The sequence below is a fragment of the Semicossyphus pulcher genome, unplaced genomic scaffold (genome assembly GCF_022749685.1).
Source record: "Semicossyphus pulcher isolate SPU_LCO1_2020_fin unplaced genomic scaffold, fSemPul1.0.p SCAF_3, whole genome shotgun sequence".
In the NCBI taxonomy this organism is placed as follows: Eukaryota; Metazoa; Chordata; class Actinopteri; order Labriformes; family Labridae; genus Semicossyphus; species Semicossyphus pulcher.
The window spans coordinates 34,898-179,076 of NW_027211704.1; the positions used below are offsets into that span (position 1 = coordinate 34,898).

The following is a 144,179-nucleotide window of genomic DNA, read 5'->3' on the forward strand; positions in this document are numbered from 1 at the left end:
AGCCTTGTTAAATTTGTTAGGTAAGTATGAGCCACAAAGGTAGACGCCAGCCCCGGGCTGACAACACACACTACCAGAGAGGCTACACCACAGCACACACACAGCACCACAGGAAAAGACAAATGACACAGTGTCAGAGCTCTTTTCAAATCACGGTGAGAATAATGTTTAATTTGATCCGTATGGTACACCACCTGCGCAATATTACTGTCAGCGTGGACCACAACAAAGAGTCCAGACCGGATCCTCCCAGCCTGCTACGCAAGATGAAGGAACTGATGGATCTCATCAAACCAGCTTGCCCGACAGGGAAAACCTTGCTCCTCCTGGAAGGCAATGCTAGAAACTGGGGCTACAATACTCGAGTAATCCTTGATGGACACTACACTGATGAGATCGACAGACTGTCCGCAGAGCTCTCCCAGGTGCTCACAGGAAACTGGAGAGAACCATGGGAAGTAGCTCAACGCTGGGCCTGGAACAACCTCGGCAAGAGACTGCACAGGAGCTCTCTGGAGCACACCAGGGCCATCATCATCAGCGTAAACAGCCCCAAAACAACACCTTCACAGCCACCGACCACCACTCAGAACCGGTACAGCGTGCTGACGGAGGAAACCGAGAGGGAGACAGAGACCGGCAACAGCTCTCAGAGTGCTAGCACAGGAGAGAATGAAAATCCTGCCCCCTGGACGATCCCTCCAAGGATCGCCCCTGCAGACACGCCGGCACTGTCACAGACAGAATTCCCTCAGATTCCAAAAACCCGACGCACGCCGAACAACAGGAGCCGTGAGAATAAAAAGAGGAGCAACGCAGAACCAGCCGCGACTCCCCCTCCGGCCTTCCAGCCGTCTGAGATTTCCCCGGCAGGCTCACCACTTGCACCTTCTTCCCTGCAGCTCTCTACCCACTCGGTCACTCCAACACCTAGACCGAGATCCCGCCTGCATGCCTCCCCCACTGCCTCTGCATCCTGTGCGCCTGCCTCCCTCATCTCCCCAGCATCTAACTTGGATGCTTCTCTCCTCCCTTCTCACTCTCCATTTTCTGCTTCCCTCCTCTCTACCCACACCTCTCACTCATCTGTGCCTAATCTTAACCTTTCACCCTGCATGCCTGACCTGAACCCTCCTGCCTTATCTATTAACCTTTCCCTCGACCCTAACTCTAACCCTAACCAAATTCCATCTTCTCTCTCTACCCCGGCTCCTGCTGCCTCGTCTCCTAATCCTTCCCCTGACTCTAACCCTAACCCACCTCCATCCTCTCCCTCGCTCCCGTCTCCTGCTGCCTTGTCCCCTAATCTTTCCCCGGACACTAACCCTAACTTGAATCAACTTTCACCCTCTCTCTCCATCCCGTTTCCTGACCTCTCCACTGCACCGGCTTCTCCAGCCTCCTCTCCCTCCTCCCCCACTCCTCCCAGGGCGCACATCTTCCCCGTAGTAACTGTACAACGGACACTAGTCTCTACCGAGACTCCCAAAACAACTTACAGACCAACACGCCACCCAAACACCAGTAGGAAAAACCTGGATTGGTCCCTGAAAACCCGGAAAAGTTGTCTCATCATCGGTGACTCGAATCTGGCTAACATCCCACCACACACGAACGAGGATGTCCAGATTGACAGCTATCCGGGCGCTAAATTCTCCCACGTGGAACCGCTGCTACAAGCACACAGGGACAACACCACGGTGAAGAAAGTAGTGCTCTCTTTCGGGATCAATAACAGGGAAAACAAACCAAAGGAAACAACAATAAAGCAGGTGCAGAAGGCTCGCAGAGCATCCAAACTTGCATTCCCGGACGCAGAAATCTACATCCCGGTGATCAACTACTCGGACACACTACCCCCGGAACAACAGAGGAACCTGGATACACTGAATAAGTACATCATGGAGAATACGAATCACATCCCAAAACTGCGGAAACAGGACTTTAAAACAGCAAGGGACAACGTCCACTGGACCACAGAAACAGCAGAAAAGATGCTGCAACACTGGATGACGCATTTAAACTAGACATCCCCACAAGCCTACAAACTGAGGAGGGGAGCAAGAACATAGTACTCCTGGCCAACAACTTTCAACCGACAGAGCCCCAAATAAAACTACTGGAAAAAGGACTTTCCTTCATCCCCACGCTAGATATCCACAAACAACAGAGGAATAACCTAAGACAGGACATAGGAATATACCACAGGAAACTAAAACTGGCAGCCTTTTTCCAAAACAAGAGAAAAAAGGACAGGATACCCTTCATGCCCACATCCAAATGGGAGCCTAGAGGGGGACAAATTGCCCAGGAAATCACCGACTTGATCACCCTAGACAGGGAAGCACTAGACGTACTGCCAGAACAACATAGAGATCACTGTAACCTAACGCAGGAGGAGGTAACAGCCCTCAGGAACCTAGCCAAAAACAGAAACATAGTCATTAAACCAGCAGACAAGGGAAGCGCTATAGTGATCATGGACAGAGAACAGTACATCTGGGAGGCTGAGAGACAGCTCAACAACCAGGAACACTACAGGAAACTACAGGAACCCACTTACCTAAAAACAGTGGAGGACATAAATAAAATCATAGATACGCTGTTGGACAAAAAATACATAAATACGAAACAGAGCAGCTACCTAAAGGGAAAAGAAGCACCCAGAGCCAGGATATTCTACCTACTACCCAAGATTCACAAAGCACCAGACACATGGCCTAAACCGTATGAGATTCCATCAGGAAGGCCGATTGTCTCTGACTGCAACAGTGAATCCTACAGGACGGCAGAATACATAGATTTCTTTCTAAATCCTCTGTCGAACCGCCATCCTAGCTACATAAAGGACACCTATGATTTTGTAGCCAAAATCAGAGGCATCACCGTCCCACAGTCTGCGTTTTTATTCAGTATAGATGTAGACAGCCTATACACTAACATAGAAACAACAGAGGGACTAAAAGCAGTTAGGAAATGGTTCAACAAATACCCGGATAAAGACAGACCGGATGCAGAAATCCTGGAACTCCTGTTCATCAACCTGACGAAAAACGACTTTGAATTCAACCAGGAATTTTACCTCCAAATCAAAGGGACAGCAATGGGCAAGAAATTCGCACCAGCCTATGCGGACATTTACATGGCTGACTGGGAAGAAACAGTCTTCGAGAAATGCACACACAAACCCACACACTACTTTAGATATTTAGATGACATCTGGGGCACATGGACACACGGCACAGACACATTTTTAGACTTCATGAACATCTTAAACACGCACCACACATCGATCAAAGTTAAACACACCACACATAACTCCTCAATTAATTTCTTAGACACCACCACATACAAAGGCCCTGATTTTAACCGCACTAACACATTAGACACAAAGGTTTATTTCAAAGATACTGACACACATTCATTACTACACAAAAACAGCTTCCACCCAAAACACACATTCAGAGGACTTGTTAAATCCCAACTCTTAAGATTCCACAGAATCTGCAGCCAGTCCACGGAATTTGAAAAGGCCACTCAGACTCTATATGGGTCGTTGAGGAAAAGAGGCTACGCCCGGAGCTTCCTGAGGAAAATCCGAAAGTCGTTTCTGGAAACAAAGGAGAAGAACCTCAAAACTCCCATCCCCCTGATAACAACTTACTCGAGCCTAAGTATCCACATTAACAACAGAATCAAAAGGAACTTTGAAGACACTCAAAGGAACAATTCTGTGATGCAGGAATTTAGGATCATATCAGCATATAGGAAAAACAAAAACTTACAGGACATCTTAGTCAAAAGTAAACTAAAACCAAAACCGGGACAACCACACAAAAACAAACCGCAGTTCTTTAAAGAGAAAAAATCTGTAAAGAACAGGGGAACCAAACAGGTATTTCCCATCCTCCAGAAAATCAATCTGGACACAAGAAACTGCGTGTACATCATCACATGCAACAAATGCGGGAGCCAGTACATAGGAGAAACAGGGAATTCCATCCGAATCCGACTGGCACAACACAGATATAACATTAAGAACCAGAAAGAAATGCACACTAAATTAGTCCCACATTTTCTGGAACACGGCCTTCAATCACTAGAAGTGAGCGGACTCGAACACAACATTAATTGGACAGCTGCACAACGGCAGCAGACAGAGAGATACTGGATTCGTCAACTCGACACCAGATATCCCACTGGACTGAACATTAAATAAATTTGACATGCTTTCTCAGCCCGACCTGCCGAGTATCAGAGTGAGGTTTGAATCAGGGAATCCACAGATGGCCTATGCATTCCCTGTCTTTTTTAGAAGCACAAGTCAGTTAAAACTGACAGCTCTAGAAAGCAGGATCAGTTGTCCCGAACCTAACCCTAACCCTAACCCTAAACCCTAACCCTAAACCCTAAACCCTAACCCTAACCCTAACCCTAACCCAACCCAACCCTAACCCTAACCCTAACCCAACCCTAACCCTAACCCTAACCCTAACCCAGCATGGGAAGAGGACAGCCAGAGACTACAGGCCTCAACATCGGCTCCACACTCAAGACCAGTCGACGCAGGATACTCAGGTGGGTGCACGCAATGGTTTTATGGTGACAGGGACAGGGCACCAGCGCAGTCAGGGGCAGAGGAGGGATGAAGGGTCCAGAATACACCACACAACAGACATTAGCACCCAACACCACACTACAAGGCATATACATGCACCCATCAGACAGAAACACAGAGACAGGCACCTTTACAGTCACTCACTCTCACCACCCAGACAGCCACTTGATGAGTACACACACACAACAGCTAAAGAATATTTTAAGCTCATTCAGGCAGTACACCATTCCCACATCATCAAAGATGCAATAGCTACAGGTCATTTTCCCACAGGCATGATGAGACAGGTCACCAAAGTCAGTCAGTTCATTAAACCATCATCACCAAACTCAACAATCAGAGATTTTATTTATGGAAACACACTGAAATGGATGAACACTAACCTACATTTATTACTGGACCATTATAAAAACGTCATTCCCACTTACACTGAGGTCTGGGGGGAAAGCCTAGCCCTGGAGGTAGCAAAAGGTTGGGCTAACCGACGCTACGGGGCTAGGCTACACCCTCAGGCCTTCACCACCGCACATGAACATATATTTTATGACTCAGAACAGGATTCACTTTCACCCCCTCCTTCACCCCCTCCCTCTCCCTCCCCTCCCCCCTCCCCCCCTCTCCATGTCTCTCCCCAGCACTTTTCTCTCCCCCCTTGTCCCCAACTCCCTCAACCCACAGAGCGTGGAGAACTGGACAATCCCCCAGAGGAGCAGTATTGGGAGGAGTCGGACCCGAGTGAGGGGGGACAGCCTCTCGCCCTGCCCGAAGCCGGGGGGAACCCAGGTAACTCCCAGTATTTGGAACCCACAATAACAGTACAAAAAATAATAACCTCTGCTACTCCTAGTCCGGAGCCCTCAGTGAGGCCTAAAATGGTCCACCGAGCTACAGAGTCATCAGATCTACACCCCCAAAAAAGCATCCCACCATCAACCCCCCGGACAGCTCGGGCAGAGGCGGAGAAACGACAGCTTCGATCGCCAGCACCTCCTCCTCACTCTTCTCCTGGCTCCTCCCTACAGAAAAATCCATTCATTCAACCTCTCCATCCCATCTCTCACCTCCCTCTTACCTGCAGGTCCCCCACACAGAAAATATGGGAAACAACACCATCCACCGGGAGCTGTCGGCCTGAAAAGAACAACAAAACACCGAAACAGGCCCAATCTCACCGTCAACAGCCACGAACATCAGTTTTTGACACCCCGGTTTCCCCGATTCAGTCCTCAGGGGGTCCCCATGAGCCCACCTCACCTGAAAACCTTCACAACCATAAAGTTAACCAAACAGGCACTGTGAGTAGGGTGATGATGAGTGGGCTCCCACAGAAAGTCAAAGTGACGTACTCTGGAACCTCCACTGAACCCCTCACAAACAAAAATTTAAAACACAGTTGGAGGGACGGAGGTCGGCAGCTCCCCCTGGAGACCACAAGGAGGAGAGCAGAGAGGTACTGGTTACAAAATTGACTTTTGAATTCGAAAAGAAACTAATATAAACAATAACTTTACCTTCCTTTTTTCCTTCACAAGCCCAGGGGGGTCTGCAAAAAAACAACATTGGTTGACAATCTGTACATTCTGCAATAATAAAACTTCAATCTCCATATTTGACTCCGTCTCCATGTACACTCTGACAATATTAAACATTATACTTATGCAATTACGGATCATACTCAAACCATAAAGTCTAAAAATGATATTACTCACCTCCATTTCAGCATCCAGGTGGGGGGATCGACCTTCGGCACACCCCCAGGCCAGTGCACCTGAATCCCACAGAGGAAAAATAAGCCTTAATCCATCCCAGACCCTAACCCTAACCCTAACCCTAACCCCTAACCCTAACCCTAACCCTAACCCACCCTAACCCTAACCCTAACCCAACCCTAACCCTAACCCTAACCCTAACCTAACCTAACCTAACCCTAACCCTAACCCTAAACCCTAAACCCTAACCCTAACCCTAACCCCCTAACCCTAACCCTAACCCTAACCCGTGGGGAGGTCGTCGGGAGACGAGATACCCTAAACCCTAAACCCTAACCCTAACCCTAACCCTTTAGCCAGAGGAGTTCACCACTTTTCTCATATTTTACCACCGGGTCCAAGAGCATACTGCTAGGAGGTTCACTGAGTGAGATGTGTCGGCCCGTGCATTGCCTTCGGCCTCTATTCAACTGCGTTGCCGACGGGCAACGTGGGGAGGTCGTCGGGAGACGAGATACCCTAACCCTAACCCTAACCCTCCTCTCTACCCACACCTCTCACTCATCTGTGCCTAATCTTAACCTTTCACCCTGCATGCCTGACCTGAACCCTCCTGCCTTATCTATTAACCTTTCCCTCGACCCTAACTCTAACCCTAACCAAATTCCATCTTCTCTCTCTACCCCGGCTCCTGCTGCCTCGTCTCCTAATCCTTCCCCTGACTCTAACCCTAACCCACCTCCATCCTCTCCCTCGCTCCCGTCTCCTGCTGCCTTGTCCCCTAATCTTTCCCCGGACACTAACCCTAACTTGAATCAACTTTCATCCTCTCTCTCCATCCCGTTTCCTGACCTCTCCACTGCACCGGCTTCTCCAGCCTCCTCTCCCTCCGCCCCCACTCCTCCCAGGGCGCACATCTTCCCCGCAGTAACTGTACAACGGACACTAGTCTCTACCGAGACTCCCAAAACAACTCACAGACCAACACGCCACCCAAACACCAGTAGGAAAAACCTGGATTGGTCCCTGAAAACCCGGAAAAGTTGTCTCATCATCGGTGACTCGAATCTGGCTAACATCCCACCACACACGAACGAGGATGTCCAGATTGACAGCTATCCGGGCGCTAAATTCTCCCACGTGGAACCGCTGCTACAAGCACACAGGGACAACACCACGGTGAAGAAAGTAGTGCTCTCTTTCGGGATCAATAACAGGGAAAACAAACCAAAGGAAACAACAATAAAGCAGGTACAGAAGGCTCGCAGAGCATCCAAACTTGCATTCCCGGACGCAGAAATCTACATCCCGGTGATCAACTACTCGGACACACTACCCCCGGAACAACAGAGGAACCTGGATACACTGAATAAGTACATCATGGAGAATACGAATCACATCCCAAAACTGCGGAAACAGGACTTTAAAACAGCAAGGGACAACGTCCACTGGACCACAGAAACAGCAGAAAAGATGCTGCAACACTGGATGACGCATTTAAACTAGACATCCCCACAAGCCTACAAACTGAGGAGGGGAGCAAGAACATAGTACTCCTGGCCAACAACTTTCAACCGACAGAGCCCCAAATAAAACTACTGGAAAAAGGACTTTCCTTCATCCCCACGCTAGATATCCACAAACAACAGAGGAATAACCTAAGACAGGACATAGGAATATACCACAGGAAACTAAAACTGGCAGCCTTTTTCCAAAACAAGAGAAAAAAGGACAGGATACCCTTCATGCCCACATCCAAATGGGAGCCTAGAGGGGGACAAATTGCCCAGGAAATCACCGACTTGATCACCCTAGACAGGGAAGCACTAGACGTACTGCCAGAACAACATAGAGATCACTGTAACCTAACGCAGGAGGAGGTAACAGCCCTCAGGAACCTAGCCAAAAACAGAAACATAGTCATTAAACCAGCAGACAAGGGAAGCGCTATAGTGATCATGGACAGAGAACAGTACATCTGGGAGGCTGAGAGACAGCTCAACAACCAGGAACACTACAGGAAACTACAGGAACCCACTTACCTAAAAACAGTGGAGGACATAAATAAAATCATAGATACGCTGTTGGACAAAAAATACATAAATACGAAACAGAGCAGCTACCTAAAAGGAAAAGAAGCACCCAGAGCCAGGATATTCTACCTACTACCCAAGATTCACAAAGCACCAGACACATGGCCTAAACCGTATGAGATTCCATCAGGAAGGCCGATTGTCTCTGACTGCAACAGTGAATCCTACAGGACGGCAGAATACATAGATTTCTTTCTAAATCCTCTGTCGAACCGCCATCCTAGCTACATAAAGGACACTTTTGATTTTGTAGCCAAAATCAGAGGCATCACCGTCCCACAGTCTGCGTTTTTATTCAGTATAGATGTAGACAGCCTATACACTAACATAGAAACAACAGAGGGACTAAAAGCAGTTAGGAAATGGTTCAACAAATACCCGGACAAAGACAGACCGGATGCAGAAATCCTGGAACTCCTGTTCATCAACCTGACGAAAAACGACTTTGAATTCAACCAGGAATTTTACCTCCAAATCAAAGGGACAGCAATGGGCAAGAAATTCGCACCAGCCTATGCGGACATTTACATGGCTGACTGGGAAGAAACAGTCTTCGAGAAATGCACACACAAACCCACACACTACTCTAGATATTTAGATGACATCTGGGGCACATGGACACACGGCACAGACACATTTTTAGACTTCATGAACATCTTAAACACGCACCACACATCGATCAAAGTTAAACACACCACACATAACTCCTCAATTAATTTCTTAGACACCACCACATACAAAGGCCCTGATTTTAACCGCACTAACACTTTAGACACAAAGGTTTATTTCAAAGATACTGACACACATTCATTACTACACAAAAACAGCTTCCACCCAAAACACACATTCAGAGGACTTGTTAAATCCCAACTCTTAAGATTCCACAGAATCTGCAGCCAGTCCACGGAATTTGAAAAGGCCACTCAGACTCTATATGGGTCGTTGAGGAAAAGAGGCTACGCCCGGAGCTTCCTGAGGAAAATCCGAAAGTCGTTTCTGGAAACAAAGGAGAAGAACCTCAAAACTCCCATCCCCCTGATAACAACTTACTCGAGCCTAAGTATCCACATTAACAACAGAATCAAAAGGAACTTTGAAGACACTCAAAGGAACAATTCTGTGATGCAGGAATTTAGGATCATATCAGCATATAGGAAAAACAAAAACTTACAGGACATCTTAGTCAAAAGTAAACTAAAACCAAAACCGGGACAACCACACAAAAACAAACCGCAGTTCTTTAAAGAGAAAAAATCTGTAAAGAACAGGGGAACCAAACAGGTATTTCCCATCCTCCAGAAAATAAATCTGGACACAAGAAACTGCGTGTACATCATCACATGCAACAAATGCGGGAGCCAGTACATAGGAGAAACAGGGAATTCCATCCGAATCCGACTGGCACAACACAGATATAACATTAAGAACCAGAAAGAAATGCACACTAAATTAGTCCCACATTTTCTGGAACACGGCCTTCAATCATTAGAAGTGAGCGGACTCGAACACAACATTAATTGGACAGCTGCACAACGGCAGCAGACAGAGAGATACTGGATTCGTCAACTCAACACCAGATATCCCACTGGACTGAACATTAAATAAATTTGACATGCTTTCTCAGCCCGACCTGCCGAGTATCAGAGTGAGGTTTGAATCAGGGAATCCACAGATGGCCTATGCATTCCCTGTCTTTTTTAGAAGCACAAGTCAGTTAAAACTGACAGCTCTAGAAAGCAGGATCCGTTGTTCCGAACCTAACCCCATTTACCCTTATACCTAACCCTAATCCCAGACACGCTGTTCTGGCACCTCTGGAGTCAGACTGAGCCACAGAATACGCCCCTATAATTTCAGGTCGATAGCGCCACCTTGTGGAAAAAAACGGTATTACACATTACCATGTCTGATCGGCTCTAAATGGCCGGAAATGTGCTCCTAGCAACTTTCCACAGATTGTTTTGGGGGTAAAACACTTGGTCAAATTTTCGCCCACTCCATTCGTTTCTATGGGAAAACTCCGGAAGTGAAGGTTGGACAGACTTGGGAGTGGGTGGCGTCTGCAATAATTCGACCACGCTGAACACGCCAGACTTGGTCCCATGTCTCTACGACCCTCCGTTCCGGGCGTATCTCCCGACCGGAAGTGACCACAGCCAAACGGATGACACCGTTGGAATGCCCGTCACCAATTGTGGTGGGGGGGGTGGAGCTTGGTTTCATCTCTCTACGACCTTCCTATCAAAAGTTATTACAACATGATACGACGCATCATTACCCCGTTTACCCTTATACCTAACCCTAACCCTTCAGTTCATCATCTTTCACTTGCATTTGTTCTCTTTCTCTGTTACAGTAATCAAGGGCCCATATCCTTAGGCCAGTGCAGAAAAAATCTGACCCGGAACCCTGCACCCCAACCGTACATCTAAATCCTAACTCTAACCCCCTAGTGTGTCATTCATTCATGTCATCATCTTTGTTTTCCGCATTTTACATTTATTTTGTTCTAGCCTCAGATTTAGTTGCTGCTCTAATGGACACATGACGAAGAGGCTATTGAGCCATTTCATATATTGTCTCTCTGAACATGCAGTGCAGACCCCAGGACAACAGGGACTGGTGAATCAGGGTCCATTTGCAGGGATTTATCTGTTTAATAACTGTGAGAGTTGTGTAGCACTACCCTTAGGGCCACATAATAATGCATTCTGGTGCTCGGTCATCACTAATGCCCTGATCCTGCTAAATGGACCTGCTTAAGTCTCATATTAGTGGCTGGTACTTCCTCCATCCTGTCCCCTGTTCCCCTTTGTACAGTAGCATCTTTCTTTAGCTCTCCCCATGGACAGTGATTGTGGGGTGTATATAAGATGCAGCGAGGATGTTACCACCACTGAAGTTAGCCAGGACAGACAGACGAAGAGGACACTTAAACCTAAGCAGAGAAGTCTTTCCTCTGTTCACCTGAAAACCACTAAGCCTTTGAAGGCAACGGGTGTAATCGGACATCCGAACTTTTCCTCAGTCTTTGACATCATTAACATTCATTGGACCTCCTCTTCGCATTGAGACCATGGACACAGCTGCAGTGGCAACTGTCCTGGCTCTGGTCATAGCGCTGGCTGGAGTTGGTCGGGCTCTTCACATCCAAGGCAGTCTGGACAAAAATGACATCCTGCCAGGCTCAGAGGAGAGCGTGGTCGACCACTTACTGAGGCTGGTGAGACAACAAACCTTCACAAACTTCAATTGCAAAGTTTTCAAATATTTTATTATCATAAATTTGCTCTTTTATTGGTCTTTAGCTGTGGCAAGGAAATGTACTATTGAACATACTATTAAATAATAAAATAACAGTGAAAATATATATTTTATTGTTGCATTGTTTTATACAGATGAGGGCTGTAACTCCTGATAACTATCATTACCCATTCATACAGGGGTATTTTTTCTTTTACAATACATCAATGAAGTGTTTAGTCTATGTAAAAAATGACAGTGCCTATGTTGATGTCTCTCAAAACACTAAAATAATCATGCTTATAATTTGTTTTAATCATACAAACTAACAAAAAATCACATTTTTTTAACATCAATAAAAATAATTATTATTTATCCTTTCTCAGGGTTGCACAGTGGTTCAGTGGTTTCCTGGTTCAAATCCCGGTTTGGATGTAGGGGACCTCTCTGTGTAGAGTTTGTTCATGCATGTGGCCTTCAGGTACTCTGGCTTCCTCCAACAGTCAAAGACATACTTGTTAGGTTATTTGCTGACTGTAAAATTAGATGTGAATGGTTGTCAGCCCTGTGAATGACTGATGATCAGTCCAGCGTGTACCTCAATTTATATGTTTTCTTTCCATAAAATTCACATTACATCCAGTTTGGCAACTGAAAATAAAAATCTAACTCCTAAACATATCTCACATGGTTCTGCCTTAAAATAAACGCTCTGTCTCTAGGCAGGACTTAAATGTGCACTGTCTGCTAACATATTAAACTGTACCAATCATTCTGTATACAACCATAAGTCATGCCAACAACAGGAGGAGTCTGCCACTCCATGTGAGAAAAATATGTAAGTGATATTTCAGCCCTCTTATCAGGAGAGACAAGCTAAATCACACAACAAATTAAGATTCCAGATAGAGCCTCTCTTCATGGAACAGTGTGAAATACTTTGTGATATATTCAGGGATCAACAGACAGAGCGGGATACAAGCAGAGGACTGAGATCAAATATGAGGTTTTCTTTATGTGTCGTGCAGAGACGGACAGATCTGTTTTTCTTTTGGCATGACGATTAGAGTAAAAGGATGTTTGGGTGAGGATACGGTACATTTCTGTGCCTTTGTACACTGATATCTACATGTCAAGGTCCCCTTCCACAGCAGGACGAACTGGCTGTAGTTGCAACCCCCCAGGGTTTGTGCTGCAACACAATAATGAATGCAGTAAGAGCTCTTGATGTTCTCTTTTTTCAAACCAGAAAACAAGCTTTGTGATAGCAGGCTTTGCATTTGCTTGTGTGTGTGTCTGCTGATGTGCTCCAGGAAAGTGAAAACACAGATAACAGCGCTGATGATCGCCTGCTGACCGCTGTGCTGAGAGCTATGCTGCTTGGATCCCAGAGAGAAACCAGGAACTCTGTCCTCCATCAGCCACAGAGGTCAGTGCTGCCAGAGAGAGGATTTTTGTCACACACATACAGTACACATGAAAAGAATCACATTGGAAAAAAAGAGTTATCTTTACACTGTAATAGACCAGCCTTCTGTATGGCAGTGTCCTACTGGGTTAAAACCAAATATTACCATCGGGTTAGGGTTAGACTGCAGAAAACTGTGACATTAATGCCAGTACAGTGGGCTTACATGTACAATGGGTACGACAAATAAATGCTGCAATACATACATTATTGTTTTAAAACTATCTTAATGGACCCTTACATCATTGATATTGATATCATTGTTCTTCAGAGGCCAACAGAAAGGATAGCAACCAACCCTAACCCTAACCATTTTTTTGATTAATTGATTAATCATTTTGTTTTGTAAATCATCAAAATGTTATGACATTTCTTGTTTTGTCTGACCAACAGTCTAAAAGCCAAGATATGCAGTTTTCTATAATGTAAGAAATATATGAACATTTTACATTCTAAAACCTGGAACCAGATCATTTAAAGGGGGGTTAGTATGCTAATTTATAAGCTTTATATTTCACTCTGTGATACCTGTGGAGTAGCTTAGCATAATTTACAGTTTAAAAAACTCATCAGCTTTCTCACACTGCTGCTTTGTGCAGGCCCTCATACAGCTTCTGCTTTAAAGGACTCAGTCAGCTCTGTCCCTTTAAGAAACCCTGCCCTCACAAGCCCACTTTCTTCTGATTGGCCAGTTCTCTGAAGCCTGCTGAGGCTGCACTTTGTGACATTACAAAGCTTTCTGAAACCTGGCGTTCACAGCAGCCTGCAGACTTAGCTGAGAAGCCTGGTGATAACTCCAACACACTTTTGTCTACAGATTTGAAACTTCACCCACGTTTACAATGGACATCCAACATTGTAACATGTCTTAAAATGTGAAACAGCATAAATCCTCCTCTTTAAGGCTTTTTGTTTTGACTAAATTACTTAAACCAATTATCACTCATTTACCCATTTGGAGCTATCTACCATTCCTGAATTTAAAGATAGCTAAAAGCAACATTTGCACCATATTAGAAGATTAGGTACTTGAGATGGATATTAAAAGTGGTAAAGGGGCCAGTTGCCTCTCTTATGGCAAATATAGGATAACGTTTTAAACTGAAATTGGGGTTTCAGCCTTCAGGGTTTGAATGTTACCCCAAAAATGTTGCCTCTGTCACCTTTGACCTTCCTCTCATGTAATGGCCCTTCCTGCTCTGATTTTCAGTTTGACAAATACGATCACAGAAGGCGAGATCGTTTTGTATTTGCAGCTTGTGAATTCAATTCTTCCAGGTTTATATCCCATCAAAAGAAATGTTTGTGTGGTTAAATAAAACATAAAAGAGCTACTGAAAAAGACTTCATTTAAACCGTATCTTGCTTTGAGTTACATCAGATCCTCACTGTGTCTCCTCCCTTGCAGGTTTGGCCGCGGCTCCAGAGGGCAGGTAGCGTCGGAGGATCAGGTTCAGTCCAGGGACTGGGAGGCGGCCCCCGGTCAGATCTGGAGTATGGCTGTGCCCCAGAGATTCGGCAAGAAGTAATCTGAATGGAAGACATCCACACATCACAGTACGGGCATCAGGTCAAGAAGCAAGCAACTGTGGCAAGATAAAATTTGGATGAATAAAACTGAATCATAAAGCACACATATTTTTCAGCACATTAGGCCTTCAATTTAATGTTTTCTCCCTGATTCCAAACAATGCAGAGCATGTTGAGACCGGTGCATATTAATGTGTTCTTAGCCTGGACTGGAATGTCAATTATGACCAAAAGTTTTTGCTATACATTGATTGCTACTTTTATGTTATTCTTCTGTTCTCTGGTCAAATAAAAGAGCTTTCAAAAGAACTTTTATATTTATGTCTGTGTTCAAAAATGGATCAAGGATCAGGATTACAGTTATCTATTCAAAGGGATATGGCAAGAATTTTAGTATGACATAGTAGAAAAACAGATGCCTTTTCTCTCCAAGCTTTGACAAATGCATGATATAAAATATTTAATAATCTAAATGTATATTTGTTTTAAAATACAGATGGGGGCTGTGAATAAAATAGGATAAGATAGAAAATATTTATCCCGAAGGAAATTATAGAGCGTGTATTACTGTGTGTATAAGTGTATGGGTTGATGTAAAAGACTCAGTGCCTATAGAATAACAGTTTTCAAGAAGTAATCTACAAAATTAAGTCGAAAGTAACGTTTTCAATTAAATTGACAGTGTTACTGACAGTTACACAGTCGTAAAAACTTGTATTGCACAAGATTATGATGTAAAAGATAGCTCATGATATAGAATGTAATTGTACATAATAATTACTAGGGCTGTCAAAGTAAGCGTGTCAATAACACGTTAATAACGCATTAATAACACGTTAATAACGTGTTAATAACGCATTAATAACGCGTCAACGCACATTCCCTTTAACACCACAAATTATTTTGACGCGTGATTAACGCAAGCGCGTTCTATTATTTCTCAGTCTGTCTCTCTTTTAGGAACAAGTAGTAGTTCTTCTCATCCATAATGTTAAGCTGTGCACTCTTCGGGTAACATTACTCACTTGGTGGCTCCTTCAGGAAACTTTTGTCTTCGGCTGGAGTGGAGAAAAACTTGACAGCTCCCCGGTGTTGACACAAAGCTTTGCAGGGTAGAGCAGCGCGTATTCGACTTCTTTCTCTTGCAGCTTCTTCTTCTCAGCTAAAAATTGATCTCTCCTTCGCTGCAGGCCTACACTGTAATCTGGATAAAAGGATATTCCCTTGTTGTTTTGGGTAATCTCTCCCTTGTTTCTGGCGAGACAGAGGACTTTCTTTTTGTCTCTGAAGTTAAGGAATTTGGTCATGATGGCCTGCAGTCCGTCAGAGACCTTGCTGATGCCATGCGCTCTCTTCAAACTAAGGGCAAGGTGAAGTTGTCTTGCCCAAAAGTTCTGCTTTTAACTGTTCCAGAAATCCAACCACGTCTTGATCTTCTGCCTGTTTGGGAAAGCCCAGGATTCTGATGTTTGATCTCCTGCTGCGGTTTTCCAGTTCATCAGCTTTGTCTTTAAGGTGTGTTGTTACCTTCCAGAGATGTGGACTCGAATCATAATGACTTGGACTCGAGTCACTGTTTTGATGACTTGCGACTTGACTTGGACTTCCGATGACTCGGATTAGAGCCCTGCGCAGCCCTTTTCTTAATCTCGCTCTTGTTGGATTTCTGACCATTATCGCCGACCCCCGAATTTTGTATTTTCCACTCCCACCCACTTCCGCAAAGATGTTCAGTTAATTCCTCTTTAGTATCCCGGATAGCTTCCAGGAGCTTGGAGAAGTCTTCGTTTTGCCCGTCCATCTTTGCTAGTTTAGCATGCGACTGTCGTGAGCTCATTTTTTTTGTTGAACGTTGTACTTTTCCATATAGAAGTATTCCAAGTTTGTCATGTTCTGTTATGTAAGTTAAAGTTATGTAGAGTCAAACAGGATAAATGCAGTTGACCAGGCGTACCACCGAGAGCTCACAGATACACGTCCACACACCCTCACTGCATCCGGAGGTCCCATTTATCACATTTTTAAAGGGGTAATAAGCAAGTCAATTGACATGTCAGGGTTTCAGTAGAAACAAGAAGGTTGAGGACCCAGATGCAGACTTAGATATATATTTAAATAAAACAAGATACAAACAAGGCAAAAAAAGGCTGACTTCCAGGAATCAAAAATGAGGGAGAAACACAAAAAGCCAAGATGAAAATCCACACAGGAAACATGAGGCACGAGGATACTGGATGGTCATGGACATAGACGCAAATGAACTGGCACAGAAGGGTAGGAACACAGAGACTAAATACACAGAGGGTAATCAGGGACAGGCGAGACTTATTAACACAGGTAAAAACAATGAAGGCAGGGCACACAATCTGAAAAGTGGGAAACAGAACAAAGGAGGGAAGTAAAACAAGACATGACATACGAGGGGCAAGAACTACAAAATAAAACAGGAAACACTAGGAACCAAACTCAGGACTGACAGGACTACAAAGTCAAACAGGAAATTCTGTAAATGAAATTCACAACTAAACCAGTCAAAACCAAGACCGGAACACAATACAGTGGGTACGGAAAGTATTCAGACCCCTTTAAATTTTTCACTCTTTGTTTCATTGCAGCCATTTGCTAAAATCGAAAAAGTTCATTTTTTTTTCGCATTAATGTACACTCAGCAACCCATCTTGACAGAAAAAAACAGAAATGTAGAGCTTTTTGCAAATTTATTAAAAAAGAAAAACTGAAATATCACATGGTCATAAGTATTCAGACCCTTTGCTGTGACACTCATATTTAACTCACATGCTGTCCATTTCTTCTGATCTTCCTTGAGATGGTTCTACTCCTTCATTGGAGTCCAGCTGTGTTTAATTAAACTGATTGGACTTGATTAGGAAAGGCACACACCTGTCTATATAAGACCTTACAGCTCACAGTGCATGTCAGAACAAAGAGAATCACGAGGTCGAAGGAACTGCCCAAGGAGCTCAGAGACAGAATTGTGGCAAGGCACAGATCTGGCCAAGGTTACAAAAGAATTTCTGCAGCACTCAAGGTTCCTAAGAGCACAGTGGCCTCCATAATCCTTAAATGGAAGAAGTATGGGATGACCAGAACTCTTCCTAGACCTGGCCGTCCGGCCAAACTGAGCAATCGTGGGAGAAGAGCCTTGGTAAGAGAGGTAAAGAAGAACCCAAAGATCACTGTGGCTGAGCTCCAGAGATGCAGTAGGGAGATGGGAGAAAGTTCCACAAAGTCAACTATCACTGCAGCCCTCCACCAGTCGGGGCTTTATGGCAGAGTGGCCCGACGGAAGCCTCTCCTCAGTGCAAGACATATGAAAGCCTGCATAGAGTTTGCCAAAAAACACATGGAGGACTCCCAGACTATCAGAAATAAGATTCTCTGGTCTGATGAGACCAAGATTGAACTTTTTGGCATTAATTCTAAGCGGTATGTGTGGAGAAAACCAGGCACTGCTCATCACCTGCCCAATACAATCCCAACAGTGAAACATGGTGGTGGCAGCATCATGCTATGGGGGTGTTTTTCAGCTGCAGGGACAGGACGACTAGTTGCAATTGAAGGAAAGATGAATGCGGCTAAGTACAGAGATATCCTGGAAGAAAACCTCCTCCAGAGTGCTCAGGACCTCAGACTGGGCCGAAGGTTCACCTTCCAACAAGACAATGACCCAAAGCACATAGCTAAAATAACAAAGGAGTGGCTTCGGAACAAGTCTGTGACCATTCTTGACTGGCCCAGCCAGAGCCCTGACCTAAACCCAATTGAGCATCTCTGGAGAGACCTGAAAATGGCTGTCCACCAACGTTCACCATCCAACCCTGACAGAACTGGAGAGGATCTGCAAGGAAGAATGGCAGAGGATCCCCAAATCCAGGTGTGAAAAACTTGTTGCATCATTCCCAAGAAGACTCATGGCTGTACTAGCTCAAAAGGGTGCTTCTACTCAATACTGAGCAAAGGGTCTGAATACTTATGACCATGTGATATTTCAGTTTGGTTTTTTTTATAAATTTGCCAAAAGTTCTACATTTCTGTTTTTTTCTGTCAAGATGGGTTGCTGAGTGTACATTAATGAGAAAAAAAAAATGAACTTTTTCGATTTTAGCAAATTGCTGCAATGAAACAAAGGGTGAAAAATTTAAAGGGGTCTGAGTACTTTCCGTACCCACTGTATACAAACTAAACAATTATAACCCGTCCAATTACAACACCAGCACTTTACAGCAGCTGTTTAGTAGTAATTGCATTTATTCTTTACAGCTGATTAACAATATGTTTATGGCGCAGTTCCTAATTTATATGGTATGAATAAAACATGAAAATATACTCACATGAAATTGTATCTTCATTTAAAACCTAATTACTGAATAAATGGACGTCTACTAGACCACATACAGACATTTAATTACTCTCTGCTGCTACATTAAATCTGCTTAACACGGCTCTCTCACACATCAATACAATAAAGAAATGCAGTGCATGTTTACGTAAAAGATAACACTATAAATAAAACACTGCAAATTTAGTTATTTACATTTTTCAACATCTCAAAGGATAAGATTTAAAGTGACAAGGATGTAAGGCTTTAAATGCATCTATCATGTTGAATGTAAAGCGACGCACATGTTTCTCTGTGGCTGTTTGCTTTTTTGTGTGTGCTGAATTTACAGGCCACCTGGGGAAGCAGCATGCAATAAGCCTCAGTGCTAATTAAAACACAGCAACATGCAATTACTTGACACTTTCACGCTTTCCGCAGCCAATTAGTGAGAAGGAGGGCACGTCAATCTCTCTTACGAAGAGCCCTTTAATAGCCTGACCCCTCAGTCCTCTTTATGAGCCCAGAAGACAGAGTGGAGAAGAACCTGAGCTGATTGGAGACTATTGACTGATGACCCCTGATATTACCTGCTAATGTTTGTCTGTTCCGTTCGTCTTTCTCACCATTTATGGGCTAATCAAGGTGCATTGTGGGAACATGTGTGTCACAGGTACAGCAGAGCAAGTTCTCTTACATGATCAATTTAAACTCTTCATAGTTTTATGAGCGTCGTTTTCAGTTATTCACCATCAAGAGTCGTTTTCAAAAAAACATATTTTGCATAGTGGTATTTCTTTTTTCTAACGAAAATACAGCCTATACAGATCTGAGACAAACAAAAGAAGAAGATAAACAATGTTTAAATGTTAAATCATAAATAGCCTGGGACACGTAGTTCTGTGATGATCAAATGACATATAACCAGTGAAAGTATCTTATTGTCCAATATTTGAATCTCAACGTCAACTTATTATCAATTCATTTTCCTTTTGTAGGAACAATAAATACCTTTCTGATACTAGAACTTTAATTGTTATAGCCTGTGCTCTGCTACATACCGACTTACCTTACCATCTTTATAAGTGTAAGTAGGTGTGTTTGTTACTTCATATACTGTGTGTTAGTTACATAGTAGAACTTACATTGACACTTATTTAAATCAAAATACCACGGTCTTCTTCCTTAATCTAAACAAGCAGAATTGGTGCCCTAACAAAACCAAGCATTTTGGAACTTTAACCACACATTAATGATGACTCTACATCCATGAGTCATAAAATGGGGCGACGCCTGCGAGCTAGTTCAGGCAGTCAACTCGAGGTGCACTGATTTAATAACTGATATACATCACTTCCACATAACCTACAAACACTTCCTCCAAATTGGCGGTCTATTTAAGCTGCAAGATTTCCTGTCTCTCCCTCTGCTCTGTCATTGCCATCGCTGCCCTGCACCAGTAATGCGCTCCTACTTTCAGCCTTAGGTATCGTACCATGTGATTGTCATTTTACCTTTTCTTTTTGGTCATGTTGGTCACGATGTTTCGCCAGTGAGTCACGGCTCTCAGGGGAAGGAATGGATTTCATCCCCGAAGCCAGGCTCAATCTCCGCACCGTAACTCCGCATCTCCCACATTGACATGCCTTATGCACCGCTCTGGAGGAGCCATTCGCTGAACATCTCAGTTGTTTCCGGTATTAAACACGAGGAGCCTTTTAACTACTTCCCGATTCAGGAAGCCGTGCCAATGTCCCGATCAGTCCAGGCACCGGTAATCCACACAGTGCTCCAATCAAAGGTCCGTTCTGCGGACATGCCTTCTGATTCTGCTCCCTCAGCTGAAGCCACTAGCTTGTCCTGCGTCCTCGAGATGAAATCTGCACTAACTGTCATGAAGGCCAGAACACATTCCCTCGAAACAACTCATTCCATTACCTTTAATCAAAATAAACTGCTCAAGCTGCACCGCTTCCTGCTGACGTCACTACCCACGGGACCCTGGGAACTGCAGTTCCAGCTCGGATTATGGGTTCCAGGTTCAGGAGTCTCATTTCAACAGGTATTATTGTCTCTTATTCAGCAGATGTGCACGTTTATAAATAAATGAATAAATAAGTGAAATAATGAAATTATAGATATAATTTAAAAATTGATGAAATAAATATTCATGTCTACAATTTCAAGGACTATATAAAGCTTTAATGTATTAAAATAAGTATCAGTGGATATATGTGACTTATAATGAAAACAATGTATAATTAAATTAAATTACATTTACATTTAAAAAACATTACAAAAAAAAATGAATTAATTAAAATGAATACATGTTGCTAAGTACTGCTTCTATGGATTCTTGTTGGGTCTCCCTCTAAATAATATAATAGTATTTCCTCATTCTGCACATGTGTACTGTGATTCCCCTGTGTCATCATGTGCTTTCTATTGTCATCCTGAAGGTGTGTCTTTGCAGATCAGTAATCAGAGTAACGCAGCTCACCTGGGGTCCGTTTCACAAAGCAGGTTCAACAAACTGTGAGTCTAACCCTGAATTCTAAATTGATCTACTCTGAGATAGGAAACTTTGAGTTTTCGGTTCCAGAACAGCTGATCAGAGTTAGTTCAATCAACTCTGAGTAGGTTCAGCCAGAGTTAAGTGCGCGCACGCTGACTATAAAAAGCCAGCTTTAATGGAGCCCCGACACCACGAGTCACCATGGCAACGGTACACAAAAAGAGGTCCTCCTACGTCACACCAGCGGAGCTCCAAATCCTCACGCGGACGTTCAGCGAATATGAGCATGTTTTTAGAAACATAAAGTAACACGGCTGCAGCTGCAAAAGAGAGAGAAGCGGCGTGGGAAGAAACTGCTGCTCGAGTAAGTTTGAACTGGTCTATTTATTTAATACTTAATCACGACCGGAAGCTTAAATTTATCTTAATTTAGGAGCAATGCAGCGGGAGAAAAAAACATACATGGAAGCACTTAAAAATAAAACACCAGAACATCATTGAAAGGTGCGGCTCAGGCAGAACAGGCTCATGGCTGAACCTCACTTCATCATATTTTAAATATGAAACAGATTAAATATCATTCAGTGGCTGTTTTAATGTGCATCAGCTTTATCCCTAACATGGTGCTGACTTCACGTACATTATAATTCATGTTGATTAAACTGAATTTTGTTAGTTTAAAAAAAAATCCAATAACTTACAGCGTCGTATCTGAGCGCTCTCGGCAGTGGTGGTGGAAAAATCTACAAATGATGACTTTGACACAGATTTGTCTTTTGATTTTTTTTATCATAATTATAAAAGACTTTTGCAAAGCGGTCAGAGCAGCACAGAGACGCAACGTTTTTTTAAATTTGTAACCGTTCAAACACGCGTGAGACGGGCTGAATGAATGAGGAAGTCGAATGAGGGTTTTATATTCTAGAGGGAGGAGACGGAGCGAAACTCTGAGTGTCCTGAAGAAAACCTGCTCGCGACCAGGTGAGGTTCATAGAGAGCTTGAGTTACCTCTCTCTGTGAAACAGGCTAGAGTTACCCCTCTTTCTCTGGTTTGAGTTACCTCCCTTTGTGAAACGGAAAACTCACAGTTTCCCTCATTTCAGGGTCAACAGACTCAGAGTTTTCAACAAACCTGCTTTGTGAAACGGACCCCTGCTCTTTTTGTGAAGTGTCTCGAGATAACTTTGGTTTTGATGCGACGCTATACAAATAAAACTTGACTGGAAAAATAAATAACTACATAAAGAAAAGTGAAATATTTTAATTGTCTGCAAATTTGACAAATACAAGGAACGATTAACTAATATATTAAGATAAACAACAACAAACAAATTGTGATTTTTAATGAATACTATGATTAAAAATTATATAATTAAATGAAGACAAATAATTTGCTCTCATTTTGACTGGCCATGACATACAGCATATCTGGTAAAGATTCTGCTCTGTCTCTGCCGATGAAAGATTGTGAATTTACCATTGTTCTTAAAAAGATAGTGAGCCAAGATTCAGAATTCAATGTCGCCTTGGTGTTAGAGACATCAGTTAAGTGTTTCCATAATGCAGGAGCTTTTCACCTAATTGGCAATTATCTCAGACCATGCCCTATGATGGCCCTCTTTTATTCAATAGATATCTGACAAAGCTGCAATGTATTTAAAATAAATAAAATACAAATAATTAGACTGAATTTAAATAACAATGATAACGAGGAAATAAAAATGAAATCAGTGGTTGGTACGATTTGCAGTGTACCTGTCCTTAATCCTCAAGCCACCCTTAAAGCGACAGGTACAATTTCCCTCAGGGTGTTCATCTTCTATCTGCGTTTTTTTCAAAGAGACTGTTTCTACTTTTGCTAAATGTAATTTGTGCACATGTGTAGTTGGTGTGCAGACAGCCACCCACACTCTGAGTGTCCTAGGAGTCTCTGTCCTACAATAAATATAAAAAATAATAATAAAAATTGGGGAAATTAACATGAAACATCCTTCGAATAAGTGAATGTGCCAGCTCTCAAAGCGCCGTCAAATCATTATAATGCTTTATCAATTCATCATCACTGGCTTAGAGTCAGGATTTTAGCAAGTCTATGCTGTCAAACCTGCAGTCTAAAGACCCAGAAGTCGTAGATGAGTTCCTAGCAAGAGGTTCTAAAAGGGTATGTGTAAATACCTTAATTCCTCAGGAGCCCCTTTTTCTTATTCTGTGCTTTGTCGTTTATGCTGTGCACATGAGTAAGGCAACAGCTTTGGTGGGGAAAGGCAGACTTTACAAATGCCTTTATAGTCATGCCACTTCCCTCATCACAATGGAATCTTTTCACTGTAAATGGCCTGTGCTGTTATACTTTGAGTAAAATTGATATTTGGATGCAGAAGTAGTCCTTTGTCATCTTGTCAGAAGCCTGTGCTAACTGCCCTTCTTCTTGTATCTTTAGAATTATTTTAGTAGTTGACTTCAGCTTACCAGCTCTTAGCTTCTTCTTACTTAAAGCCTATTAAAATTTTGTACGTTTAGCATTTCTTTGCGCAACAACATACCTGCCTAAAGACAAGCTGTCTCGCTTCAGAAGTTATCAAATCTTTCTCTGTAGCTGCCATTAAAATAAATCAATTTTACTAATTATAATAATGTAATAATCATCATAATTTAAAAGATAATACGTTAAAATAATAAAATAATTGTATATAAAACAAATAAAATAAATTTACATAAATAAATTGCTATGCGTATCATCCCTCAATGTCTTGCGTTTGATTCACGCTTGCTATTTGGCTAACTCTGCAAAAAATGTTAACATTGTTGTCTTAAACGAGAGCTGTCGCTCAGATCTGTGGTTCTGGTTCATGCTATTTGATGAATGGGATGTCATTCCTTACTACTCTAATGACCTACTTCAGATTCACTGAAGGTTTTACTGATGTAGACTTTCTGTTGGTTTTGGGGGTTTTACAATAATAAGTGACTTGCAGATAAAAGGCCTTCTGAGATTAGGTTTTGTTCAAATTCCACATGTTGTTGCTTGTCTGCTTTGGGGTGCCAGATGGACCAGGAAACAAATTCTATTGTCCTACGACAACTCAGCAGAGACAATCATTAAAGGCCTCTCAAAAATACCAATAATGAATAGTCTTATGTGATTAACTTGGTTCTCTATTCTGTTTTAAATAACATCTTGCAAACTGCTTTCATCCTGAGCCTTGAAACTGTGTAGCTAAAGCTTTCTGAATTTTCCTTTGAATCCTGCAATCTTCAAATGCAAAGTACCAAGCTTGTAGAAGGTATTTAGTTTCACATACAGCCTTAAAGGTTCATCCTCTACGTGTGTTAAACTACTTACACTTTCACTGGTGCATCAGTTATTTCAAAGTTAAGGCAGGATTGTTGTACTCTATATATTAGTATTAATAATACTAGTCGGAAGCACTTCTTTGGTATGGCACTTCTTGGAATGGCATTCTATGGGTTTCTCAGGTGTGGTGAATATACGACCAGATTCAGTCCCTTAGCATGATCTCACCTTTCTCAATTTAAACCAGAAGAGCACTTTGATACTTCTGAAACACTTAATTTTGAAAGAACTTAACAAGACACTCAAATAGTCATTGCTAATACTAACGCCTCTTTCTGACCTTTTCTTCCATGATGAAATTCCCATGTCACCGCTCCCTGACCCATGGGTCAGCCACCCCCCTCTTCATTGATGGTTGCAAAGAAACGACGAGATCCTGGTTCCCCCGAAAGCTGTACGATCTATACCTGAGCTGTGGCCCCCCGAGAAGGAGATCTTGGCTGCTCAAAGTTCCTACAGTCCTTGATGCTTGACTAATATCTGTAACAGCTTTGCTGCATAATTCAATCATTGCATTTCAGGTGGTTTGCTTTTCAGACCCACCACCACCCCAGCATCCGCCTGTAGGCTCCGAATAGGGGGTTTAAGATATTATCTCATCACTCCTCAATTTCTGCATGTAAAATAAATCAGCAAGGAGTGATGAGGTCGGAGCCTAGACGCCAAACAAGCTATGCTCTGCTGCAATAAACATTTCAAACTATAACAACGTGAGTTGTCTGACTGAAATGTGAAATGTTGAAATGTCAGTAAGCTTTATTTTGAAAATCTAAAAGGATGCTTATTTAACATCTCTGACTGCTCCAGTCGTGTTTTAATATGTATAAAATGCTCTGCTTAAAATAATAAATCACAAAACCACATGGAGATGTTTACAAGGTTAAACACTGGATTTTCACTGGAGGGGTCTTCAAAAAATTCCAACCTGTCATTGTGTATCGTTTATTTCTAACTTGAATGTGGAGTCAAAGTGGTACCTAGATGGTCATGTTTTGAAGCAAAGGGCCGCAGACCAAGATGCCTTATTTTACGAGTAAGTAAGTACGTTTCATAGCATAACAAGCTACCATAAGTTCTTAAGATATACATTTTATAGGGGGAAAAAGATATATTAAATGCATAGTATTGAACAGTGTGTTATATGGCCAGTAGTCCATCCATCCATTATCTATACCACTTATCCTGTTCAGGGTTGTGGGGGGAGCCTATTTGGGATAGAGACAGGGTACAGGTCAGGTCGCAAGACAATCACAGGGCTGACACATAGAGACAGACAACCATTCACACTCACATTCACGCCTACAAGGCAATTTAGAGTCACCAATTAACCTAACAATTGGACTGTGGGAAGAAGCCGGAGTACCTGGAAAGAACTCATGCATGCACAGGGAGAACATGCAAGCTCCTCACAGAAAGGCCCACTACGTCTAAACCAAGGGCGGGGTTAGGGAATGGCTACTTGGGCTCAAGCCCCGGATGTTTTTGCCAAAGCCCCGAATGTTTTACAGTAGGGGGAAAAAAACCTCAACGCGGCTTATGTCAGTCTCCCTCCGCTGACCGCACCAGACTCTGAAGTGTAGCCTCCCTGCAGTACTGGAGTCCAACAGAGAGGCAGCAGCAGTGGGAAAGTAACCTGCAAAATCGAAATCTATCTAACTGACATCAGATGGACATCAGAATTGTTTTCTTGTCGCCACGACCCACCAGCAACGCCAACGAGACAGATGATGTTTCAGGTCTGTGAATGTTTAGATTTACCACTCGGTGTGTGACAAGTGACTGACTGATAAAGTTATAGTCTGCTAGCTGGTTTTCATTAACGTCAGTTGTAATAACAGTCAGCAAACGCCATGAAAGTGAAAAACAACAACATTTAACGCTACACGGTAAAAATCTAAACAAGTGAAGGTAAAATTGATAAAATATAACCACGAGTCACTGACTGAGTTGTGTGTGTATGTACAGTGGGTACGGAAAGTATTCAGACCCCTTTAAATTTTTCACTCTTTGTTTCATTGCAGCCATTTGCTAAAATCGAAAAAGTTCATTTTTTTTTCGCATTAATGTACACTCAGCAACCCATCTTGACAGAAAAAAACAGAAATGCAGAAACTTTTTGCAAATTTATTAAAAAAGAAAAACTGAAATATCACATGGTCATAAGTATTCAGACCCTTTGCTGTGACACTCATATTTAACTCACATGTTGTCCATTTCTTCTGATCCTCCTTGAGATGGTTCTACTCCTTCATTGGAGTCCAGCTGTGTTTAATTAAACTGATTGGACTTGATTAGGAAAGGCACACACCTGTCTATATAAGACCTTATAGCTCACAGTGCATGTCAGAACAAATGAGAATCATGAGGTCGAAGGAACTGCCCAAGGAGCTCAGAGACAGAATTGTGGCAAGGCACGGATCTGGCCAAGGTTACAAAAGAATTTCTGCAGCACTCAAGGTTCCTAAGAGCACAGTGGCCTCCATAATCCTTAAATGGAATAAGTATGGGATGACCAGAACTCTTCCTAGACCTGGCCGTCCGGCCAATCTGAGCAATCGTGGGAGAAGAGCCTTGGTAAGAGAGGTAAAGAAGAACCCAAAGATCACTGTGGCTGAGCTCCAGAGATGCAGTAGGGAGATGGGAGAAAGTTCCACAAAGTCAACTATCACTGCAGCCCTCCACCAGTCGGGGCTTTATGGCAGAGTGGCCCGACGGAAGCCTCTCCTCAGTGCAAGACATATGAAAGCCTGCATAGAGTTTGCCAAAAAACACATGGAGGACTCCCAGACTATCAGAAATAAGATTCTCTGGTCTGATGAGACCAAGATTGAACTTTTTGGCGTTAATTCTAAGCGGTATGTGTGGAGAAAACCAGGCACTGCTCATCACCTGCCCAATACAATCCCAACAGTGAAACATGGTGGTGGCAGCATCATGCTATGGGGGTGTTTTTCAGCTGCAGGGACAGGACGACTAGTTGCAATTGAAGGAAAGATGAATGCGGCTAAGTACAGAGATATCCTGGAAGAAAACCTCCTCCAGAGTGCTCAGGACCTCAGACTGGGCCGAAGGTTCACCTTCCAACAAGACAATGACCCAAAGCACATAGCTAAAATAACAAAGGAGTGGCTTCGGAACAAGTCTGTGACCATTCTTGACTGGCCCAGCCAGAGCCCTGACCTAAACCCAATTGAGCATCTCTGGAGAGACCTGAAAATGGCTGTCCACCAACGTTCACGTTTTATAAATTTGCCAAAAGTTCTACATTTCTGTTTTTTTCTGTCAAGATGGGTTGCTGAGTGTACATTAATGAGAAAAAAAAATGAACTTTTTCGATTTTAGCAAATGGCTACAATGAAACAAAGGGTGAAAAATTTAAAGGGGTCTGAGTACTTTACCCACTGTATGTATGTATGTATGTATGTATGTATGTGTGTATGTGCAGCTCTTTGGGTTAGGCCCATAGTTGTCATTTATTGATAATCACCTGCTATTTGATTTCTGTCACATGTTGTTTGCCACCTAGATGTCTGCAACCACAATACTATGAATACAGTAGTAATACAGCCTTGAGATTATGAGAGGCTTGTTGCATTTGCAATACATCTGGTCAATCTTTAACAGTAACTAAGGCAAGCAATGTCAAAAGTTTACATTTTTTCATGAGGCAGAGTATGTTGTCTTGATGTTTTAGTTTATTTAAAGGTGTCCAGCTTGTAGCGGCCTGAGTGTGTGTGTGTGTGTGTGTGTGTGTGTGTGTGTGTGAGAGAGAGAGAGAGAGAGAGTGAGTGAGTGAGAGAGAGAGCTGTACTGTATATGTGAGTATGACATTGAGTTAGAGAGATTTGTTATTTTTGATAAGATGAACAATTTAATTATGGCCACAAAATAAACAACCCCCGGCTGCCCCCGGACCCCCCTACAAGGTGTGAGGTTAGCCCCAGATGTATTTTTCTAAGCCCCAGATGTTTTCAAGTCCTAAAAACGCCCCTGGTCTAAACTGGGATTCAAACCAGGACCACCACTGTGCAGCCCATGGTCAGCAATATTTCTTAATTTTAGAAGAGTGACAAATATACTTGTCTATTTTTTTGGTCTTTAAGTTTGTCGTTCGAGGTATATTGTGTTGCTAGTGGCAAGTGCTAATTTCCTGCCCTTGTGTTTTACCACTCTCTGGCCTCAGGTGGCGGTGATGAGACCTTTACAGCTTGACCTACAAAGGTCAGATTATTGCTTTATTAGAAGTGTTCTTTCAACAATTATTCTCAAGCGCTTGAAAGACAAAATTCTCAAAGCTATTAATAAGCCTGGTTAGATATAATGTATCATTCAGAGGTGCAATGTGTAATACAACACACAAACAACAAAGCACAAAGACATACAGCTCTAGATATTCTGCCTACCTCACCACCCTCAGGAAACTCTCAGTCATCATTATATAGAGAGAAAGAAACTGTCAGCTTAAATAATCGAAGAGGGATCCCCCACCAGGTTATCTGAGTGTACACTTAAACAGCACAATAAAACGTGCAGCTTCAAGGGCAATGATAATGAGAGATGTGAAATAAGACGTGTTGGGGCCAAAAGAAAAGACAAAGAGAGAGAGAGCGAGAGACAAGGGCGTGTGTGCTGCTGCTCACACAGCTGCAGCCTCTGATCCACACAGCTGAGTTTAAGAAATACCCAACTCATCTGAATTTCATGAGTCTGCAGGAGGGCTGTGAGTGCAGCAATTATAACAGACACACAGACAGAGAGAAGTAAGACGAGATGGACGGAGAGAGACAAAAAAATAAAGTGTTTTATTCCAATTTTGTCCTAATTTACAACAAAAAATAACGTATACCTGTCAGACCCGTCCTTGACCCACCTTTCCTGTCTTCCCTCACGGTCATCATCTTGGAAAGCAGCCATCTTGAACAGCATAGAGGGAGGCCTCAGCCATTACCAGCCATGGCCATGACACAGCACAATTTGTCACACACATCAGGCTATAATGGCATCAGGGTGAGTGAAGCAGCTCAGTTGAAAAAAACGAGTGAAGGATAAACTGCAGGAGTGAGCCGTCCTGAAGATGTTTTCCCTGCCAGTCTAAGGAGTGTTTGTTTTCTGTCAATATTTAGAAGTAATGAAAAATGATGTTTTAGTGATATAGCTTCCAGACAACAGAGAGAAAATGTAATGCACAGCACTACAGGAGCAGAGTGAAAAGTTAAATAAATCCTGTGCACCGCAGTTTCAACGTGGTTTGTATTGACTTTTAAGGAAATGATATTTGGTAATTAGAGTGAGTCATATTGTCACCTTTCACTAATTGATTCCCAATATATAGATGTTAAGATGATTGCTTTTTACACATTGTCAAAGTAACACATTTTGACCTGCTTAGTAATTCAAATCTAAAAGTAAAGGCGTCATATAATGGTCCCTAACCCATATAATGGTCCTGAACATAAACTGTGTTCCAATCCAGGGGCTGCATCCTTCAGAGGACGTATTTGAAGGCAGATTGCATCACAGCGGTGCATCGAAGGCTGTCCCATTTCAAAGGTTCCTTCAGATGCTGCTTACAAATGCGTCTTCCTTTTCCCAGGCCACAAAAGATCCATCAGGTGCATCCTTCATGGCCCAACGTATCCCAAGATTCATTGCGCACAAATTCAAACGAGATGGCAGACTCTTACAGTCCTCTGGAATACACTTTTAAATGTAAACGTTTTTGGTTTCAACTCAATTGAATAGCTAACGTTACACATGTAAAGAACAAAACAAAAGGTGCCTTGAAACAAATTATCTTTAAAGTAATAGGTTAAGTTATGTGACGTTAATTATACTAGCTAGTTAGCCCGATAGCTACCTGTTGCTAGGCGACAGTAGCGGTGTTTGGTGACGAAAGGGTAAGGGCGGGAACAGCTTGTGACGCAAACAAGAAATCCTCCAAAGACCAGATCATCTCATTTCAGTTCAGCCTTAGCGGTCTATGCAGGCTATCCTTCCTTTGAAGGCCGCAGCCCCTGAATTGAGACACACCTATAGACTGTATAAAAAGATGGACGACATGGCAGCTTCCTTTAAGTGAAGCCAAAACATTTCCAGTGCCCCCTGCTGACTGGCTGCAGTATAGGTCATAAAGCCCACCTCCTCCATGTTAACAGTCGGGACATGAGTCAAACTATAAAATCCAAATACACATTTCTTAAATTTGGTTTCTGTCAATAAAGTTAGTTCTTATCATGCTGATTTACATCCAAGTGTTTTTTTCTGAGAAGTTTAGTTTTAATTAGCTATTTGATGCTGTAAAAATCGGGTGTAACGTTATGATTGACAGCTCTGTTGACAAATACGGCTCCGGCAGCCAATCTGTTCCTGATTAGCAGAGTAGAGGAGGAACGGTGAGAGGAAACGCAACTAAAACAATCACTACAGTCATTGTAGTTTCCATATATGTGAAGCTCTACTTCAGACCAACACAAGAAGCTGTTCTGCTGTGAAATACACCAACATGAGGGATCCTTGTTGTTTTTTCGGTAAGTTAAATGTATGTTTTGGTTGGCCGAAGGGGCGGGACATCGTTAGCACGGCTTCACCCACCAATCTCTACTGCACCGTCTCTGGCTCCAAATGACGTCACCAGTGCAAGATGGAAGCGCCTGCCTCGATGGGTATTTTGGCTTTAAATAAGTAGAATGAGAGGAGGTGGAGACGCGTCGTCTACCTTTTTATACAATCTATGTTTTAAATGCCTTACAAACCTCTCACTGTGTAATTTTGCTGGAAAGAATGTAAACACAGGCACATCCCATCAGCATATGGCAGCTGTACCAGGCCTTAAAAATTACATAGAGAAAGAATCAATGCTGTCGAGGCATCAGTATTCATTTCAGTCTGTTTCATAACAGATAAAAACTCACTGTACGTTAAAGCATACGAAAATGTGCAAGAACTGTATTATGGTGCTTTAAGGGAGCATGAAGAGGTTTGCTTTGAGGAAGCTAACTGAGCAGAACCTCACATTATGCAGCACCCTGTCCTCCATTGTTAGAGATAATTAGCTGATAAATGAATGCATGTATGTGGGTGGTTTGGTTTGAGGATTCCAAGCAGCATTTAGGTTTGTTGGTGGCAGTTTATTGTCCTCACCCAAAATGGTAGAATAAGAGAACAATATAGCAGATAGGATTTAAAATGAGAACCATTACTTCACAACGAAAATCAGATTAGCAACTATTAGCGTGGACCTAACATGAAATAACAAAGCAAAATGCAGTCTTTCTTTTGTAATAAACCTTACCCTATCTGTAGGAGACTCGTTTATGGCTGTGAGTTTGTTCACCCAGAGACACATACGTTATTCTGGTTTTAAGAGATAACGCAAAATATAAATTCAGTGGTGTATTTTTCCTTCACACACAGTAAACATCAGAAGTTATAGAAGAATGTGCAGCCAGCTGACACAGAGCATTTGGCCTCTTTGATGAAAAAAACATCATTTGTGAGAAGCTCTTTTTTTTTACCACTCTTGCTCTTTCACTCCGAGCAACAAGAAAAAGAAAACAGTCCTCTGTGTGAGGCCGCTGTGTGTGTGTGTGTGTGTGTGTGTGTGTGTGTGTGTGTGTGTGTGTGTGTGTGCGTGTGTGTGTGTGCGCGCGCAGCAACACAGTGGCCTAGTTATAAAGGGAAAAAGGATTCTGATGTTGTTTTCATTTATTTATACGTGAACACTGAGCGAGGGGGCTCTTCAGGTCAGATGATGAGGGAAAATATTCTCTTTATAAAGCCTACAGCAGATTTTTTTTTCACATTCTGTCAAAGTTATTAAATGAGTAATGGACAGAATCTGCATCTGGTGTGGGGTGTGTGCCATATGGTCACAGCGTCTCTGGTTCAATTCCTGCCAGGGACCACTCCCCTTTTTGTTTTCTCATATTTCCTGTCAAATATGCCATTATGTAAAGACCAGCTCCAGTCATGTTTTTATTCAACAAAATAACTTTGATTATCTTCCCAATTCAGAATATCATCCTCCCAATGCATCTCCTCCTTCTCCCTCATTAAAAATTCCCAATCTGCATCGTCCCTGCCCAATACACAAATTTGCAACTGCCCCCTCCGTCACAAAAACAAGCACGTCTCTGCCATCGTTTAATGGCACCTTGTTGAAACTTAGCTAGCTTGAAATGTAGTAATTAGCAGCAGTAGCGTTAATGTTAATAGTCAGTAATGAGTTTGCTAAAATTAGGATGACAGTTACAGCTGGCTCGCACATCGCCAAAGTGGTTGCCATAGGTTACACATAATGATATGCATAGCGCCATCCAATAATGGGATTGGCTCCTTCGGTTTGTGACGTCTCCTGTCCTTGGTACACTGCAGGTTAAAAGCAGACGGGCTCAGCCATGGAGATGACTGCTCATGTTGTCCCTGATATGTCTTGTAGCACATGAAGAGCACCACATGGAGATGTTTACAACACTTGATTTTCACTGGAGGGGCTCTTTAAAGGAAAAACATCTTAACAAATGTGCACAATATTGCTTCAACAGCCAGGGTGTGTAGAGGTCTAAATGTGACTGTCGTCCTCCCAAGAAAATATCTCTAAGCGTCTGAAGAAAAATGTGCAATTCAACCTGTTATGTTATCTCGCAAAATGTTGATATTTCTGTGTCAGTGTATGTAATTGTCCAGCTTTTTTATCCCATAATTTACCACAAATCTCAAGCAAAGCATCTGTCTTCGACTCTTAGCTGGTGTCAGGTATCAGGGCCCAGCAGACGTGTGATGTAAGGACACTCAGGCTCAGAGGCGATCAATATGGATTGTGCTATCCAGGCGGAAGCGAGGACAAAAGCTCTGATGATCATTATATCTTCTTTATCATCTTTATTCTTAAAATAGTGTTAGTGCCTTTTTATTTTGAATTATAGTGTCTTCACATCAGTAAAAATGCTCCTTAAAAAAAACCTGTTGCGGATGTATTTATCTTACTTACAGGCGAAGTTTTGGTATTGTCAGAGGTTTTTATACATACAACTTTTGCATGTGAGAGAATAAGTGTATGTATGTGAGTCACTCTGCTAGAGGTTATATTTAAGCAAGTGTAGGCAGGTGATTTTAAAAATACTTTCTCAGAAAGCAGAGGCTGGATCGTGCATCTTTCCTACGCATCCAACAAATACAGAGAGAGAGAGAGTCTGTCATTCTCTCTCTCCCCTCTGCGCAGGAGCCGCAGCAGAACAGCCCTGATCCCCAAACATCCAATACAGACAGAGAGGAATGTGAAGAGTAGGCGGGACTTACATGAAAGGGAGTCCAGCACAGCCAATGAGAGTGAAGGAGAGGTGTTCCTCGCCCAGAATGCCCTTGTCTGAGTGCTGAGAGTCGGGAGAGACAGAGAGGAAGAGGAGTGAAGCCGGAGTGGAGACACCAGCAGGTGCTGAGGAGAGAAAAAAGGGTTGAATAGAAAAAAGGGGCCAAAAAAAGAAACATAATCAGGGAAAGGTGAGTTAAAAGATACCGAAAACAATCAGACAGAAGCTATAATACAATCTTCTTAGTTTTCCCCAAGCTGGAGCACACTTATCTCCTTTTCTCATTCGGATTCTCCTTCCTTTGATCATCCCTTCCCTTTCCTCGTCCTCTTACTCTTCGTCCTGTCCTCCACTTTAAAAGAGTCACAATGGAAACCGGGAGCCCGAGGAAGATACAGTTCACCGTCCCCCTGCTGGACACCCACCTGGACCCAGAGGCAGCTGAACAGGTGAGGAGGAAGGAGAGGTGGTTTTAGTGACTTTGGACTTTTAGGGGTTTTTATGCATCATGTGGGAAATATTTAAAGGAAAAAGAGTTTTTTTCTTGTCCCTTTTGAAAAATATCTACAAAACTGTAGTAAAGCACAGTCAGTATGCTGAGTCCAGAATGCTGAAGTACAGTCTGGCGACAAATTGCTGCTTTAAAGAAAGCACATTTTCCTCGTCTTATTACTCCCCTGCACCTAATTAGCAAGCTGTGTCTCTTCGATGGAGCGATAAAGTGATCATGATTAATTTAAGATTGATTTTTCCACCTCAGCTCCGAGCGCAGCAGCTTCTCACAGACACACAGCCTCAGCAGTGTTAAAAAGGGGAGTTGCAGTATGAGGATGCATCTCCAGAGGGTTGCTGATGTTTTGGTTTGAGTGACTGCAGGCATGAGCAGCAGAGAGAGACTGACTTAAGATGCTTGGTATGACAAGATGAACAAGTTACAAATCAAACTGCTACTGGAAATGTGACTGTTTCTCCACATACATCTCACATACATCATTAGATTATAACAAGATGTCATGGTTTGGTTCAGAAGTTTAGAAAGATAAAGGCCTCTGAATCACACACATTTTTGGAAGCGCGAAGAACTCTCGTTAATGCTTGAAGAAAACCCAGTGGTGCATTCAAGTGTCTCTAGAGAATGCAGGGAAAAGATGTGTCCCATTTACTCGTTTTTATAAATATAACATTAACAGGACAGGTCATTTGTAACTGATGAGCTGAGAGTAAAAAATGTATGAGTCTGATTGCACCTTCTCTCTCTCTCTCTCTCTCTCTTTTTCCTGAATTTCTCTTTCTGCTGTTCATTTCTTTCCCCTCTGTGACTCTAAAGCTCAGAGGAAAAGATGTTGTGTATGCGTATGTGTGTTTGCCTTTGTTTTATTGGATGGTAAAGGGACACAGTATGGTCAGGTTAAGGTTCAGGCTGTTAGAGCTTCTGCTATGATGGTGTATTATGATGTTGTGAGGCTCAGATGTGAGGAGCAGAATATAAAGAACCTGCAGTAGTGGAATGTAGTACTGTCCTGATGTACAAAAAGTTTACGTTACTTGAGTCTTTTCAGGACACTTAACTACGTAACTACAGTTGTGTAGTAGAAATGTAACTTCAATATATCTTATTAATATTTGACAGATTTACAGCAAACTGATTGACAGAAAATTTACTTGCACATCTTTTGAAAACCAGCCTTTCAAATGTGAAGATTTGCTGCTTTCCTTTTAATTTAAAAAGAAATCTGTTTTAAATGATTTTAAATTTTAAAAAGTGTCACATAACACCATGTCCTAACAGCATCCGTCAAATTTACACTTCCGTTACGTCATGTACACAAACCATATTGCTGTAAGCTGTGCGCTGGAGACCAGGGGGTTGTAGTATGAAGCGAGATTGGAGGGTAAGCCAGGACTGACTTAGTCAGGATTGTTGTTGGCTTTTCCCTGGAGAAATTGTGGCAGACAGTAGTGATAAGAAGACCGGTTATTTAGCCGATACGTGTCGTTCAACCTGTGCGTAGAGCAGCAAGTCTACTATGTTCGACAAGCTCTCTTAGCTTCTTTAGTCTAATATATGACTATACTGATCTTGTTGATGTTGCTGATTGTTGATGTTCCCTCCTGTCTCGTTGCTCGTGTTGTATTAACTCTCAGATGTACGTCCCTTTGGACAACAGCGCCTGCTAAATGAAATTGTAACACTGTCACATTGTAATAGAAAAACAACATCTGTTAGCTAGCACCACCAATGAATTAGGGCACAGACTATTTAACTTTGATAGCTTGGCATTTAAACAACCCCTCTCTCCTCTACAGCCCAATCCTCTCATCCAAAAATGCTAACTTTTAGTTTCCGAAAATCAACATGGCGGTGACCAAATGCTGAACTTGAGGCTTGAAAGAGGCAGTTGTCACATATGGGTGACTTCTCGGTGGCTTTGTTCTTTATTTGTACAGCCTATGATTTAGCCACACATCTGATCCCAGACAGAGCCATGCAGTACAGAGTCTTTAACACCAGCAGTCTTGTGATTACCTGCTGTAGCTACTTAACCAGCACACAGATTTCCTTTTCAGCTATATAGTAAAATTCTGTTTACTTTTTCTGCAAAGACCCAAGAGATTTCTTTCCTCTCAGCATCAATAAGCATGGCCAAAGCTCGGCTGATCACACCGAGATTTCACACTTTTAGGAGACTTTTTCCGTTTGTTCTAAGGCCACTGTGTGGGCCATTGAGCCTGCATGGCATGCTGTTTACTAAGTGTGTGGTTTTATGTGTATGTAACAGAGAGAGACAGAGACAGATGGCAAAGACAGACAGCCAACACTGAATCATTCACATTGAAAAGAATAAAAACAAACACACAGGATATCTCGAATGTAAAAAAAAGAGCACACAAAGAGAAATGTGTGTATGTGCTTGTCTCTTTGTTTGCAAGCACTCTTATGAATGTCCCAACAGGAGGCTTCACCCACGGTTCAGTGATCTCTGCAACCTGACACCTCCCAGCATGGTGAATCAGCCTCCGTGGAGAACTGTGCGTCAGTCAGAACAGCCTCCCTGAGGTCTGACCCTCACATCAACACACACTCTTATCCGCATACAGACACAGTGTGTGCCACCCTTATCATAACCTCACATTAGTGCTCGCTGTGTACTTATCAGCGCAAACCCACTGAGGCCAAGACCTGATGGTGTCTCAGGATGACTTAAAGATAGTAGTTTCTACATTCTTTCTGCAATCATTTACATATTGTTCTTACTATTAGAGGTACCTTTAGTTTTCTATAGTTTGACTATTTGGTGAAAAAGTTTCACATCTTTGGAAGTATGCTTATGTGCTTTCCTGCATGATTTTCTTGGATGGGAAGGTTGACATTTTAATGTCTGTTAAATGACTCTATAGCTTGGAGACTTAGCAAAGCTCATGCTTAGCTTCAAATCAAATTTATTTGTATAGTGCCAAATCATCAAGTTAGACCGTTCTCTTTATGTGTAACCCATTTAGACAGAGACCCAACATGAATCCACCATGAGTAGCTCTCAGCAACATTCGGCGCATTGGCAGAAAAACTTCCTTTTTACAGGCAGAAACCTCGAGCAGAACCAGACTCATGTTGAACATCTGAAGAGACTGGAAGGGCCGAACATGGGATACAAGGAGATGCAGAATAGAGACAGAGAGAAACAAAGAGAGCAAAGAGAGAAACAACAACATATGTTCTTGTTACAACAACAACATCTGTCCTTGCTACATCATCATGAACAACAACAACAACAACAGATAATACATACTTGTGGTTACAATGCCAATAATGATGGTACAAAAGTGCAGAGAGGCTAATACAGGAGAGATGTGATCTCTCTTCCTAGTTCTTGTCAGCACACGTGCTGCAGCATTTTGTACCAGCTGCAGAGTTTTTAGTGACTTATTAGAGCAGCCTGATAGTAACGAGTTACAATAATCCAACCTGGAAGTAACGAATGCATGGACGAGTTTTTCTGCATCGTGTTGAGACAGGATGTGTCTGATGTTTGTTGTGAAGGTGAAAGAAGGCTGTCCTTGATATTTGTTTTATGTGGGAGATGAAGGACATATCCTGATCAAACAGAACTCCCAGATTCCTAACAGTAGTGCTGGATGCCAGGCTGATGCCATCTAGGGCAGCTATATCATTAGAGAAAGAGAACATGGAAATGTATTAGCTGTAGATGTAGTGGTAGGCAGATTATGTGTCTTGTTATGTAGCGAAACCTAGCTAGCTGTTTTCCCTTGCTTCCAATTTGCTAAGCTAACTAGCATCTCCTGGTTCTAGCTTACATTTAACTGAGAGACATGAGAGTAAAGCAAATGGAATATGATTGGGAGCAGTACCAAACAGATAACTCCCTTGCTGTAGCTCAGTAGTAGAGTTGGTGGTCTTTCAATCAGAAGATCGGAGGTTCGATCCCCAGCTCCCTCAGTCAACATGTTGAAGACTCAAATTGCTCCTGGTGACATAGCCAATGACTATGAATGTGATATCTGATTAACAGTTGGGCATTTTACGTAGCAGCCTCTGCCATCAGCTGCTAGCTGTAGCATGATAACACTTCATTCATAGGTAATAAATATATTCCTTGGTGAGATGATGGATCATGACATTTTGAGGTGATGTTCTTTTATAACAGATGTTTCAGGGCTGACAGCGTCCTCCATCATACTCCCTTTGCTGGCATGTGGGACCATCTCTGTCCTTCACTGCTGAACATAATTACTGCATTACCTCTGAAGGCTGTTTCAGTAGATTATACTCATTATCAGACCGTGCATAACTCTTATACATTACAGCAATCAAGAGCCATTAAACCAAAAATATATGGTGTTAACAAGGAGATGTCGTCATTACTGGTTTGTACAATCTCAACTTAGCAGCTGTAAATAAGCAATGTCCTCTGCGTTTACATTGTTTGGATAGTCGTGTCCCTTTTACCCTTCCAATACCTCAAACTCAAGATTCAAAAGTTCAAGGACATTGATAAAATGATGTGTATATGGTTTACTTCAGGTTCAAACATCGACACTTCTATAAACAAGTGTTGCTTCCAAGGCCAAGGACCATTAGCTGTCTAGCTAGCATTAGCTCTGTTAACAAGTAGCAAGCAGACTGTGTAGTATTTCCTCAATGTGTAGAAGTTGGTTTGGATGTTATCAGAGTTTTGGGTAGCGATAGAAGATTTGTGTTGCTTTTGCTCAAGTGTGAAGTTTATATTTAAGCAACCCCAGTTTATTTCATCCTCAATGTTAAAGCTTTTTCTAATCGAACATACAGACTGAAAACAAACAATTTGAAAATATGGACATGTAGGTAAAGCAGCCAAACAAGGTTTTCCAAGAAACAAATACATCTCTTTTTTCTTACCATTCTGTAAGCACTAGGTCTGCCCGAGACTTAAAGCTTAGCTTCAACCTCAACATTTTTACACAATATTTTGTGTGTGTGGCAATATAGTTCATATCTTAGACCCATTTTTACACATTTCTCATTTAAAACAAGTTAGCTAGAAACATTAAAACGTCCACTGGAGGTAGCATTTTTAACCAAACAACACTGAATGCTAATGTTAGCTTAAGTCGCTAGCTAGCTATAGATAATAAAACCGGCAAGTGACAATTGCTAAATTGGAACAATCCACAGTTAGAGGTGGGAAATAAGACAGCTGCTATTTTCTACTTCTGTCTGGGATAAAGGGCCCACTGAATAAAGTTTTGCAAAAGTAGGGGGCCAGGACTGAGCAAACAATCAATTTCCAGTTCCACTACACATATGCTTCTGTTTGTCAGTGAAGGCGCAAGTACAGGCAGTTGAAGGTTGCAGCAATGACAGGCCTTAGCATAAGATGGATTTCCAAGGTTCACTGATTGTGTGGCCTAAAGCTTATTGGTTTAGGTTTTGCATAAACTCTTGTTGTTTGCTTTTTTTGATTCACAATAAAAATGTAAAATTTGACTTCAATCTTTAATTAAACTACAGCTTGCGTTCCCCCAGTGGAGTGATTTTATTAGATTCATTGAGAATGAAGATGAAGGATGAGCACTGCAGAGAGTTTAACAAAGAGTTGATAGACACTGACAGGAAGGCAGAGGACTGAAGAAAGTCATATGAAAGAAAGAAATGGATCAATGATTTGGGGTTTTTTCAATGTCCTGTGAATACCGTATTTCCCTCTATTCAGAGCCAAATGAGATAGGAGAGAGTCTGAGAGGATTAATAATTGCTGAGTGCTGATTTCAGCCTGAACAATGCCAAGATCATATTTCAAATGACAAAATGAAGGATGAGGAATCACACAAATCCTTGTGCCTGCATTGTACTGAACCTCTGAAAGTCCAGTGCTTGGCCCACCAATGACAGGGTGCTGGGAAAGTTTTCTTTAACCTTTATTTCTGCTGCATTTTACTGAATGTGATGCCCTTTTTCTGATTCAGGGTGCTAACTTGTGCAAACACATTTTCTCGTGAAGGTCACAGGGCAACTCAGACAGTACAAGATCGCAAAAGTACTGATTTTCTGAAAGGCAAAACCAGGGGAAGGAGGTTAGAATTTACACCTCAGGATTCCCAAAGTAAATCTTGAAGTATGAACCTTTTTTGCTCCTCTGTCATCTTAAGTAGTTTGTTTGTTGTTGACAAAACCACATGAACCTCAATGTTCTGTGTGTGGTCCTATAGATCCTGTACCATCAGAAACAGCTCAAATAAGACACTTTGACATTGTTTTCTCTGATTTATATTCTCGGACTTTCCAGATTTTACACACATTTCTTAAAGACATGATTTTGTAATGATGCCATGTCTCAAAAGAACCATTACCAAATTTGATCAAATGTGTTTCAACTGGGGTCAAAGAGACCTCGCTTTGAGATATGAGTAAAAGAAAAGGATGTTCACATGCTCTACTTGTCGTGCTTGAGATCAGTCTTGGTCTCAAAGCAACTTTTTAACGATCTCAGTACCATTTCAGTATCCATGGTTTGCCTGTTCCATATTGTATTGTTAGTGTGTCTTGCAGCGTTGGACTATCACTACGGGGTCTGGTCTGGTCCCTCAAAGTCTTGGTCTTGTCTTGGCCTTGTCTTGGCCTTGATACAATCTGGTCTTGGTCACAACTTAATCTTGGTTAAGGTGGTCTTGACTGCAACCCCAATGTTTGTTACTGGTGTCGATTGTTTCGAGTTTGTTTAAAAATTGAGTTACATCAATCATTAAAGGGGGGTATTATGCTAATTGTAAGCTTTTTATTTCACTCCTTATACTTATACCTGTGGAGTACCTTAACATAATTTAAAATTCATCATTTTTCTCACACTGGTGCTATGTGCAGGCCCTCATACAGCCTCTGCCTGAAACGACTCAGTCGGCCCTGTCCCTCTAAGAAGTCCCGACCCTACAAGCCCACTTTCTTCTAATTGGCCAGCTCTCCAAAGCCTGCTGAGGCTGCACTTTGTGACACGTAGAAAAAACAGTGTGAAACCTGGTGTTCAGAGCAGCCTGCAGACTAAGCTGAGAAGCCTGGGATTACTCCAACGTACGTTTACCTACAGATTAGAAACTCTTACAATGTAAATGCAGAGGACTTTGCATAGTTACTTGAAACACCTCCGTTTAGCATGGACATCCAACATTGTAACATTATATATATGTCTTAAAATGTGAAACCGCATCATACAGTTAATGTCATTATAGAGGACAACAGACATTGTCTTAAATTTCCTTTTGGCAAACAGAAGGAATGTACAGCGTTGAGTGTCAGGGAAACTTACAACTATGTTCATGAAGTAAGAAAACCTCAATAAAAATCCTCTTGACATTTGTAACTACGCTTATAACTTTAAATACAGCCTTGGAAAGGAGCCTTTCTTGAAAAAGGATCTCTATTTAACATTTCTAGTCCTTGGCTTTCAAAGAAAACAACTTCCTTTGACACCAGACCTTCATGGATAAAAAGTCTTAGATTAAACCATGACTCTGCTGTCTGACCTATATTTTCCAGCCAAGGGTATTTAGCTGCTGCCCCCACCAAAGCAGAATATCAGGCATGCATGGCCTTTTCCTGCCCACCCATCACTTCAGAGGCTGGTATTGTTCGATGTTTTGGGATGTGACAGTAGTGAATTTTAAACATGTGCAAGCGTGGTGGTGTGAGGCGTGAGGCTGTGGAGGAAGAGGTTGGTATTTGTGTGAGCGAAGGATCAGGGAGTTTGCTCTGCAACCGGCTGAGGAGAATAACAATGACTCCGGGCATAATCACTTCTACACAGCTACGGCTAGTTTGGGCTTAAATGTTGGGCTGGGGGATGGATTTTCTAAAATAGCAACAAAGCACACACACAAGGCTAAAAAATTGTACTATAAGATTACAAATAAACTTGACTTCTGTCGCAGTTTTTTTTCACCCAAGCCTTCACAAATACCACGAAAAAGCAAAGAAACAGAACCTACAGTTTGATATAATTTACAACTTTGGACAGGTATTGGTTACCTGACACACAGGTGGAGACTGTTAAATAACTACAAACATCTGTAGTCTCCTTAGGCTTTGATTGTAATACACCTTTATGAGAGAATTTGGTCATGGGATCAGAAGTCACAGTCTTATGGAGTTGCACAGAGCCTTATTGATGATACGTTTTTAACTGATTTGATTCTACCAAGGGATCTCAGAGTGTCCCCTGTATATTTGAACTGTCAGACCCTCTATTTTAAGCTATAGGGAAACCTTGTGTCAGTCAATACATTTTGGAGTCTGACCTTGACCAATGATTTCAGATTGTTGGATTTTAATTGAAGAAACTTTCAAATCAATCGGTCATTGATTTCAGATGTTGTTGATGTTGATGTTGGAAAATAACTTCTCAATCCCAAATATTCTTGAAGCTATAATTTGTTTCAGTTACACAAATTTTGACTACAGACTGACAGGTTCGAATTATGGTGTTGCATTCAGGTACTGTGCATTCATACTGTGTCTAAATGAGTTATCTGTAATTCACAGCCCAATTCACAACCTAATCTTGGTTGCTTTTCGCGGGGGTATTTAGGGAAGATAAATGAGAAAAATCTGCCATGATGTGTAGCAGATTTATCTCTACACAACACGACATACTGTATGGTCTGTCGGCACATGTAGGCAGTTGTGTCTCACTGAGTGCTAAATGTGTTTTGGACAAATGTTGCAACAATGTATCTCGGGCGCACCTTTGTTAATGCATGAATAGATTTTTGTCTAATGGCACATACATTAGCATGATATTGTCAAACCTATGGCGGAGGCAAATTAGCCTGTAACCTCTACATTCATTATTATCAATCTCCTCTAGACGCTGCAAACAATCAGAGCAACAGTGTGACACAGTGTTAGGCTGTTAGCTAGTAGCTAGTTACGACAACATCCAATGTATTTGCCTTTTAGTTTAATATATACACAATATTTGATATCAAATGATTAAGTAGCCAGTTATTACCATTTAAATCAACAGTTTTAAAATGTGTATGGAACAGATTAATACTGAAGTGAGAGCATTTTGATACGGTTCCACATCAGGGACAGCCATCTTGGTTTTTACAAAAAAGGCTTCAACTTTTTATAAACGACCAAGATTCAATCCAGCCCAAGTAAGACAAATGATTGTGATTGGCCTGACCTGAATCTGGTTGGGGGGAAATCAGTCTGAACAGGACTGGGACCAGACTTAGCTGCCGAACAAATATAATCACACAGTATATATAATCAATCTAGTCATAATTCCATGCCAAGCTAAATCTGTCGGTATAAAAACAAATTTTAACTTAAGAGATAGAAAAAAATACTAACACAAAACCTTGTAGAGAATTGTAGAGCATTGCCACAGGGAGGTAAAGCTGAATAGCTGGAATGCGTGTTAGGATATCAGCTCAGCAGTTTTGCCTGCTCGCTACAGAAAAGAACAGTCCTTCAACACCTCGTCTCATTCACACAGCCTTCCTGTGCTGCGCGGCTGTGAAAGGTGATGGAAATGAAGTCTCTTCAAACCTGAATACCCAATTAGACTGTGCAACTGAGATACTACTGACTGCTCACTTTTCATTACTGCACTTATTCTGCCGTTACATCTGTATGCCATGTCTTAATAATGTAAAGCTAATCAATTAAGTTCTAACAACATGCAGAGCTCCAACTGCGAATGCATCAGTGTCCGTGTAAGTTGTAAGTAAGATGTCTTGAATATAACGAAAGCAGCAGAAAGAGTAACAACCTTGATGAACAGAGTCTGTGGATGTTTTATGCTTCGAGCTGTTTTTTATTTTATTATATCCTTGCACATTTTGTTCAACACAGAAAAGTCTCAAAGTCAAACCTGCACCCTGGAACTGTAATCCAAGGGCAATGATTCATTCCTGATTCTCCTCTGTCCCTTTTAAACTTTAACTATGAATAACCTGCAGAAAAAAGGAGCTCTATGTTTTTGTTGTTCCACTGTAGCTCAAATTTCTGCTCAAACTTTAAAGTTCAGTTTCTTTTTTTTTTTTTACTAGCTTATTCTTGTATGGCTGATAGAATACCAAGTGAAGTTGCAAAGTGCATGCTGAGGTGATGGCTGACTGGAGTTGACTACACTGCTGTGTAAGTGCAAAAGCAGCATTTAAAACAGGATGCATGGACGAGTGGAGCTTACATGACTTCCAGTTTAGTCAGCAACTCTATCAGAGATGTGTGTAAGAAGTGTGTTTGTGTATGCATGTCTGCATCTGTGTGCGTGTGTGTTTGTGTGTGTGTGAGTGAATCTGTGATTAACAAGTTAAATTCTTATAACACACCCTTTCAGATTTAAAGAGCAATAAAATGTGAAAGTAATCACTCAATCCCGGAAGCGAATTAAAATTAATTACTGCGTTTCCCCTAAAAATCAGAACTGCATATGTTTTCCAGACATGGATGCAGTACTGATATATTTTGCTATCAGCAGAGGCATGCATTTTTCACTCTAATAACTACTTAGCAGCCTTGGGATATGAATTACATTTTAGTTTGTGGGGAGTTAATCCATATAAATGTGCCGCTTATTTCAGACATAGCTCTCCTCCCTTTGCCATCTGTGTTAATGTTTTAAAAAAGAATTGCAAAGAGAAACAACATCTGAGGGAGCAAGTTACATGTTGAAAATGACCAGTTTTGACAAAGATTGTGCAATGAATCAGTCCTTAATTCTTATGTTTTTATGTTGTATGCATTTTAAAAAACTGAGGTTTTCTCTTGCAGGGATTTTGCCATTTTACTGTCAGGGCTTACCTCATCAGGTGCACACGTTCTACTAATTCAAGGTCCCTGCCAATACTACACTGCTCAAAAAAATGAAGGGAACACTTAAATCAAACATCAGATCTTGATGAACGTATAATTCAAGTTGAAAATCTTTACTGATGTAACTTGCGTGAATGTCGTCATGGCAACTCATGATGTGACTCAGTGACTCAGTGACTCCCGACAACCTCTGGGCATGCTCCTGATGAGTCGGCGGATGGTGTCCTGGGGGATCTCCGCCCAGACCTGGATCAGGGCATCAGTGAGCTCCTGGACAGTCTGTGGTGGTACTTGGCGGCTTCTGATGCACCGATACATAATGTCCCATAGGTGCTCAGTTGGATTTAGGTCAGGGGAACGAGAGGGCCAGTCAATGGCATCAATGCCTTCGTCATCCAGGAACTGCCTACACACTCTGGCCACATGAGGCTGGGCATTGTCCTGCACCAGGAGGAACCCAGGGCACCACCACTGCACCACCATGAGGTCTAACAATTGCTTGGAGGATGTCATCCCGGTACCTAACAGCAGTCAGGGTACCATTGGCTATGACATGGAGGTCTGTGCGGCTCTCCAAGGAAATGCCTCCCCAGACCATCACTGACCCACTGCCAAACCAGTCAGGCTGGATGATGTTACAGGCAGCATAACGTTCACCACGCCATCTCCAGACTCTTTCACCTCTGTCACATGTGCTCAACGTGAACCTGCTCTCATCTGTGAAGAGAACGGGGCGCCAATGGCGGACCTGCCAATTCTGGTGTTCTCTGGCGAAGGCTAATGGAGCTGCACGGTGCTGGGCTGTGAGCACAGGTCCCATTAGAGGACATCGGACCCTCATGCCACCCTCATGGAGTCTGTTTCTGACAGTTTGGTCAGAAACATGCAAGCCAGTAGCCTGCTGGAGGTCATCTTGTAGGGCTCTGGCAGTGCTCCTCCTGTTCCTCCTCGTCTACGGTCCTGTCCAGCTCTCCTCGTGTAACAACCGGTCTCCTGGTACCTCCACCATGCTCTTGAGACTGTGCTGGGAGAAACAGCAACACCTTCTTGAGACCGCACGTATGGATGTGCCATCCTGGAGGAGCTGGACTACCTGTGCAACCTGATTGGGCTGCAGGTATCGCCTCATGCTACCAGTAGTGACAAGGTCACGAGCAGAACACAAAACTAAAAAAGAATCAGTCAGGAAGTATCAGGAGAGAGCAGCTGTCTGTGGTCACCACATGCAAAACCATTCCATTTTTAGGGGTTGTCCTGCTGTTGCCTCTCCATTGCACCTGTTGTCTCATTAATTTGCACCACAGCAGGTGAAATTTATTCACAATCACTTGTACTTCCTAAATGGACAGATTGACATCCCTGAAGTTCTACTGACTTGGTGTTATACTGTGATGATTAAGTGTTCCCTTCATTTTTTTGAGCAGTGTATTTTTGCAAGGGCACCATCCCTGCATCCTGGGCTTTGCAACAACCAAAGTGATTTTGATTGGTTTATAGAAATACAAACTACCCAGGTCACATCTCTCCCATGAATCATAACATGTCAGCCATACATTTCTTCAGCTCTGGTGCAGTGCAGTGTGGATATTAGTTTTGCTATGAAGACGAGATGGCAAAGTCTAGCAGGGTAACAAGTGAAAAGTAGGTCTGTTGTTAATTGGCCACCAGAGTTGGACTGAAAAAGTCTGGTGTGGAATTGGACCTAAAATGCAGAGTAAAGTATCCATTCATCATCTATGCTGCTTATCCTGTTCAGGCTCACAGGGGGCTGGAGCCAATCCCAGCTGTCATTGGGCAAGAGGTGGGGTACACCCTGGACTGATCAACAGTCAATCACAGGGCTGACACACAGAGACAGACGACCTTTCATGCTCAAATTCACACCTACGGCCAATTTTAGAGTCACCAATGAAGCTAATGAGCATGTCTTTGGACTGTGGGGGGAAGCCGAAGTACCTGGAGGGAACCCACGCATGCATAGGGAGAACATGCAGACTAACACAGAAAGGCCCACCACATCCGAACTGGGGTTCGAACCAGGAACCTTCTAGCTGTGAGGCGACAGCACTGACCACTGCACCCTGAAAGGGATCCTTAACTACTTTTCTACATGCAAAATAAATATGATTATTTGCCTTTGGTCACAGTAAAGTGGGTTACCCTTAATTTCTGCCATTTATCTTTTTTCGTCTCCATCTTCCCATTTCTAATATAATTTGGTTGACAATCAAATGAACTGTTGCTAGCATTAAGTCCTTCAAGTTCCAGCATGCAGTGGCCTCACTGGCAATCTTGGCAATCTACTTTTACTTGATCCAACTCTCAGAATTGAAATTGAGGATATCCTTATATCCTGCACTTATAAAATGACAAAGGTTTTACGTTCTCTATTTTTTATGTCCACTTGCAGAGCTTTCTAACAGCTCTCCTGGAGGTTTATGACTGCACAGCTCAGTGAAATGTGCACACGTCCATGTGTGTTAGCCCAGAATGGTCCATCCCTGCAGCACTCCACTAGACATGAGCCAAGAAGCAAGTCTGTGGTGGCAGGCTGCCCAGCTGATCTCATTGCAGTGTGAGATCCAGCATCGCTCTGAACCAGCTCAGATATCATGTGCATCACACAGGCTGCCAGCTTCATGAGAGGAAGAGGAGGCTGAGTCGACCCCACAGCCAAACTGAGGGAGCGAGGCCAGACTGTCCTCAACTGGCCCAGTAATAAAATTTCAGTGCTAATTTCAGTGCTCTGCTCAGCATTTTGATGGGTTGAGGAAATATATCCCATTAGAGGTCAAAGCCTGTGTGAAATTACAGCTTGTAAAGCCTTAGAGATTCATCCATCCATTATCTATACTGCTTATCCCTTTTGAGGGTTGTGGGGAGGCCTAGAACCAATCCCAGCTGATATTGGGCGAGTGCTTGAGATTTATCAGTCAATATTTTAAATGTCCCTCAACAGATCTTTGAGAAAAGGTATTCTAAAGCAAAGAGTTTTTTGTTTCTATACTTTTTAATGAATGTGTTCTACTTTTTCAGATCAGAAGACGTAGACCCACACCGGCTACTTTGGTGGCATCCAGTGATCAGTCATCACCTGGTAAGGCATCTAAGTGCAAACAAACACACACAGTCACACTTACAAACATATGCAGACTATTTTTGTAACTTGCGAGGACACTGTATTCTTTTACATTCATCATGTTGAGCTCCAATCTAACTTTATAGATCATTTTGTTTCATTAAATCTCGGCTCTAATACTTAACGTCATTTTTTTTGTTTGTTTCAAGATTATTACAGACATCTGAGAAGATCTCAGGGCTTTTGTGAAAATTGGCCAGATGATAATACAGGTGTGAAAGAAACATTAAAGTCAGCGGGCAATGAGACAGGAAACAGACATAGTAAAACATCACAAGGCGCTCTATCAGTAGTAATTCCTAAAAATTGGATTCAGGAAGTTCACGTTTTGAGATGATCTATCAGGAATGTGTGCTGTAGCAAGAACCTTGGTCTATGATGTTGTGTTGCAGTCTGTGAGCTTCTGCCTTAGTACCCTTGGCGCTTTCAGGCCTCTTCTAAGCTAGAAATGTTTTGTTCTAAGAACGTTCTGAGAAGGGTACATGCGATGTTCTGGTAATGTTTTGAGCGGGAAGTTTTTATGTGGTTCCCAGAATGTTCCTTATAATAGCAGGAGAACATTCTCTGAAAACATCTTCAGAAAGCTGCAGTGAGAATGTTCAGATCACATTTCAGGAACGTTTTATAAATCATGTTCTGATAGTTCAGACTGAACTAACATCCTGCAAAGATCCTCAGGATGTTGCAGTCAGCATGTTCTACCTTTGTTTTTATGTCACATCGAGCAAATGTTTTATAAAAGGCGTTCTGACGTCCCAGGCCTCGATAACATCCTGAAAATATCTGCAGAATGTTGACGTTAAAACATTTTGTCTTAATTTAAGTTTTAACGTTACTTTTTAACTTTATTTGAAATGATAAACATCCTTAAACGTTCTTTGAATATGAGATTAAAACGTTTCATTTCAAACGTAATTTCAACTTGTAGCTGATGTTAGGGGAACGTTCCCTGCTAGCTGGGTTACCAGTGAATGAGCTATATTCTTTCATAGCTCGTTCATGAAGCTTCAGCCAAACATAATTGATAAAGAAAGCAATGATTACCTGAACGGTTAGTTGAGAACAGACTGAATTCTTGGTTCATCTTTTACTGATTGTGAATATAAGAAGTTCTCAAGGCCAATAAGAGATTATTCACCATGATTTGGGTCCTTCTATTTTGCTCTTACCTCCAAATAAATATGTTTAAATTATCTGGCTGTTGCAACTTCATGTTCATTGGACTTCTTGTGTTTCCTGCCTCAACCACAAACCGGCTTTGTCGTGGTTAAGGCACGATGTTTCCACATGCCTGTATCTAGATTATTATCATAATTAATAGAAATGATTGCCGAAACTATAAAACTAATACACTGCAGGTTGTAATATAATGTAATGACCCTTTAACCATAACAGCTACATGCAAAACCTTTAGCTCACCTTACCTGCTCTACCTTGTGTCACCAGATGAGACCAGTGACAAATGTTATCACAGTCACTGAATGCTGCACAACAATTCAGTTTTAATGGTTTGATTTGCCATCGTTACTGCATCATGCACCAAATGAGTCTTCCTGCTGCATTACAACAACAAAAACACTGCTGTGTGTCCGTGTGTGTGTGTGTGTGTGTGTGTGTGTGCATGTGTGTGTGCTCTCATGGGGTCTGGATGATCAAACACAACAGTGCTCCTCCAGAGAGTTATCTTTTTCGATGAGTCATCCACCGGCTCCCTGTTTTCCTCTCTGTCTCTGCTGTGCGCTGGTGTGTGTGTGTGTGTGTGTGTGTTTGCAATGTGACCCAGCACAGAATTAAAAGATGATCAGCTGGGAATGTGGGGCGGAGAGAGTGATTCTCTGCAGGTGAGGAAACAGAAGGTGCTATTCTCTGTTTACTGTGAATAAATACGAGTGGATGCGTCAGTGAGGATCCCAGCAGAGACTGACACTGTTACATTCTTTAAATCACTGATGTAATTCGTGTTTTTATCTTGAAAACAACAGACTCTGTAATTGGGTCTGATTAAAAATCGGTGTCTTCGCCTGTGATCTGATTGCTAATGTGTGTGTATGTCTCAGTAATTGGGTGACGAGTGTCTCAAAGTCAACCTTGATCGCAGAGTGCAGAGAGAACCCTCGACGGTCCTCCCGCTCAGTAGATCAGAGACGAGAGGAGAGAACAGACAAACAGGAAACTTCAGAGGCCTTCAAGTGGAGGCTTTTGTAAAGTTAAGGAATGAGACTGTGAAAAAATGAACAAGAGGAAACCGAGATAAATAATAAAAGATTACAGGGAAAGACGATGTGTGTTGCAAACCAGTACACACAAACACAAAGGCCTGAAACAGAACTGCCAGCGCCACTGACAATCATAAGCACAAATAATAAAGGCTATCCAGTGTCCATCACAGAGGGGAATGCAGAGAATATATGAAGTAATCAAGCAGAAAAAATAGGTAGAAAATAATTAACTGTCAACTTTCATCAATATAAAGCAAACAGAACATTAATTAAAATGACACCCTGATCTTTTGCGTCTCGTCAAGTAGATTTAAATAATCACTTAATTTTAGCCTCTGTGCCTTGAGGTAAAGGAGGTAAGTGTCTCACTTAATTGGGAGACACACTTACACACTTACAAACTGCAATCTAAAAACAATCGCTGTCCCAATCCATGGGCTGCATCCTTTGAAGGGCGTCCCATTGCGAAGGCTCCTTCAGATGCAACCAACAAATGCGTCTTCCTTTTCCCGGGCCACAAAGGATTCATTGTGTGCATCCTTCGCAGATGAACATATCTCGAGATTAATTGCGCCCCAATTCAAACGACACGGCGGACTCTTGCGTGGTCAAGGAATACACTTTTAACTTTTTTGTTTCAACTCAATAGAATAGCTAGCGTTACACATGTAAGAAAAAACTAAAGGGCCTTGAACAAATTATCTTTAAAATAATTGGTTAAGTTTGTGACATTAGTTATGCTAGCTATTTAGCCCGCTAGCTACCAGTTTTTAGGCAACAGGAGGTGACGCAAGTGTAAGGGCGGGAACAGCTGGTGATGCGAACAGGAAATCCTTCATGGACTAGAATGTCGCACTTCGAAGGATGCAGCCCCTGAATTGAGACTCAGCTAATATTTCATACAGTGGCCATTTTCCTCTGATATCATGCTGAGGGTGCTAGGGTTAACGATAGGATAATGTTGTACTGCTATGTTCCAGGTTCTAACTCGCAGTCACAAAATTATCATTATCATTTTATAAGTTATGATTAATGATCAAATTTTTAGACACTGAACAGTGTATAACCCATTAGCAACTTTTTAGACAGCAGCTAATGTTACTAGCGTGGTCACTACAGGACAGTAATATTAGTGTTCTGCCTTTTCCTAGCTAGTATCTGGTTACTGGCTGAGTGCTAACGTTAGCTGTTGTCTGACTGCTGTTACTGGGAAAAAATAAGTGTTGTCGTAACTTAAAATATGGCCAGATTGCCTTCTGGATTTTTATGGTTCAACTTACAACATGGAACACAGCAGAACAACATTATAACAGCATCTGAGGCTCCCAACCTGAGCTAGATGTCAGAGGAAAAAATAGACGCTGTCTGAGTATGGTCAGTTGTCTGCTCTGTGTGTACAACATCTTCTCAGGCTCAGGCCTGACCTCTTCAAACTATCCTTGTAACAATCTTGTCACATTTCAGCACATTGACCATAAACCATCCAGGCATATAGCAGGTTCCAACTTGTTGTCCTCTAATTACATGGGGAAATTGTTTTCAGCCATGCTAGCTGCGCTGCTTTACCGCTGCTGCTACAGTTTATAGCTCAGTCAGTCTCATGATCCTAAACTTTGTTGCAGACTGAAATATCTCAAAAACTGTTTGATCAAAATTGGTTCGGACATTCATGGCGCCCCGATGACGAATCTTCCTGGCTTTACCTCGAGCACCACCAGGTAGAAAATAATGATTTTAACTGAAATCCCTCAACAACTATTGGTTTTATCACCAAAAAACTTCCTTTGAGATGAAGAAGATGCTAACAAGCTAAACTAAGATGGTGAACCTGATGTATATCTGCTAACTGCTGACATGTTAGGGTGGTCATTGTGAGCATGGTAGGGTGCTTACAGTAGCATTTAGCTTAAAGCAAAGCTGAGCCCATGTAAAACCTCACAGAGCTGCTGGCTTAGTGTAAACTCTAAGCCTATTTTAATTTACTGACTAGACCTGATCCTGCGCTACACTTACTTATGTTGGTTTATGTGTAAGTATTAGTACTGTAGCTTCAGTATGTCTTTTTTTTGCTGTCTGCTGTGACCTGGCCGTCTGCCTTGTGTCTGCCTTGTAACTTATCATTGTACAGAGGCGATTAAACTAGTTCCCCTCAGGAAATAATAAAGCTCTCAAAAGTTATAATCAATGGTTCTTAGGCAACATCGCCCTCTTTGTGTGCAAAGTGTGTGGGGAATAAAAATGGTATCTTAGTGAAGACTTGCTTGACTTGTTTAGTTTTGATGGATGTGTATGAAATGACAAATTGGGCTGCATTCGACTGTAAGTGTGTAGTTCCTAAAATGAGGAATTATGAGAAAGACAGCCAGAGATTGAAGTCATGAACATAAAATACTTTGACAGAGGGATTGACAGACTCGCAGCAGCAAAGACAGACATCAAATCAGACACAATCAGAGACAGTTAGGTGTGTGTGTGTGTGTGTGTGAGTGTGTGTATGCATGTCATTCCTCCTTAAAGGTATTCATGTGGCTGTTTGAAATGCCACTGATGTCATGTGTGTCTGAAAGAGTAAGGATGTCTCAGAGAGGAGGAGGAGGGGGGAACAGATTTGATGATGAGGGAGAGGAGCTGTGCTGCTGCAGTAATGGTGTGCCCCACATCAGAGGAGCGTTGCATTATTAAACGCTCTGCAGATTGCTGTGCCCTGTGCACTGTGAACCCAGATAGCACATGAGAGGAGCAGCCACATACACACAGGCGACTGAGGTGCAGCTGCAGGCTGAATAATGAGACAGAGGAGATGCAGAGAGAGCCTGATTTGAATCTTCCCTGAGGAGGAGGAGGAGGGCTTTTTGGGAGGACTCGTGTCTCTGCTGTTTCCTGGAGAGAGGGACAAAGAGAGAAGCTGAGAGAGATAAACCAAATAATAAAAACAGAATATTTGAATTATTATTCTACATAAAATTTAAAGACTGTGTGCTACAATGACTGTATATATAGATGGACAACGTGTCTCCATCTGCTCCCATTGTAGGAAATTGATGCCAAATAGCCCCTGTGATAGGCGCTGCCATCTTGCGATGGTGACATCATTTGGAGCCAGAGTCTGCGCAGTAGAGATCGGCGGGTGGTGCTGACGTAGCCACTTCCGCTAACCCAAACACACACTTAACTTACCGAAAAAACAGCAAGGATCCCGCACACCGGCGTGTTTAACAGCAGAACAGCTTCTTGTGTTGGTCTGAGGTTAAAGTTCACAGGTATGGAAACTTCAATGACTGTAGTGATTGTTTTAGTTACGTCTCCTCTCACCGTTCGTCCTCCACTCTGCTCACCCGGAGCTGATCGGCTGCAGAAGCCAGATTCGTCAACAGAGCTGTCAATCATCATTTTGATAGCATCAAATAACTAATTAAAAGTAAACTTGTCAGAAAAATGAACACTGTGACATAAATCAGCAGATAAGAACTAACTATAATGACAGAAACCATGTTTGAGAAAAATGTATTTGACGTGTATTTTGATTTTATAGTTTGACTCATGTCCCATCTGTTAACATGGAGGAGGCGGGCTTTATGAGCTATACTGCAGCCGTCAGCAGGGGGCGACAGAGAGGGTTTGGCTTCACTGTTAGGGAGCTGTCATGTCGTCCATCTTTTTATACAGTCTATGATTTGCTATATTCACTTGGTATATTCCGTTTTCTGATCTGCTGATAGCATTTGGTTGCTGTAATAAAAATTTAACAGTAGTTCACAAATATAGGTCCTTTAAAAGTGGGAGCAAATAATCACATGCCACATAAAACAATCATGTCATGTAGTGCTAATTAAGTGAGATACTTCATCTTGACAAGCAGCAGTGGCAGCAGCGGCTCTGTGGTGGAGATTACCACCAGGAACACTTTGGCAAATGTATGAAACATTAAGCATGTGAAGAGATGTACAAAATGGATTAGGTATTTTTTAAATTAAGGCCTTATTGAATATCAAACGTATTTCTTGTTTGGATGATGGCAACAAAATAAGGACTGTGCAGGCTCTGTATTGACAACACTAAAGAACAAGTCCTGGAAACCAGTCATTACAATATGTTTACTGTTCTTTTTTGGTAAAATTTGATTTAAAGGTCGCAATGATGGGCTGCACAGTGGTACAGTGGTTAGCACTGTCGCCTCACAGCTAGAAGGTTCCTAGTTTTAGTCATGGTTAGGATGTGGTGGGCCTTTCTGTGTGCATGTTCTCCTTGTGCATGCGTGGGTTCCCTCCGGGTGCTCCGGCTTCCTCCCACAGTCCAAAGACATGCTCGTTAGGTTCATCGGTGACTCTGCCTGTAGGTGTGAGTGTGAGCGTGAAAGGTTGTCTGTCTCTGTGTCTCAGCCCTGTGATTGACTGGAAATCAGTGCAGGGTGTAACCCCACCTCTCGTCCAGTGACAGCTGGGATTGGCTTTTTCCTTATCTTACAACTGACACTGAACTATTGGAAGTGTTCTGTCAAAAGTGTTAGAACTACAGACCTCAATTTTTGCAATTACATGTCTCCATATCTCTCTGTAACTGTCACCTTTGGCCTGTTTGCCTCTGCCATGTTGTCAGTACTTATCTCTTACTTATCAGGAGGTGTTTGCCTTTGGGGTGTTAAGTGAGAAAGCCAAGCTGCTTCTTCTTCTCTTCTCATGGGAGATTGTGGGAATGAAATAAGTGCAATTCTCCTGTTATTTTTAGTCAAAATAAAGTAGTTGTATAATATTGCTTTGACCGAAGTTGACATGGGCGATTCTGATCAGTGTTGTAGTTATCAAAGCTGATTTTAAAATAAAGTTAATTCTGCCCTCTTGTTGAGGAGATAATATCTGTTTGAATGCAGTCAGTGGCTGGTTTGTTTAAACTATATAAGAGCGAGTGGAGGAGGAAGAACAATGTTTCTTTGATATTAAAATAAGTGATTCATGTTGTTGTTCAGACCTTTCTCCGCCTCCCCCACTTCACCCTCCTTCCCACTTCACCTAGCAACAGGAAACAAATGCTAACAGAAGAAAAAACACCCTTTTAAAAGACACGTCCGACTGTGTGTGGATGTCTTTTCTATTTTCATATTACCTTCAGTCCAATAGTTTCTGTGCTGCGTTTCACACAGAAACTATAAAGCCACACATGCAGCAGCAGGCAGCTGAATCAGAGCGGCTTGGTTTAATAAAGTGGAGGCAGAAGACGCGTCCCTGCTCTGTTCTGGCTCCGTGTCAGACTGTCAGTCAGCGGGGAGTTACAGTGATAGACTCATCAGTGCTGGAGAGGCTCTTTTATCGGCCTTTTCTCTCATTCTGCAGCACAGATGGTCGATGCTCGAAGAAAACGATCTGAATAGCAGCCAGTAGAAATCATATTTTATGTTTCTTGACCCATATTATCGTACACATACTACTTACATCACTACTGCTGCCATTTTACTATTACTATGACTTTTACTATCTTTATCTAATGGAAGCAAAGGTTCTCACTGTTCTAACACTTCATACAGTACATTGATCCTTAATTAACCCCAACCCAGTAAAAAGCATGAAATTAAACCTTCAAAGACATGATACATTTGAATTTAATTATCATGTCTTAAATAGCAGAATTGTACAGTTTCTCTAAGTTCATCTTTTCAGGGTCATGGTGCCTTTTTGTCCTTTAATCACAGTATGGTGAGCCTCTTCTCTGATATCACTGCAGGTCCTAAATAGTTTCAGCTACTTAAGATGCAAATTTTTGCTTTTAAACCCACCACCATCACTGCAGGGATGGAGTGGAGTTTTTGTTCATAGTCATAACAAGACTCGGTCAAAGCCTTGTATGTGGCTGACCGCATTAGGTCATTGTGTGCTTTTGTGGGCAATGTGTTACAAAGACTGACCATATGAGGCCGATGACAATGTGAAAGCAGGTGCACGCTGCAGACCTAGGTCAGGACAGCGGACGAGCAGCCCCGCCTACTCCCCGAACAAAGTATCCAGAGCTTTACGGACAGAGAGTCGCATCAGTGGAGGTCCAATATGCTCCATGATCCGCCATTGCGATGTCGCGACACTCTCTCTCTATGGCTGTGAAAGTAACGTCACTCACTCACTCACTCAGTCAGTCAGTCACATACAGACACACACGTGTAGGGCTGACCCTGGCGATCAGCCACAAAGAATGATAATCATATAAAATATTAAACCAAAAATAAACAGCTAAACAGCAACAACATGATGAGTACATTTTAAAAGACAGATCATAGCGATGACCAAAAATATTGGGACAACAAAAAAGGGACTGTCTACAGTTTAAACTATATACAAGCTACACAGTCTAAACCACAAATAAACATGTAGTTATGAAGTTATGTATTCATATTAATGTATTTAATCATATATAGTATGCAAACCATGTATAAAAAGATGGCCGACATGACAGCTCCCTAACAGTGAAGCCAAACCCTCTCTAGCGCCCCCTGCTGACTGGCTGCAGTATAGCTCATAAAGCCCGCCTCCTCCATGTTAACAGATGGGACATGAGTCAAACTATAAAATCAAAATACACGTCAAATACATTTTTCTCAAACATGGTTTCTGTCATTATAGTTAGTTCTTATCATGCTGATTTATGTCCAAGTGTTTTTTCTTTCATGTTTCTGACAAGTTTACTTTTAATTAGTTATTTGATGCTGTAAAAATGATGATTGACAGCTCTGTTGACGAATCCGGCTCCTGCAGCTGATCTGTTCTGGACTAGCAGAGTGGAGGATGAACGGTGAGAGGAGACGAAACTAAAACAATCACTACAGTCATTGAAGTTTCCATACCTGTGAACTTTAACCTCAGACCAACACAAGAAGCTGTTCTGCTGTTTTGCTGGGTTTTTTCGGTAAGTTGGGTTAGTGTTAGGGGAAGTGGCTACGGCCGCTCCACCCGCCGATCTCTACTGCGCAGCTCTGGTTTCAAATGACATCACCATTGCAAGATGGCAGCACCTATCACAGGGGCTATTTGGCATCAATTTCGTCCAACACATTTATTGTCTCAATTTGTCCTGTCTTTTTGTCAACATGTCATCTACCGTATTCCTGCACAGAATCCATCAGTTAACAGATTCTATTTTGCACTGCTGGTTTGAAACTCTTATTTTAGCTGGATACAGTTTGATGAGTGTCTGACACATTCGAGTCTATGAATCGTAAACTTTACTCTGAAACTTGAATGACAGCTCAAGAGTGGCCCATTTCCTGGGATTGATCTGAAACAGAATCCATAATGGTTTATGAACCTCCTCAAAGTCCTGAGAGACACTAAAAATAAGATTCAGTTTCAAGAAACACCGTTTACACACACACACACACACACACAGTTTGTTTGATGCAGTGAGAGAGAGAGAGACAGAGAGAAACAGGAAGAGAGAGAGAGAGAAACAGAGAGCGAGAGGAAGGGCGAGACATAGAGAGAGAGAGAAATAGACAGAGGAACAGACAGAGAGATAGACAGGGAGGGAGAGAGACAGACAGACACAGAGTGTGTGAGAGAGACAGAGAGAGTGGAAAGAGAGCGAGAGGGAGACAGAGTGAGACGTCAGTAGCATTTCCAACAGCCTCATGAATACTTTTAAGTAGGAACAATGTATGCATACACTCACACACACACGCGCACGCGCGCGCACACACACACACACCCACGCACACACAGACACACACATAGACACACACACAGACACACACACAGACACACACACAGACACACACACACATACAGACACACACACGCACACACAGACACACACACGCACACACAGACACACACACACAGAGTGCCTTCCCATTGCCTAGGGATGCGTAGGTTGCCAAGCAACAAGGTGGTGTCCTAGAAAAAAGTTGGATGCTGTAAACGCAGAGTTGATGCTGGTTAAACATGCTCACTATTGATCACAGTTTACAGTTTCACTCCAACTCATTTCTTTTTTCTATTTCAGTCGTTCGTGTAGTAACCACAGAGTCCAGTTACACTTATTGACACCTGATGATGAAGAGTGTCCTCATCCAGGGGGTCACATGACCTGAGGGTAGGATCATAGTGATCATAGAGTTTCTTTGTTCTACAGGGCAAATATGATCTCCAAAGCTATTTATGCACACACTGTAGCTGCTGTTAAGTTACACCAGGTACCAGATTGTTAGATGCACTTATCTACACATTACGCAGTTTAATAAAAAAGTCTTGTAATAAATCAAACATTACAGTTAATTTAACTCTAAAGAAACAAAACTGGACATTAAAACCTTCACAAAAGTCGGATTTATTGCTGGATTGCTGGATCAGACTGCACTATTTTAAGAGCATGGTATGATAGGGGCAGCTGTGGCTCAGTGGTAGAGTCGGTTGGTGGTTTGATCTCTGACTGCTACAGTCCACATGTCAAAGTGTTCTTGGGCAAGACACTGAAACCCAAATCCCTCCCATAGCCTAGATAGTACCTGATTGGAGATTGGCACATAGGCCTTTGCCATCAGTGTGTGAATGTGTTCGTGAAAGGGTGAATGTGACATGTAGTGTAATAAAAGCGCTTGAAGACTAGAAAAGCGCTGTATAAGTGCAGTTCATTTATTGAACTGGCCACTGAGTGTAAATCAGCTCTTCACTTCAATACGTACCACTCTTCCCTTCAGGGGGTTTGGATAAATCCTCTCTTACTGTTTATCTATCATCAGCAGCTGGCTGCATGTGAGGATCTGCTTATTAACAGACCCTGATGAGGAGGTGGATTAGCATCATCCCTGTCAGCTATCAGCATCCAAAGCGTCTGTTTTTATTAAACCATGAGAGTATAAAAAAGATATTCTTCCATCCACTGTGCTGTATGAAAATGGGCAAACACTTTATGCACTGGCTCGTATCAGATAAGCATCTGACTGGAGGTCACCTTACATCCTCTCTGTGAGGAGACACAGCAGCTCTGCAGCTCAGGACACAGTCAACACAAACTGTGCTGCTCTGGACTGTATCAACACTGACAGTGCACAGTATGTTGGACCGATGTGTTTTATATGTTTGTCTCTTTATTAACTTTTAGCTTTTATAGTTTCACTGCTGCTCAAAACGTCACTGATTTTTTGCTCTTTTTTTTTTGCAGAAATAGATGAAGATCGTCTCCCAACCCAACTGTACAAGGTAATCTAATTCTTCCTCAGTTTTATTACAATACACTTAAAATAAATAGAATGAAGTTATGTACGATTTCCTTTTTTAAATTACTTCCATGTCTGTTAAAGCATCAGTGCCCTGTGCCCAGCTGATATGCAGCCTTGATGTTTTACAGGCAGCCTTGCTCAACTCTCCTCGACAGCGGCGAAAAGGACAGAAAGGAACGCCGACAATGAAAGGTACAGTCAGTTATCAGCCATGTTATCAGCCTGTGTGTGATGCTGACATTTAAGGGTTAGATTAAACTGCTGGGTAGCTTTTTATAATCCTTAACAATGTTGCTGCAGAGTATGAAAAGAACATTTCAGAGAGGCAATATAAAAGTCTTGACTGGTTATCTGGGTGTGCAGTAAGAAAAGGACAGTGGATGGATCCATGCATATTTTTATCCAATACTGTTATGCTGTCATGGTTAGTGCAGTTGAGGAAGGTGCCACAAGAACAGTTTAAAGAGCACCAGTCAAACCACAAATGGTGAAATACAACAGAAATATAAAGATTATACAACACATAATGGAAATACATACTTTGTTTGTTTCATGTATTAAAATGAGGAAGATAAGTCTGATCTGATCTCACAAACATTTTTGTCCCTCAGTCTAGAAGAGGTTTTAATGAATGTTTAAGTCACATGATTCATGTACATCATGACTGATGAGCCAAGTCTGTTTTCATTGCACTTTGAGGCATTTCTTTTCCATCTTCTTCAAGGGCAACAACATGAGTGAGACTTTACTTTTAGCTCAGAACAAAAACTGGGAAATGTGTTTTTTCTTGTTTCTACACTGTAAAAAAGTTAGTGTCTGGGCTGCCTTAAAATTTGAAGCTGAGATAAATTATTATTCAAAACAAATCTTTCTAGTCGTATTAACTTTTACTTGTAATCTTTCAGTTTACTTAACTTCTAATTGCAATTTGCCAAGGGACCTTCTACCTGTAAGGTGACAGTACCAACCACTGCACTATACAGCCACTTTATGTAATGTAAACTTAATTACATAGTATTATATTTGGGTCTACTTTATTATGAGGTATACCCTTTTGACTCACATTAGTTAAGATGACAAAAACAAAATATTCCGTCATCACAACACATACACTTGCTTCTAATTAAACTGACAATGATTTATAACTTACTATGACTTAATTCTATTTTTTTGCACCTGATTCAATGTACAGTATATATGTGCACATAAGACTGCATGAAGACAAACAGCTTGGGTATGTTCCCACTGCAGCTTAGATGCCAGCAAAACTATCAGTGAATCAGCTACATGCTAATGTTCTGTTTGTTTGTCCTAATTCAACCTCGGAGGCAATCACAGCTGCACCTGCTGCAGTAAGGTCTCATTATGTTCTCTGACCAGAATTTCCATCTTTGGAGCTTAAAAAAAGGTGTCTATGAGATTAGAGCACTTGCGGTCCTGCACCGCTTAAATAAAGACTGAAAACAACTAAACTACGCAAACACAGAGCCTGAGAAGTGTTCCAGCACCTAATACTTCTGTTTTTGTCACAGCAATGCAAAGCAAGGCTTATTTTATGAGTCAATGTCCAATTAGATACAAACACAGCAGGTAATTGTAGGTATATTTATGCAGAGAAAACAGAATACATTACAATAAATAAACCAAAGCAAGGGAACAATAATAAGAAGATAAGTATAACTGGGTCCCAGGATGTTTATTCTTTAATTAGTTTCACAGCTAAAGAGCTCGGAGTGAGATGAGTCACTTCTTAGCGTAAACCCAGGCGTTAATCTGAGTGCTTCAGTTTCCTCTACAAGGAGATTAAGTGTAATAAACCTAAGGATGAAGGAGGCTGTAAGAGGAGATTAAACATCTGCCAGCTCTGATGCATCTTTACCGGTCTCCTCTCTCCAAACACTGCTGGGTCTGAACTAAATCTATTAAAATGTTTGACCTATAATATTATTCATAATGCTGGCTTTCCTGTAGAATCTCCACCTTTGGTTCCATCTCTCTTTCCTCTCATGCTCCTTTTTTTTCTCTTATTGGTTCCCTTCATCTCTTACCAATTTCTTTTCCTGGTATTTCCCTGATGAGTTGGTGCTTATTACTTTCTACTATTCTTCCGATCCACTCATTTCCTCTCTCATGTCCCCTCTTCTTCCCCTTTTATCTCTGAACCAACTTTTTCCTGACTTTATTTTCATTCTCTCTGATCTCCTCCTCCTCTCCCCAGAGCTGCAGTTCCTGGTGGAGCACCACCTGTACCGGCAGCAGCAGGGCGCAGGGGACGAGTGCTCCTCAGAGAGCTGCCTGTCGGACCGGCCCAGCCCCGACTCTGTTCCCGCGGGGGAGGAGCTCCCACACGATGACGAGGCCACTGCAGAGGCCTTTGAGAAACTGCGCTGCCAAATGGAGGGTATGTTTAGAAGCAGTTAAGGAGATTTGTATGCTTTCAGCACCTTGACAGTGCCCTGGGACTTGAACCAACCACCCTCCGGTTCCCAAGTCCCTACAGACTGAGCTGCTTTCTACCCCCAAGAGAGTAGAGTGATAGAGTGAGAGTTTGAGTAGTTCAGTAGTACTGAAACTATGTAAAATGAGTCCACCAAAAGTAGAAATCCTGCATTTTAAAACCTACATATATTTAAGTGCAGAAGTTTTGCCAGATTTTAGGACTGTGGGAGGAAGCCGGAGTACCTGGAGGGAACCCACACATGCCCCGGGAGAACATGCAACGTCCACACAAAAGGCCCACTATGTCCGAACCGGGGTTTGAACCTAGAAACCCTTTAGCTATGAAACAACAGCGCCAACCACTGCACTATTATAAGCCAGAAGTTTATCTGATTTAATCTCTAACGATGCTTTGTCATTTTTATTTTTATTTTATTTAATGTAACTGACAGAAACTGCAGCTGTAAATTAGTTTAACGCTGGGCAGTAAAAAAATGGACTTGATGGAGACATTGATTTGATGATAACGATGATCAACTTTGGACAGTTTCACTCCATATTGATAGAATAAACAGCCCATCACAGCAGAAACAGCAACAACAGCCAGTCTGCAGTTTTTGACTTGCAAGTAAAGTACACAGTTGAGCTCATGCCCACCTCCCTCTGCAAAGCATTGTTTGAGCTGCCAGTAAGGAAAATGGATGTGTTTTGTAAAGAAAGAAAATAATGAGTGGAACTGAGGGGCAAAATCAAATCCATCAATCCAACAAAGATGAGGAAATTGTTGGCAATAAATGGTAAGAAAGATGTTTGTGGTAGCTCTGTTCGAAGCATGCACAGCGTACATCCTGTTACCGCTGAAGAGCCTTAAATAGACACTGTGAAATGTGAAAAATACTTAATTTAAATTAAAACTACATTTAAGCCTACAAATGCATTAAACAAGACAGTTTTAACACATGTTACTAAGAGGGTAGGAGGCTGCCAAAGTGAAGGAAGAACATGGAACAGATATGAATGTCTCTGCTGTGGCAGCACGGTGTGGTGGCACCAGGTGAGGAAGGATGAAGCCAAATGTAGCTTATTAACATGAGGGAGCGTTTAGAATTGGGTGTAAAGGGGGATAAAAGTAAAGCAGAAAATGAGGTAGGCAGCATGAAAATGGCTGAAAGGGATGTATGTAAATATATGAAAGGGTTATGGAAAAAGAGGAGATTAAACTGGTGAAACAAAGACAGTGGGAAAACGGAAAGGAATACTAAAAGGAACAGTTTGACATTTTGGGCTAAACACTGCATCTGTTCATTCTGTGCTCCCTGGGCTAGCATGTTAGCTTAGCATAAAGATTGGAAAACAACTAGGCTGGCTGTGTGCAAAAATAAAATAGCTAAAAAACTAGCCAAATAAGCTTGATTTCTCATTCGCTCATTGAACCATCCAAAGAGATACGTGTATTTTATGCTATGTGAGGCTAAAATTATTATATATATCATAACCTGTGTGCTTCCGAGCCTCTGGTAGGAAGATTTTGTTACCTTTCAACTGGGCAGGCTAGCTGTTTCAAATCTATATGTTAAGCTCAGCTAAGCAACTGCTAGCTGTAGCTTCATATTTAGACAGAGTGGTATCGACCTTCCCATCTAAGACGCTGCAAGAAAGCGAATGATTAAACTCTTTCCTAAATAAAAACACTTAGATGGATTGAAATTGGCATATACCTGCTTTGTGCTGTGCCAAATACTTCACAGAAATCAGAGGGTCAGCTTCAGCGCTCAGGCCAGATAATTCACTTTAATGGCTTGGGAGAAAATGAGAGTACAGAGAGCACACACTGTACACACAGTCGATAACCACACAGCGCTAATGCATCACAAAGGCTGCTATTGTGAAGTGCCAACATGGTAATATTATCTATTTTTACTTTAATTCACCAGGACACACGCAGAGTTACAACTACACAAGAACTACGACAAGATGTCCACGTTCTTCTGATTTGCTCACCTGTGACAGAGGAACTGCAAATTAACTTCTCAGTCCAGATCAAAGGAGCAAAGAGAATGCTGGGAAAACAAATCAATGCTCATTAAAACCAGTCCTGTGGAGGGTGGGTTCACTTCACAAGACCAGCCTTATAAAATCACTCAGTGTGACTAAAGAGCATGCAGCTAAAAATGTCAGGTGGCAGTGATTTACAAGGCAAGGTGAGATAAGACATGATGTGTGTGGAAATATGGAGCCAGGACGTTTCATCCACACTGCTGTATGATGGGAGGTGATTTATGTCTTCTCCATCTGGTTAGTAATATCTCTCTCTTTCTCCACCCTCTTTGCCTCCTTCAGAGTTCTCCAGGGAGAGCCTATTAGAAGCTGCAGGTGGGGTCAAGTGCCCCCTCTCCAACGAGAAAGTGGGTTGCTCCAGCGCTGCCAGCGTAGCAGATCCCTCGACGCAACTAAACAACACACAAACAGGTACACGAGAGCCAAAAGAGCCTCGGTTATAAATGGGGAATGCTCTCCTCTCAGGGGACTCTTCATCACCTGCTCATTTGGCTGGTTTTATTTAGAAATGTTCAGCAGATCGGCAGGCTTGGCTGGATGTCATGTAATCATGGCTTGTCAACAAACATCTGTGAAGTGGCTTTGATCCACACTTCACAGAGCGCTGCCTGAGAGGAAACTACTGCTTAAAAGTGGAGGAATTTGTATGGGGTTTGGTGGGGGTGAGCTGATACTGTGGGAGTTCTGTGGTTAGAATTTTACATAATTAATATTTGTTGACCTTCAATTTGCGATTTACTGGTTAACACTTAAAGAGTGTATATGTAAAGTAGGGCTGCAACAATGACGATGATTAAAATAGTTGGCAACCAATTTCATTATCGATTAGTTGGGTCTATATTATGATGCACGGCATGCACTGTGAAAAGGTCACTGAGGGCAGCTAGCCAATGCTGTGGCTTGTGTAGCTCATGTGATGAATAAGTTGAGCAGCCTAAGTTTGTTGTACAGTGCTGTTGTGTCAACCTCCGGTCGATTAGTGTCCGTTAACACGGACAAACGCACGATTACGGTTTCTAACGTTCATTTAAAAACAAATGTAACGGACTGAAACTCCGCCTATTTTCTGTCCTATCCGTTTAGTGATAGTCCCGGAGACTTTCCATTTTACATCAAATTGACTTCATTCGTAAGTTCTTCTATGGAAAATGGTTCTTCTAGACCAGCTGCAATGTCATTATTAACTGTGGAAATATCTCATTTTCCAAAAAAATTATCAAACACAAAGTAATTCTGAACTTTGAGTAAAATTTGTGAATACACTGATTAATCTCTGAATGATCGATGTGGCTTGTGCCTGATTCATCTTTTATCTCAGCTATAGAACGATCTGCGTTTTTTTGATGGAGCTGATGAGCAAGAATTTTCCCCGTCATTTCACCAAACTGTCCAACTCTATGTTTTATTAATGAGGTTTTCAGTGTGCGTGGTTGATAAGAGGTTGACTTAAGTTTGAAGAGCTAGCCGTTGTTTAAATAAATTGTTAGATGGGGCAAGAGCAAGTGTAGCGAGTCTTGCATTGTGACACTTTCTGAGTTTTGCACTGTACGATATAATTTGTCCCCTGAGGTATGCCTTCATTGTTTCCCAAACTATTGAGGGAGACATTCCTGGTGTCTGGTTATATTCAAGAAAGGAAGTTATTCAATTTGAGATAAAACTAACAAAATCTTCATCAGAGAGCAATAATGAATTGAGACGCCAAGGACGATAGTTGTCGTGAGAAGTAGGTAAATGTAAGGTCATCAGTAAAGGGGCGTGGTCTCAAATGACTATCGCCTGATATTCACACTTACTCATTAATGGGTCTATGCGTGAGTATGTCCCATGAACAGGTGAAAAGAAGGCACCATTCATCAGATATCCCACTGGTATTGAGAAATAATTGGATTGCAAGAGCTGCTTTGGATGTAGTCACAGTTCTGGGTGAGCTGCAGTCTAGGGTAGGCGACAGTGCACAATTTATATCCCCTCCAAGAATAAGATAATGTGTATCCATATTTGGGAGTTGTGCCTACTACAATTATATAACGGCCTGAAGGGTCTGTTTCAACCTTTGACATAACAAATGGGATATTCTTATCGATAAGGATTGCTGCCCCTCTGGACTTGGAATGAAAGTTAGAGTGATATGATTGATCGATCCATCCTCCCCTGATTCGAAAATTATCAAAAGTTCGCATCTCGTAGGATTTTGGTTTTCACATAGACCATGGCGTCCTCTGGGCTTTGAGACTGTCTCTCAGTTCCATTATGTGTAATGCGAAGTCGCGCTGGGTAGGAAAGGTCATAATGAATACCATCTCGTCCATGGAGCAGACACTTGACCTCAGTGAAGGGGTCCAGACTTCCTGGCATGGCGAAGGACTTCGACACAGTCTTGATAGTAAGGAATTTTCGCCACAATGACACGGGGCTTGCCATCCGATCTCCTTGCCTGGAGACCCCTGTGTGATCTGTCGATCAGAAAGTCTTTATCCATTTTCAATGCTTCTTTCAGTAGTTTGGAGAATGCCCCTGGAGTACTTGAGCCAGGGGTCTTTGCAACATTCAGTATTCGGATGATAGACCGCCTCATCCTACCTCCAATGTCAAGACATTTTTCCCACAGATTAGTTACCTCTGTCTCGAGCTTGCCCACTTTAGTTTGCAGTGAAACCACGTCGTCTGAGCACGATGATAACCCGTGTTCCATTTCCGATACGGTTGTTGTTGTTTTTTGTTGTTGTTTTTGTTGTTTGTTTGTTTTTTGATTTGTGGATTAACATGACAAACAAGATAGTGACATTGAACAGAAAAAAACAATGAATTAATCAAAATGTTATACAGCAATGAGGGGCGAGGCCGGACCGGGGCATCGGAGAGGCGAGCAGGAGACCCCCGGCCCCTAGGGGCACAACCCAAAGCCCCGACAGGAGAAAGGCAGGACAGGTCAGCGAGGCCCCCCCCACACCCAAACACCCTTTATTTATTCATGTATATATATTTATTTTTGTTAGTTTAATTTGTTTTATTTATTTATTTATTTTATTGTGAGCGGTCCTGTATATGGACCACTCCCAGACCCTTACGGTTACGATACGATACGGTTGTTTTCATCGTCTTCAGTTCAGAGTGGATTGTTGCAGTATTGTTTGCCACTTCTGTTTTTAACGTGTGTATTTCAGATTTGACAGCTTCGAATTCCTCAGCCAGTACGATCTTTAGCTCGGACCTGAGCATAACAGCAATGTCTTCTTTTAATGAAGTGAGGATTTCGACTTTCATGTCCGCCGCCTCCATATGGTTACCTGGTTGGGGTGAGTCACCGCTGCTGCCGGTAGTAGAAGCACTCAGCCTCGCGGCTTTAGGCCCAGCAGCAGAGGCTCCACCTGTGAATTTGTACTTTGGTAGAAAATATTTAGCCATTGGTGCAGCAATGTCAAAACTAAACTAAAGAAGAGTGAAAATAATAAGCTTAGTACAATAATTTGTAGACTTTTGTGGGTGTAGAGCGCCTATTAGAACTTTTAAACCGAATTTCAGCAGAGCATGTCAGTAACACAGCCTACTCCATTGCCTGCTCACTAGCGCCCTCTGGTAAAGCTATTTTAACGCTAACTCTTGATAAAGCTAATGCCCGGCTTCATTAAACATCACAAAATGGAGAGACAACTGACGGAGGGTATTTCTGTCTGTAACATACTTAAATGAACTTGTAATCGTGTGTTTGTCTGTCCGAACAGACACTCAGCTATCGCTATTTAGCTGAAATTCGGTCGGAGAGACTCTGGAGTAAAACATAACATTATGGAGTTTTTTAATATTTCATTCCTTTAGTCAGACATGACTAAGGTGAATCTTTTAGTAATCCACAACAGAAACCTGAGCAATATCTGATTAAATGTATATTGGTTACATTTCCCTGTTACACTCAGTTCATGGCTGCATCTCCAATGTCCTTTTTTATGTGGCCTGTCTGTTATTCAGTAAATCAACAAGATATTAATTGAGTTACATTATTGATTTATTAATATTGGATTGTACACGAAAACTATTTATGTATATATATATATATGTTTGTGTGTGTGTAAAATATATATTTAGTGTGTTTTGAACATAATGCTAATCCTAAAATTTAGCTTTTTTTTCTTTTTATCCGATTAATAATTGATTAATCATAGAAATAATCAACAGATTGATCAATTACCAAAATAGTTGTTAGTTGCAGCTCTAATGTAAAGCATTGTGACTCGGATGTCTTGCTGCGTGTTCAGATAGAAGACCGTAAGTGGATGTAGTCAATATGGCGTCTTCTGTTGGTTACAGTTTGGAATCATCGAGTATGACAGTTTTGCCGTTTCCATCTTGTTTTTTTTAGCTACAACTCAGTGCAGCAATGAGTTCTGGCGATTGAGACAGACTGTTTTTAAGGTTTCAGAAGTGAAGCCAATATGGAAGTGAAAACAATAAACAATAAACCTGCAATATTTCTAATAGCCAGCAGGGGGAGACTCCACTAGTTGCAATAAGTCCTATTGTATATATATTCTAAAGAGCATATGTTCTCAATCAAGAGTCTATTTCCAAAACAGCATGATGTTTATTTTGTAGATTAAGGTCAGAATTTAGTGTGAAATATGACCTTAATACAGCATATGCTTTAGGATGTGGTTACCTGCGCTCACAGCCCTCTCACGTGAAAATAGTTCAACTTTTGGAACACCGCCGCACTTGTCAATGTCACTTCCCTCTTTACCAACCAATCAAAAACAGGAATCTTGCTCGTTGCTTGTGTTGTATTAACTCTCAGATGTACGTCACTTCTGATGCTTTCTATGCATTTTATCGTCTTTTCGCCTTGCCTTCTTTTTTATCCATCAATTTCCCCAAATGGGGGATCAATAAAGTCATAAATCTTATCTCTCAAAAATTAAATTGTAACATTGTAACATTGTAAGAAGGGGCGGGACTTTTTATATCAACTTTGTCAACAACAATGGTGATGGAGAAGAAGCTAATCCAGGCGGTGACTGACATCCTGTGAGGGCACTCAACCTTTCGGCCCTGTGAGAGTGGTGAAAGAATCAACTCACCGCAACCAGGTGTGTGTGGCACTGATTGGCTTTGATTCAGCCCAGGTGTGGGGAGTCTTCATATACCCTGAGTCTCCAGTGCCCTGTGCTGACTCATTATCTCACCTTCAGAAATAGTGAGAGGTTCTCCATGTGGCTTCTCTAGTTGTCGGTGTATCTGCAAACACCAACTCAGAACTTTGTGTGTATTTGTGGTTCCCTGTTTCCCAGGGAATAATTTGGGGTGCTGGAGAGTTTGTGTGACTCCAGCCTTTTGGGTTATCAAAGGCCTCCTGGGCAGCCTTTGCCTTTAGCTTCGAGTTTTCTGGGTCTCTGGGACAATTTGGGTTTTGTGTCAGCTGCTTGGCAGCGGTGATTTAGTTAATCATTTTAGTGCTTTATTTCATTAAAGAAGCCTGTAGCGGCTCTATACAGTTTCGTTGTCTCTTTCCTCTCCTTTCCAATCTATCGCTACTGCGATTTTGTGGTTATCCCTCTGGCATAACTTTGAGACACCCCTGGGTCTGCACCTGCGTCCCACCCCCCTTTCCTGACACATCCATACTCGTTTTTTAAGGTTACAATTTCCAGGTCTAAAGTTGTTGCTAATGCCAGTACACAATTCCTTTCCATTATTATTTTCTTTGTATGATTTCCTTGAATAAAAGCAAATATTAAGCTCACAGAACAATTTAAAACAGATTTACGGATCAGCACTGAAGGAATCGAAGTGCCTCGAGAGACTTTCATAGAGAGCGCTGATGAGACGCGCTCTGAACTTGATGTTGTTGGTGTTGCCAGTGCAAAAAAAACCCTGTTATTGGACACAGGCCCTGTATGCCAAGCTTGCGGCTTGAAAGGGGCTTTACAATCCAATGGGTGATGTCACATTGGCAACATCCACCTTATATAGTCTATGGTTTGAGATAAAAAATCATTGGGAAAATATTTGCTGAGGTAATAAATCAAGTGAAAAGTAGTCATTTTCAAATAGGCTTCTAAAAAATGGGACTTTTTTTTGGCCATCCATGGACCCGCACCCTGCTAGCCATTAGAAATAATAAAGGTTAAAGGCCCCAATGGCTTCACTTTCTGGATGCTGCGTCCAATTTTTAAATGCAGACAGAATGCCAAGCTAATTTCAGAGGCAGCGTGATTAGATACAAAGTCAATGGAAAGGCGTAAAAATGTGAGGATTGATGAAGTGCTTAAAAATAATTATTTCCTCTTTAGAGTCCATTAAAAAAGCTCCACAGTCAACCTCTTGTCTCTCATACTGTCTTTTATGTCTGTCTATATCATGCAGACACAAAAGCGTCCAGTGCGAGTCAGCCGGCAGAGGAGAAGACAAAGAAAAGCAGCCAGGACAAAGAGAAGTAAAGCGGTCTTCTGTTCAACACAATGCTGCTCAGTGTGCTCAGCCAGCCCAACACAATGACAGAAGATTGTGTCTGCAGATCCACTTTTGACAGACATCAGGGCATCTACTGCACGCTCCTCTACAGTCAGGCCTTAGTTTCCAACCAGAGAACAAGAACAAAGGTTTCTACTCTTATTTTGTGTCACAATCCTTTTTACATTATGATTATTTAATTATAATACATGTTTGCTTTCTATAATTCCCCCTGCACTAAAGTAAAACAAGCTAACTGTTTGTATGAACCAGACTGGGACAAGAGAGAGTCTTTTCCTGTTTCAGTAACACAATCATTGTCATAAACTTACATGTAAAAAATCCCCGTTAATGCTCAAAGGAAGCAAAAACATAAGACCTTTTTTCATTAACTATGTGCCATGACTTCTGCAACTATTGTTCCATCTCAAAGCAATAAAAACCTATTTGCACCTTTTAAAAAAACAGGGCCCGAAAACCATCACTTTAACATTCAAAGTCCATCATTAAGTCCCACTGAGTTCGACGCTAAAAAGGGTTAAAAGTATATTTACACATGTTTACACCACTGAATTAGACACTGAAAAAATATGTCTTTTTGAGTCCACTTGAAATTAAATGGCATGTTTTGGGTTTTTTTTCAAATAAAGCTGCAACAATTAGTCAACTAATTAGCTGTATAAGTAGGCAACTACTTACTTGTGAAGTGGCATACAGTTTTTCTAGTTTTTGCTGAGAATACTGTAAATATGGCAGAATAATCAAAGAACATAAACAAACACAATGGATGTTTGCTTTAGCTTTAGTTAAGGCAAACAGTCAAGACCCAAAACACACCTGTATTTACTGGTTTTCCACATACAATCAGCTGCAGATTAATTAATTAAAGTAACTGTTAGCATCCCCAATGACGAACTTAGCTGTTTTTTAAGTCACATGACCCTTGCCCTCTCCTCTGCACATGATGGTGGACCCGGTCTTGCATAAACTTGTAGGAATGCCACTACGTATCGGCCTACAGATGGAGGCCTTCTCTCCGTACAGCTAATTACAGTCAATTGTTCATTTTGAGTCATCATCCCCTTTGTATCAGGCAGCATGGCTTTTTGTCTGTCCATAGACAAATCAGATTTGTTTACTTTGAGACGCACTGTCCCCACTGTTATTGAAAAGATCTAACATGTGTGTCCTGAAAGCAACGACCTATCTGCATCTCACTCTGGACATCATTGGTGCATGATGAGCTGCAAGTGACTCAAAAGGCACCACTGATGTCTGATTTTAGCAGCCAGAGTGTTGGAATCTCATCTTCAAATCTCCAAACGTGATTCTGATCAGATAAGCAAAAAAAACCTGACAAATAAAACCCAAACATTTTTTTGCTGTCATGATTTCAAGCAAAATCAAGCTGAAAAACAGGTCTAAAGTGGCAGTTTGAACAAGGCCTACTGAGAATCAGAATCAGAATAAGTCAAAGGTAAGATAAGTCAAACAGCAGCCTGCTACACAACACAAGAGCCACAACCTGCATTAGCTTTCCTGCTAAAGCTTCCTTCTCATCTCACTTACAAACATGAACTCATACCTTGTCCTGCACCTTAACTTGCTGAACAAAGAGCGGCCAAACAAACATTCAACAAGGGAAAGTTGATTGCTAACCTCAGCCAGTTAGCGTGCTAGCTGCTCTACCGCAGCACATTAAACAACATTTACATAACGCCACTAACAAACAACATGCTGTCTGTCCATATCAATGACTGTGTATATAGATGGACAACGCGTCTCCATCTGCTCCTATTGTACGTAATTGATGCCAAAATAGCCCCTGTGATAGCCGCTTCCATCTTGCGATGGTGACGTCATACGGAGCCACAGTCTGTGCAGTAGGAATGGCTAGTGAAGCGGCCGTAGCCACTTCCGCTAACCCAAACACACACTTAACTTACCGAAAAAACAGCAAGGATCCCGCACGCCGGCGTGTTTAACAGCAGAACAGCTTCTTGTGTTGGTCTGAGGTTAAAGGTCACAGGTATGGAAACTTCAATGACTGTAGTGATTGTTTTAGTTACGTCTCCTCTCACCGTTCGTCCTCCACTCTGCTCACCCGGAGCTGATCGGCTGCAGGAGCCTAATTTGTCAACAGAGCTGTCAATCATCATTTTGACAGCATCAAATAACTAATTAAAAATAAACTTCTCAGAAAAATGAACACTTGGACATAAATCAGCATGATAAGAACTAACTATAATGACAGAAACCATGTTTGAGAAAAATGTATCGGGCGTGTATTTTGATTTTATAGTTTGACTCATGTCCCATCTGTTAACATGGAGGAGGCGGGCTTTATGAGCTATACTGCAGCCAGTCAGCAGGGGGCGATAGAGAAGGTTTGGCTTCACTTTTAGACAGCTGTCATGTTGTCCATCTTTTTATACAGTCTGGTCCATATGCAGGTTACTATGTAACTCTCTCTTGCTAGCTGCTGTCAATCAAACATATATATAGACCTGCCCCCAGCTGCACAGAACAAAAAGGAGCATTTCTGATATTTTCCAAAGATCTTTTTCTCTTCCTTTTAATAATTAAAAAAAACATCATTACATTTTAATGGATAGATATGTTGACATAATTTCTGGATGCAAAATTGGACTTCAAAATAAAAGTGGCAAAGAAAAAATGACGTGTTAAAGTAGTACAATGTGGTGTTTTCTAACTAACTGTGTTTGCAAGAAGCAAGGTACATTACAGAGGGGTGTGTCTGCAGATGTGTTTAACATATTATGTTTTATCAAGAGAAATCAACATTTGACACCTGAATGCTTCTTTGTGCATCCTAATCCCTGTCATAAAACACCTTCATGTCTGCACTGACTGTACAGTTAATTTTTATCCAAACATAAGGTCTTTTCTGTGCATCATTTTTTGACAGGAGCTCATTTAAACATTAAAAAATGTAATTATCCCTTTTTTGTATGAAACATGTCATCATAAAGTCATCACCACGCTCTGTTTTTTTTATCACTTAAGTGGAATTATTATGTAGAGTATGTGACAATCCAACCATAACTTTAACATTATACTTTACATGTGTGAAAGAAGAAGAGAACCACGCAGGTGTTGTCACTTTATCAGATGAATCAGCCACATTAGGAGCAGTTTATTTCCCAACAATGATCACTAAGTCCACAATGAACAAGAAGGGCGTTAAAACATTCCTCTAAGCTTTTGTTTCTTCTCCTGCGGTGTATTTATGGACCATGTAACGTTGTTCTGTTTTGACGGGTAATATTGTACTTTCAATGAATTAAATCTGGGCAGTTTTGTTCCAATTTTACTTGAATTGATTGATGATTACGTCTGTAATCTAAATTTGTTTGATACAATAAAACGTTTAAATTGGTGATTGGCTGTTTTTCTTCCACACTTATCCAGGCACAGTCGATTAATTTTCAAATTAAAAGCGTGTTTAAAAATCAGGGTCAGTTCTCAACTGAGATCCTGAAAGTCCAAAGCACGTAAACCCTTTTACATTAAAATGTAATTTTAGAGAAAAAACCTCAAACTTCAGTCTAAACGTACAGTCTCTGACATCATTGCACCACTGGTCGTGTTGAGTAGAGTTTGACTTTGCCTACATCCTAAAAATAGACACTGCCATAAATAATTCAGTGTCAGAGCCGGGAGCATAAAAACATACATTTTCATACCAAGGACTAGTTTTCACAAATGTATTTGGTAACACTGCAGAAAATGTAATCTACACTCAATACCCATACAGAGACAGATACCTTTTACATTGAGACGTACCTGTTTGAAAGGGATCACTCCCATAGCAACGTTTCTGCTGTGAAAGCATGCTGCAGTCATGCCTCAGGATGGATAAGCTGCAGGATTCCTTCAGAGTAAAAGCCCAAAGATGCAGTTTGATCATACATTTTTAAAATTGCATGAGGACAGTCTCCACTGTCAGAAATGTAGGCTGTCTTATACTATAGAGAGGCAAATTTAGCCTTTGTATGATCTGTCTCTGTGTGTGTGTGTGTGATGGGGAGCAGCTGTGTGTGCCCTGAATACACAGCTCACATTTCACAGAGAGGAAACAGGATTGTGTCTGTAATCCTTGTGTTGTGCTGTTTATTGATTTACAGCCACCCACTAACTCTAATAACATCTGTGATCACTGTCCTAACATGAAGAAAACACGGTGAAGATGCCCTTTCAAACTGCTTTAACTGAAGAATGTTAAAATAAACTGGGTTTGAAGCCGAACCCTCCGGGCAGCCCCGGAGCACATTCTCTCTCTTTGCTCTACAGCTCCTCCAGCTGGGAGAGCAGAGCACTGACGTCATCAGTGTACCAGCCATGAGACGGGTTTTAGGCGGACTTGCCTTGAACATTTAAAAAAAGCAAACAAAAAATGCTTGCACATACGTAAAACGTTCAACATAATTTTTGAATGATTGTTTGCATTAATCTATTCATTGTTTTGTCTATAAACTGTCAGATCATATTTTGCATCATGAAAGCGATGCCACTCGCTCACGTCCTTATCTTGCTTTGTCCGAGACATGCAGATTACTGTGGATGGAAATGAAAACAGAAAACATTCACATTTAACAAAGTGAAATCAGAGAACTTCAAAAAAGACTGATACAGATTCATAGATTTTTAAAATAGTTGCAGATTAATTAAATACTTGACAGCGAATCGATAAATTGATCAGTCAGCTTTGCAGCACATATTTTGAACTTTCTCTACCAATTTGTAAGTACAGTTATAAAATGCTCAGTTATGTTTAAGATTCAGATTTTCTTGTATTTTTTTCTAGTTTATTTGAAGAAAAGGGACAGTGTACATTATTTAACTAAATGCCCTGAGTCAGCCGAAGGACTAGTTTTCATCAGTAGTCCCTTTTGCCTGATGATGATCCTAAAACAACAAAAACAATGCACAATAGTTCGGCCCAGTCGATCCCTCTGTGTAGCTGTACATTAACAGGACAGGACTCCTGGCTTTGGGTAGATTTGCCTGATAAGAACTTCTTTATCAGGAGGCCTCAAATTTGCTCAAAGAAGATGTGACGTAACTACTGTTTGTATTCTAATAACAATGCTCTGTTAGATGCTACATAATAGATCCAAGGGTATTATAGTTGTTTTAGTCAAACATAAACTAAAAAGAAAATGCTGCAGGTTGTTTTTAAACTCATTATATATCATAAAAAGGTTGAATATATCACTTTAGTTCCCCCCTTAACATGTAAATGATGCACTACGATTCATGCAGTGAGACATTTACTTGCATTTTGTGGTTATTTGTTTGTTCAGTATGTGGCAACTTATTATGCAGACTTCAACTGGAAATTCATACAGTAAATATGCAATGTCACCTCCAGGATACATTCTTTTGTAATTGCAGTAAAATCCTTTTAATGTTTTGATCAAAAACAAGCCAGGCACCATATCCCATAATAATACTGACATCATGTCAGCTTTTATTGCCTGGTTAAATGGTTTGTGTTACAGCTCAAACTATTAAAGGTAAAAGGTTCCCTACAAGTGTTAGGTGGCAAATTAAATTAATAACAACATGCACTATACTGTATAACATGTCCAGCATGTACACTGTGCATTTAAATATCATTGTATACTACACTGAAAATAAGACATGAGGACGTTTCTGTGCATATTCTGCATCTTGCCATGGGAAGATGATGCTTAATAAACCACTCTCCCTCCTCCTGCATCTCCTCTGACCAGTCATTCTCTAAGGCCTCTGATCAATCAATGTATATAAGAAGGCTTTGTGGTGACCCAACATTAACGTCAGTTAACCTTTGTAAATATTCTTTGAAAAAAAACACTTGTCATATATGAAGTCCTGTCTACTGGTTTGTGTCTGTTTTGGGGTCCTGCAGGCATTTTTCTGACGGCTCCTCTTGTCTGGACCTCGGCTCTTTTGTCACATTCGGGTCTGAAAATCCTGGAGGAGATAGAGAGAGATTGGAAGAGGTGTAGGAAAATGTTGTTGCTGAAATAAAAACATCTGTATCTGTTCATCTCCTCGTGACATCACTGTAAACATGAAGGTAGATAACAAATCCAATCAGGGACACTGAGCCACTTTTTTAAGCTAACGTAGCTTTGTCTCTGCCAGATCACACAGCAACAAAAATAATCTTTTATTCTGGGTCACTGGAGGTTTTCAAACGTTGGGATCATTTTCATTCTGAATTGTCCCAATAGATAACAGAAGAAAAGTAAGTATATAGCTTCTAATATTTCTAAATTTGGTTTACACAGTGCATACAATAACAAAAACAATAACAATAACTTTATTGATCCCCAAATGGAAATTCACTTGTCTGCATCTCATCTACCAGAAAAGTTCAGAGCTACCAGACCTTGCTGCTACCAGATGAAGCGCATGTTGTAGAATATCAGCACATGGTGATTAAGTACAGTACAGTACGTTCATAACACGAGTGAATGAATTAATATATGTCTCACCATTAGAGCCACTCTCCTTCCATTTGAGCTTATTGTCTTCAGTGTGTCGAGTCCAAGTGGAGCGGAAACTCACCAGCTCAGCGGTGAGATGAGCAAGACTCCACTGCAGACCGCGGGAGCTCTCCTTCCACAGATTACTGCGGAGAAATAACAGGGCTGTCAAAGCAATACTGGTTTATTCTCCCTTTGTTCTTCTGACTTCTTTAAGTTGTATATGTCTCTTCATAAAAACTCTCTTTAAATATAGTTGGATACTTTGACAAATTATGCAGATTTGCTGTCTTGCTGAGAGATGAAAAGATTGATGCCACTTTTAAGTCTGCATGTTGAATAAGAAGCTAAAGCTAGCTGCCGATTTAGCTAGCTTAGCATGAAGTCTAGCAGCATGGGGAAATACAGCTAGCTTGACAGACGATTATCTAATATTGATGGTCTATGGAGACAAAACTTTTAAGGGGACAGTAAGGAATCTATTGCTATACCACACGTTGCCACTGGACAAATTGGTAGCATAGCTTTGTGGCGGTGTTTTATCCAGCTCTCCTAATATAACCATGATTTTCAGTCTTAAAGCTTAAATAGTCTAGCCTGACAACCAGACAAATCTTCTTCGATGTTTTATTTGCTCTGATAATTAAAGAGGTCCCCTTCCTGTATGATTCATGTCATGTCAGTCTCAACCATGTCTAATTTTAGGGCATGTTTAAGCACCAATGAGGCCTTTTTGAAACAACCAAGATTGCTGCCACCAATGAGGAACGATTTACACCAGCTATCTTGCTAAACGTCTGTACAGTCTAGTAGTCTAAATATAAGCCATATGAATTGGATGTTGGAACTAGCTACCTAGCTGTAGCAGTAGCAGCAGATTGGTCTGGTGATGCCAGGCTTAAAAATAGCCAACCGAATGTATAGTGAACTACAGTCCGTGTGTTACCTGTGTCTGTTGCAGGGGTCTGGAGGACCTGGGTTCTCCTCAACCAAAGGAATAACAATCTTTTCAGCCATGTCCGTCAACAGAGAGAACGTCGGATACACTATGAAGTCTATGAAACCTGCAGAAACAAACAATTCCATATTAGCGTTGCATGTATTACATTCTGAATGTTAGTGAGCCGTAAAAATGGGATTGATTAGACCGCTTAAGAAACTAAAAGATACCGAGAGACTGAATTGGTATTGTCTAAGGTTTATTCTGTATTTTGTAAAACTGACTGGTAAACAAATGAGCATAAAGCATGTCACTGACTGTCGTGTTGGGTGCAGGAAACAAAGAGAAAGATTCATGTGTTTATGGAGGAACATCTGTATAACAGTTCCTTCATTGCAGTTTCATGAATTCACTAAACAGAAGTGTGGATGGAAACTAGAACTCTTTTTAGTACATCAGTGTGAAGAGGAGTGAGAGGAAGCAACTGGTTTTATAGTGTTTTGTGAGACGTACCGATCTGGGACTCGGCTACCAGGGTGCTGTTTCGATCACACAGAGGAGAGAAGGGCAGGCCGAGCTCCGCCTCTCTATCACCCTCACAAATAGAGAAAGACAGAGAGAAGATATCTTAAAGGGAGTCCCACACTGCAGCTGAATATAACTTTTCAAAGGTTGACTCCAACACTCACCACCTGAGACTTTCAGAGTGTTCAAAGAGCGTCATACAAGTGCTTTCTGTGTTTTTGAGGAACAAAGGGAACATTAAAGAGGCTGTTCAGGGAGAGAGGTTTCTCACATCTGATTTTCAGAGACAGTAGGGCCGCTCAACACCTGCTCTGTTCTATTTCTTACTCGAGTGAATGTAGAGCTAAAAAGGAAGACGGCATACTGTAGCCTCCACAGTGAAAGTAATTATGTTGCAAATTTTCACTATAAATGATTATAAATGATTATAGATGATTGTAAATGATTGTAGATGATCATACATGATAATAAATGATTATAAATGATTGTAAATGATCATAAGTTATGATAAGCAAGTTCACATTTTCTACAAGCTCTCATCCGTTTTTTTTTTCCGTGACTTCAAATTCAGCTCACATGTGTGTGAATAATTTATAATCATATATAATCATTTATGATCATTTACAATCATTTATAATCATTTATGATCATTTATAATCATTTGTAAGTGAAAATTTAAACATACAAGCTCAGATTTTTATTTACAAGTTCTCACATCAAGTCTACGGGCTCTTGTATTTTGCAACATATTTACCTTCAAATGACTGTGTTGCATTCACTGGAAATCCAATCAGTCAAAGTACGTTTGTTTCTGCTACTCTCCACTTGCTAACAAACTCAACTCAATCATCTTTCGTATATTTTAACCTTTAGTTGGAGATCGGGTTGGAAAATTTGTTTTTCAAGGCTAAGAATGAAAACGTATCCTGATTGATACAAAATGATCTTACTTTTACACCTTCACACTCTTCTACCCCTTTTTGATTGAATTATTTTGTGACGTTTATCACGTCCAAAAGTCCAGAATGAATCAATAGGCTAAATTTGTCATGACGTTTGTAAGTTTTGAAAGGCAACATCATCATTTCAACAAATTGAAATTGTTCTCTTCGCAGTTTTTCCTTCCAGACTTAACTCTTGTATTAAACTGGAAGTTGTACAATGTAGTGTGGCTATATCTACCAATATTCATTAATGTTTGAAAGACAGTTTCTCTCTCTGACTGTCTCTGCTTCATACCTGAATTCTTATTTATGTCATTTTCGTTTCCTCTGACGAAATAACCCTCTTTGAAGGTTTCCCGCTCTCCTCTCAGACACTGATGAGTCATTTACAAACTGCCGAGTTGTTATTAGATGTCCAACCTTTTGACTCATCATTCATACAGAGATAAAAGCAGATCAAACGCGTCAGATAAGGAAAGAAGGTAGGACATGAAAGAAGTGCAGAGAACAGATGATCTACAGCTCCATTAGTAAACATGAGATACAAACCCACAGTAAGACTTTACAAAGAGTTTGCACCACACAAAAAAAATGAAATAAGGAATAAAAAATTCCAAGCTGTTTTACATGTGGTTATGTGCCAAAAGTATTTCTTATATGCTGGTAGGGAGATTTCGTAACACTAGGAGCAGCCAGGCCAGTTGCTAGGCTAACCGTCTGCTGGCTTCGGCTACACATTTATCATCCAGATACGAGAACGATAGCAATGTTTTCATCCAACTCACAAGAATTATCCGTGACACGCTAATATGCATTATTATATTTCAATGTTCTTGCCTTCTTTCTGTTATTTTTGATCGAATCACTGAACAATAATCCAAGCACTGTACCCATAATGTCCCCAAAGATCAAAGCAAAAGTGCCCCTAAAGAAAGAGATAGACTCAAGGTAGACAGGTAGATTAAACATGATGTAGTGCCCTCCAGGGTGTCTGTCTAGTGGAGAAAACACAATGGAAAGCTTTATAGAACATACTAGAAAATAAGGTAGCAGCTATATGCCCCGAAATGGTTAAATAGTTAATAGTTTAATCCAATCTAGATAAAAGCTGCATGTTTCTGCATGTTGGTGCATTTGTGTTTTACATCCCTGCCACTCAGACAGCCTGATGCCACCAATACATCCAAGTGCAATAATACTAATGCTTGAACTTTGAGGAGAAAAGAGAAGACAGGAAAAGACAAGCTGTCACATTGTGAGTTAAGGTCTTTTAGAGTTCCTACCTGCCTGAAGAACTCCTCCATCAGCGCTTTGGTCCAGCGAGAGTGCAGAGTCCAGGGTTTGGATGGATGGCTGATGTCAGCCGTGTGCAGCAGCAGAGACAGAGCTTTGGGCTTGTCAATCCTGTCGGAGAAAACACCATCTCAGAGATGTCTATAAATGCAGAGTCAGCTGGATCTGCTCTGAGCATTCATTTTATTAAGCAGCTTCAACAGCAGCATTAGCGTTACCGTTCTTGCTGCTGCAGACAGGACTTCATGGCTTTGACTTGGAGTAGGTGGGAGGACATGTCTGTGGACAACACCATGTCTATGACAAGTGATCTGAGCTCCCTGTGAACACAAAGAAGACACACACTCTTTACTAACCAGCCTCTGATCATGGGAGTGAAGAGTATGGAGTTAAAACGACAGGCGGGAAGAGTCAATGAGGTTGTAACCTTTCAGATTTCCTGATGGATTTTCTAGTTCCCATGGTAACACTGACTGCGAATAAAAGCCCATTACAGTATGCTGCTGGTGTTTATCTTTGTCGATATCTGCAGAGCTCTCCCATGAATCTCACAGTCACACTCTGCATCTGTGATATCTGAAGCTTCAGCCTCCATGAATATAGAAAACAGCTTGATGATGTCCCGTAACACATCGAGCTACAGTGAACAAGTGGATTGTTTACACTCAGAAGAATATAAAACAGAGACAACGTGGGCTGATGTAAATTTAGTTTAACATTTCAGTAAATATCAATCATAGTGTATCTTATCTATATTATAAGTGTAGCTCTCTGACAACATCTCTGAGTGTTAGTCACTGTAATCACAGGAAGCATGTATGGTCCTTCAGTGAATGAGTCACTGAACAGCTATAGTAACCTGATCCATTATTGATTCCTAAAGGAGAAATTATATCTTCAGAGGTCAAAGGTCAGGGTCAGCAGGTGGCAGGTGGAGGAGCTTTGCAGGCAGTCAGGACTTAAATCTCAATTAAGGACGATTCAAGCTGGACAGATAATTGCTCTCATGGGATATTAATCCTCCTCTGTTCCCATCTGTCAATATTTCACTGTTAGCCATTTTGAATGTAGCCACTCAACCTCTAAGCTCCCGTTTAATCTGTTTTAAAGCACCGCATCCTTTGTTCTTCACTGGAAGGGCACAAAAGAAGCCACTTCATCATGTTTTTTGTCTATTACAAAAGGCAACAATACTTCTATATTTTATCTACCTTGTGCATCCAAGACGGCCATTTTTGTTTCCAACAGTGATGCTGTAGCAAAATAATATTGTGCTTTATTTTTCTTATTGTTGCCTGTAAAAACCAACATCTCCTTCCAACTTCCTGATACTTCCCAAGCCATTTCAAAGCCCTACCAAAGTTATACACCTTTATTACATGTCTCAAATCAATACTTTTATTATAAAAAAAAATGGCAGGAGGACAGTGTGCATGTGGCATTTATTCAAAATAAACTACAGTGCACCCATTAATGGCACTGAGGGGACATGGGAAATGTAGTTTTTAGCAGAAAAGTAAAGAAAACATTTCTGAGGCTCATTTATACTGTCTGAGTTTTTAACGATGCAGCGCTTCAGCACAGAGGAATAAGCGTAATAAGCATTTGGCCACAGAGATAATAGTGGGATTAGTTCATTGTTGGGTTTTGTCTTTTCACAGGTTTTCTTGACAGAGTGATATACATGCAGAATACTACCTGGTTAACTTTGTCAAATATCTTCCATTGAGCTCACTCCAGAAAATGATGGTTTAATTTCTTGGTGTACAAACCTTAAAGGTTTTTGCTTTTCAAACCTTTCAAATCTATTTATATTTCACAGAGTGAATTCTCAGAATAAGAAGAGACCAGTTGAGAACTCATTGCAGTCAGTCACGTAGTCATGTAGGCGGAAAGCACTTTGGGTTTTCTCAGAAAACGATCCTGTTGAGTCATTTGTTCAAAAAGCATCGACAACTATTGGCTTCATTCAGTAAGTCTGCCCTTTCTTTAATGGATTTCATTCTCTGCAGTGGTTTTATCAGTAATACAAAGTACAAAATCACATGTAAACATTTAATGTATTATCCTGTATAAATGTTTATACAAAAACCTTTATGACCATCACTCTTCATAGTTGAGTTTCTGGCTTCCTGTCAGCTTCACTTCATTTGACTATCAACAGGAACAAGGTTAACAAACCTCAGAAGCCGAGAATGGCAAGATGCACAATTCTTTTTTAATGCGGTTATCTCAATGTCACAATGTTCAATGTATTCACTGTAAGACTAATGTGTTCTCCCTGAATGTAGAGCCAATTCTCAAGACATTTGATTGAACTATGATCATATAAAGCCTCTTTTTATATATGTAACCATTTTCTCTAAATGGACAGCTCCTGGACATAAAACTCTATAACTGAAAGAACAATAAGCAGCACAATTTGAGATACTTACATCCATTCCTCTCTGGTCAAGTTCATGAAGATGTTCATCTGGTCGTCCTGCAGGAGGCGAAAGGCTGCACTGAGGTGATGACTCTCCTGAACCGAGCGATCGTTGTAGATCAGAGCAAACTCTGACCTAAAAGACAGAAACAGGAAGAGTGAGAATGCACACAGGTGTAGTTCATACATTTGTAGTGGATGGAGGTGAGATCGGGTTAAAAAAGTCCCCAGGGAGTGATGAAAGCATATCTCTGTATGTCTGTGATGAAGACTTTAAAACAGAAATTGTGATATAAAAACTTGCAGCATGTTTCTTATTAACTCAGTGAAGCTCGATTTAATCAACTGGTCCCTTCATCAGGCATCCTGTGGACACTCATTTGAATAATCTCCTTTATTAGACAGTTGAAATAACAGAAGTAACAAAGCACACTGTTGAAAGTTTTCCTGTTAGTGATCATTTTGAAGCTTCAGTTTGCTCATCACAGTTAAACCAAACATAAAATAAAAATGTCCTCAAAGATAAAATAGTGTAGTGGGTAAAAGTGGTCATTTAGGGGCTCTAAAATCTTTGTAGTTTCACATCGTCACACTGACCACTGTCAGCTTTAAGTCAAGATGTTTACAAAGGTTTATAATTACACAATGTGGTGGTTCACTAAAAAGAAGAAAGAAACACTTTCCTTAAAAGATCTAAAGTTTCTTAAATCTTTCCTTTGAGGGGGTCCTGGTAAGAATACGTTTATTTGGCTAAAATGATGTAAATTCTGTACTATCATGCATATCCCTGAGGGAGGGGTCAATGGGAACGAATGACTGAGCTAATTAAAGTGGACTTAAATCTATACTTGTGATACTTTATTAAGTGTGAGATCTTATGGGAGGCTTTTATAGGGTCTTTCCAGTATATTTCTGCTTTGGCAATAGGATATTAGCCCTTGTGCATCACTAGAGGACATTTTGGTCCTCTGAGGACTCCTAAGACCAGTCGTCGTCAATGATGCACAAGGGTTAGTTAGATAGCAACTTGATTTGGGATTACTCAGTTGAGGTACCCATGCCCTAAAGCAGTGGTTCATTACTGGTCTGGCCTCATGACCCACCACCACCTCATTAATGACTAATTGTGACCCAAATTTCTGAATGGTGCAGTTTAACATAGTAGTATGAACAGTACAGTAGTCAAGCAAAATGACCTGCAGTGCATAAGAGGAAAATATTCCCTCTACAAATCCTTCAATTAGCAGCATTAACGGAATAAACTCAAAGTGCAACATAAATGCAACAACTGTCCGGCCGTAGCTGTGATTACCCAATCAGTGGCTACATGGAGTGTGAATAAGCTACTACTGCACGCACATAGCAGGAAACCAATGTCCTTCAAAATAAAAGTGCAGCATAGACTTTTTGAACCAACTTTTTTTTTTCAAGCACACATCCGTGACCCCCTGAAAACAGCTACGCGACCCACTTTTGGGTCCAGACCCACCAGTTGAGAACCACTGCCCTATTGATTTGAGTCAATATGAGACAATAATTGACTAAATAACAGTGATGCTTTATTGAAGTAGACTAGACTAGACAAATTTCACCCATAAGCAGTCTACCTGTGATTACAGGGAAAAGTGAAAAAAGGAGACATATGTTGAAGTGCACTCTGCTCTGATTTGCCGGAGCCAGGTGCTTGGCTTTTCTTGGTTGCAGGTTCATTTATGTTTGTGGTCAGGTTCTGAGCTGTGGACACTCTCAGGATGGAGTGAAGGTGTGCATCAGTTGCTTACACAGGTATGTGCATCCGCACATGCAGAGCATTTGAGCAGATTGTAGGCGGAGCTTGGGGCATCGTTTCGGAGTTCTACTGGCTCCATTTGGATGTTTACAGGTGCTCTTTCCACGTCAACTGCAAACGGATTACTGAGCAGTTCAAATTTATAATTTTGAGCTCCGAAGTCGGGAAATTGCCATGTGAACTCAGTTTATCAGCAAAACGCACAGTTGGGAACACAGCAGAGAGACCTGGTTCGTCATTGTTTGAATACATGAAAAGTGACCCAAGTTTCCTTGTTGCATCTGAGTCTCCCACAGGCACAGCTCACGTCGGTGATCACACGGTGCTGTACGAGATGCTTCATTACGTCGTACAGAAATGACAGAAACTCACACGGCCGGTGCATGCAGGTCTTGATTGGCGCACCTGCCGTTGCAGTGCATTCTGGGATTCATATTATCAGCGGTGTGCGTGCTGTTTACCGGTGGGCCAGTTATGATAGACATGATATTATCTTGCTGGCCAGATATAATGGTATCGCAGGCCTTGAGTTTGAGACCCCTGCTTTAGGGAAATCTTTACTGAGATAATGAATAAAATGAGAAGTAGAGTCATTTCTCATAGACTTCTATAGTTAATTTATTTTATCAACCAGTGGAGTTGTCGCTGCTGGATTAGGGTTAGGGTTATGCTTTAGCTGTAATTATTGAACACTGAACTAACTGAACACCGTCTAATTTATCTTACATTTGGCACCAAATAATTAAAGTGAATCTGAATTTGAAGTCACTTATCGGTGCAATTTTAGGAAATGATTGGAAACTAAAGTACCAAATAATGAAGTACAACAGTTTCGAAACAAGCATAAAACCACTAAAACAAATGCTTTTAACTTTTGTACACTGATGGACAGTTTATCTTACGATTTTTATTTTATTTCTTTTTATGGACAAACCTCAAATGCTGCAAAATGACGCCACTTCTTCAGTCAGTATTTTTGTGAAAGGTTGTTTTAGGGGCATACAGGTGAAGTTGCATTCTCCTGCAGGGCTGAGAGGTTTCTATTGATGTCTATCTTTTAATCTAAAAACGTATAAATCAAATGTATCCAGTATGAATTGAAGAGGATTAGAGCCACTGTTCTTTACGAGGTAAGAAACAAAGAGCAGAAGTATTTCAAACCTGTGGTAGTTGAGTGTTTGACACTCTGATGTACTTTGGTCAGCGTATGACTTTAAGATAGACACTGTTTATTTTCTGTTACTAAAACATGTTCTTTCATTGTGGACAAGTATTTTTCCAAAATAAAAGCCTGATCAGGATGATGATGGGTGCCAGGAGACTGCGTTCTTCAGCCCTCCTGTGTGGAAAAATGGACATCTAAAAATACTGTGTTCCTTCCATGAAGACTTGTTTGCTTTAGAGCGCTCTACCTCTCTCCCACTGCCTCCGTAAACTGCACAAAGGCCTGCGAGAGACACTGCCTACTATTTCTACATTCTCTGACATCTCTTGCTATTTTACGATTTCATAACAGGATGCTGAGTATATATAGTTATATATTATAAGACATGGTTAAAGAAAGGCTTACTTTGTGTGGATGTGAAAGTTGTTTGTGGTTCCCGTGTGTTCGTAGTCGTGGATGGCTGCAGCGAATAATGACGCCATCACCTCCAGCTCAGTCAGCCAGTGCTTCATCCACACAAGAGACAAAAAAAAGAAAACATGCTTTACATGTTGCAGGGGATTTCTTTGTCCTTTAGAGAGATCCTTTAGATCAGTTAATGTCAGTTTTGTGTGGAATAAACAACACCCCGTGGGCTACTCTCATCATCTTAAGGTCATCTTAAGGTCAAACCAGTGAAATATTCCTCTATGTGTGAAAAGAGATTGAATAACTTAAATGTAAAGTATCTGCGACAGACCTAAACCATATGAACTCATCCTACGAAGTTCTTCATAATCAAAGCCTTCTACATCTAATCTGTAGTTGTCATTGACTTCCACTGTTGTCCAGAAAAACAACATTAAGGCTAGAGGCTAGACACTCAGTGAGGTCATGAATGCTAATGTCTGGATGCTAACAGGTTAAACAACTATACCATAAATAACAATCTAACATGCTGACATTAGGTTGGCTGGTAAAATTTATAATGTGGTTAATATATTACAATGGTAAAATGGACTAAATAAATACATTTAATTTTTGTAATTTTGTAGTGTTGCAACCACTCTAAGCACTTTTACACTACATGTCACATTCACCCTTTCACACACGGATGGCAGAGGCTGCTATGAAAAGAGCCCAACTCATGTAAACTGAGGGAGCTGGGTATCGACCCACCTTTCAACCTTCCTATTGAAAGACGACTGACTCTACCACTGAGCTACAGCCGCCCCAAATAGAATGTTAGCAAATTGGATGGGCCTCATTTACGAACAGTGCGTAGGCACAAATCTGTGCTTGAACTGTGCGTACGCACGTTTGACGCACAAATCTTGGATTCATCAATTTGTTCTTACCTAAATTTCTTCGTACTCTGCGAACAAGTGTAGAACTCCCTCAGACCATGCGTACGCACAAATGATGAAAGAAATGTCCTCGGAAATGTTAACACACACCCTTTAACTAAATGCATACTATATTAAAACTTCATTTATTGAAAAAAAAAGCCTTTAATAATCAACAATAATTTAATTTACTAATGTATGGACCAAACGTAAATGCCGTGTCATCCTCATAATTTATTGTCATATAATTAAATCTTCAATTATAGCAGTTGAGTTAGTTTATTAAGTTTACAATAGAGTAGACCATATGAAAATGTTCATATTGAAATGTAACACTTTTGTTACAATTGTTTCTATTTCTGCTGATGTGAAATTTTCCTTTTGAGGCCATCTTTCACGTTCTTTCAGCTTCTCTGTAACACCGCTCTCTTCCTGCGGCACCAAACAGATGTCCTTATATGGAGAAATAGAGGCGTGGCAGTTTGCTGATTGCAGATCGCGGACACGCGCCTGTCAATTTAGAATGGTTCTGATTTACTAACATACGCACGGTGGTGAGAACAAAACTGGCCGGTACGCACGTGTCATAAATCCAACAGTGATTTTGCGCAAGTACTTATTTTTTGCGGAGAGTAAGAACATTTCTTTCATTAGTGAATGAGGCCCAATGACTTACAATGTTGCACTAGGTGACATGATCTTTACTGCGTTGTAGTTTAGTAAACCATAAGTATATAAAACTGAAGCTGAAAATAGACCCCACAGGAATGATGCTGAGTTTGCTAAAAACATCAGTAGCCTGCTGTTTTAGGAAAAAGATGAGCCTCCTTTTAAAATGGACAACACATTTGATTATCAGTTTCAGAAAGTTACAGAAATTGTCAGACAGACCTAACCAATTTAAGGATTTCTGAAGCTGTTTCATGGCCCAAAGAATACTTCTCAGGAAGCTAAACACATTGTTTTGGTCTCTTCATTGTACTTGTTGTCAATGAGGGCAATACAGAAAAACACCAGCCTTTTACTTTAAATACAAGAATAAACACTTGACCAAAAAGTAAGTGAGCGCCCTGTACCACGAGTCCGGAGCGCAGCAGCAGGCAGTGCAGCGTCTGAGTGACATCAGCAGCATGGACGTGGCTGTGGTATGGGTTGTTGTGTTTGCAGTATCCTCTCTCCAGAGCCGACAGGAACTCTGTCAGGCACGAGATGGGGATCTGAAAAGTGCATATTAAAGTTTGGTTGAAAAATTCAAAGGTTCACAAAGTTTGTGTATAAAATCAGAAGTAAAACAGCCCGAATGTCGTCATTATTCTGGGGTTAGGATGTGATTTGCACACATGCCTGATTATATCTGATTACAGCCCACACTTCCCACAAAAATAGGCTCTATGAGGGCAAGAATTGTTTTATCCAAGGCCCTGACATTCTTATTTTTCTATAATAACATATAATAATGAAAGAGATCTATACAATGACTCCAGAGATAAAAGACCTTAAAGCGGCTGTTAAGTCCGTATCTGGTGATCAGCTCAAAGCACAGAGTTCGTAGCACGTGATCCGAGCTGGCTGTGTTCAGAGCAAACACGTCAAAGCTCCAGCGGTCGACATCCTGAGGAGAGGGAGAGGAGAGTGACTGCTCTGTTATTGATGTGTACTTGTGGTGTGTAAACCATCCTTATTGTGATGTCTGATTTATTGCACACACACACACGACGCACGGTGAGATTTACGATGGGTGGAGGCTTACCCTCAGGCAGTTTACGACCAGCGCAGGTTGGTCTGGCATGGCGGCCGTGTAGGCCCTCTTGAACATCCTGGAATAATGCAATGTTTATGTTGAGTTCAGTTAAAGTTCACATGTTGACACTGTGCAGCCAACTGGTCTTAGGAGCTGTTTATATAAATCCTCCAAAGTCCCCGTCCCCTTTGGAAGGATGTTTTAAAAGACAAGGAGGCTAATGTTTCAAGTTCCAGTTCAGCTGTTGGTGTTTTCTGAGGCTGTATAACACTGTATGAGTTATAGTACAGAGGTGCAAGTCAGTCATTTATAATGGGAAGGTTACACTATGAGATGATTGTTTCCTTTTTTTATTGTTAAGTCAAACATTTATCTGTATTACTGCTTGTTGTCCACTCTGCAGCTGCTGTGTTCTCAGAGCCAAGTCTTAAACACTGTTATAGTAATGTTCCAAAAGATCACGACATTATAATGCTGAAATAACGATAAAATAAACATGGCTTAAACTACCTCTCCACAAATATCCCAGCCTGCACAGCGTGCACGATGCTGCGGAACTTTGGCTTCTCGTCTGAGCGCCGCGCAGGCCGCCTGACTCTCTGAGTGAAGGTGGACGCCAGCCAATCAGTGACCTCTGACGGCACCCCATCTGACTGCAGCTGCTGAAGGTCGTCCTCAGACTCCAAACACTGCCTGAGAGAGACAACAAACACACACAGTGATTGTTAGATGTTCAATATAAAAACCCAGTAAACGAATTCTGGATTGAAGCAATCTCGGATCAGGCACTTTGTCCAAAATTAGACCCTGTTAACGTGTGCACTACATTTACTGTCTGCAAAACATAACACCCACCATTGAAGCATGGTAAGCCAAACAGCAAGCTTAAAGTCGACTCTCTCTTTAGGACAAGGACGCGGTAAATACTAGAAGCTAAGCAAGCTCACCAGGTAGCAGCTGTACCCAACATTCAGAAAGACAGGTGTCAAGTTATTGACAATTTGCATGTAAAAATCTGATGGTTAGACTGTGCATAATCTAGGCTCAAAGTGAGACGCAGAGTCCAAATGGATTGTTTTGAGTATCTTAAACATCGATGTGTTTCGGGCATAATGTTTATAATAAACAACAACTTGTGTAAATAAAAAAAATTGCAGTGTAATCCCCGAGGAAAGAGCAAGAACAGACCATCTGTGGGGCGGCTGTGGCTCAGTGGTAGAGTCGGTCGTCTTTCAATCGGAAGGACGGAGGTTCGATCCCCAGCTCCCTCAGGCTACATGTCGAAGTGTCCTTGGTAACACACTGAACCCCAAATTGGCATAGCCAACAGGTATGAATGTGATATCTGATTGACAGTTGGGCACTTTACGTAGCAGCCTCTGCCATCAGTGTGTGAATGTGTGTGTGAATGGGTGAATGTGACATGTAGTGTAAAAGCAGCTTTGAGTGGTCACACAGACTAGAAAAGCGCTATATAAGTACAGTCCATTTACCATAGCATCAGGAATCAAAGCTAATGCAGGAAATGGAGAAGGTCATATGTTGCGTGTACTCATCTTCTGGCATCACTAAAACAGCCACACAATGCTAAAGCGTTAAAATGATCATAGTGTATGTGGCAAGTAGAGTGTATGCACTTTGTGTACCCACCTTTTTAGATTCGTCTTTTTACCAGAATAATGCAGCAGTGTGCAGACGTCTTCCCAGATAAAGTCAGAGTAATGTGAGCAGCAAGGACCAAAGGCAGGCAAAGATCCTCTGTTCTGACTTATCTGCCCAACTGCACCACCAGATGTGGCGCTTCAACTGTGTTAACCTGAAACCAACATTACCTCAAATACTCAGATATTTACAGTTTACTGTTACCTCTTAAGCTATAGAGGTGGAAGCTTATCCACCAAACAAGGAAGCGTTTCAAAGACAAGGTGGGGCAGTGGTTAGCATCTGTGGGCATGTCTTGGTTAGCACTCTCGCCTGACAGCTAGAAGGTTTGCATGTTCTCCTCGTGCTTGCGTGGGTTCCCTCCGGGTACTCCGGCTTCTTCCCACAGTTCAAACACATGCTCAATTCATTGGTGACTCTAAATTGTAGGTGTGAATGTGAGAGTGAAAGGTTGTCTGTCTCTATGTGCCAGCCGTGTGATTGACAGGTGACCTGTCCAGGTGTAACCCCGCCTCTCGCCCAATGACAGCTGGGATAGGCTCCTGCGACCCTGAACAGGATAAGCTGTACAGATGATGGATGGATTATACAACTAATAAGAATAATAAGCTTAACACCAAAACACTTAAAAGTAACAGTGGCTGTGTCTGCACGTTATTACTCTTAATTGGCATTCTGACAACTGATTATCGCTGTAATAATAGCACCTGTAGTGTTTGATTAAAGGGCCCCATGCAGGTAGAGCAAAATAGCCAATAATTACTTTTATTTTCCAGAAAAAAATACATTTTCTTTATGCGTCATTTTCACAACTCCATTCATGTTTTTTTTTCTCCTTCCTCTATTTTCCTCCCACAGGCCTGTGGCTGTGAATGTGGGTGTAAGTAGAGGTTTCTGGTATGTGCTGGCCCTGTAAAGATTTCACACTTCTTGCATAAAGTGAACAGATATCAGCTCCAAAGGTTTTTTAATCACAATCTTTCTTGTTTTTCCAGGCGAAGCATTTTTAAAGCATGAACTGTTCAAATAGAGCTTGCATAAAGTTTTGCTCAACAGAAAGAGTTCACATGTGAGCTTTTGTTGTTGTCTGTTCTACCTTGTTCCATCGAGGTAAATCGCCTCCAGTAGCGACGCTGTGAAATCCAGATTCTTTTTGATTTCTTCAAAGTCGACATCTTTCTCCTCCAGCAGCTTCAGCATGCTCCTCAGCCTGGAAGGAAACACAATCATCGGTTTGGACGTGATCACAACAAAACTAAAGTGTCACTTAGAGGGATGAAACAGTTTCAGTACTTTCAAAGAACCATCACAGAGAGGAGACAACAGCTGTTTGGAGGTGGTTGGAGGTTAAAGCATTTTGTTATGAAGGTTTTACCTTAAATCACTCTGAGTGCAGCAGTTAAAGTTATGGCTCCAGACGGAAAGGTCATTTTGGGCGTGATTGGGACTTGGATGATGCAAGCTTTCTAAGCACAGCTCTATAAAGTGACAGCACTTGACTGCATTGTTCTGAATGACTGAAACAGGGTCAGAAACAAGGTTGAGAAATCCTCCTGAAAGGAAAGAGTTCATTTGGAAGTGATTTTAATGCCGAGCTGCTCAGAGTAAGCCAGTGGCAAAAAGGGCACCGTTAGCACCAAATTTTCCATAAGAGGAGAGCTTCCCATGGTTAAACTCTTACGTAACCTGCATTCTGTCAAAGCCAGCTTCATGAAAATGATGCTTTTAACTGTTGGCTGCATCCTGATCTTGTCTCATTCTTTATTTCAGAACTTTTAATCTGATGTCTAGAGGGAACAGGCGGGAACGCATCAATCTCCTGCAGCGTAATAAAAAGCACATGTAACCTCCAGTGTGAGCCACCTGCTGTGTGTTAATGTAATCTCATCTCAGGGTAAACCCAAAAGCTTTCAGAGAATAACACATAACACAAGTGGGATCTGCTCTGATTGGATTTTATTCCCTCTGAGGCCATTTCAAGGGAGATTTATCCGAGTTGATAACACAATCACGCCACAGATCGTTTCTGAGAAACACTTGGTGGAGCTGCACACATGTTGACTGACTGTGTTCAGTCACAGGCCAGGCTGTGGAGCCAGCTCCTGGGGAGGAGACGCTCACAGCTTTCAAGTGTTTATCACGCTGGCAAGGCCTTTCAAAAGCTGTCCAGTCATAAAAATAGCATCTGAATGCCATCGCTCACTTTCAATCTCAACTAATCTGTCGTGATAACACGTCTTTTTGTTTCAACTGTTCGCAGCAGAAGAGCTTCTGATGGGACGTGACAGGAAATGTATCGCACATAAGGAGATGCGTATCAGTGGAGAGGAGGTTGTTTGGTATCAGCTCTGTCAGCACAAATTTAAACACACATTTGTGTGCTTGTGGCTTTTTGATAACTTTGATAAAAAAAGATGTAAATGAAAACCTGAAACACATCACATCTCATATCACCATAAAAGTCACATTAAATATCAACATACATGGCTCCATACAGTTGTGAAAAAATAACCCTGAAACATTCAACAAAGCTTAGCACTTTGAAACCTGCAGACACTAATACATCAAGGTGTAAACCAAAACAAAACCACATGACCTATCACCTCTGCAGCACATTTTCCCCTCACAGCAAAAGCATGCATCAGATGAAAGCTCAGAGTGGCAAGTGTTTGCTCTCAAGCTGCTAACTTTAGTCAGAGTAAATCTTGATAAAGCTTTAAAATCATCATGAAAGGATACTTTTAAAGGTAACTTCTTATTGTTCGCTTTGCAGTGATCTGCAGATGTGCAGAGGTCTGCAGATATAAAATGTGTCATAAAAGCCACTGAGCGCTGCTCTGTTATCTCTTACCTCTGCAGGCTGAATCTTTACTCACATATTTCCTCTGCTGCAAAACAAGAAAACTACAGACAGACTTGCTGCACCAAACTTTAAAGCTTTAGCAAGAGTTATCCAGATCTGTTGCAGTCACAAAGAGGCTGGACATGTAGGTAACTAACTATAAAATCATCTGTATTGATCATAACCCTCTCTTACCTAGAGATGGGGATCTGCAGCCGTTTCTTACGGATTCGCACCAGTTCAGCCATTCCACACTCAAGCTGCGCCCTAATGCACCCCAGAGTTCAATAAAAAAACAATAACGGGATAAAAAAAGAAAATTCAAACAGGGAAGTAGCAAGCAGAAAAGTCTCCAAACCACCAACGCAAACTTTGTGTGTCCTGAGACAGACTTGTGTTTCAACAGCTCTCCCACCCACTTCTGGGGGGACCTACTCCACTTCACTCTGATTGGCTGGGCAGGCCCAAACTGTGTCAGTATGTGTGTGTGACTGTGTGTGTGTGAGTGAGTAAGTGTTTGTGTGTATGTGTACAGCCGTTGTGTGAAGTGTGAGTGAGTTGACCTCACTCACTGATGAAGTGTTGACTGCGATGCTTTCAAGCCGTGTGCGCTCGAATCCCAAATGAGAATTTTCCACCGCAGCCGCAAATTAGGGAACGACACAGAGAGTCTTTGAGTGAAACCTCCGGAGTCACCCCGACCAACACACACAAACAAAGCCTGTCCTCGAAAGCCACCCACAACAGCATGATACGTTCACTGCTCTTCTCCATATAGAAAATATATGAGGCCAAAAAATGGCACTTTTACATTAAAAAAAGGCTTAAACTCTTTTTTGATTGATATTTTGTAACAGAAGATTTTCCACAAAACTCACACTGCAACAGGAGAGAGTGAGAGTTTTCTGAGCAGTAAAGAGAGCATATCAGATCAAAAATCTACCGTTTTCTGTCCAGTGAGAATAAAAAAAAAACAACCTACATGATCACACCAGACAATGAAAGTCTTCACTAAACATCCTAAATCCATTTCTCGTCTTTATTTAGAGAGTATTGTGAGAGCGGTGCGACAACGTGGCTTGGGAAAGCCCCTGCCTGCTGTCCGCCTCCCTCCTCGCCCGTCCCGCTCTGGCTGCTGGGTCAGACTGGCTCTCTCTGCTCCCATGCTCTTTGACATGGCACCACGTATTGCAGAAATGAAGAGCAGTAACTTTTACGACATATGGTTCTCTGTCTTCCTGTGTGACTTTGAGCTGTGCTTCATGTCAAGGAAACAGAGAACCAAGGCCTAGAACTACCTCACTCACACTAAGTTTAATACCATCATGTTGATTAAATATGACTACAGAAGAGTAATTAATCGAGTGCAGCTTAGAAATTCTAAACTACTTCTCCTTTATTGTGTCGTCTTCCTCAGTCTCTTTGATGATGACAGACAAACACACATCCTCTGATCTCTCTCTGTCCACTCAGAGGCCTGAGCCAGTTAGTACCCACAATCCCCTCACTTCTGAGAGAGAAACCGACACTGTGGCCATAAATCAAATCTTAATGTTATGTGTCTCTGCATGGGAACTCAATGTCCAAGAGCCTCGGGGTGCTGGGGGGCATGGAGAGTGATCATTTCTGTGTAATCCAGTCACTCTCAGCCGAGTCAAAGGGTTTCTGACCGAAAACAATGGTCAAAGGTTCACAGGTCCAAAAATGGTCCCTGGGATGAAGCTTGAACCTAATCTATTAGTCTGTGCTTATTAAAGAGTTGGTGCATACCATTTCTGAACAGCATGTTGTGTCACTGTGGGACTCAGCCATACAAGTATGGCATTATGTTTGTTATTCTCACAGCAATGAAAATATGCTGTGTGCACTATCCATCTAGCTATCTAGCCATCTACCAATCCATCCATCCATTTACTCTATTACGCCTCTTAACCTCTGTTAGGGGATGGAAAAACCAGCCTGAGAAACCGAATCACCCACTTACAATGCAGTGTTGAACTCTCTGCCCAAACAGCTGAGAACGACCCATCAACACCAGAGGGTACTAACGACTCAGTGATACGGGGTTCACAGCTCAGGCTAACGACTCACCCTGATTACACATCTATTAGCATACCAATGACCTGCAGAGGCTTATATTTCTAGCTAATAATGCTAACATCTATTAGCATACCAATGACCTACAGAGGCTTATATTTCTAGCTAATAATGCTAACATCTATTAGCATACTAATGACCTACAGATGCTTATATTTCTATCTAATAATGCTAACATCTATTAGCATACTAATGACCTACAGAGGCTTATATTTCTATCTAATAATGCTAACATCTATTAGCATACTAATGACCTACAGAGGCTTTTATTTCTAGCTAATAATGCTTACATCTATTAGCTTAATAATGACCTACAGAGGCTTATATTTTAAGCTAATAATGCTAACATCTATTAGCATACTAAGGACCTACACAGCCTGATATTTGTAGCTCCATCACCAGTCATTTAGAACTGAAGAAGCCTTTTGGATGAGAGGTGAAACGTCTTCTAGAACTTCGATAAAGTCCAGTTGCCTTTTGGATTAAGCTTAGAAAATCCATCTATTCATACAGTACATCCATCCATCCAGCCATCCATCCATCCATCCATGTATCCTACCAAAGAAACAGTCCCTGGACACCAGTGACAGAATAAGGACATTGTTGTTGCTCTGGGGACATGAATGTCTGTCTGTCAGTTAGTTGGCTGCAGAGACTCGGATCTCCACCACTACAGGATAGAGGCCATGAAAGTCTGTAGACATTTATGGTCCCTACAAAATATATCTCACTTACACCCACTGACTCGTCCTTTATTGCCACCCTTTTGTTTTCTTGGAGAATGTCGACACAACTACTGAATGATTGCAGTAAAATTTAACACAGATATTCATGTTCCCTCTGAGTCAATTATCCCTTATCTTTTATCCAGCTGAATCAAAAGTTTTTGTCCGTTTTGTTTATGATGAAACGCCTGAAAACTACTGCAGCGTAAGTTATACTCTGTGTTTTTTGTTAATTAGCAAATGTGAGCATACTAACATTTTACCTGGTAGCCTTTCATTGTCATTGTAAGACTATTAGCATCACAACATTAGCGTTTAACAATAGCCTCACAGAGCAGACTGCTTTTCAAGATAATACTCAACTGTAACCAAATGTACCCTGCATGTTCTGCATGTTCTGCATCAGGCCCAAAACAACCTGAGAGTGTTACTGAAACTGTCCAACCAGCAGATTTACACAAATGATGACTGTTTTATGTTGGAAGTAATTTGAGGTGTAGAGTAAGACAAATAAAGAGAGAAAGGCAGCCTTACCGCTCCAGTGTGGTCCTCCGTGTCACAGGACTGAGATCAGCTGCTCTGTGTATCCTGCAGGTTGGTGTCATGACCTCTGGCACTGAACACTGCTGAACACCATGTGTGTGAGCGTGAGCCACACAGAACTAGCCCCTGTGTGTTACGATAAATCCAGCATGTGTGAATTGTCTTCTGTTTGAATGTGTGTACATAGAGCTCTATGTAAATCTGCTCTGTGTTTACACTCAGATACATGTACTCCCTTTCTCTGTATACTGTAATTTGCAGTATGTGCGTGTGTGTAGGTGTGTGTGTAATCCACAGTGTCAGCAGGAGGGGCTCCGTGTCACCAACACAATCAGCAGAGAGTCTTTATATCAGGACTAGAGTTTCCACCATTAACTGTCCTCAGTGTCTCGGGACAGGATGCTCTGAGGAACACTTCATGTGCAGGCAAAGTCTTACACATACACACTGGATACATACTGTATGATACCATCACTATGAATATGATCAGCAGAACAGTATGTAAACATTTCATTTATGGTTTATTATACATTGTTATGTAGCTGTAGGCCCATATAAGGACTTGATTTTGAGCATTGATAAGCAACACAGTATGTAGACATTTTATTAAGGGTTTGACTTGGTTATAAGCAGATATAAGGAGATTTTAATAATAATATTGAAAATAATTTGTTTATTACCGTTTATATATATATATATATATATATATATATATATACATACACAGACAGAAAAACAGAATTAATACTAATTAATACTAAAAACAGGATAGAGTCATAATATTTTGATGGAAAGAAAAACCCAATTGATAATAATATTATTAAAAATAGGGAAAAATAAAGATTAAAATAAAATGCAGGACATAAATTGTAAAATTATTTTGATAAACAAAATAAAGTCCAAGATAAAAAAATGACTTAAAACCAATTTTAAGTGTCTATTAATGTGCAGTATTTGTTTCACTACTTCTTATCTGTTTATGCAGCAGCCTCTACTTTAGGCTGGAGTTAAGGGGAAGTATAAACACTTATAACTGCTTACGACAACTATCATAGTTCATCATAAACAATTCATTTTATGTTTATATACTGTTATAAATTCTAAATAGAGATGAGGAAACCACTCGCCTCTAAAGCAGAGGGTTATAAAAGCGAGTGGTTATAAAACCTCTAACAGTAGAAGAAGCTTTAAGAAAAGTGGGGGCGGCTCTCGAGTCTGTTGGTGCTTAATGGAGGCCTGATGAAATAAAAATGAGCAAACCTCCCCACTGATATCTGACTGCTCCCTGTGCACACAACAGAAATAATACATGAAGCAAAAATGATGTTTTTATTTTATTTTTACAGTCTTTTTCGTTATTGGCCGTAATTCTATTCTTTCCTCCCTCATGGGCCCATTATGCACTTAAATATCTCACTTAGGCTCATTGTGTTTTGAGGAACTTTAACCCTTTCTTGACATTTTGCATTAAGTGATTGTTCTCTTTTAAGGTCTGCCTGTCTGCATCCATGTGTTCATGGATGCGTTGCCTGTAGTGGGAATTGAACCTCCTGTGCTCTTATGAAAGGACCAGGTCCCTTGGCCTCAGAAGCTAAAGCCCCAAATACAACCTGCACACACACACACACACACACACACACACACACACACAAGCACACTGCACATCTCCAGTGTGGCAACCAAATGGATGCAGCTGCAGAAAAGGCTGATAAGGGAGGAGACAGAGGAAAGAGAAGAGAAGGACACTGCTGGTTGTAAAATAAAATCACTAAAGAGGCGTCTAAAATTAGAGACAAGCACTTTTGCTTCTGCAAAGCTGGAGTGCATCATTCAAATTGTACATGAAAAATGAGGAGGACAAGACTCACATAAAGGGAGGAGGAGGAGGAGGAGGGACAGGAGGGTGGGTGGGTTGGAGGACAGGCTGGAAATAGAAGAGCAACACTTGTTGAATATCGACCAAAACAAAGCAAACAGAACACGTTTATCATCTTTATTCTTGGAAAGTTAGCAGGAAATAATGTTTTTCTGCAACATTAATAGAATAATCTAATAAAAATCTTAATAAATGCTTTAGATTCCAAACATATTATGATAGTATGTTTGCTTTATGTCATGCTACTGATGTGTAAAACAAAGTAATGTGACAGATTATACCTGATTATTAGTGAGATACAGCAGGCACCATAAAAGCTTTTGTAATGTGCACACACACAGTTCTGACTCACAGGAAGCATTATAAGAAGTATTCAAGGTCATGGTTAACCTCGTCTGAATGTACATGCTGTATGAATAGCAGAGGCTGAATGGTTATGAAAACAAAACGTGAATATACATTAAAATGGATGAATGAATAAGAAGCCTTCAGCCCAGAGTGACGATGAAGGACCTGAACACCTCTCTGTAGGCGTTTCGGAGCAGAACATACGGGAAGCAGCTCTCCAGCATGTCTTGGCTCAAGAACGGAGACTCCTCCACGATCTGAAAGAATCAGGGATAAAAAGATAAAACTGGAGTTATACGATACTTTTGTACTTTTACTCATTGTTAAGATAAAACCTGACTGCTCCATTTTGTTCTATAGAAGATGTATTCTTTCAAAACAAGTATTCACTCGTATAAAATGTCCTGGACAGTGCAGTTATTAGTAATTGACCATGAGTATTAAACAGCAGGTCAATGAATGTGGGATTCAAACATAGACTGTATAAAAGTAGTGGATGTCACCCATTGGTTTGTGGTCTGCCATTTTGAACTACAAGTTCAGCATTTGGCCGTCGCCATCAGGATTTTTGGAGCCAGAAGTCATCATATTTGGACAAGAGGGTGGCTCTGCATTGCTTCATCCCCATCCTAAATGAGAGGTCGCATTGGCACCGACCTGTCAATCACATAGTAGCCATGCCCTAAAGCAGTGGGTCTCAACTGGTTTTGCCTCAGGACCAACCGCAACCCAGATTACAAAACATCACAGTATGGGCCCTATGGTCCACCCGGCGCAAAGCGCCAAAGTGCAAGCGTCATTGCTATCTTCAGCGCAGTCGTCCTTTTCACGCCCAGTGGCCACATTGTGTAAACAGCAAGTGATCTTGCGCCACCGTTAGCGCCCGTGGGCATGTTGGTTTTGAAATGAGGTGTGGTCAGACAAACCGGTGATACAAATCTTGAGGACGCAGAAAGCGACTGCACCTTAGACCAACAAAAACCTGGTCTAAAGTCTAAAGTCTAAAGTCTATGGCGTAGTCATAGTCGGCTATTTAGAGGGGCGCATTACGGACATACATTGGAGAGTTCACAACATGAGTCTCTGCTTGTCACTCACACGGAGACTTTTAGCAGTACTTTGACTCATAAGGAAAAAGCAGTGTTTGCTGATACAGTTACAGTAACGTTTATGGGACTGTGAGACTGCAAGCTTTTGTTTCCCTCGTCTGCTTAAATTGTGATACTGCTTTCGGTTTGTTATGCTGAGAAATGCAGGAAGACATGGACAATCTCACACACACCTGCCTCACCTCAGGGAGATTCCTGCTCGAGCCACGCACGGATCAAAAACTACCAAGACTGACACAAAGCTCTCCATTTCACACGCTCATTCGGACACACGCTCTCTCTAATTCATGCAGAAACAGACACACACTCGCACACACACACTATTAAGAGGTAAATTTATTATAATCCTCAGACATAACTACCTGTGGCACCGACAGTTGTGCCCACAGATATTAATACACTGTCCAGTGTCAATTACGCACACAGGAGACAACACAGCCATGTGATCCAGCAGCAACAGTAAGGAAATAAACATTTACAACATTTCGTGTTCGAGGACACAGTGGAAAGAAATAAGTTGAATATGCCAGTCGGGTCCAGTTTATATAAGAAGAATGACTGAATCCTAACCCTAACCCGCTGGTTTAAAGGGAATGAGAGCTGAGACTCTGATTGGTTTGATTCATGTTATGCCGAAAACGCGCCTATGAATAGTCCAGGGACTGAAGCCAACCTCTTTGCGCTTTGTGCCTCGGTTTGCGCCCAGACTGTGCACCATCTAACTAGCAAAAGTGCGTCAGACACGCCTAAATCACTTAGCGCCATGCACTTTAGACTGCTCGCCTTCCGTCGTCTAAATAGAGCCCAATGTCAACATCACAAAACACAACAGTATTACAGTCAACCAAAATGACCAGCTGGTGGCAGTGCAAAAGAGGAGAATATTTCCTCTACAGTACATTTAATTAACAGAAATAAATGAAAAAAGTGCAGCTGCCCGGCTCGTCAAATTTCAAGAATGTAAATGTAACTGTAGCTGGGATTACCCAATCAGTGGATACATGGAGTGTGAATAAACAACACTACTACTGCTCGTCACAGGGTACCCATGTTTTTCAAAATAAAATCGCAGCTCAGACTTTTTAACACAATCATACATCTGTGACCAACTGAAAACAGCTCCGCGACCTGCTTTTGGGTCCCGACCCACCAATTTCGAACCATGGCCCTAGAGCATAACCTGCTTAATGACATGTTTTACTCTAAATTGGACCATAATTCACTAAATTAAAATTATTTTGTACCTAAGACGTCAAATCTAGCAACTGAGAACATAAGCTTGTTAGGAAAATGTTACTGAGGTTAACTGAGAAGTTCTTTACAATTGAGTCGCCCCCTGCTGGCTCTAACAAAGAATGCAGGTTAACAACTTTTCACATTGGCTTTGCTCTTCAGCAGGGAGGCTATGCCCACTTCTTTTAAACAGTCCATGTCTGTTTTTATCAAGGAACATGTTTCTGGGAAACAGGACCATCACTCAGAGGAAGGAGCTGCATCAGACTGTGATAACATGTCAGTCTTGTTGGTGGGATCCATTCATTGCGAATTTTGTTGTCTTCATTCACTTGAAAAGCATCAGTGTTTTAAATGTATACAGGCTACATTACAGCACCTGAATATTTTCCCATGGCATTTAATAACTATAATATGTAAATGTGTTCCTCTTTAATGCCCTCTTACCTAAACGGTTGATAAGTTGTCCTTAATGACTTAATTGTTAATCATTAATTTATGAGTGCTTGAAGATAAGGAATAAGCCATTACTGACTACAGTGCAGGCGTGATGGCTTATTGTAAAGAGAAAAACCTCATTAATGAAGGGTCAGAGGTTTTCAGAAACCCATGACTGCCTTATTGTAAATTAAAAAACACAGGTTGAAGCCTACCATGTGTAGAAGCAGGTAGACGGACTCTCGGTTTTTGCTCTCCATTCTCTCAACATTTTGTCCCAGCTGAAGCAGAGTGGAGGAGGCCATCTGTGGAATAACAGAGTTAAAAAGAGGCTGAATGATTTTACACTGCAGGACTTGACCTCATACGGGGGCCAAGGTTAATAGTGAGTTTGAGAAAGCTCTTTAACTGAAAGACTGTCAGAGCAGTGTGTCCAAGAAACCATTAATCAGTCATCATAAAGCTATTACTTTAATGGCTTTCTACGATTATTTGCACCATGCTACCATCAACTGTGTTCTCTGTGAAACGTATTATTCCTTCAGTGCTCCCAAACCTTTTAGCTTGCTTGTTAATAAAGAGAAATGTCTGCTTAAGACTTCTTCTTCAGGGGGCAGGTCTCGAGACATACAGCTCAACGAGGGTGATTTCTCTTCTTTTTCAATCTTTACAGGCATAAAAAAGGTAAAACTCTCAAGTATATGACACAAAAAATGCAACATTTTCAGAAAAGTCAAAATGTATTATTTATTATTTCCTACCAAGGTTCATCTTGTAACCTCAAACTTGAACCCGTATTCGTATCACGTTACTCATTTGTCCAAGCAAAGTTTTTGGGGGTTTTTAAATTGTTAGAAATGAAATAAAACGTTCGCCACTCACCAGGAGAAACTCCTTCAGGTGCTGCTCAATGTTCTTGTTCTGAACAGTGAACATGGCAGCTGCCAGCTGGTTGATAGCTTTAGCTAAACAGTGGATGTTGTTGTTGTGGCCTGAGAAAATAAAATCACAGAATTTAACACTGAAAAATATAAAGAAAAGATAAGCATTTTTTTTATGGCCCAACAATTAGAGAAATTTCCATAATACTTAAGAGGAAACATACTGAGCATTCTTCCTCGGGCTCACTGGGTAATTCCATTTCAAACATGCCAATGGAAAATAGAGACAAAGAAAATAATCAGAGATAAACGCCGCCTGTGCTTTGATAGAAATCTCCACTGCTCTCTTAACGTTGCAGTCCAGGCTTTGGGCCAAAAGTTTGGGGTCAGCAGGGCCACATGCCAAGAGTAACTGTATCGATGCACGTCAGCCGAAGCTATCTGTAAACACAAGTCTCTCCGACAAAATGTGTTTCTCATTAACCACCATACTTTGCTTCCGACAACGGCAGTCAGGCTGGAAAGTTTCATGACACAGAGATGCTAACAAGCTAAGTGTTTCGGGGTGGGGTTCTGTTTGTGTACGCTATCAGCAGCGGGTAAGTAATCACTGGAGGAAGCAGCGATTAGCATTTGGTTGAGGGCTGTCTGGAGAGTAATTACTGTCAAGCAGTTGGCAGCTGCTGAAAATAAATGAATGAGTATGCACCTCCATGCTCTCGGCTGTAGAAAGAGTTGGGGTCCAGGGCCAGGGAAGGCAGGGACACAGCGATGTAGACCAGCAGCAGACAGGACAGCTTGTACTCCTCATCAACTGAAGTGTTATCTGCACAGAAAGCGTTAGGAGATGAAAGAACATTCTCTTTTACTCTGAGGACGAAGCCTTTAGATCTGTCTGTCTACAGGAGCGGCACTAATAGTATCAGTGTTACCTGTCTGCATGCTGCCGATAGCTGTGACGAGGGAAGGATCGATGTCACACTTCAACCCTGCAGCAGAAGCCAGCTCAAAAACGCTAAGAGTCACCTGTAAGGTAAAAGAGCATTAAAGCCTGTGGAGGTTTGAGCTGGCTCTGCTCACAGCAATGGCAAGTGTGAAAATCAACGTAGTGCAGCCCTTAACAGCATGTTTGAGTCATCTGAGGCAGAATCAGAAGAAGAATCACTGCCCTGGAAAACTAAAGAGTATCGAGTTACAACATTTCCTATCCATAGCATAGTTAGCAGTTAGCATACACATGCAACGTGACCAACCAATGTGAAACGCCTGCAGTATAAAATAAACAACCATAGTCGACAGTCAATACCCGCGGCCTCCAATACTTGCTTGCAGTGATAACACTGGGTGTTAACAGCCAAATAGCTGCTGTGTGATTTTTTTTATTATTGGATCTCAGAATTAATTAAAGTAATAATCTCAAAGATGTTCATGTAAATAAATGTCTGTAAGTCTCTCTCTCTCTCTGAATGAGGTAACACATGGTGACTGAGCCGATGGCCCACTGATGAAAGCCTTTGCATCTGCAGTATATAGTATTATTATGGGCTGGGTGTCTGTGGCGGCGCCCAGTTAGTGACGCGTTTTCCATCAGCCAGCAGTGGTTGGTCTGCCAGAGAGGGTAGGCGGAGCTAAGCGGCTGCTTTTCCGCTCTCTGCAAGTGTTGCGAGTAAACAGTAATCTACTATGGCTGAACAAACAAAGAAAAGATGGATGACTACAGATACAACTTCAACAAGAAGTGAAAATCCAAAGAAGAAGAAACAAACTCGACGCTCAGATGAAGCAAACAGTCTGAAAAGGAAAGCGACCGTCAGCCAGGAAAATCAGGAGTTACAACCGGAGCCGACCGTGGACGTCACACATGCAGCACTGTCTGGATATCTGTGTGCTCCTGCAGTTACCGTTTATCACCACAGGTGGCGCCAAAGAGAACGAAACTGAGCTCTTAGATATTTATTACTTAAAGTGATATTTTCAGAGTATAGCCATGTCTAATTCAAAGGTTGCATAAAGTTCATTGACAATGTTTGGAATTTGGATTTCTAATACTTTAGATGACTATTATGTACATTAGATGCTATTGCATAGTTAGAAGGTTATTGTGGTTTTGGATTTGCAGATGCTTTAAAGCATGTCTAGCTTAACCAGGCAGTTTGAACTATTAAGTATAATTAAGATTTCATTGACCATTGAAATTGTCATATTTTTTTTGCAGTAATTGCTGTGGAAACAAAAAGCAGCCAGAAGAATGCTAATCTGAGCTCTGCATTTCGTGTGGCAGGTCCAAACGTGACATATTTTCTACTGAGTGGCGTTAAATCATCGGTGGGTGTTGACACACAGGTTTTGATCTCGCCCTATTTCTGGTTGCATGGTTGGCCTGTCTGGGCAGAACATTTCCACTGATGTGGTTGAGAGTGCAGAGCTGCAGCAGCCAGCAGAGTCTCTCTCTCACGGAGGCATGAGGGGGCTGCTGACGTCTTTGGGGTTATCCTGGCCTCGGCTGTGGCACGGCTGTCATGCCTCACTCAGAGGCCAGACGTAAGTGAAGGAGGCGGAGTTCATGAGTCACAGTCACACTGATCGCTCCACAGGGAGATAAGGAATTTCATTTGGTTGGTACAAGAGAACACAAAAATAAACTGGTTTCTCTGCAACTCTCGCACTCAGATCGACTCTTCCACACTGTGTTTTATTTATATAAGTGAGATTGTGACACACATTGTGCTGCAGTTTACTCTGCATTAAAACCCTGTGATGGCAAAGAGTCAGTTCCCCAAAGCCTCAGATGGTATTATATCAGGATAAATGTAAATACAATAGGACTTCATCCTAAATTCTCCCACAGTAAGTTGGCCCTGTGAAATGAACTGTTAATAACCTGTGAATGGATGGTTCATGCTCTTTACTGCACATCACTTGCTCAACATATGGAGGCATTTTTTTAGAGTGAAATGGCTGTTTTACCTTGATGTCGACTTCAGGGGAGATGAAGTCTCTGAGACACTCGATGGGCGCCATCATGTACGGGCAATGCTTATGCAGGATCTAGATAACAGGATTATATGACACAATATTACAAGAGAACACACATAATAAAGAAAGGCTCTTAATATAATGATGTCTGAGAGGTCAAGGGCAGTGTGTGAAGTGTATGGAAACATAATGCACCTTCAGTGTTTTATGTGTGCTCATTTTATTTGTACTGCACTTTGACATGCATTTTGATTCAAAAGGTGGAGCTATGTTTTAAATATTGAGACATACACTACCAGTCAAAGGTTTGGACACACTTTCTCATTCACTTGTATGAGAAAATGTGTCCAAACTTGTGACTAGTAGTGTATAAAAAAGGACAATAATGTTGGATAGGAAAGAAAATTTGATTGGACATTATGATTTATTCAGAATGTCTCTTTCTTTCTGAACCTAGAACTGGTTTTAAAGAGAAAATCTGGACGATGTTCATGTAAATAAATGTCTGTAAGTCTCCCTCTCTCTCTGAATGAGGTAACACATGGTGACTGAGCCCATGGCCCACTGATGAAAGCCTTTGCATCTGCAGTATATAGTATTATTATGGGCTGGGTGTCTGTGGCGGCGCCCAGTTAGTGACGCGTTTTCCATCAGCCAGCAGTGGTTGGTCTGCCAGAGAGGGTAGGCGGAGCTAAGCGGCTGCTTTTCCGCTCTCTGCAAGTGTTGCGAGTAAACAGTAATCTACTATGGCTGAACAAACAAAGAAAAGATGGATGACTACAGATACAACTTCAACAAGAAGTGAAAATCCAAAGAAGAAGAAACAAACTCGACGCTCAGATGAAGCAAACAGTCTGAAAAGGAAAGCGACCGTCAGCCAGGAAAATCAGGAGTTACAACCGGAGCCGACCGTGGACGTCACACATGCAGCACTGTGTGGATATCTGGGGAGTGTGCTCCTGCAGTTACCGTTTATCACCACATGTGGCGCCAAAGAGAAACTGAGATCTTCGAGATTATCACTTTAAATCATAATATATATAATGCTCCAGCCTCTATTGTATACACAGTATTACAAGAGTTGTACAGGCATATCAGGCTGTTAACAGTTTCATATTATCATAATATCTTGTTGGACTTTACATCTTTCAGACAGTCTTGTGTCATAGCCCTGAAGGACAGGATCACCCCAATGATGGTCATCCTCTTCAGCACGTTCTCTCCACCTACAAATGCAGATGAGACAGATCAGTGAGTGAAGCAGTACATCAGAGGCTGACTGTGTGACCAGTTGCTGTTGTAATGATTGAGAACATGTCATCATGTGTCTGACAGCTCACATGGTTATTTGCACTTCAATTATTGTCTGATACTGTGGGCTCTAATAAAACCAGTGCCTGCTGGATTTTGTGACTCGGTCTTACCATTCGTTTATAGACATTTCTCTTTTTAGCAGCTTACTACAACAGAGATGTTTCAGTCTCTCCATACCCTCACCCAGTTGCTTATGATTTAATTAAAACAAATACATCTGAATTTGTGAGTGACTTCGGAACAGAAAAGGATTTCAACAGACTTTTGTTTGTTGTGCACATGCCATCGTGCTACAATGAAATCATTTAAGTCAGCTTATATGCAGGTCTGAGTTAAATAACTAATGTAAAAGAACACCTGCTGGCCTGCTGGGGAGCTAAAGATATGCATGTGCCTGTCAGTCAGTGTATAAATGAAAAAGGCTTCTGCTGAGAGTGACTCATCTACAGTACTACGCCGGGGCTTCTTGCCACATCCCTCATCTCTCTGACATCATGTTCTTTTTTCTCACTGCGTTCTCGCTTCACCATCTGATCTAATCCTGTCTGAATGTCTCCATACCCACAGCTTTTATCCATCCCTTTCAACTCCATATCTCTTCCCTCTCAACCCCCCCCCCCTCCTCTCTACTTCTCACCTGTCATCCTCTTCTTCAGGTTGGCCATTTCCTCAGGCTTATCAAAGTGGTTTTTCATCTGTACCAGGATGTCCATATTCTCAACCACCAGTTTCTAACGGAAGAGAATGGAGGTAAAATAATAAGTGATAAAACCTCCGTCAGGTGGGAGTTATAATGGAGAGAGGTCACAGCTGTGAGGGATGTGAGTGCTGCCGCTCATCAGTTCAATCACAGGTGTCAAAGTGGGGAGCAGAACTAACTGGCTTCTTGTATGTAAAATCTACTGCTATGAAACTGATACACCACTTTGACAAGATAACTTTGAAGCACAAAATTTCAAAAGTGAAGGAGTAAATAATCGAAATAAAAATGAGGAATTGAATATAGTCTATGAAGGAAATATTTACAGTTATTTGTTTCTAATATGCTAACAAATATGACCATACCTTTGTAAATGCAATAAATAGACTATATGTTCCAAATGGAGTTCAGATCTGAATTTTTGTTTTACTCTAAAAAGAAAAAGCCGTGGAATCACTTCCTGATTGGCTGAGCCCTTTTCATCGTACTGTACCTTTAGCTCACTGACTTGAGAGGTGATGTGCCATATCAGGTTCTCACTCAGAAACTTCAGGCCATACGGACCAAGTAGCTCCGCCAGGGCCTGTAACTCTGTTCAGAAGTTAAATAAATTATATAAAGATAGTGTGTTGAACATGTTGAATTTATGAGGACAAATATGCTTACAAAAATGTACAAAAGATCCAGCTAGAAGACTGTGTGATGCTCTGACATCAATCATACACAAAGTCTGACTCTCTTAATGACAAAAATAACAAAGGACTCAGATCAGATCTGATTCTCGAGAGTAGCTGAATCAATGAGAGAGAGACAACCGCTGCCATCAGACCTTTCACTCAGCTCAGCATTGCTGTCTGAGCGATGATGGATAAGGACGTGTGTGGTTAAAACTGGAGGTGGTTAATGGATGGCCGAGTGAGTCACAGTGAGGCAGGCAGATACCTCACTATGGAGTAAATATAGACAACGATGATGACATTGTGAGGGGGCGTCTACTGAAGTGCAGTGGACTCTCGGGCACGGTGTGTGTGTGTGTGGAGTGAAGTAAATATAGCCACATTACAGTCATACGGAGGTCCACTGCTACGACAGCATCGTGTGGAGGTTGGGTGGAGGAGAGACAAGTGACGATGGAATAGTTATGAGGCAGGGAGGGAAGAGATGATAAGCATGACTGAGCTTTACATGAGCCAGGGCAGAGTCACAGTAAACTGCATGGCAGGCAGTGTGAATGAGAGCACCACACACCTCCACAATAACAAGCTACACATTCTCTCAAGTTCTCCTTCTGCATGTGTCACAGAGAACAGGATCTACAAGTTGTGCCTTTGAAAACTGTAAGGCGCTCTTGGATCTGTCGGCCCTTGACAATTAAAGGGCCAGCTTGCCAAATTTCAAACTCAGTCTTATCATGCTATCATGAGGAGCTAACGCCATTATGGTTGGACAAAAATGCAGTTTCTCTCTGGGCCTTTGGAGGGTGCTATCTACTTCTCCAACAGGCCCTGGAAAACCAGGGGCCAGGGAGCTCGCTGAACTACACTTCCTCAATCTCGGACGCCGCCCCCGACGTCACGTCTCATTCAGAATCGTCAGGTTTGAAATGTCGACTGCAGACCTGAAGATGTTTTAGACAATCCACCGGTATATTCTCGTCGTGTTTCAGACTCTGTCCCGCTCTGAGCCGTCGCCTGCAGAGAAACGGTCGTATTTCACTCCAGCGTCTCTCGCTGGGCCGTTCCTTTCAGAGGGAGGGGTGCAATGCATGCTGGGTGTTGTAGGAATGTAGAATGTCAGAAACCACGAGCTGTTTGTACGATTTTCTCCACAGCTGTGGCGCCAATTTCAAATATTATTGCTTCTATGGATTACAGAGAACACCAGCTGTGACTGACAGGAGCTTTAGCAGGAACTGCTCCTTTAAAGCCTGGAGGGTAATCTGTCAAGTGTAACAACATGTGTCATGTGTGTGTTTTTAGCCACATGACTTAAACTGTCAGTACTTTGTAGGGTCTAAAAATATGATCCTAAAATGCAACATGTAATAATAGCTTTGATGTATTTGTCTCCCAGTCTTTATATCTGTTCTGTGTAAGACAGATAAAAAGTATCATGTCTAACTTCGTTATCAAAGCCGCGAGCATTCATCCAGACGTAATTGCAGATGAACCCTGGCGTTCGTATTGACGTAATGACTTCTGCTACAAATTAAATTTCTGTCATGAAGCGCTGGGGCTGACCTGCAACATCTGAAAACTCCTCTGCTCTGAAAAGTCGGTCGTTGTCAGTAGTCTGGTTGACGAAGCAGTGCATCGTGGGACAGTGAACTATGAGGGAGTTGCTGGCCTGACGCAGGAGACTCTCAAGGAACCTGAGGGGCAGAAAAAAAGCAAAAGAAAGCTTTTTTAACTTTTCCACAACAGAGAGCTGAATTAACAAAAGAGACAGAAACACAGGAAACAAGGCAGACAAAGAGAAGCCGAGAGGAAGTCCTTGTGTGTGCTGCTTGCATGATGCTTCCTGTGCCTTTCTTTGTGTGATTGTTACATGTTGATGAAGTACTGAATATTTGGACTAATGTGTTTTACATGTACACTTGCATATGGTAAATACACTTGTACATCACACACCAGTTTGTGTAGATAGTTGTGATGGTCTGTACTCCACGGGGGTCCAGTGGCTGCGTCTGCTGCAACAGCACGTTCTTTACCAGCCGAGTGACGTCCACGTTGATGTAGCTGGAGAGGCTCTGCAGGCAGGCCGTGTAGGCTCTCACCCCCGCCAGGAGCTCCGAGGGCCGGGCGACCTCCTGGGTGGCCTGGTTGTAATTTGCCATTCGCACGATGATCCTGGAGAAACATGTTTAACCAACGTCACTTATCACCGAGTCAGAGCGTAATGAGAGCAGACAGATGGGACCTGAAAACGGATGAAACGAGCCGTGGAGGCATGGTACTGTACTCTCATTAGATCAGCACAATCACTGCTCCAGGCTTCACTGCAAATGTGTTTATTTTTTTGTCCTTCAGTCTCCCTCTTTCTCTCCCTGATTGGACTGTTTTTACAATATTTCACGCCAGTAGGACCAATCACAGCGAGCGTGATGCTTCTCAAGGGTGCTAATTTTAGTGTGACAGGAGAGATAATCATCAGCTAAGACAGGGACACTAAGCAGAACACATACACAGAAACTCTGTGTTGCCCTGGTACCAATCCCTAATCTAAATAACAGTAAGCACTGAAATGACACAGATGACATGATGGATCTCTTCTGAAATGTTTAAGTGGGTGCAACACGCAGGAATCAGACAGAAAAGCAGGGTTCACTGGGTGATGGAGGAGACCAGTTTCCACTGATGGAGGAAAATGCAGCTTGAAATGCTTTTAAGTTTTTGCCCAGTGATCTGGCTCATACTTGTCAGAGTGTTTAACATTTTTACAGCCGCTCTTCAGCATGGAGGTCAGCTCATAAGCATTCACACAATGAGTTTGGCCAGAGAGTCAACTGTATAAAAACAGGCAAATGATGGCGTTATGCTCGTACAATAAGGGACAACTGAACAGCACATTTACGCTCTGGCAGAGGGAAACAATATAACATGGACAAAGTGTCCCCAGACTGAAAACAAAAGTTCAAGTCAGTCATTAGTCTGAGTAATACATGCAAACACGTTGGTGGTTAATGAGAAATTGAGCCCTGAAACATGTAGAGGAAGAACATTTGCAAAATATCACTTCAGGGCCTTTTTTATAAACCGTAAAGACTCATTACATCATCCACATTTTTTCACTATAAAAACTCAGCGTACTCAGAGAGGCGTGTCTCCAGATGAGAGATTAGGAACTCTGTGGGAACGACGATGTGATCAAATACAATGAAGTCAGTGCAGAGGCTGTAGGTGGAGCACAGCTCTGTCAGCATCAGATGCATCTTGTCCACACTACAGGAAAAGAGAGAGAGACAGAGAGAGAGAGAGAGAGGGGAGGAACTTAGGCCAAATATTTGGACAGTGACTTCAGTACGATGTGTTTTCACAGACAAATAAGTGATGTCATGAACGTGTTAGAGGATTGTAAAAGGCAGATGGGAGGTGAACTGAGAGGAGTGAGAGCGACAGAGTTACAGCTCTTCAGTAGAATTAGTGAAATGTATCTTTCTTAAGAAGACGATAGAAACTATGAAAATGTCAACATTTAATGTGCTGCCAGTGAAAGGGTTTATTTTTAATGCGCTGAGGCGTTTTGTTTCCTATTTTTTAATAGCTCGATTCAATGCCCGTCAACCCTGACTGACTCAACGTGAAGGGTAATAAAGTTCAGAACAAATAACGGCCTGTAGGCGAGAACATTGAATTCTTTCCTCCTAAGGACTAAAGAAAGAAAAGTGTCAGCAGATATTAAAGTATTCCTACTGACATGAGCTGCATGAACCGGATTCTCACCTTTACAGAGTGCTATCTCTACAATCAGGGATTTATATATCACACTTACTTTTCCAAACTTCTGCCCAGTTTGTGTACTTAAAGAGAGATCAAACAGAGAAAGCCCTGGTAATAATCAAGGGAACAAAAAGAGAGGCTGACTTGGTGGCGATGGTCCGGTCTTTCCTCAGGCTCTCAGCACCTGGCTTCTCTTTCTGGACCTCTCCTTTCTTTGGCATCGGCTTCTTCTGCTTCCTGTAACGAGCTGCGCTGATGCTCTCAGCACAATGTTTGGGCTGCAACTAAAAGGATCAAGTAGAAAGGAGAGAAGAAGGGAGGAATAGAGAGAGATAGAGAGAGAAAGAATTCAGAGAGGCAGATATTGAGTAACGTGCTGAAAGACAAACATGGGAGTTTTGCATTCTCATTGGCAGCACTCATAGTCAATACTTTGGTCCGATTTTCCCCGAGGCATTAGAGGAACAACGACACACTAATCAAGTCCAGAGTTTCATCTCTGTCTTATCTTTTTATTCAAACTCTCAAGTCTTCTGCCTCCAGCTAAATCCACCGATGCAAAGCTGTGACGACTGATTATATTTGGATAATGTGCTTCAGCCTTTACCTGCTCATTGAGGTTGCACTGCTCAGCACAAATGTCTAACACAACACCCGTGGTCAGCTTGGCTATCTGCTCCAGGAAGGTCACACACAGGCGCAGACACCTCTTCTCCATCGCCCCTGTCTGCACACACAAACACGAGCATTTAAGCACCAAAGTTATGTATCAAGGAATATGTTTGCCCTCGATTTCCTCGAGCTTATTACATAGGAAGTGTTTCAGGTCTGAAGACTTAAACAGGTCAAAGTTTCAAACAGCTGCTGATTCTTAATTCTCTGTGGTTAAACAGCAAAGACATCGAAACCTTAGCATCTCTTTAATTAACAACCAGTTGGCTTCCTGTCCTGATGCAGCTGTAAGAACTTCATGTATGTATGAGTGCAGTAATACTGTAGCTTGGTCAGCAAATAACTGAACACTGACCTCTTCTGGGCACAGAGGGTGTCCACACAGGCTGAAGTGAGAACACACAGTCGGGAAGGCCATGAGGTAACGCTTCATGGTCACCTCCTCGCTGCTCTGGATGAACATCTTCTCAAAGACACGAGGGTAGAAGCTGGAAAAAGAAACATTACAAGATTAAACCTTGATGGAGAGGAGAAGAAAAGAGAAGAAAGGAGAAGAGAAGAGAAGAAAGGAGAAGAGAGGAGAAGAGAGGAGAAGAGAAGAGAGGAGAAGAGAAGAGAAGAAAGGAGAAGAGAGGAGAAGAATCTGACCAGAGGATGGACATCTCAGAAGTCTCCTGCAGAAGTTCCTCCGCGCTGTCCACCATCCTGGTGTGAAACTGAATCATGTTCATCACCTTGGCTAAGTCAGGGTAGTCCTTAAGGGGCAGAGGAGCCTTGTTCACACTTGTGTAGGCCTAAAACAGAAGACAAGGGAACCTTCAGGGTTTCATCCTGAGCTGATAGCTGAATAAAATGCGATACCACGTACCTGCAATCTCAACCAGTCCAGTCTAAGTGCTCTGAAATCAAACTCCTCTTTGTTCTCAACTGCAGATTAAAAATAGACGCATAATTACTCCAGTTACATGTGTTAGGTTGCATGTTCAATCGAGGAGAGTACACAAGTTCAGATCGTCTGCAGTTTTGTTTGTGTTACCTTGTTTGACTGACAGAGCAGACAGCGTTGAGACGAATGAGCTCATCAGAACTGACTCCTCTTCTGGACAAACATACATGTTCTGCAGGGGACATAAACACAGCATTTGATGCACTGTGTTCTGTATAAGACCCAAGTTCATGTTGCCATGTGATCTGCAGGTACCTGGATGGTGTCATTGAGTACCAGGGCATCAAACTGTGCCAGGTACTGGACGTGGTAACGCTGAACTACATGGTTGTACTTTTTCATCAGACCTCTGAGCTTCTCCATGTGGAACAGCAGCTCTGCCATCTGACTGGAAACACAGAGGAGACTAATGAACACCAAAAAACAGTCAATTAAAATGTGTACAAATAAGCCATGGTTAAATATGTTCTTCTAACTTGAGGAAGGAACCACTAAAACCGAATGCTGGTGCTGGAGTTGCAGTGTGTTTTTTGCACACTGTCCTCTGCACCTATGACCTACTTGTCAACGTAGTCCTCTGGCGTCTTTATCTTTGGCATGTTCTCAGAGTGTCTGACAAGCCACAGGACCTCGTCACGGGAAAACGACAGAGCCATGAAGACAAACAACGCCTGTGGGATTTGATTGGCACACAGAACAGAGAAGAGAGGAATGTTAGGAGAGAGTCAGAGCTAAGATCGGTGAAAGTCATGATGACATGAAGGGTCATTCAAAGGAATTCTCCCCCTGCTGTCCAAATAAATCCCAGCATCCATTTGTGTGCAGGAAGTCGGATCAGAAATATTGTCATGAGAGCCGAATTTAATTTCAGACTTCTAACTTGCAGCAATGAAGTGATTTAAATTCCTCAAGAGCTGTTACGCTCATTTCTCTACTTCTACCTTTGGTCCCAGAAGTCCTGGTTCATCCTCCAGAACTTTAAAGAATTCCTTCAGCGCTCCTCTCAGAAATTGCCTCCGCTCTCTGTGCAGAGCTCCTCTGTAATAACACAGGAAAAGGACAGGGACATGTGGCTCTCACAGCCCATTTTAAAGGAAATATGGAGAATATGCATGACACGAAACACGTTCAAACTTTGCTCAGTTTCCTGACAGTCTCACCCGTTGACTATAACATGCTCCCGGCATTCCTTGATGTCTGCAACTCGCTTTCCATATCTGATAAAAATGTAGAAAGACCAATAAACAATAAACCAATACAACAGTTATCTGTGGCTCTAACCCCTCATGTATCATCTTTGCAGTGTTCCTTTGGGCAGCTTTGGCAGAGGAATAAAAAGTCCTCACACTGAGGAAATATCACCTCTTAGCTTCAGGTAAAATGAAGACTTTAAGTTCCAGCGGATCATCCACACAGTAACTTCTGCTCTAACTTTTCCTCATCGCTTCTCATTTAAACAGACTGAAGCAGACAGCCGATGATCTCTCCTCCTGTGCGCAAGCAGCATCAAATAATATGTAAAAGGCTCCAGAGTTAACAGAGAGCGAGAACATACGTGTCATCAGAGTCTGTACTATCAAAGATCTCTGTTAGCTCGTCATCGTCTCGTCTTCGTCATGACAAAAAGGTTGTTGATGAACATTTATCGTACGAAATGAACACTGCATCTTTGTCTTGGCTCTTTGTATTAATCTGTAGAATCATTTTCTTTGGCACTGTAAGCTGTACTTACTGCTGTATATCATATCACCTTCATCACTCTCAACATTTATAATCCAACTTGACTTCTCCTCAAATAAACACACTCAGATCACAAGTCATTATAACTTTGCTGTTTGCCAGTGGGACATTATTGGGTGTAAATCTCAGATGAATTAATTCCTGAACTCGTTCTAAGTCGGACGAGAAGGTGATAATCTTTTCATTTGGATTGATGATTGATGATGAAGTAATCTGATTTAGTAATTAACCCTACAACTCAAACCTTAATTGTAATGTATCTGTAAAGTATCCTGCAGATAAGAATGCAGATACAGGCTCAGCGAGCTCTCTCTATCCAGAATTAATGAGCAATCAAAGAGAGCAGATGAGAGGTCCTCAACAGTTCAGGACACTTTAATTACAGTGAAACCACTTCTCCTTTATTAACTGTCTGAAACATGAGGGGCTTTGCAGCCTCTGCCTGTTATTTGGCTCTTTACATCTGTATTCATCAGCTCGATCTACTTCTCCCGCTCCACAGTGCTTTGAGAGTACACTGCAGCAGTGCAGCTTACATACCCTTTGATGCTGTCGAAGAGGTCTTCAGAGACTTTGTGTATGCTGAGCACTTCTTCTCTGGTGAGGGTGAGGAAGAGGCCGCTCCGCAGAGCCATCTTCCACAGCTCCTGGGAGGCCTGGTTTGTGTTGAGGCTGGTGTGGCACAGCAGGAAGCCGACTACAGGGAGAACAGGCAGCGTATGTGCAGGGTACAGACTGTGGAGCTGGCTCCTCCCTGCTGCATATCTGTTACACATTCTATATACAAATGCTGAATCTGTAGGCCTCTGTAATTATGCTTTTTTATATATGTACATGGTGTTAGTGTGTCTGAATGTTATTTAACTGGAACACCTTAGAATGGTTCAATACTGTCTGAATACCAGCATAATGTCCAGGATGTGTAACTTACTGGTGATCCAGCGCTCCATCACCTCCATAGACAGGTATTCACAAGCCATCTGTGATCAACAGAACACTTATTAACTGGCAATACAAACATGTTCACTACAGTCTTAAATGCACATGTTTAAAGCTTATGTTGTAAAGTAAGGGAAGTCACAGGGTTCAAGGTGAGAGACAGACAACCTGCAGGCAGCCTGGAGAGGGCAGGGGAGCTACACCTGATCTTCAACAGGTTCAGTTTACAGCCAGCAGACAACACCATCACACCCCTTGACTTCCACACAGCCCCACTGCCCCGATGCTTTCACCACACCTCTGAACTGCCCCCCCCAATGACTGTGACAACCAGCCAGGTTAAGAGACGGCTGGAGAGACTCCATCCAGGCTCGGCTCCAGGCCCCGACGGTATCAGCCCAAGGGTTCTGAAGACATGTGCCAGCCAGCTGACCTCGATTCTGCAACACCTCTTCAACCTGAGTCTGAACCAGGACATGAACCATACCTGTGCTGGGGAAGACGACCCCATCTGACCTCAAAGACTATCGACCAGTGGCTCTCACATCACAGATGAAGGTGCTGGAGAGGCTGGTCTCGTCTCAGCTCAGACCGCAGACGCCATCATCTACCTGCTGCAGCGTGCTCACTCACATGTGGAGGGGACCGTCTGCACTGTGAGAATCAACTTCTTCTATTTCCCCAGTGCATTCAACACCATCCAGCCACAACTACTGAGAGAGCAGCTGCAGACGATGGGTGTGGACTCGTCCCCGTCTACCTGACCAACAGACCACAGTTTGTCCGCCTGGGCGGTGTTAAGTCTGGAGTGGTGGAGAGTACAGGAGCTCCACAGGGGAGGGTGCTTTCTCCTTTCCTTTTCACCCTGTACACCTCTGACTCTCAGTACGACTCAGAGTCCTGCCATCTGCAGAAGAAGACGACTCTGCAGTGGTTGGGTGTATAAGTGATGGACAGGAGGAGGAGTACAGAGTACTGATGGACAGGAAGAAATCACCTGCGTCTGAACATGACCAACACCAGGGAGATGGTGATCGACTTCAGGAGGAAGAGGACGGCTTCACCACCGCTGTGTATTCTGGGAGAGGATGTGACCACAGTGGAGGAGTACAAGTACCTGGGCGTCAACATCGACAACAGACTGAACTGAAAGGCCAACACCGACGCTATATACAAGAAGTGGATGAGCAGACTCCTGAGGAAGGTGAGGTCCTTCAACGTGTGCAGCGAGATGTTGGAGATCAACAGTCTGTTGTGGCAGTGCACTGTGCTTTGCTGTGGTCTGCTGGGGAAGCAGCATCGGAGCCGGAGATGTGAACAGACTCAACAAGCTGATTAAGAAGGCCGGCTCCGTCATCGGCTGCAAACTGGACTGATTCAGTGAGCTGGCAGAGAGGAGGACACTGAACAAACTGTTAACCATCATGGAGAACCCTGAACACACTCTCCACCACCTGCTGGACACACAGAGGAGCACGCTCTCCACCACCTGCTGGACACACAGAGGAGCACCTTCTCCAATAACTCTGTACAACAGCTCAGCTCTGTCGAGCAGGGAACTCTCATCCTGATGTCTGTGTCTCATTCAAACTGCACTCTGTTCTGCTCCTGCTAAACTTTGCACATGGTTCGTCTTGAACACTTAGGACCACTTCATCAGTGTATCTGCACGTTAACATCTCTGTACGGTACATGAACACCTCTACCTCCCTGTAATGTTTGTTTACATTTGAGTTATATGTTAGTTTTATATTTGGATTAATATAGCTCAGGTTGTTATTTATTATTGCTGTTAGAACTCCTGGATCTATCGATCTATCGGTCTATCGATCTATCGATCTATCGGTCTGTTGGTCTGTCGGTCTGTCTGTCTATCGGTCTGTCTGTCTGTCGGTCTGTCTGTCTGTCAGTCTATACCCTGTCATTTAAACCGTATGAACATGGTGCATGAAGACTATTCTCCCTAAATATGGTAAAAAGAAAGATCAAAAGGTCTTTTAGCGTCCTCTGTTAAAACGAGTGGATGTTTCTGCTGTGCTCTTTCTGTTCCTCATAAATCATGCTGCCTTGTGATCCTGTCTTGGCTGAGCTTGTGGCTCTTATATGAGGGAACCATCATGCCACCAGAGATCATAACGCTGTGTGCACAGACAGCAGAGAGGATAATAGAGGACTGAACTGAGTGGAAAAAGGAAGAAATAAAAGTTGAAGGAGGAGTCGGAGGTCGTAGACAGTAGAATAATCATCATCATAGCTCTATGATGTGAGGACAGGGGAAATGGACAATCTCTGACCCCGAAGACAACATGTTCCCTTATTGCTTCCTCAGCTGTGACAACGTCTCTCTTTCTGTTCCTGACATCACTGGAAGAACCATATTTTAGACCCCGCCCTTCCTTTCTCTCTTTCTCCCCCTGTCAGAGATAAACACAGGAGGAGAGGTGACGGGAGGGCGGACGCTCACTGTGTCGCAGCAGGCCGGGTCCATCATGGCAGCTGGAGCGCTCAGCAGGCTGAGGAGCTGGGCACTCCGCCACTGCTCTGCTGGCAGGTTCCTGCGTGGGTACACCATCTTCAGAGAGAGCAACGCCGCCGTCACAGACTGGGAGAGGAAGGGGGGCAAAATGTGGGTGAGGACGTTACAGAGAGCGAGAGAGAGAGAGAGAGAGAAGAGCAAAATGAGAGAGATACAGAAACCTCAAACCACATCTTACAAAGAACATAATGGAGGCTAAAAAGCTCAAGTTAAATTGTTTTCACATGCTATTTCTAACTTAAAGATTATTTTTTTAACCTCTGCCTTTATCCATAGGACACTGGGTAGAGCTGGAAATATGGGCAGAGGGGGGGATGAGCAAAGGGCCAAGGGTCGAAGTCGAGCCCGGGGGCCGCTGCGTCGAGGACCGAGATTCAGTACATGGGACACACAATTTAACCACTGAGCTAAACCCTTTTTCAAAATAATAATAAATAGCTTTTAATACCATTTAATAGTTTGTATTGTTTAGTGTTATTTTAGCATTTGAAAAATACATTTGTCTTCCTACAGATTCGTACCGCTTCACATACACGTGTGTGTATTTCCTGCTGAGGCAGTTTTTCATCACTCACACTCGGAGCTTTATTTTAAGTAAAGGGAAGTCGACAGTAACTCCACACGTACAGTTACTGGTGTTGGGGTTGAATAAAGGTAAATCTCTGCAGCCAGGGGCCTTTCATGAATAGTGGAGGCTGCAAATCAATTAGAATAGTTTTGGGATGTTTACGTCTTGGAGAGATATTTGGGTTTCAGTACACTACACAAGAGATTTCATTAAAACGTTATCAAAATGGTATGGGACAAAAACAATAATTTATTTTTTCAATGTAAGAATGATATGTACATGTGTTGGGGATAATTGGCCAGAGCAATCATTTAGATAACTTAAATTCTTGACGGTATATTCGTCCTGTGTATAAAGAGACTGGGCTTACCCGTGTGTGAGGGCCAAACTCCTCGGTGAGCTTCTTCCACGGATGCTCGTACTCCACAAACATCTGGCCGAGCCGCGGGTAGGAGGGGTCACTGCAGGATTCAGTACAATATGCAATTAATCAATACAGAGAGATGGTTAGTGCCGGGCAGCTGATGTCTGTGGTAATTAATTATTTACTAGGCTCAGAGAAAAGGGGCGGTACTGACGGACGTGACAACTCAGCGTGGCTTTAATTACTGCACGAAGATGACGCAAATACAAACTGTCTGCCACCCTTGTCTGACCAAGACTGTTGTCTTGATAAAAAAATGGAAACACATTTACGTTGTACTCCGTCTGCTGCATGACGTCACTTCGCCATCCATTAAACAGTGTGATGTTTCCTCACCTGCTGCCGTTGGTCATCTCGTGGGCACAGTTGAACATTCCCACCAGCGTCTTCTTGTCATCGATGCGAGAGAGCGTGATGATCACAGACGTGTAGGTGATGATCAGATCCAAGTAGTTCTTGGTGAAGTCAAAGTTGACGGCCTGAAATAAAAAATGTCAGTGGCACACAAACGACTGAATGGCTCCTGTTAAACTACCTCAGTCTAACTGGGACATACTGTAAACATAGTAGAGATATATGGAGACCTAAAAGAAAGATGTTTTTAATGAACATTAAAAATAGAGCCAATTATTCGCTGTCATGTTTGGTTTGAAAACATCAAATATTTGGCAGGACAGCTGAAGACAGACAGGAAGTGTTGGGGACGACATGCACCAAATGATCAGCAGACCGGGAGTCAAACCTGCGATCAGTGCGACGAGGACCACAGCCCCTGTGCATGGGCCGCCCGCTCTACCAACTGAGCTAAACCAGCGCCCCTCAAAGCCGTTTTAATGTTTTGTAAAGTTAAATAAAGATTACGTATTGTCTTTCCATCATTAGACTTTTTAGGCATTTTTTGGTTCGTATTTTTGTCAGCAAAAACGTATTTGTATTTACAGATTCTACATGGAAATGTAGTCTGTAGGCAGGGACGTGGATTTTAGGGACGACAAGTGATCTAGTTTCCGTTTGTACTACGCCTGAAGTCCAAGTAATATTGACCAATCACGTATCAGAAGGCTATGCAGGAAAAACAATCAGACCACATCAGTGGTCATCATCTTATTAATCTCTATAAACAGAGATCTACATGTAAGTTCAGCTAACAATCTGCTCCGATCAAAAATTCAACTTGAGATAAATTCCCTGACGGTGTGTCACGAAAGACGTTCAGCGTTCAGATTTCCCAACTTCCTCGAATGCATCAGAATTGATCGATCCGACCTCCGCTCAACAAACAAGCTTTTTTAAAGCAGTTTTCTTCTCCTCTTGAGGACAGACCTGACAAAGCTTCATTTTTACTTTTACTAATCTGCATCATGAAGCTAAAGATTCATTAAAGTCAACCACAAAAACAGGTTCTTTTTAACGCATCACACGGAAAAGGAAGTCTTGACTGGAAGTCGTTTATGGCTAACCGCCCGACATCTTCACTGTTGTCCCCAATGTCAGACCTGTCAAGTTAATTTATTATTTCGGCACTTCCTGTTTTATTTTGTTAACCCTTGTCTCTGGTCTTCTTCAGTTCCTGTCAAGCTGTCTCCCTCACCGTTGATCACCGGGCCCCTCCCCAATGTGTTGCACCTGTGTCTTGTTACGTTCACTCCCTTTTCCTTCCTAAACCCTGCTGTTCCCTCACTTCCCTGCCAGATTATCACGAGCCTTAGCAGTCGATACATCCAGCCCTCTTTATTAGTTTATTTTAGACCCTCGTGTTTCGACCAGCTTTTCCTGACCTGTCGGATCTCTGTTACCTTTGCCTTCGCTTTTTGACTTTTGTGTACCGGACCTTGGCTGAATAAAGACCACGTTTTTGGAACTATCATCTGTCTCTGCAGTTTGAATCCTTACTCTGTGCCTGACACCCAGAGGCTATATCGTCGTCAGACTACAGCCGATGGGACCCGAGATTGGCCGAAGCCTGTTCAGAATAAAAACACACACCATGCTGCATGCTTGTAAAGAGGCTGCAAAAAAGGTTGGAGGTTCCATCAGAGAAAAAAGGTTAAACATGCATGAAAGAAGTACATGTAGCCATATTATAAGAGGAAAATACCAAGGTTTGGAACATGCGCACACTGTGAAGGTGGTCTGACAGCAACTATTCTCTAATAAGAAAACTAGGATCATTTTTTAAACCAAGAGTGTAGAAAGATTCTGATAGATTTGGGGTGAAATATCACTTTAATATTATTTACTTGTAAACGAATTTTACTGCAGATCCTCTGAAACAGTCTCAAAGGTGAATGCAGACTGTGTTATGGCTGCAATAATAAAAACTCGTTCACAGAGAAACACACACGGGTCCTGCTCTGAGAGATGCTCCACTAATAAATCCAAGTGTGAGATGTTTAAACAGCCCACGTTATCTGTGCAGATCAGATCACAGGAGACCCAGATCACTGAAATATACAGTAGGATATACATAATGCATAAGGCAGGAGGTGCCACTTTAATTATGATAATAAAAAAAGCTGACAAACAGGAGGAGGCTGGGGGGGGGGGAGAAAACACAACCTGCACGTGTGTGTGTGTGTGTGTGTGTGTGTGTGTGTGTGTGTGTGTGCGTGCGTGCGTGCGTGTGTGGAGTAAACAGCAGCGAAAGAATGAATAGAAAGAGAAGTCAGTCAGATACTCTGCACAGTGACTTCACAGTTAATACTCACAAGATCAAAGAAGCACTGGCAGGCGTCGATGGTGTTCAGAAGCTCGTAAACGTGATCCTGAATGAAGAAGAAAGAAGATTATAAAACCTGCACAACAACAAAGCAACAGTCAAATCCTGTCAAGCCTGGAAAGTGATTTCACAAACAAATCATTGTTGTCATCGACTCCTGTTGCTTTAGAATCCTATTTGCATATTGATCCAAGTTTGAGATTGAGTTTTTCTCGATCTTACAAAAACCTGATGACGCCTCGGCCCGGCTGCGACCTCCATCACAGAAATATGCAAAAATAAGGGGACATGTCACAAACTGCAACAAATCCAACAAGTAGAAATAAATCAATTATTTTTCAGTATATCAGGATAAACCACTCTATATGGAAATTTACTGTGGAAATCAAAGTGTCTAAAATAATACCTGTGCAGGAGGAGAGAAAGAAAGGGAGGGAATATCGCAAACAATTGATTGTTTCTATTATCAGATTTGTGGTTTATATTTGAAGACCAATATTTTTATTCAAAGTTTTTCACTGTCCGTTAATGAAGAGTTGTTGTACGTCTGTATCTTCCTTTGCTGTTGTTGTTAAAGGAGCAGTTCCTGTTAAAGCTGCTGTCAGTCACAGCTGGTGTTCTCTGTAATCCAGAGAAGCAATAATATTTGAAATTGGCGCCATAGCTGTGGAGAAAGTCGTACAAACAGCTCGTGGTTTCTGCCATTCTACATTCCTACAACACCCAGCATGCATTGCGCCCCTCCCCCTGAAAGGAACGGCCCAGCGAGAGACGCTGGAGTGAAATACGACCTCGACCTCTCTGCAGGCGACGGCTCAGAGCGGGACAGAGTCTGAAACACGACGAGAATATACCGGTGGATCGTCTAAAACATCTTCAGGTCTGCAGTCGACATTTCAAACCTGACGATTCTGAACGAGACATGACGTCGGAGGCGGCGTCCGAGATTGAGGAAGTGTAGTTCAGCGAGCTCCCTGGCCTCCGCCAGTTGACACGTTTTACGTATTCTGTCGGAGGTTTTCCAGGGCCTGTTGGAGAAGCGGATAGCGCCCTCTAAAGGCACAGACTACCATAATGACTTTAGCTCCCCATAGCATGACAGGACTGAGGGTGAAAATCACCCCTATGAGGCAATCGTCATGTTGTGTCAATGAATCAAATCTACAACTTTAAACTTCAGGAAGAAAAATCAGAAGAAATCGGCAGTCACTCTGAACTCGATGACATCCAGGAAAGAGTCGTAGTAGCTCGTTGTTGCTGCCAACACTTCAGACTTCTGCCGCTGTATGCTCGTCAGATTTTGCTGTAATTAAAAAAAAAGGTAGGTATTTAAATACGTCAGGTATTATAAGGCATCACACACTGTGTCAAAGGTGGACTAATTCCTGAAGTCCTCCTTCCTGTGGGTAATGAGCACAACCTGCTACATGATTAAACCATCAGTCATAGTTAAAGCTGCTGTGAGGAGTTTTTCTCTGGTCATGAAACAGACTGAAATTAATTCTGATGACTCTGATGAGCTACAACATCCAACCAGACCATCAGAGACAACACTGATTATTTCTATTTACTTATTTTAATGCCTGAAACAGCTGGCGGGGGGGCAGGTGTCAGACGAAGAGATTACCTGCACGCTGCCTTTGTTTACATGTTACAGGGCGAACATTTAAAGTGAGTGACACATGTGACTGTTAAAGAAGCAGCGTTCAGCATGAACAGGACAGAATCAGCTCAGAGATCAGAGGTACGGCTTCGTCCACAGGGGGCGCCAACATCAACACAAACACAAAGTTCCTCACAGCAGCTTTAAATGTCTAAATCACAGAAAGAAATATGCGATCATAGTAAAGGTGCTGTAACAGATGCGTATGTATCATACAGCAAAATGCTTCTGGTTGAGTTTTTATAGAGTTTTTTTATAGAGTTGTTTTACAGTGTCATCAGAACGCGTCCTCTCCTGAAGGGAGGAAACAGATTAAAGACAGAACTGTGAGGATGCACACAACAGTTGTTTTATCACCTCAACAAAATGTCATGACGTTGGATCACACTAATTATTTATCGACCGAGAACTGACAAACCTTTCAGTGACAACATTTCAACAAAATAATTACAAGCACGTCTTTGTGTATAAACCTTTGCAAAGGCTGCAGTCAGACTTACGATGTTTCCTCTGAAGTCAATGTTGGGGAATTTCTTGTTGATGTACTTGATGGCCGGCTCCATGGCTTTATCTGTCAGGAGAGGGGGCCGCGTCTTAGGGTCCGTACAGCTCTGTCACAGAGGGGAGGATAAGGATGGGTGGATGGGATGTGTTCAATTTGGGGTCTTGGCAGCTTAATCCTTGTTTTATAACACATTGCCATGCCCTGTCATCATGCTCTGACAGGATTTCATTGTAATTTTTCTTGTAGAATTTCAGAAGCGTCCAACCAATAGTTAGAAAACAAGTCTGTCAGAGGAAAGTCACTGTATCCTCAGACTAGCTAGTAATAAGGCTTTCTGCAGCTCGCTCAGCATCCACCCTCAGGGTGACCTTGAGCAGGCCGTTATCAGCGAGCAGCTCCTGTGAGGCTGTTTGCAGACTGACAGCAGAAAACTGTGTCAAGACTGAGATTAAAAAAGTATCATGCTCAGCAAATCTTCACTGAACAGGCTTTTAAATGGTTCAAAATAGGATTGTTTTTTTCACTTCTCTTCCTGATAAATGCAGAGAGCATACACGCGCTAACATAGGATTACAGTAAACGATTTCCTCATGAGGAGACGCTCACTCCTGCATGTTGTATTTCACTGCTCTGTTTGTTTCACTTCTGCTGCGTGAGTCTCACAGCAGAGTAACTGAAGTTTGAGTTGACTGACAGCTCAGACTGACTTCCTGTTTGCACTTCCTCATTGGAGAAAACAGAACAGTTGAAGGACAGCGCTGCAGATTCCACTCAGCCAGCATGAAGTAAAAACACACAGAGTAAGCTCACATTATCAGCACATCATTCCTGCACGTAGAGTTACAGCTAATGGAGCGTCCTGACTTTGACAAAGAGGATTACAGGTGTATAATTATGAGTGGTTTGCATCCTGCAGTGTGACTCTCTGCAGTATGAGTCATACTGTCGAGCAGTAACGATAAAGTACTCTGACACTTTGGATTTGTAACTCTACAGTCACTCTGTCACTCCCTTTAAACAGGTACGGATCATACAATAGAAACTAACACACACAATAACAAACACAGGTCAGTGTTCTGTGCTTCCTGAGCGGTTTAACTCTTTTGTTGTTTTAGATATTTATAGAGTCATAGAGTTCCTTACTCTAGTTACTCTTCCTGTTCCCCCTCACCTTCTTAATGTAGTTCATGCGTATCAGCACCCCGTTCCCCCTCTCGTTGAGGATGGTGAGTTTCTCGGCCAGTTTCTGTTGGTAGTCCATGGCTCAAGAAACACTGTAACCTGTCCCTCCGCTCGAGCCTGGGCCTCCTGGTCCTGTGTAGCAGTTGAATCTCGGAAACAAGCGACCCGCAGCCTCACCCTGACACCACAGGTCACATGGGGCCCGAGGGTGGAGGTGGAGCCATGAGGTCAGTCAGAGTGTAATCCTGTCATTTCAAGAAGTGAATACTAATTAATCAGTCACAATAACTCGTCGATAAATTCATCGGAAACATTTAAAAAATCCTTAAGTTTTGTTTTTAAGATAATTTGGCACATTTTGAATTTTCAGTCACATTTTGTGAAATGACACTCTCAGAAACGTGTCGGAGATTGTTTCTAAAGACAAAACATATATTTTATATTATCTACGTTTGCTGAATGTCTCCGGCATGTTTCCTCTCTCTTCCTGTGTTGAACACAGATACTGCCTCTGCTGTTGTGTGCACTTTGAGCTACTTCCTCCTGCTCTCAAAAGAAGTCCAGTGAACACAGAGGAACAGGCAGAGAGACACAAATCATATTCATGTTATTCAAGCACTGAAAGTTTTACTTCTACAAAGTGAAAAATAACAAGCCAGTAAAAAAACAGGAACAGGAAGACTTTTTAAAGACTTGTGTAAAAATAGAAAGTCATTATTGGACCACAAGATGGCGCTATTTACCAACTAAAACTGTGTCTTTCAGTTAGTGACGAGGGGATTCATGATGCATCACAGTGTGAGAAACGGCAGCGCAGTCATGTAGGCCTGAAGTCATTTTGATCTGTTCAGGGACAATTTGCCTCATGAATGAAAAAAACAACCCTGAGCAATCATTGTGACACAAAACCTGATGATTACTGAACGAGATTCATTCAGCTGTTGGCTGTAAGAACACACTTGTCATGTCTCGTTTCTTTCCTTTAGTTAAGTTACCATTTTTGTCTCGTTCTTTCATGTTTTTGTCATTTCCTGTTTTATTTTGAAAGTGACCTGTTCCCTCTTGTTTCAGATCACTTTACTTCCTGCCCCTGTGTTTCCCGCGTCTGGTGATTTTCTGGCCCCTCCCTAATCGGTTTCACCTGTCATTCCCTTCCTCATGTTTAAATTGTGGCGTCTCCCTTTGTCCTGTGCCAGTTCGTACTTGTCTTCATGTCAGTCGTCCCAGCAATTCCCTTGATCCATGTTCCATGTTCCATGTTCCTGTTTCATGTTCCAAGTCAGATCGGTGAGAGTTCTAGTTAGATAGACTATTTTTGATTCTGCATTTTTGCCAGTTTTGAGATTTTCTTTGTTTATTTATTAAGTCTAGATTTCCTTTCTTTAGAGTGATTTTCATTTCTTGTTAGATTAGGTGTTTCGTTTCTAGTTTAGAGTTTCCTCTTTTAAAGAGTGACTTTTCTTTCTTGTGAGAATTTTGGTTACCAGAAGTCAGGTTGTGATATCAGTGTGAGTTCAGGCTTTCTTGTTATTTCTTGTGCTTTGTTTATTTGAATTTATGGTAAATAAATATTTTCTATTTTTGACTTAGTCTGTTGTCGTGCTTTTGGGTTCACCTTTGTCTATGCAGATCGTTACAACACTGTCAAAGAGACAAAGTTTGGAAAGACTGATCACCCTTTACTGTAAAGAGATCATCTGGAAGATGTTCATGTAAATAAATGTCTGTAAGTCTCTCTCTCTCTGAATGAGGTAACACATGCTGACTGAGCCTATGGCCCACTGATGAAAGCCTTTGCATTTGCAGTATATAGTATTATTATGGGCTGGGTGTCTGTGGCGGCGCCCAGTTAGTGACGCGTTTTCCATCAGCCAGCAGTGGTTGGTCTGCCAGAGAGGGTAGGCGGAGCTAAGCGGCTGCTCCTCCGCTCTCTGCCAGTGTTGCGAGTAAACAGTAATCTAAAAGTTTAGCGACCGTCAGCCTGGAAAATCGTCTGGATATCAGAAAAGTGTGCTCCCACAATAACCGTTTATTGCCATAAGGTGCCGCCAAAGAGAACGAAACTGAAATCTTCGAGATTATCACTTTAAATTCACAGGATTACAAGACAGACTGTTTTTAGTATCTAATCTGTCGTGTAGGTTGGCCTGCTGCTGGGGCATACAAAGGATTTTTAAAGGTTAAAGTCTACTTAGTTTTTCTCTGCGATGTGGCTCCTAAATAAATAACAATCAGAATGTGTTACATACACATCAGCTGAAGTCAGGTTCTGTTTTATCTGTGGAAACACTTATAGAAGCCTCTGATTTGAAAAGCAGCCAGATAGTCACATTACTTCCACATCAGGCCCTTCTTACTGATACCATGAGACTAAAGACTCTGTCATGTAAACTAGACAGGCCCGAAGTTATTCAGCAACCACGTGTTTTCTGTTTTTCCTGCAAGACCCCAAATAACTCCCTCAGGAATCCAGTAACAGGTTCAGTAAAGTGGAACCTGAAAAGGGCAGAGTGGAGTACTGTACAAAGTAATTTTCTTAATGAGAACCAAAGTCAACCGCAGCGCGCGCAGCGCTGAGCAAAGACATGATTAATGTTAAGTAGACTCCAAGAAATAATCTGTTTATTATTTCCCTGCTGGCAGAAGCTTAGAGAGCGGGAGACTTGTTAACAAGGCCGCCTGGGAAAGCAGACAGGAGGATGTGGATACAGGAGGAGGAGGGCGGGTTGGGGGGCAGCAGGGGAGGGGGGTAAAACTTTTACACTCTATGAACCAAGAAAAAAAAATCTTACCTGGATCACAGAGGTGAATGAAGCTGTTTGTCTTCCTCACTCATAATTTGTGAAATGCAGGTTGGTTTAGGACCATGGTCTGAGTTTGAGGTATAAAATATAGAGAACGTGACAGGTGTTACAGCTGCATCTGTCTGTACCTGTACAGGTAACAACATTTAAGACCAAGTCATGCAGAATGGATCCATACTGAAGATACAACCAAAGGTTTAAGAGAAAATACACAGCAACAAGATAACAAGACTAACAGTAAAAACACAGGTGTATGTACTGCTTTCACACAATACTGTTGAATGTGGACACACAGATGGCTTCAGAGACAACAGGGTTTCCTTTGCAGCAGGCTGTCGGAGGAGGTTATGATAGAGGAACGGTTTGAGGAAGTGCTCCCAGCTCCGGCTGCAGCACAGATGTTGGCAGAGAGATGGTAAAACATGTGGGCCTTTCTAATGAATATAAATATAGGCACATACAAGGTATGTAGGTTGCTGTAGTATGAGTGTCACCCTTCTGTTAACATAGCAGCAGAACTTAGAAAGGATGTCAGTAGATTGGAAAACCATCTCGATATGGTGTGTGCTTCCTCTTCAGCCTCCAAAAAATCAAAAGGAGTAATAATACGAATACGAAAAACATCATTGGAAAAGGGTGTGATGGAGATGGTAGAGTAGCGTTTGTAAATGTATATATAATGGAAGGAAAGTAGCATCAACATATATGCACCAAACATATATGAGGATCTTTTCTTTACGGTATTGGCGGAACTCTCAGATTTTGAATTAGTAATAGGTTCTGATATGAAAGCCATACTAGATTAAAAATCACTCTAACCCACAGACAACTAAAGCATTAAAGCATTTACTTTCTGATTTTAATCTTAGGGATGTATGGCTGGCACTCAATCCCACTTCGAAGGAGTATACTTTTTACTCAAATAGGGATCAATCCTTTTCAAGGATAGATTTTATATTTATGTCTGCATCCCTTATGTCTCTGGTTCAAAGCATAGAGATAAAGCACATGAGCCTCACAGACCATCATGCATGTAAATGTCGATTGATGAATACTAATGTATCTAAAAGAGCCACTAGGTGGCAGTTTAATTCAACCTTTTTGAATTTGAACTGGAACTAGCAGAATGTTTAAAGATTAACAGGCAGTCAGTGGATGATGCTAGGTATCTCTGGGACTCCATAAAAGGCTTTATAAGAAATGATGCAGCTTCATAATCTTCTAGACTGAATAAAAAGCAACGGCAAAGAAACTTCATTATCTGACCTTGAACGAGCTCATCAAAAAAAACTCTCTGAACAAATAGCAAAGACCTTAACTAATATAAAAATAAAGCTTAACACAGAGAGCAGAATTTGATATGCATAAAACTAGACTTAATCATTGCGTCTATGCCAGGGGTGCACACACTTTTTCAGCATGCGAGCTACTTATAAAATGACCAAGTCAAATGATCTACCTACTATAAAAATGTAAAACATATATTTATTTATAAATATATTGAGAATTCTATATATGTACAATATATGTTGGTGTACCTTGCATAACTGCATGAACCCATATTGCACAATACAACTCTGTACATTTTTTGTCATTACCTCACTCTGATGACTTGCACCTGCATGGAATCAGCCAGGGATGCATAGTCCAGACAGTAGCTGCTGATAGCCAGCCTCAAGCACACTTCCAAATGATCATCAGTCATGGTGGAACGGTACTTGGACTTAACGATCTTCATGCGGGAAAAGGCTGACTCACATAAATAAGTGGAGCCGAATAACGCAGTCAAGGAGGCACATTTCCTCATGTTGGGGCACTTTTCCTCTGTGAGTAAGTTCCAGAACTGTCCATGAGCCCTGGACTTCAGCTGAATGTCAGCCTGTAGTGTCAAAATCTCATCCTCCACTCCAGAAGAGTTCAGGTGAAACAGTGTTCAATCAACCTCAGCATCTTCCTGAAAAGGGTAGCACATGAATGTAGCGATTGGCTCGAGTAATGCAAAGTCTTGAAAGCGTCTGTCAAACTCTGATAGACAATTGTCAATCTGATCTGTGTAGCGTGCACTGTCAAGCTGCACACAGGCCTTCCCTTGCGTCTCCAGCTCTGACTCGAGGTTCCGGAAGTTTGCCAAATCATGGCGCTGCAGCTTTGAGGAGAGATGTCGCATTTTTCATTTGAAAGCATTAACTGAGCTGATCATATTGATCACGGTTTTGTCTTTTCCTTGCAGCTCTAGATTAAGGTCATTCAACATGTTGGTCAGATCGGTTAAAAATGCCAAGTCTAGCAGCCATTGATCGTCATTTAGTTGGTTGTAATCCATTCGAGCGGCCAACCATTGCGGGCGCTCCGTCCGTGGTGATGGACACCAATTTGCACACTGGGAGGTGGGTTTTCTCGATAAAGTTTTTGAAAGACTGAAATATGTCCGCTCCACATTTCCCTTCTTCGGTATAGCGATGGTAGACTAGCAGATGAGGCAAACGCACTTCGAAAATGACATAGTGAAAAAAAAGTCCTCCTCCCATTCCGTATGGAAGTGGTAAGTTTTGGGCTTCTTACTTGGTCCAGCTCCCCCACTCATTTTTATACCCTTTCTTATGAGTTTTGCAGCACCGAGCGCCATTGTATGCGCATGCGCGGTGACCCATGTGTCAGAAAAGGTCAGATGTCAGACTGGCTGCCCTTTACGTCAATCAAGTGACAAATTTCATAGTGAGGATGGATGATAGGCTGACGTCTATTTTTTTAATGCCATGCGATCTACCCACACTGCCTTTGCGATCGACCGGTAGATCGCGATCGACGTATTGGGCACCCCTGGTCTATGGCAATCGCCCTAGTCGTCTTTTGGCTAACAAATTAAAAACCAATGACCAATTTACAAACATAGCAGCCATGACATCAGAAACTGGGGCCACTTTTAGTGACCCTAAGTTGATTAATCAAAGATTTTGTGACTTCTATAGACAGCTTTATACATCAGATAACAATTCCTCAGCATCAGATAAATTAAAACTGAATTCACGATCAACAGATGAGGCTTCTATATAAGGGGCTCCATTATCTCTTGATGAGCTTAAACAATCTTTAACAAAACTTAATAAGCGTAAGTCCCCTGGAATTGATGGCATTCATCCAGAGGCATATTTAAAATTCTGGACCCTTTTAGGACCACCAATATTGGAGATGTTTAATACAGCTATAAAGAAAGGATCTTTTGGAAGAGATGTAAATACAGCATTAATAATACTTCTTTTAAAGAAGGACAAGGATCCAACCTATTGCACTAATTACCGCCCCCTGTCTCTATTAATGCAGATATTAAATTATTTTCAAAGACACTTTCAAGCCATCTGGAGAACTATTTGTCTAAATTGCAAACCCTTCAGCCAGTGTAGTCACGGGTAACATACGCTCGCCTGCCTTTGAACTGAGCAGAAGCAATCTCATCATTGTTATTTATTTTATCACTGGAGCCTTTGGCACAGTCCATTAGGCTATCTCCAAGTATCACACCAATAAAAATGAAATCTACCCAGCACCATATATCCTTATTTGCTGATGATGTCCTTCTGTTTTTCTCTGATTTAAAGCATTCTCTTCCAAATATCCTTAATATCTTTAAATAGTTTAGCTATGTCTCCAGTTATATAATAGATTGGACTACGTCCTCTCTATTACCTTTGAACCTTGTAAGTAAAGACGAATGCGTACATTTTAATATCCCGGTAGTTTCACAGTTTAAATATTTAGGAATAAATGTATTTTCATCTTTAGAAATAATTATCTCTAAGAACTATAGTAGAACTCTTAACATGATCAAACTTGATTTGGAAAGATGGCATAACTTACCTATTTTTCTATCAGGCAGAATTTCAATTATTAAAATGAACGTACTTCCTAGAATATATTTCTGTAGTTATATGTAACCTCTAGCACCCACTCCAAGTCACTAGGTTTATATGGAGGGGCAGACGCCCAAAAATCAAGCTGACCAACCTGCAAAGAAAGACGGAGTTAGGGGGGATATCGCTACCCAATTTTAAACTGTATTTCCCTCCTCTTACCCTTCGTCCTTTAATAAATTCTATATATGGCAATATTTCAACCCCATGGCTCAATATCGAGAGTAATTTGGTGGCCCCAGTTCCATTGAGCTATATGTTGTTTACAGATCTTTCTGTTAGAAAATGTAGACTGAAATACGGTCAAATAATAACTTATGCAATTCAAGATCTGCGGAAAATAGATATAAAATATATATAGATATATAAGATATATAATTGGAAATCTAAATGGCATGCTAACACACCAATATTTTATAATAACTTATTGAAGTCTAGAGGGCAATACTCAGGTATACAGAGAGACATTATAAATAATGCTGGTTTAAGAAGCTTTCAGGATTTGAGGGAAACATTTAAATTGTCAACCAACTCCTTCTTTCTGTATTTACAGTTACAAGCTGCAAATATTCTCAGTGACATCCAACCTATTACTCATCCAATAATGGAGTTAATTAAAAAACTTTCAGGATTAACTAAAGGACATGTCTCTTTAATTTATAACACTTTGTTAGAACACACACAGACTCCATTAGCGACAATAACAAAATGGAACAAAGACTGCTCTGAATCATCCACAGATTGGGCCAGTGTTTGGAGAAATGCCTCTTGTTCTTCACAAAATCCAAATCATAAACTAACAAACCTGAACTTCATATATCAAACCTATTTGACACCAAAACGGCGCTTTGTGATGAATGTCGCTACTTCTCCAAACTGTACCCTGTGTGACTTGAACCAAAACGGGACATTTTTACACATTATGTGGGAGAGTCCATCAGTTAAATGTTTCTGGGAACAAATAAGAAAACTTCTACTTGAAGCACTTGGTGTAGAGTTCAAATGCTCTGCAGATTGTATGCTATTGAATGATGATTCCGGGCAGAGTCTTGAACTAACTCAAAGACTACTGTGGCTCTCAGCATGCACTGTGGCTAAAAAGATGTTGGCGGTTAGGTGGCTACCTCCGCACACTCTTTCTATCCATCAGTGGAAGCACTCATTAGTAGAGACTTTATCTATGGAACTCTCTGTTGCTAGGATGAACTGTGCAGGCCAGGTTACGCTTGAAGCTAGGAAGGAGGCACTCAATGCAGCTAGAGCTATGATTTAAATTGGGGCTGTTGTTTTCTGTTGGTTTGTTTTATTACTATTATAATGCACTCTCATTAAATATATTCCCTGTATTTGAACTCAGAGAAAGAGCCATGGGGAAGGGGTCGGTCAGGGTTAAGGAGGGATCATAGATGCAGGTGTATGCTTTCTGTTGTTTTGTATTGATTTGTATCCTTTACTGTCTAAGTTATAATTATATGTCGGTTATAATATCTACATTATGTTATAGACAGGAGTTTACTTGCTATTGTGCACCTGCAATTATTGTGGAAAAATAAAATAAATAAATACAAAAACAAAACAAAACATAGCAGCAGAACTTTTCAACAACCTGTAAACATTCTGAAATATTTGAATATTAACTTGATTTATTCTGTTGCTCTCACCACACATTTAGCATCATTTCTGGACAGCTGTTAGCAGTGAAAAACCTCAGAAAATCGACTGTACACTACCTGCCAGGCATTAAATGACAGACTGACAGAGTCATCAACTAGCTTGTGAGCTGAAAAGGCTAAAAGACTGAATATCAGACTTATCTACATTTGTCTGTTTGTCCTGCTGTTGAACAGGAACACAAAAACATGAAAATGCTGCTCCATGTCTCCTGGGTGTGTTAGCTTTTTGCCAACCAACAAGCTAACCATAATATGGCTGTGTTGTTTTCACAACTTGTTTCTCAAGTTTGGACAAAAGTCCAAAAATGCAGTAGTTAAAGGTTTTTCATACGTCTGAAAGAGGACATGTTGCTTTGTCATTTATTAGTTTACAAAATGTTTTGCACTTCTGTGTCCATGAATTTCAACCTTACCTCAACTGGCCATCTGAGGCGAGGTCAAAATCACATCTCATATTTGAGATAGCTAACAGTTAGCTATACTTTGAATGCTGTGCTGCTACCAAAACATTAGCCTCAGATAGCTAGCTTAGGCTTCTTGTGTAACGCTATCAGTAAACTAGCTTGCTTACAAGCAAATTTATAACAGAAAAACTATACTATATTTTATTATATAACAATACTAACTATAGCAGAAGCTCAAATAGAAAGAGCACAGATTCAAGCTCCAACAGTGGTATTATTCACGAGGTTGACTGGTTTTATCATGCAGTATTTGTTTAAGTGTTTAATTTTGAACAAAGTCTTGTTCCTTAATTTTATTTTCAAGCCCTTTTAGCTGCTCACACTGAGCACAAAGGTTATATAAAAATGAAGTTTTCTATTGTTATACTTATCGTTAGCGAGTAGCCGACAAAAAGGCGAATGTAATGTCAGGTCAGTCCAACTGCCTCTGAACCGCTGCAGCAGTGGGTGCAACAGAATATTCAAGTGAAACCAACAGCTGATAACAGAATACAAGCTGTTGTTATAAATGTTTATATCAAATATACAGTATGAAGACAATTCACAAGGGGACTGCCCTCATTGTTTGATATGTGAACAAATGTGCTATCAGGCCTGTAGCATTTTACTTTTGCAGCCTTTGATTCTTCAACTCGTTACAGGATGTGGCATTTCTCTTTTAAGAAAATTGGAGTAAATTTGGCCCCCAGCTATGACATCCTGCACGGCGTGTAATTACACATCTTAATGGTTAAACATATAGTGGAGGTAAGAGAGACAGCATTCTTGGTTGGCACGTTGGGACATGGTACAGAGACAGAAAGGAAAACAAGACACGCAGGATAATATACAGCCTGATGAAAAGAGTGTAACATCATTGGCAGGCAGCAACAACACAGATGTTAAACGCTTAACAGTTTTACTGCTTAAATGCAGCTTGGTATGTATGTGATGAGTGATACATGCATACATGTTCAAATAAACATGACTGATGATTATCTCTTTGGAATCAGACTCACATTATTTGCTTAACATTTAAATTACAAGAAAAACAGGATTTTTAAGTCACTTTTTTTCAGCCTGCAGGTTAAATTTCTGTCTGGGCCCTGCACTTTTCAGCTGGTAGGAGCTAAATGGTTTAGTCCTCCTGGCTGAAACACGATAGTGTTTTATATTAGTTGATAATTTAACATAAAGTGACTTCAAGAAATACTACAATGCCTATCAGAAAACAGAGATAGGCATTAGAAACACTAGATCTGATGAATAAAAGTAACGGCTACTTCCAGGTTGTGCTTTGATTTTTTATTTTGCTTGAGTAAACTTAGTCCAGAAGGATGTAAATACAAGTATAACTACTCACTGAGCAAAATGAACCCTTTATTTTTCAGTCTTCAGCATTTTCAGGAGGAAGTTGGTCAAAGTGGGTCTCTCGTGATCTGTGAAGTGTTTCCCCATGACAGGAAGGGGAAAGTCCAAAACAGGAAGTACTGAAATGATCTAAGACTGTGAAAAACTAAAATATATGTCCTCACGTTAATGCTGTTTATTAATTTGGTATGGGTTTGTTCTTGTAGTATCATAGACTCTGTCCTTGTAGCTTTTATCAACACTGCTGGATTTGAATCTCAGCACAGAATTTAAATTGATATTCTTAAAGATCTCAGTCTCGTTCTCTTTGGCGCCACATGTGGAGATAAACGGTAACTGCAGGAGCACACTTCCCAGATATCCACACAGTGCTGCATGTGTGACGTCCACGGTCGGCTCCGGTTGTAACTCTTGATTTTCCTGGCTGACGGTCGCTTTCCTTTTCAGACTGTTTGCTTCATCTGAGCGTCGAGTTTGTTTCTTCTTCTTTGGATTTTCACTTCTTGTTGAAGTTGTATCTGTAGTCGTCCATCTTTTCTTTGTTTGTTCAGCCATAGTAGATTACTGTTTACTCGCAACACTTGCAGAGAGCGGAAAAGCAGCCGCTTAGCTCCGCCTACCCTCTCTGGCAGACCAACCACTGCTGGCTGATGGGAAACGCGTCACTAACTGGGCGCCGCCTCAGACACCCAGCCCATAATAATACTATATACTGCAAATGCAAAGGCTTTCATCAGTGGGCCATCGGCTCAGTCAGCATGTGTTACCTCATTCAGAGAGAGAGAGAGACTTACAGACATTTATTTACATGAACATCTTTGAGATTTTTTAATCCAACAAATGTTTAAAATGTAAATCTTAACTAACTAACCCGTTTCTTAACTGTAACTTCCTGTATGTTGTCACTGTCCGTCAGGAAGCATTTCATGTGAAGTCAGTAGTTTTCTCCTCTCGGGTTTTCATGTCAAACTGACAGCGGTATGCAGCGGCTTACTAATGCCAGAGACGGTGGGAGGACAGAGGGGTGAGACAGGTTCAAACTGAGAAACAAAGATCGGAGAGACGGGGTGAGAGAGAGAAAAGCAAAGAGAATAACCCGAGGCCATGTGTCCTCAATCTGAGAGGGAGAGAAACTGCAGGACACCAAAACTGTCCACCTACTTAGTCTGATCATATATGAACTGAGAGAGGACGGAGGGCTGTGATAAATGAAGACGAGAAGGGTGGCATATGTGCCTGCAAGTACACACTCATATACACACACTGCGGATGTGAGTGTGTGCCAGTGCAGCTCCAGTAAAAGCACGGCAGAGTGACATTCACAGCCTTGTAAATCCAATAACCTGGCACGACTTCACACAGACAGCAGAGAGAGAGAGACAGGCAGAAGCAGCTCATAGCAGAGAGACAGGTACAAATGCAGGTCAGGGGACTGAAATCAAGGGGGGGGTCATTGTGCATTTTGAAGGATGGAGTTAGACAGTAATCCCCTCACCTGGCCGGGGGTTCAGCTACCAACTGTTTGATTCAGATTCATGTCTGGGAAAGTGACCTGTAAAGTCCGGTCAGAAATCAGAGAGAAGGAAAGTAAGACGAGACGACAGTGGAAAAGTTGTTCATTTAGGACTTTGACAAAGCCGAGCGTTGGAGCACATTCATGGCACAGGCTGTGAAATGTGTGGAATTGCTCAATGGTTCCCACAGATGGAAGAGGTATCAAATCCTTGCAATATTTTCCAAAACAGTCATGTGATCGCTGCATTTGCTGCAGAAGAGGACCACATTTCAGGCCCTTCTTCTCTTCAGAAATACAACAGTTTACTTGTGCCCATTCAGACCCAAACTAAATATACAATTCCAGTTAACCCTCGCCTAACAAAAGAAGGGTCTCAAGGTTTTATTTTCCATTTCCCCTCATGGCGTTTTTCCCCTCACTTTACTCCTGCTTCTCTGAGAGCCTGTCAGGGCTCATTTAGCCGGGGTGTGTCCCTTCACTGCACACTGCACTTTAAACACAAATTAAAGCCCTACTAATGGACCAGGTTTCCCGCTCAGAACAATCCACACCTTGTTTTATTTTCCACCTACTTTGTCTCAATTTAGTGACCAAGATAATGAAACAGCTACAACTAAAAATATTTCACTAACTGTTAAATAAAGCCTATTTTTGTACCCACTAGTCCAAGTGCAAAGCCTCTTACCACTCTGTTATTGTCAGGTGTCTGTGAGGCTGATATATTTCCCTTTATTACATTAACAAGCTGGACGAAAACTGTCAAACCCTCAGTGAAAAGAATGCTAATTGCTCACAGACGTCTTGGCCCCACATGGGAAGCAGGTGAGCTGTCTGCCAGCCGCTCAGCTGGTAGCACAGATTAAATAACAGGTGCTTTCATTTGCACATTTTTCTTGTTCCTCTGACCTCTGCAGTGACCACCTCTGTGACTCAGAGGAGGTTTGAGTGTGAAAAGAAAAGCTTTGTGGCAGATACTTGGAGCAGAATGTGCATGCGGGAAACAAGTTATGACTTATGTGTGTGTGTGTGTGTGTGTGTGTGTGTGTGTGTGTGTTATAGAGAATGAGTGTTTGTGTGTTGTGGTTTCTCTGGGACAGCTTTATGTGGTCGTATTGTCAGTAAAATCTCGTTTCCTGAATGACTAAGCGGTACAGATACTTTACGATTCTTAAGGCTCCTGTGACGAGTTTTGGCTTCTATATGACCTGCAACGAGACGATTGCTACCGGGTCAGTGTCGAGACGAGCCATTGACAGCACTCTACCCAAACAGGCTTCGTGAGTGAGACATTTGACTGTTCAAAGACAGCAGGAGGATTTTTTCATGACAGAATACCACCAACACATGTTCAGGACAGGATAAGCAAAGGGATGAGATATAGCTGCTGCTTTGTCCATAGGGGGCGCCAAGATCGACACTAAAGGAAAGTTCCTTACTTTAAGCTTTAAGCAGAGTTTCAAATATCTTCCAATATTTTTTTTTTCCTTCCTACATTTTTACACAAATATCTAACTTTGTACTTTGTACTTCTAAAATGTTCATTATAGGCACGTTGCTTTAGATGTTATCTGTTCAGGCTAGTTACTGACTTTCTTTTTCCCAACCTCAAGACAACAAACAAGACTGGGTCAGAACCTCGTATGTGGCTGACCACAATAGGTCAAGGTGCGCTTTAGTGGGCAATATTGTTACAAAGACTGTCCTTATGAGGCCTACGGCTACGTGTTTGAAAGCAGGGGCACGCTGCGGACCTAGGTGAGGACAGCGGACGAGCAGCGGAGGAGCAGCCCCGCCCTACTCCCCGAACAAAGTATCCAGAGCCATATTGACAGAGAGTCGCATCAGTGGAGGTCCAATGCGCTCCATCTGGTGATTAGGCAGCCTACGACCACAATAGACAGTGAGGAGATGGTCGGAGGAGGCCTATGACACTCTGCAGGGATGTTTTGAGATGACGGACTGGCAGGCCCTCTGTGAGCCCCATGGAGAGGACACACAAGGGCTCAAAGAGGGGCGTTCAGACCTGCTATTATCCACTTTATCATATGTGTCCTGAGCCGCTACTACCTGCGGAGGCTGAGGTCCTTTAACATCTGCAGGACGATACTGAGGGTGTTCTACGAGTCTGTGGTGGCTAGTGCTATCCTGTTTGCTGGTGTGTGCTGGGGCAGCAGGCTGAGGGTCGCTGACGCAAACAGACTGAACGAACTGATCCATAAGGCCGGTGACGAGGCGGGGGTGGAGCTGGACTCACTGACGGTGAGGATGCTGTCCAGGTTACCGGTTATCTTGGACAATGTCTCCTACCCGCTCCATGATGTGCCATCTTTCTTCTGACACCACTTCAGATGAGTAATGACATTAGTAAAAGAGCCTCTGGTTGGTGGAATGTTAGGAACACAGTCTCTGATTGGTCAGTGGGCATCCCAAATTGGCTAAGTGGACGGCTAACAGTTTTCAGCATGGAAACATGGTTAAATGATCACAAGAAGACATCGGACAAAAGTATTGGATTTACTATTATAGATGTATAGTGCAGGGAAAAGGGTGATTGGTCAAAATTGCAAGGCCACGATAAATGTGCAGGGTTTGGTTGAATTTGCACGATTGCAACATAGTGCCTTCCTGGAGGGACTGTTAAAGATATGAATGACAGAGGGCCAGCCAGTACAGAGCAGACCTTTCCTTTCCAACTTAATTGCACATTTGAGCAAATTCATGCTTATAAGTTAGTGTATTATTTCTTTGTATTATAGATAGTTTGAAAGATTTTATGTTAAAAGTTTGTAGAATATGAGCTGACGCTCTGGAATGTACTCTGCCACTTCTGGAAAGACTGTACGCCGCTTAATAATGATCAAAGACTCACTCAACATCAGCTGCTTTCTGGCAACACGTATGTTAGTCAATGATCAGAGTGGGAGGAGTCGACAAGACAAAACAAAGAGAGAGAGAGATGATTGTGCCAGGAGCGGGCGAGCAAGGAGCAGAGAGGAATGTAAAGAGTGAGACGGTGGAGGGAGGAGGGGAAAAAGTAGGTGACTGGGAGGAGGCAGGAGTGAAACAGAGAAGGTGAAGAGAAATTCCTTCACTGATGTGGAGTTTCCTTTCTGACATAGCCCTCCAAACATGGACTCTGGTGAGTGACAGAGGGAGGTCCTGCAATGTACTGTGGATGTGGGTGCCCTCTTATTATATGTTTTACGACACCTGGCATCTGTATGTTTAAAAAAAAAGGTGAATTTTCCTTTCTGCACCCGTCTCATCCTCTCATTCTCATCCTCCGTCCTGCCTGCAAGAGGGTCACGTCATGAGAGGAGAGTGAAGGTCTGCCAAAAGGAAATAGCTCTGCAGTCCTGCATCCAAAGCTGCTCCGAGCAGCAGCAGAGAGGATCCAATCCGTCTCAGTGAAAAGAAGAAAGACTTTAAACGACAGATCGTGGTCTCTCTGAGCGTGTGCCAATGCTTCTTGTTTATTGTTGTGTTTTACTTTCTATTTCAATGAAATGACCTTTGTTCTCTTGACACTTTTCTGTGAGTGACTTTTCCCATTTCATGTTCTTTTTCTTTATTGTTGTTTTTTTAAAAGATTATTTTTGGGCCAATTTAGCCTATTGACAGGACAGCTGAAGACAGACAGGAAGAGCTAAATACCTACTAATGCACAGCTAAATATAAATATAAATAAAAAATCATTTCCTCTTTATGGAGTAACGTTTGCTTAAAGCGACAGTGCCCAGCTGTTTTAGGAAATGACTTTAAACTTATGAGCCATGTTTAAAGATTTCAGTTGGAGAGCCTTTAAGAGGATCGGAAAGTAAGAAAATATCTGAGTATCTTAAAAAAAGGCATTTGAAGAACATAAAATAACCCCAGCCTCATCCTTCAAAACGAAGTAAGGACGACTTGTACTGCTCCTTGTTCCTTTTTCCTTCTTTCCTTTGAATCATTTAAAGAGGTACACCGATATATGAATTCACAAAGCAGCCCCGTGTTTCTCATGCATTGTAACCCTGCTCCCAGAGACTGCTCTAGTCCTCCACATTCTCACTCCTGCCTGTAGGTGGCGCACTCCTCCTGGCAGTAGCTGCAGCTAAGGCTCAGTATGAAGACCTGCGTCTCTGACCCACTGTCTGCTGTCTATGAGGCCTTTGTATCAGAGAGGTAAAGATAGCATCTCCCAGCAGACATCACCTCCGCAGACACAGAGAGTCAGTGTTCACGTCCAGCCGGCCATGAATGAGAGAGCTCTGCTCCGCTCTCGTCCATTTCTGTTTATTTTCTCCCCCTGACCCCCCCACCCCTCTCCCCCCTCTGTGGTTTAATGCCTCTGTCCTAATTACACCAAACACTGACCCCAAATCAGCTTTAGCCCCATCATTACTCACCCTGCCATTTACTGCCTGTATTGTGCTTACATAAACTATTGTTGAAAATAGCCACAGACTTTGACGCAGTAAAAAAGGTACCTCACAGAAAGTACAAAATACCTGCTGCTATATTACAGCTATTGAACTGAAGGTCAGCTCAGGTGTGTATTAACGTGTCATCACACGAGGACGGCAGCTGATGAGGCTGCAGCAGGAGGGAGGTGATGACTGACAGGCTCATTGTGTCTGTCACACTGAGATGAGCTCCTCTGCTTGTCAGGCCTCTGCAGGAACGCCCAGAGAAGAGCATTAAGCAGGAAGTGATCCAAGTGTGTATTTAGTAAGCAGTCACATTTCAATACTTTCTAAAGAGCGTACATATCATGAAAGACACTCGATGGTGCCACAAAAAGTCGCGGGGGCTTGAGCCATTGGGCAAAAGGCGGGGTCCACCCTGGACTGATCGCCTGTCAATCACAGGGCTGACACACAGTGAGACTCACACCTACGGGCAATTCAGAGTCACGATGAACCTAACGAGCATGTGTTCGGACTGTGGGAGGAAGCTGGAGTACCCGGAGGGAACCCACACATGCACGGGGAGAACATGCAGACTAACACAGAAAGGCCCACTACGTCTGACCAGGATTTGAGCTAGGAACCTTCTAGCTGTGAGGCAACAGCACTAACTGCACCACCGTGCTGCCCCTGCTATACTCAACATACAGTATCTTCAAAACACTGATTTCACTAGTTTTCCTTGTAGCGTCTCAACTTTATGGATGCTTTTATGGTTATGTTTAGGCACTCAAAGCACTTGGTTTCTGTCAGATAAAGATGTAAATCTCAGGTAAATAATGAAAATACTTCACATTGACATGAAGCAAGTGACATTTTTTAATATTTATACAAAGACCTTACCAAAGTGCTTTTGTTGCCTAAAACTAACTACACGAAGGACTCGGAGCCTCCTGTGTTTGGGTCACAATCAACTCCCTATGAATTCTCTGTGGTGTTAAACTCAGTTCTACATTTGCAGACCCGAACCTAAAACCCTTGGGACAACAGACAAGCAGAATATAATTGTAATTTCTGGTATGGGTTGAAAGTGTTGAAACTCTTTTGTACTTTATATTTGGTTAACTGGCACTATTACAATCCAAGAAGCTCAGGCAGCGATTACTACAACCTCAGTATACTGTAAGAGTCTGTAGAATGAACTCTGTCAGTGCACAAGAGAACAACCATGTCCTGTCATTCCTCAGGTAATTCCTGAGACCCTGCCCAGCTGCACTTTCCCCCTCCATCCCACAACCACCAACTCAAATTACCACATTCCTCCCCCTTACCTGCTCTTTAGAGTCCAACAGTGAATGA

At 41.9% G+C, this 144,179-nt stretch overlaps 4 protein-coding genes across 5 annotated transcripts; 2 read left to right on the forward strand and 2 right to left on the reverse strand.

Annotated features, from left to right (window-relative positions):
- Nucleotides 1–11,335: 11,335 nt before the first annotated feature.
- Nucleotides 11,336–14,953, forward strand: npffl (neuropeptide FF-amide peptide precursor like). Its single transcript, XM_069678573.1, has 3 exons — nt 11,336–11,643; nt 12,977–13,092; nt 14,540–14,953. The coding sequence occupies exons 1-3, from the start codon at nt 11,497–11,499 to the stop codon at nt 14,658–14,660; spliced, it is 384 nt and encodes a 127-aa protein (XP_069534674.1). The 5' UTR covers nt 11,336–11,496; the 3' UTR covers nt 14,661–14,953.
- Nucleotides 14,954–34,238: 19,285 nt separating this feature from the next.
- Nucleotides 34,239–74,393, forward strand: LOC138606569 (protein phosphatase 1 regulatory subunit 1A-like). Of its 2 annotated transcripts, XM_069679038.1 has the most exons (8): nt 34,239–34,627; nt 48,529–48,589; nt 59,992–60,029; nt 60,178–60,241; nt 62,268–62,450; nt 64,829–64,957; nt 67,795–67,845; nt 70,907–74,393. In XM_069679038.1, exons 1-8 carry the CDS (start codon nt 34,547–34,549, stop codon nt 70,978–70,980), a joined length of 681 nt encoding a protein of 226 aa, XP_069535139.1. In that variant the 5' UTR covers nt 34,239–34,546; the 3' UTR covers nt 70,981–74,393. The 2 variants fall into 2 exon arrangements, with proteins under 2 accessions (XP_069535139.1, XP_069535140.1); XM_069679039.1 differs by lacking the exon at nt 67,795–67,845.
- Nucleotides 74,394–76,034: 1,641 nt separating this feature from the next.
- On the reverse strand, nt 76,035–97,571 carry LOC138605605 (dual specificity calcium/calmodulin-dependent 3',5'-cyclic nucleotide phosphodiesterase 1B-like). The gene is made up of 15 exons (XM_069677973.1): nt 97,501–97,571; nt 94,340–94,411; nt 92,399–92,512; nt 90,151–90,333; nt 89,650–89,716; nt 89,395–89,511; nt 88,976–89,116; nt 86,980–87,080; nt 83,631–83,756; nt 81,414–81,515; nt 81,186–81,306; nt 78,947–79,028; nt 78,440–78,557; nt 77,503–77,639; nt 76,035–76,975 (listed from the first exon to the last, which is right to left on the reverse strand). The coding sequence occupies exons 1-15, from the start codon at nt 97,569–97,571 to the stop codon at nt 76,878–76,880; spliced, it is 1,650 nt and encodes a 549-aa protein (XP_069534074.1). The 3' UTR covers nt 76,035–76,877.
- A 1,917-nt stretch (nt 97,572–99,488) lies between these two features.
- On the reverse strand, nt 99,489–126,884 carry nckap1l (NCK associated protein 1 like). The gene is made up of 31 exons (XM_069677933.1): nt 126,707–126,884; nt 125,531–125,641; nt 124,578–124,670; nt 123,357–123,413; nt 120,985–121,127; nt 120,595–120,685; nt 119,585–119,722; nt 117,113–117,161; nt 116,722–116,878; nt 115,602–115,658; nt 115,383–115,479; nt 115,003–115,112; nt 114,697–114,829; nt 114,532–114,613; nt 114,364–114,422; nt 114,144–114,289; nt 113,851–113,983; nt 113,431–113,550; nt 112,968–113,107; nt 112,194–112,325; nt 111,015–111,233; nt 110,625–110,755; nt 108,878–108,975; nt 108,322–108,415; nt 107,514–107,596; nt 106,362–106,442; nt 104,327–104,420; nt 104,104–104,220; nt 103,396–103,505; nt 102,729–102,818; nt 99,489–99,990 (listed from the first exon to the last, which is right to left on the reverse strand). The coding sequence occupies exons 1-31, from the start codon at nt 126,794–126,796 to the stop codon at nt 99,874–99,876; spliced, it is 3,372 nt and encodes a 1,123-aa protein (XP_069534034.1). The 5' UTR covers nt 126,797–126,884; the 3' UTR covers nt 99,489–99,873.
- Nucleotides 126,885–144,179: the final 17,295 nt, after the last annotated feature.

Excerpts from the sequence above, each read along its gene's own strand:
- LOC138606569 (XM_069679038.1), top strand. The coding sequence starts at position 34,547 with ATGGAAACCGGGAGCCCGAGGAAGATACAGTTCACCGTCCCCCTGCTG. Across the intron at positions 60,242-62,267 it reads AGGAACGCCGACAATGAAAG|AGCTGCAGTTCCTGGTGGAG; the intron begins GTACAGTCAGTT and ends TCCTCTCCCCAG. Across the intron at positions 67,846-70,906 it reads CATATGGTTACCTGGTTGGG|ACACAAAAGCGTCCAGTGCG; the intron begins GTGAGTCACCGC and ends TATATCATGCAG.
- nckap1l (XM_069677933.1), bottom strand. The coding sequence starts at position 126,796 with ATGGACTACCAACAGAAACTGGCCGAGAAACTCACCATCCTCAACGAG. Across the intron at positions 102,819-103,395 it reads ACCTGAAGGAGTTTCTCCTG|ATGGCCTCCTCCACTCTGCT; the intron begins GTGAGTGGCGAA and ends GTTATTCCACAG. Across the intron at positions 99,991-102,728 it reads TCTACCTGCTTCTACACATG|ATCGTGGAGGAGTCTCCGTT; the intron begins GTAGGCTTCAAC and ends TGATTCTTTCAG.
- LOC138605605 (XM_069677973.1), bottom strand. The coding sequence starts at position 97,571 with ATGACACCAACCTGCAGGATACACAGAGCAGCTGATCTCAGTCCTGTG. Across the intron at positions 87,081-88,975 it reads TGCTGCGCTCCGGACTCGTG|CACTGGCTGACTGAGCTGGA; the intron begins GTACAGGGCGCT and ends GTGTGGATGAAG. Across the intron at positions 81,516-83,630 it reads TTGACCAGAGAGGAATGGAT|GGAGCTCAGATCACTTGTCA; the intron begins GTAAGTATCTCA and ends TTGTGTTCACAG.
- npffl (XM_069678573.1), top strand. The coding sequence starts at position 11,497 with ATGGACACAGCTGCAGTGGCAACTGTCCTGGCTCTGGTCATAGCGCTG. Across the intron at positions 11,644-12,976 it reads TCGACCACTTACTGAGGCTG|GAAAGTGAAAACACAGATAA; the intron begins GTGAGACAACAA and ends GATGTGCTCCAG. Across the intron at positions 13,093-14,539 it reads GTCCTCCATCAGCCACAGAG|GTTTGGCCGCGGCTCCAGAG; the intron begins GTCAGTGCTGCC and ends CCTCCCTTGCAG.